The sequence below is a fragment of the Prionailurus viverrinus genome, chromosome A1 (assembly GCF_022837055.1).
Source record: "Prionailurus viverrinus isolate Anna chromosome A1, UM_Priviv_1.0, whole genome shotgun sequence".
NCBI classification, from domain to species: Eukaryota; Metazoa; Chordata; class Mammalia; order Carnivora; family Felidae; genus Prionailurus; species Prionailurus viverrinus.
The window spans coordinates 163,828,476-163,972,654 of NC_062561.1; the positions used below are offsets into that span (position 1 = coordinate 163,828,476).

At 35.4% G+C, this 144,179-nt stretch overlaps 1 protein-coding gene across 1 annotated transcript; it reads right to left on the reverse strand.

Annotated features, from left to right (window-relative positions):
* Window positions 1–38,980: 38,980 nt before the first annotated feature.
* Window positions 38,981–114,866, reverse strand: SLCO4C1 (solute carrier organic anion transporter family member 4C1). Its single transcript, XM_047868990.1, has 13 exons — window positions 114,154–114,866; window positions 110,708–110,971; window positions 74,558–74,740; window positions 69,668–69,764; window positions 67,283–67,404; window positions 64,211–64,329; window positions 61,780–61,924; window positions 61,213–61,408; window positions 55,426–55,579; window positions 51,681–51,871; window positions 50,269–50,333; window positions 48,400–48,537; window positions 38,981–39,285 (listed from the first exon to the last, which is right to left on the reverse strand). Exons 1-13 carry the CDS (start codon window positions 114,497–114,499, stop codon window positions 39,128–39,130), a joined length of 2,178 nt encoding a protein of 725 aa, XP_047724946.1. The 5' UTR covers window positions 114,500–114,866; the 3' UTR covers window positions 38,981–39,127.
* Window positions 114,867–144,179: the final 29,313 nt, after the last annotated feature.

Here is a 144,179-nt window from a genome sequence, read left to right on the forward strand (position 1 = left end):
TGTGCCACCCAGGCGCCCCCGGACCTCACTTAATCTTAATTACCTCTTTGAGTACTCTATCTCCAAGTGTAGTCATATTAGGCATTAAGGGTTCAACACACAAACCTGGGGGGAAGGGATACAATTCACTCCCTAAGAAGGAAGACCTAAGGGATACCTAAATAGTTTATCTTGCCCTGCCCCAATTGTGTAATTGAAGTCCTACTTCCTCCTGATGATCAGGATCAATTACTCCTGCGAAATGGTACCTCCACTTCTCACCTATTAGTCTCTGGACACAAGAAGTTCAAAGCGTCCAGTTGGATGATGTAGATTACAGTCCAATGGGATACAGGCAAATGTGTGCTCACTATGGTGACAAGGACATCTGTCCCTGAAGGCTAGAGATGCAGGGAGAGGAAACATCCAGCCCACTAAGGTAATTATGAGTAACAGTAAAGGAATTCACTCCTGCTTCTCTACTCTTGGGTTCCGTCAAAGATAACCATAACTGAGCATTGGTTAAAGTGGTAAAAATAGATTGTACTCAGTAACTACTGACAGTAGAGGAAAGAGTTGAGCTCCATTCTGATTTGTGAAAAGGCAATTTGGGCATTTTAAGGGAGAATGAGGGAGGGAAGAGACATTATGCATATAAAACACTTCTTAAAGTTTTAGTCAACATGAATTAGCTATTGTCTGCCTTTCCAAAACAGACAGTCGGACACAAAATTTTATCTATGGCTTTGTGACAGGACCAAGATAACTGGTTCCCATGGATAACTCTCAATGTAACAACAACCATGAGTATTACAACAAAAAATAATAGTATTACAGTAACAATTGTTGCATTATGTCTGTGTGTCAAGGACTATACCAAGTGTTCTACAAGGATTACTTCCTTAATCTTTACAAACTTTCTATTAGGTAGTTACTAAATACGTGTGTATACACACACACACACACACACACACACACACGCATGCATATATATACATATCACACATATACACACTCTGGCAGTGTGGAGCCTGCTTGGTATTCTCTCTCTCCCCCTCTCTCTCTGCCCCTCCCCTGCTTGGTCTCTCTCTCTCAACATAAATAAATAAACTTTTTAAAAATTAAAAAGAAACACATACCTGCATATTTCAAATTGTATGATCCTAAATACATTAAATATTTTTCTACAATGAATCCTACATTCTACAATATAGATTCAAACACCTAAAAAATAAATTTTTCATAAAGTAAAGTTCACCATATATTCTCTCACTGAGAAAAACAATGTGCTTTTGATGAATTGTTAAATGACTTAGTTATAAAAGAACAAGATTTATTGCCCTACAAAAGCTAACTCCTTGATGGAATTTACTCTGTCTACATTTCAGAGAAAGAAAAATAAAATCAAAGTGTCTGCTATTGTCCTCCAGTGCCAGTCAATGTCATTTGAAACTGCCTCGTTACTGTGGAAAGGCCGAATCCATGAGCTTGCATCAACCATTACACTCAAGTATGTTAGAGGAGAAAAGAAAGCAAAATGTGTGGTTATGGAATCATACATTGCCCAGGCCTGCATCATTCTGACCATGGAACAAACTACTGAACCATGGAAAAAACACTAAATATATTGTGGGATACAGTTTCCAGTTCATCTTAAGTATTTGCTTCAAGTGGATTCCATGGTCTTTAAAGCCCTCTAAAGTCAATAAAATAAAGCTCAATAACTTTTGAATTTAAATCATCACATTGCCATCTTGTGGCCATAGAAGAGAAAATTGATGATCACTAGGAGCCTCTCCCTCTGCTTGTAACTTGGGTTATAAGGACAGGATAGCTCACCTGCGTGACTTATGGGAGGCTAAAAAGGCTCTGTTGCTCTGACTGGCAGCTATAGGACCTGATAGAGGACAGAACTTTTATATAATATTGGGATGTGATTGCTGAGCAGAAAAACACATCTTCCAAATTAAGTAGAAAGTAAGTAGAAACTAAGTTAAAATCTGAAAAGGTCTTAGTATGAAGCATCATACAGTGCTCCATAGAAAGATGGTGAAGTCACATTTGCTCAGGAACCTCTACTGTTTTCTCTAACTTGGACAACTACAGAATGAATGCTTTTCAAAAGTGTAACAGATTGGACATCCAATTTATGCAGTTGGAAATCAAATTTAAAGCAGAAACCCCTCAAAGCAAAGTGTCCCTGTTTGGCTGACTTAAGACTCCACTCAGGTGTGCATCAAGAAAAATACCAAGGCCAGATTTCTTGTCTTAAATTCCCAACCCTATTTTGAGTTATTAAAAAAAAAGTCTTTATTTGAACTTAAATGTCATGCCTTAGTATGGCTGCATGTTAACATCTAATTGCATTTGCCTGTGGATTCATTAATTCATCAAAATTTGCCAACTTTACTGCTGGGAACATATAACAAAAGTATGAATTCTGTGAAGCACGAGTTGCTTTCCTAACATATGACAAAGCTGGGAAATTTTCAAGAGAAAGATGATGCACATAGGTAACCAAGTAAGTAGCTCCTGCTAAGTTAGCTGATGAAGAGGGGAATGTATAGTGGTCTAGGAATGACTCGGAGGAGGAAAAGGGGAGCAAAAGGCAGGGCAGGGCATTTAAAGAATATACAGGCTCTGTAAGATTGTGTTTTATACTGCCTTAGTTCAAGAATGCTTTGCAGTCTATGACCCATGATCATCTCTGTGACATTCCAAGGAAACTTGAGAGCAAGCGGCAGTTCCCAGGAAGCTGGCCCCATGACTAGAATGAGCAACCACAGGCTTGAGAGACTAAAAGACCTCAAACTTATCTGGTATACTTCCTCTACAAGTGAGTGCTTCAAAAATACCTATTAGCTGCTCCCATACCTATGTTATTTATTTCTAAAATTTCATTCGTCATGTAAGAATTCTGATGAATAATTTCTAGGCAATAAATAGTTCTTGCTATCCTTCAACTTGCTCCAGCTAGTGAAACTATGGAAAACCAAACCCCTAAACTGTTTATTAGCTTTGAAGTGCCATTTTCCATTTCCTTTAAATCCCTAAATGTCTATGAATCTTGAAAGTGTCACATGTTTCCTTACTATAGTCTTCCATTGACTTGAGATAGTGGATTTTTATAAACAACCGAAATGTGTGTCTCTATTTCCACTTCAATAGAGAAGGTCTCCTGTATTTATTTCCTGTTAAGAGGTAGGTAGTTAAGATTAGAATTTAGGGAAAATTCACTGTTCTTATACACACGGATGCTCACTTTAGAAGTTAATAGAACCATCACTCCATCTCAGATAATGGTCTACCCTTTGGTTATTTGTAATTGCTTGAGAGTAGTCAGCAGATCTCTAGAGACATTTGGAAATGAATTTACAAAATTGATTTGCTCTTGAAATAGAATGAAACAATAAAGATAAATCATTTTAATAGGAATCAAAATTCTACTCCTCTCAAATATAAATTCTCTGAAGAAAATGTATTTTGGGGAATCCTTATAAAGACAAATATCATTTCAGGAATTTTTGACTTAAAGAAATTGAAAATAACTTCTGAAGAGGACACATTCTGGCAAGTCAAAATTCCTGGGTTCAGTTTTAATTGACATCTTCATGTAGGTGCAATAGTTGATGAAAGGAACAAATTCTGGTGTGTCTGGGTGGCTCAGTCGGTTAAGCATTTGACTTTGGCTCAGGTCATGATCTCATGGTGCATGGGTTTAGGCCCCATGTTGGGCTCTGTGTTGACAGCTCAAAGCCTGGAGCCTGCTTCAGATTCTGTGTTTCCTACTCTGCCCTTCCCCACTCTGTGTCCCACCTGTGTCCTTTGCTGGGAATCAGAGTTACTCAGGCATGATGGATGTTTCCTGGAGGAGGTGTGCAAGCAGGTTAAGTTTGGTGGCCTAAACTGATCTTTATGAGAGAAATGGATGCATGAAGTATTAGCCAATTGTCAGATTAGAATCTGGGCCAACTGGCAGATGGGCCTGCAGGCATATACAAATGATCTTCGTTCATGACATACTAGACTTGGTTCTAAGAAAATGTAAGCTAGAATCAGAAAATGAACATGCTCTCCAGTTCTGCTCAATACTCTGTAGCCCTAAGGCCTATAGCCCCCACAACTCTGGATCCCAATTTTCCAAGTATCAGAATCTAGGTTTTGGCACAGACATTGGCATTGACAAGGTGGGCATCAGCTATAGTGACAGACACATACCCGTGCTCTTCACAACCAATAGCCATCATGGAGAGGGTTGGAGCTGCTGAGGAAGAATATGGCAGATGTTGACATGGTAACTGGAGAGAGACAATTCTTTTATGTCTTCTGCTCTCTCCTCTTCTGGTAGATTCACATGCACAGTCTAATGAAGAGCAAGGCCTCTACTACACAGCAGCAGCGTTTGGTTATCTGATAAGGTAAAAATAAGCGCCAGAGAAATTACCTTACTATAAATCCATAGCCTGTCCCCTCCAAAATGCCCCATAAATGTGTAGAGTAGTACGGGTACAGATTACTCACCTGAAACCTTTACCAAGAGAAGACTGAGTATTGTATTGCAAAGCAAGACTCGCCCTTTATATTCTAATTTCTTTAATCATCAGCATAATTGCCAACTTACTCAGACTTCAGGATTTTTATTGTTGGTGACGTGTATTAATTTGAAAGCATGTGACGATCAGTTGAGCAAAGTACAGGCTCTGAAAAAAATTGTGTGTTTAATCTGACAGTGTAATTGATATGAAAATTATAATTGGTTAATGAATATAGAACACTTGGATCACATTAAATTTTCTGATTACTTTCATGGGTTTTCTTCAATTAGTTTTACTATCACATATTCCTTTTCATTTTTAACTCCACCAAAATGGGGAAAATATGGACACTCACTTGAATAAATCCCAGAGTAACAGGCATATAGACATCCAGAGTTGCCTTGGACAACAATGAGCATGAGGCTGCTGGTGTTCCACTGAGGATGTTGTTTTGGTGACCAACACTCTTGAAGCCCTGAGATAGCCAGATCTGAAAATAAGATCACTCTGACAACTCTGTGATGGCTCAGGAAATTCTCAAACTACGTCAATATCTGGCTCTAACCCTAGTGTCTTGTCTTCTCGTGTTGCCTATCCCTCAGCAGAGCCTGAGTTAGACTGTAAGTACAGGATGAAGAATAAAGCCAATATTAGGCAGGAAGACAACCTAAGCAAATTGGAGAAATTTGACATTTACTTAAGATAACCACTAAAATAACATATAAAGACTGCTGTGATTGAAGATTAAGAGCGATATACCTTTTCCAGGAAAGGTACAGACACCTATCAAGCTATCATTCTCAACTCTGGATTGAAAGAACATTCTCCTCCCCTCCACCCTCTCCCCAAAGCTTAATAGGCTGCCTCATGTTTTTCAAATTCCACATGGAGTAGCCCAAAAAAACTTTTTTTTCAAATTTTATTCAAAATATATTGTATTTCATTAAGAACCATTCAACACAATAATTCAAGGACATAGGGGAAAAAAATCTAAGTCTGGAAATTATCTCATGGACTATCAAAACACACAGACTAGAAGAAGTATAAATTGTATCCCATAATGATGATAAAAAAGCAGAAATATTTTCTCATTTATATCTAATATAAAAAAATGTACCTTTTCCTTTTCCCAATTAGATTTCACTGATATTTTTGATAATACATTTTCCCTTGTTATTAAGGACATAAGAATCACAGCCATTTATAGTTTTGAAGACATATGTAGTCCCTGAACATAATTAAAACTATATCATTTAACAATGATTATTGTTACTGCATTTTATTTGTTACCCATGCCTTCCTTTAAATTTATTTTAGTTGAATTCAGTTAACTACATCTGTCATTGTTACCTACTGTGTTTTCAAAATCTCTAGCCTGAAAATGCCATGTTTTTGAATCACACTGGTTTTACATAATCAAATCTGAGACTCTTCACCATTAAGCACAAATATTTAGATCGCTCTTATTACTATAATTGTATTGGGATTGATTTCAGTTTTCCTAATTAATATTTTCTACATCCATGTTCTCTTGACACTTTAAAATTTTGTTTTCAAGTGTACCTGGATGGCTCAGTCAGTTAAATGTCCAACTCTTGGTTTCAGCTCAGGTCATGATATCATGGTTTGTGAGTTTCACCCCGGAATCAGGCTCTCTGCTGTCAGCATGGATAGATGCTGTCAGCATGCTGTCAGAATACTGCTTTCTCAGAATTCATAGCAATAGATGTCTCAAGTACAGGGAAGTAAATCTAAGGTGCTAAATCTGTGATCATGGTCATTTGATATGAATTGAAATTAAAATGTATTCACTCACTCTACCCACTCATTACCCAGCTATAGAATCTCACTCTAGATACATAAAACATAAGATCACTGCCCAAGAGAAACCAAAGGTCCACACCTGATGCTAGAACTGCTTCACAAATGATAGGTGTTTATTTAATAGACACTTTCCCCCCTAGCTTCTTCAATTCCATGTATCCTTTTCTTCCACGCATGAAACAAACAACTAGTGTAGTTTTCTTCCCTTTTAAATACATTTAAGTTCTTGCCAAAAGAACTTACCCCCTTTAGCTCTCTTTGTTCAATGAATAAAATTAGATACCTGTTGACCATTTTTGGGTTTCCAGTAATAACTTCCTCTTGACCATTTCATATCCTTCTAATTTTATAATTGAAGAAAAATGGCAATGATAAGTTTTAAAGTTTGCCCCCAACAAATAAAATAGTGAAAAGAGGTTCTAGATTTTAGTTTTTCACCTTATTCAAATCCATTTAATTAGGGGGAAAAAAGCTACTTTATTAAGATGTAACGTTTCACCTTAACTTTATAAACACAAGAATAGTTATCCCAAACTATGATTAAGCTGACCTTAGATGTAGTAGCATAAGCTAGAAGAAGTATTTGTATAAATGTAAAATGATGTGGAGCACCTGGGGGCCCAGTTGGCTGAGCATCTGACTTTTGATTTCAGTTCAGGTCATGATCCCAGGGTTGTGGGATCAAGCACCAATTAGGGGTCTGTGCTCACAGCATGAAGTCTGCTTGGGATTCAAACTCTCCCTCTATCTATTCCTCTCCCCCTATCACTCTGCCGCCTAAAAAAAAAAAAAAAAAAAGAGGAAAAAATGGTGTAACTTAAGTCTTATCAAAACATCAAATATCTATGAATAAACAATGAAATATCTGTAAAAACTCTACACATAAAGTTACAAACTATCACAGAGTGGAATTAAGACATAAATAAATGGAAAGATAAAACACTTGAGAATCAGAAAATTCAATACTATAAATATGTTATGTCTCTGTTAATTGATTTGTAGATTCAGTGTCACACCAATCAAAATCCAAGCAGTTCTTTTAATGGAGATTGCCAGGTTGATTCTCACATTTCTGTAAAAAGGTGGAGAAGCATGGACACCTAAGACAGGGTTGAATAACATACACTTATAGGACTACAGTGCTTAAGACCATGTAGTACAGGTACAGAGAGAACAATAGGAACAAGAAACACATACAGATAGAACCTGATTTCTGGCAAAGTTGGCATGAAGAATAATAAAAACTAGATATCTTTCTAATAATTTTTCCTGAATTTATTGGATATGTGGATATCCATAAAGAACAAATAAATTAATCACTATCTCACAACATACACATGTACTTACATACAAATCATAGTGTCCTATAATTTAATCTTGTTGATGATTACATGAGTGTAATCTTTGGAATTACTTTGGAAAAAGATCATCAGAATTTACACTCACAATTTACCCATTTTTCTCTACGTGGTTATACTTCATGTTATACTAAAAAGTATATTCTCAAAAAAGTCCTTACATGGGGTGCCTGGGTGGCTCAGTTGGTTAAGCAACTGACTTTGGCTCAAGTCATGATCTCATAGTTTGTGGGTTCAAGTCCCAATTGGAGCTTGCTTCAGATTCTGTGTCTCTCTTTCTCTTTGCCCTTCCCAGCTCATGCTCTGTCTGTCTCTCTCTCAAAAATAAATAAACAATAAAAAAATTTAATCCTTCTAGATTTCTTTTATAAATTAATGACATTAATGGCTTATCTATATCTATGCCTTCTGCTCTGAAATTTTGTAGATGCCAATTAGTCTGCTACGGGTTGCCATAGTAAAATACCATAGAGTGAGTGGCTTAAATAACTGAAATTTATCTGTTACAGTTCTGGAAGCTGGAAGTTCAAGATCAAGGTGTTGGCAGGTTTGGTTTCTCCTGAGGCCTCTCTCTACAGTTGTAGACTAAAACACAGACTGGAACTTTTTAGCTCACTGTGTCCTCACAACATTTTTCCTCCATGCATGTTCATCTCTGGTGTTTCTTTCACTTCTTGTAAGGGACCTGTCATATTGGATTAGGGCCTCACCCTTAAGACTCATTTAACCCTAATTATCCCCTTAAAGGCCTTGTCTTCAAATACAGCCATACCAGGGATAAAGGCTTGAATTTTGAGGGGACACAATTCCATCTGTAATATCACCCATTCTGATTTGGGGACCCAGATGTGTGACTTGCTCTCCCAAACTGGATGTGAAAAATATGCAGAGCCATAAGTCTGGATTCAGGATAAAGATACGACAATGAGGAGGTAGCCAGCCATAAATCCATCTTTCCAAGAATATAATAAAAATATATATATTTTTTATATATATAAAAAAATATATATATATAATAATATATAATATAATATATATATAAATAAAATATATATATTATATTATATATATAAATATATATAAAAATATATATATAATAATATATAATATAATATATATATATAAATATATATATATATTTTATATATCTCTGTTTCCATAGAGATCCTTATTGCTTTGCTTTTTTTTCAGTTTCTCCTTCTCTCTTCATTTAATGGTATTGCCTCTCCTTTGTCTCTCTCTCCCTTCCTTCTTATCCTTCTCTCTGCTTCCCTCTCTCCTTCACACACACCCACAAGCATTATTTTATTCTTCTCTCTCTCAAATGTAGCACAAAAGAAACCAGAGCCAGACTTCAAGAAGTTTGTTCCACCCGTACAATGTTACCTTAGGGGCAAAAGGAAGCTACTCATGAACAAATAAAAATACTCTGCAGCAACTGCAGTTCTTATAATCCAAATAATTTGTCATGAACAGGTATGGTTCAATATGCACAAGGTCAGGCCAATAACAGCACCTCACTCTTCTGTCCAAACAGTACCAAGTGCTGGGCAAGGTATGCAAACCAGGCCAGATGCAATCCTTCCCTGGGGAATTTTCTAACGGAAAAGACCCTCTACCCCTCAGGATCTGCACTGAAAAGATACAATCCAGGGATTCTCATGACCATGCAATCTTGAGGATCTTAAAGTCTTCAACTAATTGGATGAGGCTCATCTATATGATGGAGGGTGTTCTGCTTTACTTAATGTCTACTCATTGTAAATATTAAACATATCTAAAAAATACCTTCCCAGCAGCATCTGGACTACTGTTTGGCCATAATAACTGGGCACCATAGTATAGTCAAGTTGACACATAATATTAACTAACCATTGCTGATAGTATGTGAACTAATTGTGTACAGATGATTTTAGAAAAGACATCGATCAACTTTTTGAAATAGTTATTTATGATATTTGTTTTAATGTGACTTGAAAAAGCATAACTAAAATACCAAACCTATGACATTAAGCAGATTATCGCAAAGAATATTTTCAAAGCTATGTAAGATAAAATAAATGTATTAAGTGATAGTCCAAGCTGTATGTATCAAAAATTTGAAGGTGATACTAAAATTACTGAAGTCTGGAAAATCCCAGCCTAAGACCTTGTACCATTACAGATGAAAATATCCTTCACTGTTAATAAAACTAGTAGACATTTTCCAAGGTAGATTTTGATGAATTAAAGTCATATGCTAAGGACAGCATAGGAGACACATTCGTTGCAGTTAGAAGTGACCAATGATGTAAAAGCAGAGATTGGGTAGGACCTCTGAGAAATATTTTGTCCTTCGCCCTTCCTTTTTCTACAGCTTAGAAAGATGCTATGATAACTCCAACAGCCATACTGAACCACAAGTCAAGCTTAGGATGAAAGCCACGTGCTAAGCGTGGTAGAGTAGAAAGAAGAAGTAGTCGGGGCCCTATTGTTCATGACACCAACATACTATTCCTTGGCTTTCCACCTCCAATTTCTTATACCTGAAGAAAGAAATAAACCTTTCTCTTAATGAAGCCGCTTTAACTGGATTGCTGCTTCTGGCAGCTAAGTGCCACCCTTAGTGCAACAGGAAGGACTTCTAAGGAAATTGGAAAAGGAAAAACACTTTTACCAGCTGGTAAGTTAGGAGGAGATGTTAGAGACAGGACATGAAAACAAACTGCTAAAACCATTCTAAAACAAACCCTAACTCAGGAAAGAAAGTGAAAGTTTTTGAAATATTTAAGACTAGTTGACAATGTTATCATGGTATTTTTTTCCATTTCAACACCTACTCCATCTTGAATCTTGTTTCAGTTGAAATGTGATACAGAAATGTGAATATGACCCCCCCGAAAATGCTCAATAAGGCTTTGATCTTGGACAGTTCTGGGTACAAACAAACCCAAACTGAAAAACTGCAAAAGGAAACATGATAGGGTCTATATGAGCTAAAGGATTAAAAATGCAAATTATGAGGACACACACACACACACACAAAGAAAAAAAGCACTAAAGAAAAATTAACACTGTCCTTCCATCTTACAGATAATTTAATGTTTGTTAGTCTTTCATGGTGTTTACCATTATGTTAAATTCAAAATAATAAAATCTGAATTCACCAAACTTTTAGGCTTATTTATATTTTCTTAAAGACTTCTTCACTTTCCATAATTATGATTAATAGTGAAATTTTCTTGTGTGTGGAAAGATATCAAACAAAATATCAAAGTGAAATAAAATAATTTTTAAATAAGTACTTACTGGACATTTGAAGAGCACAGTACTTTATTACACGGAGGGTGATTATAAGCAGTTTCTTAATTGTAAATAAGGTATGAGGTTAAGACCATGGCTCTTTATAGTACACATGGTAATAACCATGAGGATGAGCTATTGCAATGATAAAATATGCTTCTCTTTAGTTTTTTTAATATAATTTATGGTCAAACTGATTTCCATACAACACCCTGTGTTCATCCCAACAAGTGCCCTCCTCAACACCCATCACCCACTTTCCCCTCTCCCCCACCCCCCCATCAACCCTCAGTTTGTTCTCAGTATTTAAGAGTCTCTTATGGTTTGCCTCCCTCCCTGTCTGTAAATTTTTTTCCCTTTCCCTCCCCCATGGTCTTCTGTTAAATTTCTCAAGATCCACTTATGCGTGAAAACATAGGATACCTGTCTTTCTCTGACTAACTCATTTCACTTAGCATAATACCCTCCAGTTCTATCCAGGTTGCTGCAAATGGCCAAATTTCATTCTTTCTCATCACCAAGTAGTATTCCATAGTATATATCAACCATCTTTTTTATCCAGTCATCAGTTGATGGACTCTTTAGTTTTTAAAACAAAATGTATCCTCATTGTTTAGAATGTTAGAGATTTTCTTTTGTTACCTGGGTTACAGTGCTTATCATATACTTTGTTTCTCAGTTTTATTTCTTTCATGGCCACTAGCTTGCCACATTCTAATCTAAGGAGGGAGAAATACTAAGAGAAGTGAAGGAGTTTTAAATGAGATGTATCACTTAAACTTAAGAAATAAAGTCAAGAAAGAGTTCTTAGCTCAGTGCTCTCAGAGAGGGCCATATACCTGGAAGGGATTGAGAGTAGTGGACATTTTTCAGAAGCTCTCTTTCTTGGATTTCTTCTCCACTGCCTGGGGCCAGACATCAGAATGATTCACCTCAATGATTCAAAACCTGATTCAGAGATCTAGTTAAAAGAACTTTGTATTTCTTATTATCCTACCTTGTTTCCAGTGGCAAAATAGATCATTCAGGATAAATTGGAATGTGTGAAAGTACAAGCAAGTAGATTGGGTCAGAATCATTACTGCCATCAGAGGGGAGCCTGGTATATCAGAGCTTTTATTAGTCCTTATAGTAAGCAAAATATCCTAAACAAGTAGAAATGTGTTAATTAAATGCACATATTGATTGCTCACACTTCATATAAACTTTAAAGTGATATCCCACCTTTGCATCTTACCTGTCATATTGAAGTCCAGAGATCTAATCTTCCTAAATGTAAACAAAGTAGTATTTTCCCTGTCGACCCTACAACTTTCAAATCCCTAAGAACACTAAAATTATCATGGAATAGAATTTTTGTCTTAAATCCTATTAGGGTTCTCCATCTAAAGTTATTTGAGTCCTAAAAACCAATCTTTCATCCTTAGTTTTCATATGTACAACATCAGATGTTAATAAATGTCATCACAAATGACCCTGTCCCCTTCAAGCTTATTTTTCTGCGTTTGCTTTACTCCTACATCTTCTCCTAGTTAGCAGAATTACTTGAAGTTCTTGTGGCTCATTAACTAAATTGGGCTGAAGCTACTACAATACCCAGGTGAGAAGCTATGTGGCCTGGGCGAATGTGGCAGCAGTGGAAGAAGAATTGAGAGTTAATCAAGCTCAGGGTATCATTTTTAAGATTGAGACGATTTCCCTGTTCATGGTTTGGTCAAGGTTTGGTTGTGAAATAGAAGGTATCATTTATGGAGACTGAAGGACTCTCAGGTTTATGGCGGAAAACAATTCAGATAATGACGCTTGATAAAGAGCTCTATTACATATTCAAGTACAAAAGTCAAGCAGGCATTTATAGTTACTGACATCTGAGTTTAGGAACACAATGAATGCTTGAGATATAAAGTAGGGAATTACAGGTGTAGAAGATGGTATTTGAAGCTTTGAAATTAAATCAGACCATCCGGATGTGAGTGTAAATAGAAAAAAAAAAAAAAAGAAAGAAAGAAAGAAAGAAAGAAAGAAAGGAAGGAAGAAAGTTGTGCCAATGAGCACCATATGCTCCAAGATGTAGTGATTCAAAGAGGAGAAAAACATGCAGGTAGTGTGCTACATGAGGGGCAAGTCTTTCCTAACACCACAAGGGTCTCTGTCCCAATTAATGGAGTTTGATAGTAATTCTGGCTATGAGTTAAAAAAAAAAAAAAAAAGGAGAAGAAATCAGAGGAGTCTAAAAAGGAGCCACTTGTGAAGTAAGAATAAAATTATGTGTGCAGGGTTCTGAAGACTGTTGTAACCCAGAAGTCAAGAAAAGAAAATATTTGAAAAAGGTGAGATAGACCAATGGTGTTAAATGTTAAGAGATCCTGTAAGGGAACACTGTGGATCATCCATTGGGTTTCAAAGATAGAGATCCCAAAGCACTTATACAAGAGTAACTTTAGGGGCGCCTGGGTGGCTCAGTCGGTTGAGTGTCAGACTCTTGATCTTGGCTCCGGTCATGATCTCACAGTTCACGAGACTGAGCCCTACATCTGCACTGACAGCGTGGAGCCTGCTTGGGATTCTCTCTCTCCCTCTTTCTCTGCCCCACCCCTGCTTTCATGCTCTCATTCTCTCTCTCCCTCAAAAATACATAAATAAATATTTTTTAAAAAGTAACTTTAGTGGAGCAGTGGAAATGCAACTCTGATTAGAGTGGGTTGAAGAGAGAATAGGAAATGAGTAAACAGAGAGAATGAGTATAAAAGAAGGTATTGGACCTAATATCTGCAGATATTGTTTTTGATTTTCACAATAGCATAAAGTTATAAATTACAGAGAAAAATAAGAACACATTGTGGCTACTAGGAAAACCTCATTCAGATCTTTCCTAAATGTCCTGAGTCACAAACAGTCATGAATAAAGAAATTTGCTATCCCCTCAGCACTGAAACCGGTTATAGTATATAAGTCACCCTAAATGTGGGGCACTTGGGTGGCTCAGTCAGTTGAGCAGTCAACTTTGGAGCAGGTCATGATCTCAGTTCGTGGGTTTGAGCCCCATGTTGGCCTCTGTGCTGACAACTGGGAGCCTGGAGCCTGCTTCAGATTATGTGTCTCCCTCTCTCTCTGCCCCTCCCCTGCTCATGCTCTGTCTCTGTCTCTCAAAAATGAATAAACATTAAAAAATTACAAAAATAAATCACCCTAAATGTAATTGTTCCTCTACTCCAAAATGGTGTGGTACTGTTGGAGTTGACAGATAGAAACAGAGATAGAATATATATATATATCCAAATGTGTGAATAATGGAAAGAAAAGATCTTACAGAACTCCATGTGTGGTAGAAATACAGTCTGAGCATTCCACATGGTTTCTCATATCACAGTATTATTCTTAAAGTGTCTTTCTTATTTTTCACTTATTCTATTATTATTCACTTATTCTATTATTATTCACTTATTCTAGATCATTCATTTTCATGATGTTTCACTTTATTTGAGAAAAAGAGAACGAATATTTACATGAATCTTTTAGCATTACTGGGAAAAACAAAGTAACAATCTACTCTTAGAAGTGCCTATTTATTAGCATTTATTTATGCAAGTAGGAAAATAAAGGCAGGTCATGTGTAAGAAGTGCCACGTTGGTTAAATACCTCCTGATTTATATTTTTCTCTTCATAAGCTTCTTTCTCCTTTCAATCACTATATACCACTAGGATCTCAAGAAAGGAAATAGATAAATATCATTACAGAAAGGAAACACTGATTTAAGGGAAATCCTGACAGAAGACATCTTGGAAAACAGCTGGGGATGACAAAAAAAAAATTGACATGTTGAACAATCCCAAAGAGAATACATTACCAAGTTGTCAGAATTAAAATTGTTTGAGTTGCTGAATTTGAATGAGTTTACTGTATTATAAATTAATATAGAGAGGTTGGCATGGAAGGACATGAAAACTGTGCTAACCTACAAGGTCATAGCATTGTAAGAAAAAGCAGATAAATTATAGGAAGTAAACACTATTATTTGAATACATAAATATCAAAACATAAATATTTAGCCCTAATACATGATTTCACATATGGGTTTATTATTCCTAGAAAATTTATTTTGTGAGGAAAGGATGTTAGTCCAATGCCTTACCTCATAATTCTTCACCCTTTCTACATATTAATATGGGGGGGGGGATGCAACTTTTCCCCTTTAAAACAAAGGTTGATGTTAGCATAATACGAGCCTCTCTACTTCCAAATTTCAAATGATGAAATGCAAATTTTGGAATACCAGGAATGACCAAAAGGATTTTTTAAGCATGTAACTTCAATTAAGGCTAGATGAGAAAATGTGATTTGGTAAAAGCAGCTTCTCCACCCTCAGTAAGCTTGTCCTTGCTTTTATGACACTCAGTAAGAAGGCACTTTACCTTTGTTTTTAGATTAAGTAAGATTTGTCCATGTTCCTGATGGCTCTCCAGTGTCATCTTTGTACTATAGCGATGTTATAGAAGAAAACACAGAGCTGATCCATATCATTTTGAAAGCAATATTTTTCTACCTATTGATGGGCCAGTTTCTAAAATAGTATAACTGAAGATGGAGATTAAGCTCCATTTTCCTAGATGACTCTTATAAAATATCAATGAGAGACAAATAGCAAGAATCTGAAAGTATGGCAGTATTTTACAACTAGAATTTTTTTTTGCTTTTTTTTTAATTCTGAAGTTTTTCTATTAGGATGTTCCTTTAAAGGCTGAATCAATGATGTCAAGAACTTTTCAGAAACCCCATGCTCTGGATTTTGTGATTACAATAAAGCTTTTGCACAGATGCCTGCTATTTATTTACTTATTTGTTTTGCTACACAAAGAAAAATCGCATTCCTGAAAGCAGAGATGCTGACTTGATTTCTCTAAACTTAGAGAATTAGAATATTGTGAACATGGAAAAAAAAAGATCTCTGGATCCCCAAAGTTACAGGTAACAAATAGCATATGAAAGAACAGGGACAAATAGTCAAAACTAAGAATGAATAGCATATTATTATTACAGTAATTATTACAAAGAATAATATACAATTATGATTAATACCATATTTAATTACATAAACCCATATTTCTTCTCATAATTTCATTCTAATCGAAGGAAAGGCAAGTGGTATGCAAGTATCCAGGCTCCGATCTATGGATACCCCTACCAAATCCTTTAAATCTCACCATTAAATAAAGAACGGTAACTGCATTTAAGAGCTCCTTTTATTTATGGACATAGTTAATTAAAAATAAAAGAGTACCCTTAATTGAGAACTCCATTTCCTAATATTTATTCCTTTGAACCACCTAACTCCACAGCGGATAATATGTATAATCATGAGAGAAAAAAACGACAAATCATCAGACCTTTCTTTTTAAGTTTGGTAATTTTCAAGAAACTTTGTTCTCAGGCATAAGGAAAAACAAGTGAGAATATTTGTATTCTCTGTAGTTTACCCTTTTCCAATTTCAAGGCTTTAACCAGATCTTTAATTTTTTTTTTTTTTTTTTTTTTTGCTAAAAGAGTTTTGCAGGGTAGGAAAACAAAATCTGCTTGAAGCCAAATCTTTGCTCTGTTTTTTGAAAAACATTAGTCTAGTGAAAACATTATTTTAAGTGTGATGGGGAGTAGGGGGAGAGGAAGAGACAAATCTTCTAGAGGGTTATGACCATTCATATTGGGAAGTAAGCCAAAGGAAAAAGAAGTCAAATTAATGCAGTTTTCTTCCCTCTAAGAAGACAGCAATCCTGAAGAGTATTTTAATCCTTTTTTCAACATTTTCCCACCTCTTCATATTTGCCAGCAGTGATAAAAGCCAAGAGAATGCATTGAAAGGGTGGTAAAAAGGTCAATTGAAGATTAGAGGAAGATAAAGAGGCATCTGGGGGTAAAGTAGCATTTCTATTTCTCTTCTAAATTCTCTGACAGTGGCAATACTGGGCCAGTAAACTTTGATGTGATATAACTTTATTTCTGATTTATTTTGTGAAGAGAAGTAAAAGTTATAAAAGGTAAATAGTGATTACAACTGATTTATTTATACTGCTGTTTCTTTCGTTTTATTTATCAGTGGGAAGAAAGTCAAATGTTGTCAAACAATGTAGATGATTTCCTATGGTCTTCTACTTACCCAGGGCTTCTGTTAGTATTCAGTAAATTTTATGATGCATGTTATTATTTGTAAGTATTGAAACCCATTTCCTGGACTACGTTTAGTTATAGGTTGTTCAGAACAATCATTTACTGGATCTAAACCTGCCTCAAACAGATACTTTGTGTGTGTGTTGTTTGCAGGGAGAAGAGAATGAGGTTTCATGTTACTATACCTAAAGTGTATTCTTTCATCATTTTATAGTGGTTAATTTGAATAACAAAGTCATTTAATCTTCTCAAATCTCCATTTCCTCATCTATTAAACTCACCTGAAAAGGTTGTGTGGACTCAAGAATTTAACATAGGTGAAGACATTTGGACTGGTTTTAGGAACATAACAGGTTCTGAATATATCTGATCTGTATTGATTTTGTTAAGTGCCAAATATGAGATAATTTGAATGCATGCAAGGATATATATGGCGTGTTCTGTACTCTACATTTTTTTTCATTTTTTAAATTTATTTACTTATTTTGAGAGACAGAGAGAGCATGAGCAGGGGAGGGGCAGAGAGAAGGAGAAAGAGAATCCCCAGCAGGCTCCGCACTGTCAGCATAGAGCCCAATGTGGGGCTCAGTGCAGGGCTCAAACTCTGGAACCTTGAGATCATGACCTGAACCAAAATCAAAAGTTGGATGCTTAACCACTGAGCCATCCAGGTGCCCCTGTACTCCATTTCGGAGGCACTTTTTATACCTAGGCCAGTAGCAGACCAATAAGATATAACCAATAAACTTTTTACATTTTAGCATTATGTTTCTGATGATGATTTGGGAGAGGTCCCTTACGTTAATTCCTGTCTGAACCGTCAGGAACCTTTCTACCAACTGTTTCAGCACTGACTGAATGGTCAGCAACACCAGCACTATTGACAATACCGGAAGACTCAAAGTTAATTGGGCTAGCAGTCTGCTTATGTCCCATGGATCAACTTCCCCCATGCTTCTCTTCTCCCAGTTGTGGTACTCCATCATGATTTTAGTCATGACCTTTTTTTTATTGCTTAGGAAAAAATTACTAACAGGTCATGGATAAGCCACATAGAAAATAGCAAGCTCATAATAAATACGCCATGGAACAAAATGACTGGCAGATAATGCCCTGGTATAGGAACTAGGTGGATAGAGGACACATTTACTAGATTTGTGTGACAAGGAATGTAATTTTTATGATTTGTTTAAGGCAGAGATTTCCACATCTTCTTTAAAAAAATAGACAATATGATAAAAGAAATGTATGTTTTATGCTAGCACTATGAGGACACTTTGACATTTCTTTCCATTTTCTGACAGCTGTTTTTGGAAGTTTCTCTATAATATTTCCATAAATCAGTAGCTGAGTATATAAAATTATGCAGTCTCCATAAAATCACAGAAAACCTTCCTTAGGTAACTAACTTCAATATTTTCAAAGTCTTTGTTTTATATATTTTAAATGTTAGCTTAAAATGTTGGTTTAAATTATAAGCAATCAACTTCCTGGCACTTTCAGCAGGTTCCATATATGGGTCAAACCTGCTCCCATGACTAGAAAATTCCCTCAGGATGCCAGCAAGTAGGGCCAAGGTCTGTGAATAAGCTCCCTAGGATGTGCTGAGGGAATGTGGTTCGGCATTGACAGTATCTTAGTTTAGTAAGAAATTCTAGAGTCCAAAGATTTATGATTTGAATCTGTGTGACCTTGAGGCAAGTAATGCAATAAGTATAGTCAACAAGAAGAGCAATGTGTAAATCCAGTTTTGGTAGCACTGAGTATGTGATTCTATTCGGAGAATCAGAAACGCATGTCTTGGACTTGAGAACTGATTCAGGCAACTTATATACAATATAAACAAGAAGACAGTTGGGAACAGGAGAAAAAATGACATCCAGGAGGCAAGAGAAAAAAAAAAAGAACTAGCTTAAAGTTTAAAGAACCAGATATTTAACAAAATGTCATTTGTATTGGCATTAAACTAACAGCATTATGCTAGTTTTGCAATATTTGAATTTTTTATCCAAGATATTTTGCCTTTCACATTGATTTGGAGATGTACCAAAGTTCATGGAATATTTGGTTTTGCAATATTAAATTTTCACCTATCACTGATCTAAGGGTGGCTATATGAGGAAATGTACAAACTAATATTTACAAAAGTAGATATAGTTCCCCAAGACCTTAGTTTTCAAATGTTGAAGAATAAATTATTCTTTGACTTTCAGAAACAATACCCTCAGGAAAGACTGAGAACAAATGTAAAAAAAACTGAAGTCAAAACTAAGTTCAGGGTGCCTGAGTGACTCACTTGGTTAAGCATCTGAGTCTTGATTTCAACTCAGGTCATCATCTCTTTGTTCCTGGGATTAAGCCCTGCATCTGGCTCTGCACTGACAGTGTAGAGCCTGCTTGGGATTTTCTCTCTCTCTTTCTCTCTCTCTCTCTCTCTCTCTCTCTCTCTCTCTCAAGTAAATAAACTTTGAAAAAAAAAGAAAATTAAAAAAACACAAGTTTTATCTTAGTTAATTCTGAGTGATTAAAAACAAGATACTTCACTGAAAACTAGTCTGTAATCTTACTTATTTGTACACACTATCATATACCCCAGGTTTTCCCTTGCCTTTGTTCAATATTAATGCTGTTTTAATATTCACGAATTCATAAATAACATAAAATAACACTATCACTGTAAAGTTAGCCATTGTTGGGATTGCACATGTTACTGTTCCAGGCAGTGTCATAGTTCAGGTCCAAGAGCCTCGTATTTTGTGACTAGAGAATATATGATGGAATACAAGCATGTCAGAAAGGTACTAGTAGGAGGGAAGAGAAAAAAGACTGCGAGGTCCTTTTTGGGAGATCCTTCAGGCTTGTTATTTCTCGTGGTAGCATCTTAGCAACATTATGAACTTTTTCTTTTATTAGTTTAATTTTAAAGCTTCTGATATATAGATATTCAGTGAATTCAGTACATGATTTCTCATTTTCTCAATCTTAAAGCTTCAGACTTGATAAAATGAAGGAAATTTTCAACTTTTAATGTTTGTGGGCCCACCCTGCTCAAAAGGGTCTCAGAGGAACCATACTTTAACAGTCACCCAAATCAACAAAACCTCAAAGCATGGACTCAGTTTCTGCCCAGAGTACACATTGTACATCTGCTTCATTAACAAATAACCTTGGAGGAAACATTCTAAACATAAAGATAGGAGTAAAACCTCCCTAGTTCCCACAGGATTGGAATCATGCAGTCCTGCATATATTAAAAGCTTAAGATAAGGTCTGTCACTTTCTGCAATGCCTTTTGATTTGTAACTCTTTATGTAAAAAGTATATATAACCCTGAATGGTCCTTCCGTGGAGCACTTTCTTCTTTGTGAATGAAGATCGTGTATCACGGGCAGCGGTCCTAACTTGGACTTGAATAAAACTCTTTTCCTTTACCTTTAATTTTTTTTAAAAAGGTGTATTCATTTGTATTGACAGACTGCTTATCAGTAATGGAGAAATAATGATTACTTTGATTTTCAGAGTACTTTATTGTTGTTTGTACACAGACCTTTTTAATTCACAAAGCTCTGTCGAGCACATAACTCTTAAGGCACACATTGACCTAAAATTTATTCCATGTGAATGACTCACAGAGTCTGCCTTTCTGACCAACTCCTGATTGTTTTAATGCCATAAGCTGCCTGTATTTAGTTTTCAACAAAATAATGTGCTTCTGAGCATAAAAATGAAGTACTGTGGTCAAAACAAAACAAAACAACTTTACCTAAAACTCAAGGTTTGATTTCCTCTATGAGAAAAAAAAAAAGAAAGAAAGAAAGAGTATGTGTGTGGGTGTGTGGACACTGAAAACTTGGAGTTATATTTAGCCATTCATAGCAAATGAATCTAAAACACTTTTTTTTTTAAATAAATGCTGGCAAGCATTGAGCCTGTATCCATACAAGGTAGAAAAAACTTGGCAATGAATCAAGACTTTTTGCATTCCCTTGACTGATTACATTCTTCATTGTTTAGCTAATTATTCTGGCATCATGTGCAGACACAGAGTCCGCGTACATTCCATATTTTCAGATAAATCCCAAATCTCAGAAATCAGGACTTTGAACAAAGTCTTCAAACAATGGGCTTCCCTTTGAGATATATCAATTCCTGTGCATCTTTTTCATAAATACATGCATGAAATAGAGTGAAAGATGATATGCTATCAAAGGTGTATCAAAGTTTAAGAAATTGTAACTGAAGGGGGGCGCCTGGGTGATTCAGTCAAGTGTCTGGCTCTTGATTTTGGCTTAGGTCATGATCTCATGGTTTGTGAGTTCAAACCCCACATTCAACTCTGCACTGACAGCACAGAGCCTGCTTGGGATTCTCCCCTGTCTCTGCCCCTCCCAAACTCACTCTCTCTGTTTTTCTGTCTCTCTCTCAAAATAAAGAAATTTTAATTGAAGGAAAATTTTAGACATTCCACTAAAACACCCGCAAAACCCTTTGTAAGTCTGTTATTCTCCATGAAAATAGTTTCCCTGAATAAATCAAAAGGTTTTAACTTTAATTTAATCTTTATATAAGTAATACATAGAGTTTGAGATGTCAAACAGTGCTGAGATCTTAATAAAAATAAGTTCCACTGACACTGACCTCTTCACCCCACTCCCCCCACACATATACCAACCTACTGACTAGAGATAACTATTTTCAAGTTTGTTTTCTGTTCCTTCTTATTTACTAGTTACTAAATAATATTATTTGTTGTTAATTCATTGTCAGTTTTAGATGGTATCCACTAATTTCTTATTAAGACAGGTGAAAATATATTATTTTTATTGAAGTAACATTAACACACAATGTTATATTAGTTTTAGATGTACAACATAATGATTCAACAAATCTATCCTTATGCTAAGCTCTCCACAAGTATGGCTACCATCTGTCACCACACCACGCTATTACAATACTATTGACTATATTCTTCATACCATACCTTTCTTCCTCATGACTTAATTCGTTCCACAACTTGAAGCCTTTACCTTGTACTCTTCATCCATTTTGCCCATCACCCTCCAAAATATCATATTTCTTACGTATTGCCCTCCATTCATTACCTATTGTAATAATTTTTATCCAACCTGTATTCAGTCATTTATTACTTGTATTATCACATGCTTCTAAAATAAGTATTATAATTATGCTTCTATTTATATCAGTCTTGGTGGTGGTGGTGTTTTCTGGCAATCCGTCCCTTCCCTTCCCTTCCCTTCCTTTCCCTTTCCTTTTTATTTGTATGTTACTTATTTTTGAACCTTGGGCTGTTTTATCCAATATTGTGGCCATCAGTGTCTAAAACACATTATCAGATTCTATTTGCTAGGCTCATGTTTTCAGTTCCAGCCTCACAAGTAACTATGCTAAATTTTGTATGTTTGTATCCTTCAGCTCAGCTCCTCATCTCTTCCTTCCTCTTTGACTAGTTACGGTCTTCACTGGTTAAATTTTGCTGGATAATTTATTTCCCTTATTCTGATTATTTTTGAAATATCCAGTTGAGGCTATTAGAACCTATTGTAACAAAGAATTTTGAAACGACTCAGGAAATGTAAACAATTCAATTAATCAATTTATCAATAAATATGGATATTTAATCAATATCAAAAACCTGCTTGATATTCTGTGGGAGAGAATGGGAGAAAGTTGTTGGACATGTTCAGGTGTATAAAATAATAACAAGAATAATAGAATCTTTCTCTTTAATTATTAAAACATACTATCAGATGCCATGGGAAGCATTTTTCATAGAGAAGCATTGGGTAAAAAAGCTGTCAGTTCTGAATAAACATTAGGATTCTTATTTAAATCGACATGTTTAGAAGTAAGCCTCAGACATAGCATTATATAAATCATTAGGCAAATCTAATGTGTGAGCCAGGTATGGAACTTGAGACAAGAACCTTGGTTTGGAGATCAGTTATACTACTTAATTGTTATTTGACATTCTTAAATTGGTTTAGTTCCTTCATCCCTAAGAAAACTGTATTATCTATATCTTATAGTTATGTAAAAATCATATATGAAATCTAAAATAATGATTACTTTTTCTTGAGAATAAACATGTACCAGGCGCTAAACTAAGTAGTTTTACATATAGCTTTAAATAGGCATTCTAACAGTACATGGCAGATATCTACTTGATCTAAATATAAAAAGTAGAAGCTTAGAGATGTTGAAAGTGTCACTCAAGATCACACAAACAGTATTTTAGGAAATGGTTTTCAAACACTGCTATGGTCACTGAAGAACTTAAACTCTTAGATACTATATTGGCAATAATAGGCCCTTAAGAAGTACTGGCAATTTTAATTTTATTTAGAGAGGCCAGCTGGGTTATTGGTATTCTTGGCTAAACTTATCACCCTCATAGACTGAGAAAAACTCTCTGGAAATGCCCTCTATTCCAGACACTTAAAGGGCCCTCATGTTACACTAGCAGTGTTTCCTCAGAGGACCTCTCTGCCAACCATTGAATCTGAATGAATCTGAATCTGTTCGGATTCAGAAGGACAAGCTCCTCAGTCAAGTTCTTAACTGTAAAACAATAGAAATGATCTGAATCACTCCTAATGGGGCAAGTCATCTAAACTCTCTGAGCCTTAATTTAATAGAAAATTTAAAAATGAGGTGTGTCTAAATGATTTTAGTTACTCAAAAATTCCATCTAGTTTCATGATTTTCCATCATTTTTATCACATTATTTTTTCTTTTCTGTCTTACTTTTAAGAAAAAGTATGCCTCACAGAAATTTTAGAAGTTATATCAGAGATCCCTTGGTACCTACGTGTTGACATTCAGTTGATGCATTTAGGTACAACATTGTCTTATCAACCCTCAGGCTGACACACTTCATGAATGATAGAATGAGTCATACACTTATTCTTTCACTATTCTTCAGTGTGATTTAAAAATATTTTTTAACTTTTATATTGCACAAAATAATTTCTCATGGAAATGTGATTGAAAGAAGAAAGTTCTAAATGAAAATAATAATTTCGTAACTCAAAATTGGAATCACACCTGCATTAAAAAAAACACAAAACACCTGCAATATTTCCAAGTGTTGATAAACAATTCTATATTATTTCTGTTTCTAAAATTAATTGGGAAGTAAGACATCTGAGATTAAAAATACAGTATTTTTGAGTAGCATAGTTCAAGAGTAACCCAATGTGAAAAAAAAAGCTAGTTTTTCTGTTCTTATTTCTACACCATACCTCCTTATAACTGAATTTTCATATTCTATTTCAATAAAAACAGAATATGGAAATGAATTGGTTAGTCTTCCTGACATAAGTATTTATTACAATATTTACTCGATAAGAAAACTTAATAATATAGTATTGCCAGAGTCCAGAACCTACTTTGCAAATTAATTCCTACCTATTATAAACTTGAAAAACCCAAAGTCTTTTTTCTCATATAATTTCTAAAAGACATGAAAATTATGTGTACTTTTTTAAAATCTTAGAATTTTGCATGTCATATTTGGATGTAATTTAACATTTTAAAATATTTTATTTTATTTTCAATTTTGTAAAGATACATCATTCGAAGTTGTATAATTTCCTTCAAAATTTCATTTGTCTAAGAGATCATGTTCTTTTCCCTATCTTAACCTCATATACTTCCATTGGTATTCCATGTATGTTATTTTTTATGTTATTTTTTTAATGCTCTGTAATCATAATTTGTCAAACAGTCCTGCAAAGAGAATATCTTTCATACTTTTTAAAATTATTAGGTTCGGGGCGCCTGGGTGGCGCAGTCGGTTAAGCGTTCGACTTCAGCCAGGTCACGATCTCGCGGTCCGTGAGTTCGAGTCCCGCATCAGGCTCTGGGCTGATGGCTCAGAGCCTGGAGCCTGTTTCCGATTCTGTGTCTCCCTCTCTCTCTGCCCCTCCCCCGCTCATGCTCTGTCTCTCTCTGTCCCAAAAATAAATAAACGTTGAAAAAAAATTTTTTTTAAATAAATAAAAGATAAAATTATTATGTTCTTCCACGATTACTACTGGATGATTTACAATGTCACTCTAATCTATCTTTCTTTTTTTTGTTTTTCAATCTATTTCACCCCTCCTCCTCCACACCTTCTCTCTGGAAACCACCTGTTTGTTCTCTGTATTTAAGAGTCTGAATTCGTCTTTTTTATTTGTTTTGTTTTTTAAATTTCATGTATAAGTGAAATCATATCGTATTAGTCTTTCTCTGGCTTATTTCACTTAACATTATATCCTCTAGGTCCATCAATGTTGTTGTAAATGGCAAGACCTAATTCTTTTTTGATAGTTGAGTAAGATTCCATTATATATATATATATATATATATATATATATATATACACACATATACATATATATATACACATATACATATATATATATACACACATACATATATGTATATATATGATATTCCATGTCATATAATTATATATATATATACATATATATATACACATATAATTTTATATATATATATATATATATATATATGTATACACATATATACATACCACATCTTCTTTTCTATTCATCTATCAGTGGACACTTGGGTTGCTTCTATATCTTGGCTATTTTAAATAACGCTGAAATAAACATAGAAGTACACATATCTTTTTTAGTATTTTCATTTTCTTTGGGTAAATACCCAGTAGTGGAATTACTCAATCATACACTAATTCTATTATTAATTTTTTGAGGAACCTCCACAAGTTTTTCACTGTCACTGCACCAATTTACATTCCCACCAACAATGCATGGGGATTCCTTTTTTTTCCACATCATCATTAGCACTTGTTATATCTAGTCTTTTTGATTCTAGCCCTTCTGACAGATGTGAGGTGATATCTCATTGTGAATTTGAGTGGCATTTCCTTAATGATTAGTGATGTTGAGGATGTTTTCATGTGTCTGTTGGCTATCTGTATGTCGTCTTTGGATAAATGTCTACTCAGTTCCTCTGTCCTTTTTTTAATGGGATTGAGTGTGTGTGTGTGTGTGTGTGTGTGTGTGTGTGTGTGTCTGTCTGTGTGTGTGTGTATGCATGTGTGTTGAGTTGTATAAATACTTTATATATTTTTGATATTAACTTATTGCATATATCATTTGCAAATATCTTCTCTCACTGCATAGGTTGCCTTTTTGTTTTGTTAATATTTCCTTGTTCTTTCCTTTTCCATGCAAAATCCTTTTTATTTTGGGTGTAGTTCTGATAGATTAAATTTTCTTTTGTTTCCCTTGATTGAGGAAACCACGTCATTATTATACTGGACTAAAGATTAACTCCATTTTGGATTTGTTTTGTGTGTGGTATAAGTGGTCCAGTTTCATTCTTTTGCATGTTGCCGTCCAGTTTTCCCAACACCATTTGTTGAAGAGGTTGTCTTCCCCAGTGTATATTCTTGCCTCTTTTGTCATAGATTAATTGGCCATATAAATTTAATCTTGTCCTCTTCATGTTCTATTCAAAATTTGTTACTCCTTTGAAATATTTCTAAGATACCAATCTCAGATCTATGAAGTTGAATGACATGGTTTCAAAAATACTGACAAAGAAAACTTTATCTTCTTTCAATTTCCTTCTAAGATCACTTTAGGTCCTGAAGTATCAAATCTATCAGAAAGACTATATTATATACCACCATGTAAGATTGTCTAGTCTTGGTAACTGATAGACTCATCAAATTCATCTCCTGTCTGACCAGAAATGCATTCAAACCTAATTAAAGGTAGTGGACTGCCATATTATTTTTTTAAATTAAGGAAAGGAAGAGTAAACTAATCATTATATTCATACACTGGAAATCTATGAGGTTGCTTGAACAGTGGATTAGATATACCTAGAGAGTTATTGACTATGTCCATGAGATTATAAATGAAAGGTGGAGGGAGGGGGGTGAAGTAGAGCAACATTCCTTGTAACACAATTGCATTTTCCAGTTTTATAAAATTAAATAGACAAAGATTGAGAAAGGACTAAAGGGATAATAGGATTATTTTTATTTGTTTCAACACTCCTATAACAATATTGTAATTTTAAGTAATATGGAAAAATATCAATAAAGTATAATCTCCTGAAAAGAAAGTTCCAGAACCTGACTTGAACACGATTTCTTATATCTTACAAATTTTAAAACTTTAATTATAAAGACTTTTTCTCATAATTTAACCATATGTCTTCTTTGTCAGTCATTTAAAAAAAATTCTTCTTTCATAACACTATGGAAAGTAGAATGAGATATAAAAATTTAGATGCTGAATTTGACTCTCTGGAAAGCCACATACTCTAAATTTGTTAAAATAATATGAAAAAATAGGTATCATACTTACCCTAGGCACTAACCTTGTCATTTTTCTGGCATGCCACATAATCCCTGTTAGATTGCTCTTCATCTCTAAAATCAATTTTTAAAAAATGAGTTTCATACCTGCCTTCTAACTTTTAGAACATTGTGGTAATGTTATAGAATACAAATCATTTCTTCAACATATAAAAAAAGTGAAAATGTCTGTAAGTATAAATCTATAATGATCATAAACTGTAATGTTTGAATAGGTCAAAACTTGGAGGAGAATTCTGTCTAGGATCATACTCTAAAACAAAGGCCAAAACCTCAGGAAATATAATAAAAGACAGAATCTCCTCCCAACAGAAGGAGACAGAAAGAAACTACAACTGCAAGTTTTTTAAAGTAACTGCTCTAAGAAAACAGAGAGAGAAGAAATATTTTCCCCAGGGAAGATTAAGCCTCTTATTTTCTATTTGTATTTGCCTTTATACATCACACTAGGCCATAACAAACTCACAAAGGTCCTGTGGAATATTTAAAAGGATTTTTTAAATATTTATTTATTTATTAGTGATCTCTGCAATGTGATACTCAAACTCACAATTCTGAGATTAAGAGTGAAACACAGCAGGGGTCCCTGGGTGGTTCAGTTGGTTGAGCGCCCGACTTCGGCTCAGGTCATGATCTCATGGTTCATGAGTTCAAGCCCCGCGTCAGGCTCTGTGCTGACAGTTCAGCGCATGGAGCCTGCTTTGGATTCTGTGTCTCCCTGTCTCTCCACTCCTTCCCTGCTCACACTTTGTCTCTCTCTCAAAAATAAATAAAGATTAAAAAAATAAAAGAGTGAAACACAGCAATATTCGACATTATAGTCCATACAGACTGCTAGCTTGAGGAATTCAAAATCTTAACATTTGACTGCACTACATTCCTTGAGATGATGCCATATCTTTGCAAAGCTAGGTTTTCAGCAGTCACTATGATAAACGGCAAGTACTCATGAAAACCAATGTGGAATAGGACAAGAGGATGGCAGTGTCAAATCTGATTACAGGTTTGAGAAGTTGCACTGTGTCCAAAACATGCATACATTAACAATTGTGATTAAGAATGAAATAAAAATATAAGTTTTCTTTCAATGTGCATGTGTTTTCTGTCAAATAACAAACTTTTAGGTAATAAATATTTATTAAATTATTGGACCCATTTAGAGATCAAATATAATTGTTAGCCATTTTTTTTTTAATTTAGGAGGGGAGGGGCAGAAGGAGAGAGAGACAGAGACAGAGACAGAGACATAGAGAATTCTAAGCAGGCTCCACACTCAGAGTGGAGCCCAAAGCGGGGCTTGATCCCACGACCCTGGGATCATGACCTGAGCTGAAATAAATAGTCAAATGCTCAACCAACTGAGCCAGCCTGCTCCCCCTTAGCCACTTCTTTGGGTGGAGATGCACCATGGAAAAATGACAGACACAGCTAGTTCCTTGTGAACTAAGAAACTATGGGACCCCCTGGATCAATACTTAATCTCTGCAAAACTACTGTGCAAAAGAGGAATACAGTACACTCATCTCAATCTTGTGGCTCTTACCTTCATAACTTTAATGAGAGAAAGATATGTGCTGCCACCCACCCATGGAGAGTTAAGTGCAGACTCATTTGAATGAGAATGATTCTGAGACAGACTTTTGATTTAGGATACATCTGGGATGGCACCAAATTTAGGTTTTGTTTCCTCTCCCTATCACCAGAATCCAGTGATGTCTTGTCATTAGAATAATAGAAATTATTATTATAATGGGAATAAGCATATGATTCACCTTTATGTGAGCATGAAAATGAATTCATGAAAAAATTACTTATCATCCAAAATGGAAGCATCCACTCCACAGAGGGCCAGACTCCCTGGGCCTAGCAATTCACTGAAAATTGGGGAAATTCTGACAACACATCCTTCATCAGTTAAACAATTATTAATGTGTTAAGTCTAGCAAATTTGTGACTGGAGAAGACAGTACACTGGAAAAGGCCTGTCTTCAGTTAGACAAGTATAGCCCACTGCATCTCCATTCTTTTAAGGTTTCATGTGTATAGATTGTGTATCTGCAGTATAGCTAATTATCTAGGCATTAAAGAGAAAAGGAGAAGAAAAAGGCAAAAAGGAATTAACCTGTATGCCATTGTATGCATCTGTGTTCTCCTATAAATACTGGATTCATGAACCATTGCCAATGAAGGTCATTCACTTTAACTGGAATGAAACACAATAGCAATGTAATTTTCTTAATCTCCTGTATGACTTTCCTTCCATGCATTACATTTCCATCCCTCATTTCTTTTGTCTCATTTCATGTCTTCTATTATAGTGGCTTTAATATGCTTACTCCCCAATCTCTTATTGGCCCACATTCAAACCATTTACTGTAGGTAATTAGCTTTACTGTGTCTGAGCCTGTGTTATCTCTGCCTGTTCGGTTCACAGCAGCCTTTTTATGAGTATTCTTCTTATATCAGAATTTAAAAGAGTCAAAATAGGATCAACGTCTGTTGAGGACATTGTGGCTTAGTTTTTCAGTTTCAAGCAACCAAATGTGATGTTATACTCTTTTTAGTAAGAACACAAATCATTGACCAATGTGTTGTTTAATTAAAAAATAATAGCTTAAGTCAGACCAAATTTAACAAGGGCTACTATATTACAGAGTCTCTAAATCTAAAATCAAATACCAAGCAACCACAAGGATATGCTATATAAAATATGCTTAGACTCCAGGGAAAATTGAAATGAAATCAAAGAATTTGCATCCGCTTGACCAAGGCAGCCTTAACATTTTTCTCAGCCTAACTAACCATTAGACAAGCTTCTTTCTGACTCTAGGCCCCTGCCCTTACTTTTCTGAGAACATTTCCTTTAGAAAACTGTCAGTAAATCCTTTTCCAGCCCCTTTGAAATGTAAGTATTTTTAAAAGCTTGCCTATTTTACAACCTAAGGATGTCTTTCTCAAGACCTGGGAGCCATCTTTCTGAAATGTAGTTATCAAGAAAAAGAGTACCCCTATCCTCATTTCCCCCCATTTTTGTGGAAGGACAGAAGCCTAACTTCCGTGGACTCCTTGATCTCAGTTGTAAAACTTCCTGTGATGAAGTTATGATTTTACTTATATTTGGAATCTAAAAACAAAACAAGTGCACAACCACAAAAACCCAGCAACAGAATCATAAATACAGAGAATAAACTAGTGGCTGCTGGGGAGAGAGAAGGAGCGATGGGTAAAATAGGTGAAAGGAATTAAGAGGTCCAAACTTCCAATTATAAAATAAATAAATCATAGGGATGAAAAGCAGAGCATGGGGAATATAGTCAAAAATACTGTAATAACATTGTAGGGTGACAGATGATAATTATACTTATCCCAGTGAGCATAATTTAATGTATAAAATTGTTGAATCACTATGTCATACATATGAAGCTGGTATAATATCGTATGTCAACTATACTTCAATTAAAAAAAGAGAGAGAAAATGATTACTTTTCCTTTTGTAAAAGCCAGTTGGCAAACACAGATGGCCTATGATCTTTGTCTCACCCCCACCTTTTATTTTTATTTTTTCAATTTAAATTCAAGTTAGTTAACATATAGTATGTCCAAGTATTGCTTTCAGGATTATTGGTTTCAGGAAAATTTAGTGATTCATCACTGGCATATAACACCCAGTGCTCATCTCAACAAGTGCCCTCTTTAATGCCCATCATTCATCCCAAGAAGTGCCCTCCTTAATGCCTATCACCCGTTTAGCCCATCCCCCCACCAACTTCCCCTCTAACAACCCTCAGTTTATTCTCTGTATTTAAAAGTCTCTTATCATTTGCTTCCTTCTGTTTTTATATTATTTTATTTTCCTTCCCTTCCACTATGTTCATCTATTTCGTTCCTTAAATTCTACATGAGTGAATTCCTCTGACTTATTTTGCTGAGCATATACACTCTATTTCCATCCACGTTGTTGCAAACGGCAAGATTTCATTCTTTTTGATTGCCAAGTAATATTCTTCTTTATCCATTCATCAGTTTATGGACATTTGTGCTCTTTCCATAGTTTGGCTATTACTGCTAAAAACACTGGAGAGCATGTGCCCCTTTGCGTCAGCATTTTTGTATCCTTTGGATAAACCCCAACTTTTCAAAACCATACTGCCTTTTGTTTCTTCAAAGTTGCATTCAGACTGAGTTCTAATCTCTCTTCCTTATTATAACAACCTGAACAAAGTCTTCCTTTCCTGTTTAACTTCACTGAGTGCAATTTTTGCTTTGACACATTAATGCCTGATAATATTGTTTTTAAAAATATTCAAAACCATCAGTTTTATCTCATAGCTTTTCCCCAAGGCTTGCTCTGGTCAATGAACTGGGTGTTGCAGAGTTGGAAAGTAAGAATTCAAGAAAATAAGCATTTTCATTTCCAGCTTATATTAACAAGTTATTCATTTCAAATTATTATATTATCATTGATTCATGAAAGAAATGTTTGAAAATAAAAAGTAAGCCAGGAAATGAAACTTAATATTTGATCATTCTTGATTTTTCCTTAATTATCTCTTGACAATACACAAAAGTAATGGAGAAATAAAAACATGGTCTAAATCTAGACCTGGCATTCTATTTTATTCTGCTCTCATAGTACAACCCAATACATATTTACTGAAGAAATTCAAAACTGTTTATATGTTATCCTTTCCTTTAAATTACAACCATTGTATGCAATATTTTTTGTTGGCCTATGGTGAATTGTCAAGATGAGGATTGTTTATGGGTTTGGAGCAGGATAGATGGCGAGTTTAGAACGCAAAAGCAGGGGAGTCTAGGAGTCAACTGGGTATAGCCACTCATCAAAATGGAGAAAACAAGAGAAGGAAGAAAGGAGGTGGAGGAGGGTGGGAAAGCAAGGTACTTGGTGAGTTCAGTTATTGACAAATTGAGTTTTGATGCCTGGGATTTAGCCCAAGAAAGATGTCCACTATAAACCTGTATATGGAGAGGCAGATCAGGGCTGGCATTCGACATTTTGAAGGCATGAGGGGAGAAAAAGGATTTTCTACAGAAGGGAGAACCTTGAACTCTTCAGATGTGAAAGGGATGAAAGAGAACAGAGATTAATATTCTACAGAACAGAGGGAAATTGATTGAGCAAAGTCCTGAGAAAGAAGTTCAGGGGGATTCAGAATGGATGAAGGAACGAGGTTGATAGTTTACCTTGAAAAATGAAGATGTCTTTTCCACTGAGCTGAGATGAAAGACAGATATATGTTAATCTGAAAGCAGGATGTAAAGAGATGTGAATAGAAACTGAGAATAGTCCTATTTAATAGTCTCTCTCTTCTCTACAAAGTAAAAAGCAGTAGTACCTATGGAAAAGAAGGTTAGATGCTTCTAATCAGGGCTTCTAAATGTCTGTTCCATTAGGGAGATAGCTCTAACTAAACCAGTTTGGGCACAGAGCTGTGCAAGTCATTTGTGATCAAGTATTGCTTTGTAACATCACATCAATCCATCACTTGCTAAACCATTAACACAGCTGTCAGCCTCCTGTATTAAAATCCCAGACAGAGTTGTTGAGTCACTTCCATTGTGTGTTCTGGAACCCATTTGAACCCCCCATATTATATTTCTTTGTAGATTTACTGACTGTAAGCACTGGCTTGAGAAGGGGACAGGAGAAAAGGGACTATATTTCTGTATTAATTATCAGTGCTATGCCTGACACCAACTCTTCTACAAAAAAAAATGCCTGGTGATAAAAACAAACTGTATTTTAATATGATTGATTAAATACAGTTCTATTTACAAACGTCCCTGAGTACCCGAAAAATAAATATAGACAAAGTGCCTCTCTGTCTCTGTCTCTGTCTCAATCCCCCCACACCCCCGCCCCAAGCATCTTCCCCAATTTTTGGAGCTCAAAACAGCCTGGCATTAAGTAAAGGATCAATAAATGTTTCTGGAGGCTGAATGCTTTGACTTTTGGCTTAAATCTTGAATTGCTTTACTTGTTAACTCTTTATATACTTATGCTTTACTTTGCCATTTGGATGCTAAGTTTTTGAGGAGAGAAACTCTAATCACAACACTACATGTTAAAGCCCCAACTAGCAAAAAAAGACAACTTTGAGAAAGGCAGTTTTATAATAAAACTATATACATAATACATTTGGTTAGCCAAAAGGGTTTGGGAATATAAACACGCTTGAAATCTCCTTTCAACAGCAAGTACATAATAAGTACAAGAACACATTTTCAGATTCGTTGTTTTCAGATTCATTTTTAAAATTCTAGTTTGAAGTGGTCTTATAGAAATCGATGGGAGGAAACCCCAGTATAATAGTAGGAAATGTTAATAATTTTAATATGTAAAAAATTCATGCTTAGTAATGGAAAGACAACCTCATCAAAATATTGATTTTTTTGGCATTTCTTTTCTAAGTTTTTTAAGGATTAATTCTAAAAAGAATTGGAAGATAATTTAAATAGCTATTTGCTATTTAAAAGTAAAATATAGATTAATATCAAAAATTCACTCTTGGTCTATATCTAGAGAGAAAAACTGTTAAATTGGAAATATGTATCATTCTATTTCTAAATGAGAAAAGAAGTCAAAATAGCAAAAGTTGAATCCACCAATGATTCTCATTAGTTACCAGTTTCTCTTCTAACTGGAAATCCTTCCAATGATCTGTAATGAGAAAACAATTCTGGAAAAGTTACTAAAAGGATATGAACAATGATAATGAAAAAAATGCAAATGAAATTTTTACCAAAGAGCCAGAAATACTCCAACAACAAAAAGTTTCCTAAAGCAAAACACTTTTTTTTACTATTATAGTAGAAACAACACCGCCACCTTCTGGTAAAAATATAAATTGCAACCTCAGAAAGGATTTTTTGTTTAGTGCTTCAAATTTGCTTATTTACTAACTATAACTTCAGAAAATATAATTTTTAGCTGGATATTGGATATTGGATATTGGATAATTCCCACAAATAAAAGTTGTGTTTGGGGTTTAAAAAAATATCTACTTAGTTAACCTCAGCATACCAACGATAAAAACAAAAGCATGAGACTTGGAGCCACCGATACCCAGATTCAAGTTCTAGTGCTGACACTTACTAACCTTTTGGCCTTGAAAACTTAATTTCCCTGGGCTTTAGCTGTCTCACCTAAGAAGAAATTGATAAGACTGTAGTGAGTCAAAATGTGTAATACATCTAATGCATTTCCTCATATCCAACAGATCCACAATAAGTAATATTTTCACTAGAACTATCTGGCCTTTTCTTTTTTCAGTTTAAAGTGTTTTGTAAGCAGTATTACCCAACTGGCTTTGCTGTTTATAATTTTCTGACTTTCAAATTGCTTATCAAAGACATATGGTAATTATCTTTACACCATTCACTCATATAAAAGGAAAGCCAATAATAGATCTATTTAATCAATTGAAAAGCAGGACGTATATACCACAAAGAAAATAAGGCAGACAGTTGATAAAGTGATTCATTTTTTCCTTTTCTTGGGCAAGCTTCTTCTTTGCAGACAACTAGCAAAAAGATGTGCCAGAGTTTCTGTAACTGGGAAGCCAGATGAGTCAGCTGTTTCCACATTCTTTGGAAGATTCAAGAATATAGCTAAGGAGCATGTACCAGGAAGTCTTTGTCTTATGTCGGTCAGTGCCTTTACCATCTCCATTGAGCTACGTCAATTCTCTATTTTCCTTATCAGAATTTATCCCATTACATCACCATATGCTGCCATGCACTCAACCCAACTACTCTTGGATCTCTCCATGAAATAATCCTGTAGTGGGTGTTATGTCCACATTACCACTGAAATAGCTCACTAATGCAGGAAAAGAATGAATCTAGTGATGTTCTCTGATTTTTTTATTTCTAAAATCAAGAGCCTTTAGAAAAATTTAAAAACAAGTAACTCTCCATTGCTTTCCAACTTTCTACCACCCTTTCTTCCCCAACTCACTCTACCCCATCCCAGAGAGCACATGCTTCTAGAAAAAGCCTCAGTAGTATCTCAACTCTCAGCAGTTTCCAGCACTGATTACACTTTAGAATAAACTAGGAATTTTTAAAAATTATTTTGAAAGATGGAGAGGGAGAGAGAGAGAGGGAGAGGGAAAGAAAGGATAAGCAGGGGAGGGGCAGACACAGAGAGAGAGACAGAGAGAGAGAGAGAGAGAGAGAGAGAGAGAGAGAGAGAGAGAATCCCAAGCAGGCTCTGGGCTGTCAGCACAAAGCCCAACTCAGGGCTGGAACTCACCAGTGGTGAGATCATGACCTGAGCCAATATGAAGAGTTGGATGCTCAACTGACTGAGCCACCCACATGACCCAGAATAACCTAGGAAATTTTTAACAAAGCAAACTTAATCAGACCTGGATGGCACTTGACATTGTTAATTTTTAAAGTTCACAGGCAACTTCCATTTTAGTCATTGCCAACCACTCAATCCAAACTCTAGTCAGAGACAGAGTTGACACAGAATCTGAAGCAGGCTCCGGGCTAAAGGCTGTCAGCACAGAGCCTGATGCGGGATTCGAACTCACAAACCAGAAAATCATGACCTGAAGTCAGATATTTAACCAAATGAGCCACCCACGTGCCCCCCATACGTTGGGAAATTCTTATCTTCAGATGTTATGAGTGCAGCTATTCTGCCGAGGCTTCTGCTCTGTGTATTTTGGTTTCTAGGCCTAAGCCATGAATTTCTAACTTTGTTCCTTTCCTCCCTCACCATATTGGGATACATACTCCATTCTGATGGGACTGAACTAAGAAAACATCAAATAGGCAGGAGACACTAGCAAGATCTTCTTAGGGAATTCTCTATAGACTTGGAAAGACACAACAATAGTTGGCTTTTCAACATTGTTTCTAGTATCAATTCTTTTTGCAAATCAAATATATATTAAAATGCACCATTTTAATATGTACAGTTCAACAATTAATAAATATATATATACTACCATGACAGAGAATAGTTCTACCATGCCCTTTTGCAGATGTGGTATTAATTATTTCTTTAATGCTAATTTGCTGGTTTACATCATCATTCTACGGATAGTTAACATGTTAACATAAGATAAGCTGGGTAAAGCTTATAGGAGAATTGTTTGTACTATTTTTACAGCTTTTCCTAAGTCTAAAATTATTACAAAATAAAGTATCAAAAAAAAGAAAGTCAAATTAAATCTGAAAAGAAAAATTAAAATGCCAATTATTTGAGGACGATTTTTATAAGCTGTTCATTTTAGCAAAAACACTAAAATGTTTTGATGCCATTTACCCATGCAGTTTTTAAAAACAAATTCTTTTATTTATTTTTGATCACTCACATGTAATGTGGGTACAAAAAAAGGCCGAAAAATACTGAAATATGCTGCAGTGCAGGAAAAGGACATTACCTCTAAAATTAACGTCCAATCTGATTTCTTTAAAAAAATAGTACTGAGTGTTTTGATAACCCAAGAGGACTTACATATAAAACCTTCACACAACACATTACTTTTGCAGTTTCAGATAACTGACAAGCAGCCATCTGCAACTGTATACTACTAACATAAATCTTATATGTCAATCTGTCATCCATGAAAACTATAGTATGGAACAATATTTTAGCATGTATTTCATAGTGAATGCGGTTTATATTGAATTAAATACATCTATTGAGATACCAGAAATCACTGAATTAAATTACATTCACCAAGTTCAAAAGTACACTGATTTTCCCTTTCCCAACCATCAAATGTGTGTATTCATAAACAGATATAAAACATACTGCAAAATCTATGCCAATTAATAAGGTTAAATACTTAACAACCTAATACAAATATTCTCATTTTTAAAGAGATACATATATACATTTTACATAATTAAAGAAAATATTCAAAGAAAATATACAATTTTACTTATATTTTTCTCCAATTTACAAAGCTAGATCAATTGTATACATTCTTTCCATACATAAGAGTGTATGGAAAGTTACATTTTTATGTCCTACAATTAAGGAAATCTAAATATTAAAAATAAGTTTTAAGATATATATCCAATTATGAACAAAAATAACCACAGGTAAACTTATAGTTTCAAGTTCACTTTAAAAATCATACAAACTGTGAAAAAACAATACTATGAAAAAATTTTGTTCTTAAAGTAGCATACCAACACATATAATCTAGTTGATCCAAAAGTATAAATAATGATTATAAATTACAGTAGTGTCTAAACTGCCCTGTCATAAAAGGAGGTATTCTTTGTAAATATGTGTAAGAGTCTGACTTCATTAAAGTGCCAAAATTATTTTCACTTTACCCATTTTCCTTAAAAAGTTTATAAAAATGTATCATCTTATAAAATTGAGCACACTGAATGCAATGAAAGCCTTGATAACTAAAAATCATTATGAATGCCAATTATTAAGTGACTTGTTCATCAAATATATGCATATATAGGGTGATTTCTTCTTCTCCCTAAATTAGGTATGAACTTCAACATTTTTCTTAATCTGTTATTCACAGATCTATTTCCTCCATATTCTGAATAGACAAAGTTGGCTTCAATCTGAGCTAAAACAAATGGAGTGTTATAATGTTATATGTGAAATACTTTATCTTTCAAATAAATGATCAGTAGAAAAGTGGAATTTAATGTATTAATCAAACAACATTAATACAGGCCCACTATCAGCAAAGTACTATTTTAGGTGCTGTAAATAATATACTAGGTGATAAGTTTTTAAAATTAGAAAAATTAAATTACTGAGTATGTAAATACTGATCAACAGTTTATTAAGAAGTCTTTTCAAAGAAAGCCACTAAAATGTACCTAAGTCATTTAAAAAAAAATCTTTTCATATATAATTGGCACTTTACTGAAGTTGGTATTTCTCCCGAAAGACATATAATTGGATAATACTATTATGGAATCACAAAAGGAAAGTGTTAAATATAAGAAATAGTAGCAAATTACTTCCTGCAATTCTTGAGTTAAAGTGAAAATATGTAAATATAACGCTATTCCTGAATTCACTGTATACTGGGATACAAAGAAGATAATCAACCTATGTTCTAATAGTTCAGTAACCTTTTGTGATGGACAGACTAGTGTATGTATAGTTCTCAAAAATCATCACCTAAATTTGGTTAGTTTAAATTTTTATACCGTAAATTTTCTAAATAAGCCCCAACTACTGGTAATGATAATTAAACTAAAACAAGTTGCAAGAATAGAAATATCACTTTGTTTTTAAGATATAAACTTTTAACTAATCACTGGATTTTTTTCTAGTTTAGTTTATTAGTTTTTTATTTCACACCTATACAATGGGAAGTGTGTGTGTGTGTGTGTGTGTGTGTGTGTGTGTGTGTTCTGAGGTTTTTGGTGGGTTCTGAAGGCACAAGTCTGTTTCTTATATTAAAACAAAAACAAACACATTCATAAATATACAGGAAATGCATTTAATTATAAAATACCAACTTTTAAAATATGATTGTCCATATCGGGTGGATAATGCTGCAATGGCAATGTGAATTCTTACAAATGAAGGCCAATTTTCCGGTTGTAAAATGGTCTCCTTTTGCTATTTCACCCTTCATTTCCTGCATTGCTGAGATCACATTCTACTGAAACAGTCACAACTGCATTCTGACTCTGAAATGATACATCTGTGTCTAATGGTGGCGGCTTATACAAAAAGATTGCACACCCATTGAAGAAAACGGTGATAATTTTACAAGTAACACCTAAATACAAAAACAAAAATTAATCATGCATTTGGGTCTTTAAGTATTACAAAAAATTAATCCTCACTGAAAAATTCCTCATGAATAGAAACTACTTTAAAGAAGAGCATTATTTACAGTTCTATATTCTAAATTTTAAAAGTTTTACAAAGAAAGGTGATATTCTTCAGTAAAACATTTCTATACAACTCAATGAACTAGTCTTTATTTTCTCTTTTTTTTAAGTTTATTTATTCTGAGAAAGAGAGAGACAGAGCACACATGCAAGTGGGGGAGGGGCAGAGAGAGAGATGGAGAGAGAATAGCAAGCAGGTCCCCCACTGTCAGTGTAGAGCCTGACGTGGGACTCAATCTCACAAAACAGGAGATGATGACCTGAGTCGAAATCAAGAGCTGGATGCTTAATCGACTGAGCCTCTACTTTCTTTTCAAACAGTAAAATATACGATAACTGTTCTTTTCTTGGTTATGCTTGTACATTCTTATAAAATAAGTATTACAGAGAATTAAATAAATCCATGTTTCATTTCTAATTTTATTAACATCGTATGTATAAAAAATTACAAGGAATGAAGCCAGTGACAAAATAAAATAGCTTACTATATCCTTGAACCTAAGTAAGTTGTAGAATTTTCATGTCCATGAAGGAAAACAATTTTTAAAATAAAAAGCCTCTGCGCCTCTTAGGAGAAAGCTTCCATGAAATAGATCACATTGAATACTCATCCAAATTTAAGTATCAACTAAAAATATGAAACAGATTCACTTCACAAATTTTGTTTTCAAAGAACTCTGATTCTGAACTTGGCTACATGAAGAGAAACTATTTCTGGCCAGAGTATAAGCATTTAAGTCACGGTTGAATAAATTAAATGACCTCATAATGTAGTTTTTACAAAACCTAAATGTATTGTATTTTATTCAAAACGCATATATGAAAAACAGGAATTTTCACTGAACTATGCATTTATAGAATTACATGTAGGAAGAATAATTACATAGGTATTATTGTCACAATGTTTTTAGAAAATTTAAAGGTATGTATGTTTTGGGGAAAAATTCTCATATTCATCATAGAGTAGGAAAAGGAACAAATTCATTATCTGTACCTTTTGGTTAAAAAATACAAGCATAACAAATTAAATAATTTTTAAGCATAAAAACACAGTGAATAAAAATGTTTAACAAGTAAAAGTGGTGGAAAGATTAATTTCGCCTAGTTAATATTTATTCTCCTATTATATTTTTGAATTTATGTATTTATTTCTTCAGTGGGCATTTTATTATTCTGTCATTATAAATTCAGACATCATTCTCTAGGTTTAAACACATTGAAGCTTAATAAGCTATCCTGATACATATACCAAAATACAATCACAGTCACAACAAACTGCACAATATGTAAATATATATGTGTGTGTGTATTGTATCTAGGACTTCTGAATTTTTTTATTGAATTATACTGGCATAAGATTTGTATTAGTTTCAAGTATATAAGAATACTTTGATATTTTTAAACATTATGAAATGATAACTACCGTAGGTCCAGTTACTGTCACCACATAAAGTCATTACAGTATTATTGAACATAGATCCTATGCTGTACATTACAACCTGTGACCTATTTTATAACTGGAAATTTGTACCTTTTATTCCCCTTCACCTATTTTGCCTGTCCACTCCTTCCCTCCCCTGTGTCAACTACCAGTTTGTTCTCTGTATCTACCAATCTGTTTCTGGCTTGTTTTGTTTCTTTTACTTGTTTGGCTTTTTTTAGATTCCACATATAAATGAGATCATATGTTATTTGTCTTTATCTGACTTATGTCATTTAGCATAATACCACCTAGGTCCATTCATGCTGTCACAAATAACAAGATTTCATTCTTTTTATTCCTGTGTAATGTTCCACTATATATATAGACCACATTTTCTTTATCCATTCATCTATCAATGGACACTTAGGTTACTTTCATATCTTACCTACTATAAATAATGTTGCAATGAACATAGGAGTACATATATTCATCAGATTAGTATTCTCATTTTCTTCAGATAAATACCCAGAAACACTCAGAAGTAGAATTACTAGATCATATTTAGTTTAGAATTAATAGATCTATTTTTAATTTTTTGAGGAACCCCCACACTATTTTACATAGCGGCTGCACCAGTTTGTATTCCTACTGACAGTGCATGAGAGTTCCCTTTTCTCCACATCCTCACCAACACTTGTTATTTCTTCTTTTTGATAATAGCCATTCTGATAGGTGTGAGGTGATAGCTCACTGTGTTTTTGATTTGCATCTCCCTTATGATTAGTGATGTAAAGTATCTTTTTATGTGCCTGTTGGCCATGTGAATGTCTTCTTTGGAAAAACGTCTATCAGATCCTCTGCCTATCTTTTAATCAGGTTGGTTGTTTGCTTTTTTGTGGTTGTTATTGAGTTGTATGATTTCTGTATATAGTTTGAATATCGACCCCTTATTGGACATCTCATCTCCAAGCATCTTCTCCCATTAAGTTGCCTTTTCATCTGTTTATGGTTTCCTTCACTGTACAAAAAAAGTTTTTTAGTTGAATGTGACTACATTCCCTTTATTTATTTTTGCCTTAGTTTCCCTTGCCTGAACTCAGAGATCCAAAAAACTACTGTTAAGGCTGCTGTCAAAGAGCTTATTACGTTTTCTTCTAGGAATTTTATGGTTTCAGCTCTTACACTGAAGCCTTTAATACATTTTGACTTTATTGTTGTGTATGGTGTAACAAAGAGGCCCAATTTCATTCTTTTGCATGTAGCTGTCCAGTTTTCCCAGCACCATTTATTGAAGAGACTGTCTTTTCTCCACTGTATGTTCTTGCCTGCTTTATTGTAGGTTAATTGAGCATATAAATATGGGTTTACTTTTGGGATTTCCTTAGTGCAATTGAAAAAGTTGTTTTCTTGATTTCTCTTTCTCATAGTTTGCTATTAGTGTAGGGAAATGTGACAGATTTCTGTATACTAATTTTGTATCGTGCAACTTTACCTAATTCACTTATTATTTCCAATAGTTTTTATGGTGGACTTCCAATACTATGTTGAATAAAAGTGGTGAGAGTAAGCATCCTTGTCATGTTCCTTATCATAGAAGAAAAGCTTTTATCTTTTTACTGTGGAGTAAAATGTTAGCTGTAGGTTTGTCATATGTGTCCTTTATTTATTGAGGTATGTTCCCTCTTTACCTACTTTGTTTAGAGTTTTTATCACAAATGGATGTTGAATCCTGTCAAATGCTTTTCCTTCAATTATGGAAATGATCAGGTTTTTTATCCTTAATTTTGTCAATGTCATGTGTCACACTGGTTTATGGGTACTGATGAACTCTGCATCCCTGAAACAAATCCCACTTAGTCGTGGTTTATGATCCTTTTAATATACTGCTGAATTAAGTTTGATACTTTGTTGAGGACTTCTGCATTTATGTTCATTAGGGATATTTGCCTGTAATTTTCTTCTTTGCAGTGTCTTTGGTTTTAATATAAGGATAATGCTGGGCTCAGAAGGATTAAGTATTAACTCTTTAAATGTTTGGTAGAATTCACCTGTGAAGCCATCTGAACCTGGACCTTTGTCTGTTGGGTATTTTTTGATTACTGATTCAATTTCATTACTAGCAATTAGTCTTATTCAGGTTTTCTATTTCTTTAAGACTCAGTCTTGGAAGACTATTTTTCTAGGAACTTATTCATTTCTTCTAGGTTATCTAATTTGATGCTGTATTATTGTTCATAATATTCTCTTATGATCCTTTGTATTTCTGTGGTGTCCACTGTAATTTCCCTTCTATCATTTCTGATTTTATTTGTTTGGGCTCTCTTTGTTTCTTGACGAGTTTAGTTAAAAGTGTTGATTTTTGTTGATGTTTTCAAATAACCAACTCTTCGTTTCATTGATCATTTTTATTTATTTATTTGTTTATTTATTTATCTCTTATTTCACTTACTTTTTCTCCTGGTCTTTATTATTTCCTTCCTTCTATGAACTTTGGGCTTTGTTTTCTTTTTCTAGTTTCTTTAAATGTAAACTTAGATTGTTTGAGATTTTTATTGTTTCCTAAGGAAGGCCTGTATAACAATGAACTTCCTTCCCTTTTACAACTGTTATTTGCTGCATCCCCCAAATTCTAGAACATTGTGTTTCCATTTTTATTTATCTCAAGGTATTTTTTTAATTTCTCTTTTGATTTCTTCTTTGATCCACTGGTTGTTCAGTAGCATGTTTTTATTATTTTTATTATTTTATTATTTTATTTTAATTATTTTTAAATTTATATCCAAGTTAATTAACATATAGTGCAACAATGATTTCAGGAGTAGATTCCTTAATGCCCCTTACCCATTTAGCCCACCTTCCCTCCCACAACCCCTCTAGCAGCCCTCTGTTTGTTTTCTATATTTAAGAGTCTCCTATGTTTTGTCCTCCTCCCTGATTTTATATTATTTTTGCTTCACTTCCCTTATGTTCATCTGTATCTTAAATTCCTCATATGAGTGAAGTCATATGGTATGTGTCTTTCTCTAATTTCGCTTAGCAAAATACTCTCTAATTCCATACATATAGTTCCAAGTGGCTATATTTCATTCTTTTTGATTGCTAAGTAATACCACATCTTCTTTATCCATTCATCCATCGATGGACATTTGAGCTCTTTTCATACTTTGGCTATTGTCAATAGCATTGCTATAAACATTGGGGTGCATGTGACCCTTCAAAACAGCACACCTGTATCCCTTAGATAAATACGTAGCAGTGCAATTGCTGGGTCATAGAGTAGTTCTATTTTTAATTTTTTGAGGAACCTAAATACTGTTTTCCAGACTTGCTATACCAGTTTAGTAGCATTTTTTAAAAATCTTCACATATTTTGGAGTGACTGGGTGGCTCAGTCAGTTAAGCATCTGACTTTGGTTCAGGTCATGATCTTACAGTTTGCATGTTCGAGCCTGATGTCAGGCTCTGTGCTGACAGCTCAGAGCCTGGAGCCTGTTTCAGATTGTGTGTCCTTCTCTGTCTGCCCCTCCCCAGCTCACTCTCTCTCTTAAAAACAAATAAACATTAAAAAAATTTTTTAATAGAAAAATAAATAAATCTTGACATATTTTGTGAACTTTCCAGTTTTCTTCTTGTAACTGATTTCCAGTGTAATACTTTTGTGGCGAGAAAACATACCTGATATGATTTCAGTCTTCTCAAATTTATTGCAACTTGTTTTGTGACCCTGCATGTAATCTATTCTGGAGAATGTCCCATGTGCACTTGAAAAGAATGTGTATTCTGCTGTTTTGGCATGGAATGCTCTGTAAATATCTTTTAGGTTCATTTGATATATTTAAGGCCATACTTACATTATTGATTGTCTATCTGGATGATCTATCCACTAATGTGAGTGGGGTATTAAAGTCCCCTACTATTATTGTATTACTATTTCTCCCATTAATACTGGTGATATTTGCTTTACATATTTAGGTACTGCTATGTTAGGTACAGAAATGTTTACAAATGCTATTGGATTGATACCTTTACCATTATGTAATGCCTTTGTCTCTTGTTCCGGTCTTTGTTTTAAAATCTATTTTGTCTGAAGGGCATCTGGGTGGCTCAGTCAGGTAAGTGTCTTGATTTTGGCTCAGGTCATGACCCCACAGTCCATGAGATTAACCCCCACTCTGGACTCAGCATGGAGCACAGAGACTTTGGATTCTCTCTCTTTCTCTGCCCCTCCCCTGCTCATGCTTGCTCTCACTCTCTGTCTCTCCAAATAAATAAATAAGTAAATAAATAAACTTAAAGTCTATTTTGTCTGAAGTAAGTATTGCTATTCCAGCTTTCTTTCTATTTTTATGGAATGTCTTTTCTATCCCTTCACTTTCAGTCTGGGAGCTTATAGTAGCATATACAAGGGTCTTGTTTTTTATCCATTCAGCCACTATATGTCTTTTGATCATAGAATTTAATTCATTTACATTTAAAGCAATTACTCATAGGTACGTACTTACTGCCATTTTGTTAACTGCTTTCTGGCTATATTTGTAATCTGTTTCTGATCCTTTCTTCTTCTCTTTTTCTCTTCTCCTGTGGCTTATTTTCTTTTATTTGTTTAGATTCCTTTCTCTTTTCCTTTGTGCATTTACTATAAATTTTTTTACATGTGTGGTAACCATAAATTTCATATATAACATCTTACATATATAAGTCCCTTTCAAGTTGATGGTAACTTAATTTTGAACACATTTCAAAACTTTATACTTATACTCACATTCTCCACATTTTAGATTTTTGATAACACATTTTACATCTTTTTACTTCATGTTTCCTTAACTAATTATGCATTTTAAATGAACTTTACTATTTTTATCTTTTACCCTTAACACTTACTTTATTAGAGGTTGATCTACTATCTTTATTATTTATTTACATTTACGGTGAGATTTTTATTCTCATGTTTTCTCATTAATTAGTGTCTTTTCTTTTTGCTTAAGAGAAGTGCCTTTAATATTTCTTGTTAAGGCCGGGTTAGTGGTGATGAACTTCCTTTAGTTTTTGCTTACATGGAAAACTCTTTATATCTCCTTTATTCTAAATGATAACCTTGCTGGCTAGAGTACTCTTGCTTGACAGTTTTTTTTTTTTTTTTTCCTTTAAGGTTTTGAATATGTCATGCCACTCCTTTCCGTCCTGTGCAGTTTCTGCTGAAAAACCTGCTGATAGGCTTACTGGGTTTACCTTATAGGTAATATATTTCATTCCCTTGCTGCTTTTAAGATTCTCTTTTATCTTTAACCTTTATCATTTTAATTATAATTTGTCTTGGCATGACTCTTTGGGTTCATCTTATTTGGAACTTTCTGGGATATCTGGATGTTGATGATCCAGATGAACATCCAGATGATCCAGATGTTGATGAATCTTCCCTTTTCTAGATTAGAGAAGTTTTCGGCCATTATTTCTTCAAATAATTTTTCTGGCCCTTTTCTCCCCTCTTCTCCTTCTGGGGCCCCTAAAATGCAAATGTTACTCCACTTAATGTTCTTCCAGAGGTCCCTTAAGGTATCACTTCTTTTAATTCTATTTTCATTTTGCTCCTCTGAGTGTTTTCCATTGCTGTCTTCCAGATCACTGATTCATTCCATTATTTTGTCCATTCTGCTGCTAAAACCCTTAGAATATTTTTTAGTTCAGTTATAAGTTATGTCTTGTACCTTCGTATATTTTCTACATTTTTCTTGAAGGTCTCGCTATTCATCCATTCTTTTCCCAAAATTGGTGAGCATCTTTATGATCATTGCTTTGAACTCTTTATCAGTAGGCTGCTTATCTCTATTTCCCTAAAGTCTTTTTATCTGAGAGTTGCTTTGTTCTTTGGTTTGGAATATATTCCTCTGTCTTCTCATTTTGCTTATCTCTCTGTTATTAGTCTATGTTTTAGGTACAATGACTACCTTTTTCAGTCTTGAAGTTGTGGGCTTGTGTAAGAGCTGTTTCATGTGGCCCCAAAACACAATCTCCCCTGGCTACAGACACAGGCCCCCAATGGATATTCTTTTGTGGGCACTAAGTGCTAGCTGGCTACAATAGGGACGCAGCTGCTTTATGGGGTAGGTAGGGCTCCAGGTGCTTGGCCAATCCAGTTTTGGCTTGGCAGCCATATGGGTAGGGCAGTGGTTAAGGTGTTTGCCTGATCCAGTTGGAGCTTGTCTGCTACATTGGGAGGGTGACGCTCAGGAAGTTTATCTTTCTAGTTGTGGCTAGATCTCTACAGTGGGTGAGTAGAGTACTGGGAATTTTCTCAGCCTGGTTACAGTGCAGGGTGCACAAACATGACCTCTAGTGCTAGTAGACAAGAGGGAGGGCACAGAAAATGACATTCAAAGACTGTCACCACCAAGTTGGGATGAAATTACAAAAATGGCACCTACCAGAGCTTCTGTCCCTGGATAATGTCACCGCAGGTTCCTGCCTCTCTAGCAGCCACCTTAAATTTAGTAAGTGGGTCTTCTGTGCTTATAGTCTGGGTGCTTTTCAATCTGTTGCTTTTGTGCTGGATCTCAGGATGAGTGGGTCTGCACATAAGCCCTTTAAGAGTGGGATTTCTGTTCCCTATAGTTCTGTGATTCTCTTGATCTTAATCTCTGTTTATTTTCACAACCAGATGTTTTGAGATCTTGTCTTTCCAGTGCCAGTCCTCAGGGTCAGGGTGCCTACTGTGCAGCACAATCCATTCACTAGTTGAGGAACTGCTCTTTATTTTGGGGATCCCTCCCAATTGTGGAGTTACTAGGTCTGGGGTGAGATCCTCAGCAAGGCCATGTCTCTGCCTTTCCTACCCGACTTAATGCATCTCTTTTGTCTTTTGTTATGGGGTGCTGTGTCGAATGCTAAGATCCTTTTTAGAAAATTATTCTACATTTAGCTGTAAATTTATTGTGTCCATGGGAGGAGATGAGTTCAGGGTCTGCCTATGCCACCATCTTGAAACCTCGACCTCTATTTTTAATTTAAATATTTTAATATTTTAGGTTGTTTTTAAATTTTTAAATTTTAACTCTTGCAAAACACATGCATTGGCGTAATCAATCTTCTGCAATCTTAAATGTCATTTATTGCTTAACCAAGACTATCCAAGATGGGCTACCAAAGGCAAAAAGGGTTAAACATCATAGCTAACCTTTTAAACTATAAAAACATTTCTTACAACATGCCTCTGAGCCAAAAGATACTTCCCTACCTCAGCTCTAAGTACTTTCCAAAGAGCAGGTATCTAGATGACAATCATTCCAGAGAGTTTTTCAGAATTGTCTTTTATCTTTTTGTCAGACTTTCAAAAAATTTTTGACAGAAGTTGTTTTAAAAAATTACATGTGATTTCATGAAAGGTAAAATGTTATTCTCTTCTGAGACTGAGCCTAACAGACTCATTAAAACCTTTCATCACATGCTGTGTTAACTGATCTCTATAGGATACCCCAGTAGCATGGACTAATAAACATTATAAAACTTAAGTAACAATAAGATTTTTTTTTCTTTTGAGATTACCAATTTAATCTAAAGTTATCAAGAAATCACCACTTACTTATGGCTACTAGCATGTAGGCCATCTTGATGTTATCATAAATCCAGCAAGCGCCTCTAGTTCCACATTCATTAATATCCCACAGAATACATGTGCTGTCTATTGTGATACCAAATATAATTGGTCCAGGTATTGTGCCTAGAAGAATTATATGTGAAATAAACATCAGTAAAGATTATAGCCTACAGTTATAGATTTTTATATACATGGTTATACATATATTTTATATAAATAAGACTAGGAATTAATCTGGACATATATAAATCAATCAGTTCATGTACAAGTAATAGGGGTATAAAGAAACAGATAAAACATTCTAAAATAATTATATAATTATTATATACTTCTAATCAATTCAAAAATTCATTTTAATAAGAATATCTGAGGGGCGCCTGGGTGGCGCAGTCGGTTAAGCGTCCGACTTCAGCCAGGTCACGATCTCGCGGTCCGTGAGTTCAAGCCCCGTGTCAGGCTCTGTCTGGGCTGATGGCTCAGAGCCTGGAGACTGTTTCTGATTCTGTGTCTCCCTCTCTCTCTGCCCCTCCCCCGTTCATGCTCTGTCTCTCTCTGTCCCAAAAATAAATAAACGTTGAAAAAAAAATTTTTTTTTAAAAAAAGAATATCTGGCATGCATTAGGCTAACATTTAGCTAAGTAAATATTTTAATTCACTGCTTTCCTAATTTAATGAATATGTTTGAAATTAGCTATTTTAATTTTAAAAAATCAAAATTATTGAGGCACAAGTGCTAAACTACAGTATATGTGTTATGTGCATGTGCATGCATGAAGAGTGAACATGTGTATGCACACACATGCACATACATATACATTCATACTAACATGCTTAGGAATACTATCTCAAAAACACCCCCTCCCTCGCATGAAGACACGAGGCTCTAAGCTGCCACATCTTTAGGAAGTTTCCAACTGTTGCAAATCAAATACATGAAGTGGTATTTCTTAGACAAAGATTTCAGTTACATCCAGTCTGTTTTTTCATGACCTGAAGACTGACAGAGTCAAAATAGCACTGGATTGAGAATAAAGTTATCATCTTCCTATTCTCATTTTCACCACAAATTGTGTAACCCTGGGCAAATCCCTGAATCTCCCAGAACCTTAATTTATTCACCTCAAGATGGGAAAGTTGGTTCACAGGATTTCTAATGCTCCTAACTTTTGGTTTTTAGTTTTATAAATGATCTTTATATTATGGGTATAATATTGTGGGAATAATCATACACACATATGATTATATGTATAATACAGTATTTCTGTCCTTCTGTTTCTTCCTACATCTGGAAACTTATGAAATTTTCTATAAAATCTTTCTTCCATCAATTCTTAACTAGCCATAATATGTATGCCAAATTTTAATTGAAATTTGTTAACTCATTATTTTTCATTGCTACTATGATATAATTATGCCCCAAATGGAGATCAATGCTGGGAGAAAAGGAATTGCAATAGTTATAAATATGATTCTATCATAATTTATGTTGATAATAGGTTTTACATGAATAAGAAAAATTTATGTATTTTACTGTGCTCAATTAAAAATGTGTTGATAATCCTATGTTATATTTATAATAAATATGATACACTCTTTAAAGTTATATTTGTAACAGAATTGGAAATGACAGTTAACCAATCAGGTAGGTTAAAGAGTAAAGTCATTATTTTCTTATGTGATCTGTAAACAATACTACATCTCAAATATTAGAAAACAACTTTCTTCAATGACAATTACATAGTTTTCTATGGCATTTAAATTATTTTCTTGGCATATCCCTTAAGTGAATTAATCAATAATGCTAATCAACAAAAATAACCAACAGTCACCAATGAATTAAGAAAAATGGCATACCAACTAATCGAAGCAGCATAAACTGTATTCCCAATGCTAGGGACCGTTGCCTCTGATTAACACACCTAAAGATATCAAATACGTATACGTTAACTAAAAGTGGTCATATAGTATATTTGCTCTTAAAGCCAATTTATTTTTCTACCAGTTTAGCATTTCTAGATTAAGTAAATGTTATGTGAATGAAATAAACAAACTATTTATAACAGCTTATACAGAGTTGAACCTTTCTGGAATTATAAAAGAATAAAAATGTTACATGAACTAAAACACTACAAAACACCAAAAAGAATCAAAGTTTGACAAATATATCAAATATGTATGAATTGAAACAAATGTAAAAAAGAAAGCACATGCATTAATAAGACTTGTTTTTTACTATCCCTTAAGTCACAAGTCACATGACTTAAGTCACAAACAAATAAATATTACTCTAATTCTTACTAAGTTTTGAGACAGAAACCATACATAGGGGATAAAGTACTAATTCAGGTTTTGTAAAACAGTTGTTGAGGCTCAATCTGATTCAACAATGATTCTTTAAGTAATCACTATCAAACATGAAATGAGACATGATACTGGCACACAAGAGTTAGACAGGAGATAAAAGAGATCAACTAGTTTTTAAAAACAAACATGTAGTTGAAAAGTTTTATAGATAATGTTCCAAAAATGAAGTTTTAAAAAATCGTTTTCTCAGTTCTCTAACTCCAATTTCCACATAGGATAATGTTATCAGACTATTTAATATTTGCAGACAGAATCTCCAAAATTTCCATTGGACAAAAAGTATGTGAAAAAGTAATGAGTATCAGGGAACAAAAACTGAAGAGTAAAAAAGCTAGAGGTTGTTAGGAAATACATAGAAAGACTGATGAACTTATGAAAGGGCAGATTTTTTTATCAAAAAAAATTGATAAGCATTTTTATCAAGTGTTGTGAAGGAAAAAGAGCAAATTGAAAGCTCAAAACACTGCCAAGAGCCATGTGGCATCTAGCTTCTCATCTAGTAGAGCATTGTTTAGAGAAGGTTGAATATCACTGCACCTACTATATGAGGTAGAATTCAGGTCATTCTGATTCTGACATATGCGGAATACTCTATATTTCCATCATACTCAAACACAGTTGAATAGCTTAAACTGAAGCCTGATGAAAGAGTCAGAGAAGCTAAAGTCAAGTATATTCCAGATAGGCAATATTAAGACACTTTCACATACATGATCACATTTAAACCTCATATATCTGGGGTTCAATGAAGTAGCTTTTCCAATGTCATAGAAGTAACAATGTTATAAGAACTGAATTAGTTTTAGAACCAGTGGTCAATATATGAACCAAATGAACCTGAGTCTATTTTCTTTACACTCAAATTGTCTTAGGGATGGCAAATTTCACAATATAATACATACCTTAGGATGGACACAGTTATAGGAGTACCAGCCATAAATGTAAAGATAATTGTAGCAAAGAAAATGCCAAGGAATATGGGCAAATTTGCACATCGACTTTCACATTTTCCAGCTTTAGCTTCAGAAATAAAACTTGCCGAAGTAGGAGTTATTTCTGTATTCCTTGCAATACAGGAACAATTGTAATATTCCTACAAATATTAGACATAATGATATTGCACGTGCTTATCTTGAAAACATATTTTATCATTGTAAGTTAGGTGATTTACAGACATGGCAATCATTTTACACAATCTTAATCTTTGAACAACAAATAATGCTACAAAAGAGTAATTAACTCTTAAGAGATTAAGTGAAAATAAAGGACAACATTTATGAAGTAGAATCATCTGTATTTGAGTAGTGTTCACTGCTTCAACTTGTAAGCTATTACTGACTCATAACTTATAAAATAAATGGACAAGAATATACCAATTATCTGACCTCACCTTCCAGACTACTTTTAATAAATCATATTTGTTCAAATTATTTTCTTGCTTTCTTTTCCATTATAGAAGGTAAAGAAGCACACTATCTACGATAGTTTGAAAGGACAAACACTATAATTTTAACAAATGTCACCGCAAAGTTAACTAATATATCACAAGTCTCTAGGAAAAAAATATGTTGCTTTCAAGTAAACAACTTTACTATCATCTTCTGAACTTTCTGTAATTGCTTTACTAAAAGCAAGTTCTATCCCTTCTAAGATGACATATTTATGACAATGATAAGCTAGAAGTTATTGCTTCATTATCCTAAAGGCTATTTTATATATAAATATATAAGATTAACTATTTAATATATACTTACATATAAATTAATAATATGAACTGTTGGAAGGTAACATGTTAAAAGATTACAATTATTACTTTTGTAGGAAAGAAATTCAGAGTTTAGGGGTGCCTGGATGGCTCAATTGGTTAAGCTTCCGACTTCGGCCTAAGTCATGATCTTGCCATTCCCAAGTTCAAGCCCCGCATTGGGGTCTGTGCTGGCAGCTCTGAGCCTGGAACCTGCTTCAAATTCTGTGTCTCCTTCTTTCTCTCTTCCCCTCCCCCATCCTCACTCTGTCTCTCTGTCTCTCAACAATAAATAAACATTAGGAAAAAAAAAATCAGAGTTTAAGAAGTTTGTTAGGCATAATTTTTAAATGTTTTTTTACAGCTCAATTGCATTCTTACTATAAATCTTTTTACAAGTTTAAGGCCTCAATAAAGTCATAACAGAGCCATAGAAGTCAAAGGGAAATAGTACTTTTTTTATTCTAAAGGCCAGAGACCTTTTTTCAGTGCTAAAGCTAATGTAAGGCCAGTGGTACTGACACAGGATATCCAAATATGCAGACAACACTCCCAAAATGGAATATTACATACTCAGCACCTGGATATATCAAATAATGAAGAAATGTAGCCTTTAAAATTTTAAGAGAAAAGTATTTTATATCTTGATGAAACTATATACCTCTCTTAAATAAAAAAGTATACAATTTTACCTGCAATATACCTAGCTCTTACTCAACATTTGCTTTGTTGTTTGGGTCAGTGTAAAAATATAAGACTAATATTTCTGTGAACAAATGTGCATAGGTATTTACTGTATTATTATCAATGCATTTTGCCTATCTGAAATATTCCATAAGAAAAAAATCCTGTGAAAAAATGAGTTGTGACATGGACCAGATAGACATGAAAAGCCAGAACAAATAGAAAATTTGTAAGTCAAAATAACTTGCTTTTCCTAAACAATCACTAGAAGACAATTTGCTATTTAAGATGGAAATTACAGTACTTGGGGAAAAATATAAATATCAAATTAATCATATCAAAATAACCAATACCAGTTCAAGTATGTTCTGGGTATTAAAGTTTTTTTTTTCTTTTTCTGGCTTCCTTATGCAGGATAATATTTGTGTCTAACATTTTTAGTTATGGGAGTAAAAATCTACAAATATCTTTTTGTTGTAATCTACTGATTAGAGTTATTCAATAGCCCTTAGCAATCATATTTTATACACAAGAAAATGCTACCTACATACCTACCTCTGAAAGTAATAGTTACCTATCATTCAGATACTTCTGATTCTGTAACATGCATCATGCTAATTTGTGGAATTTGATCCCTTATAAGTAAAACAAACACCTAATTTTCTCAACCTGTTTTAAAACTAAAGGAAGCCCAGATGTCTACTAGTTTGAAGGCATGATAACCCTGAGACCTGAGATCTTAAAAATCTTCTGGAGGCCATTTATTTTTCATAGGTACTTTATGGTAATGATCTAGTTTTATCCCATGGATTAAAATTGCACATATGGTACCCCAGTCTGTTAGGTCTATTATGATTCACCACAGATATTTTTTTGACACATCTTTCAATGTTCTTAGATGATCGTTTTAAAATCTATAAGCTAGGTAATATGGAAAAAAATGTACATTGTTCCTCATATTCTCACACACCCTGCAGGAAGATCAAATCCTAGTATGTTCAGATAAATTTCTAATGTATTTATTACACACAAAATCATTAAAGATATGTGTACATGTATATGCACACATATATTTATGTGTGTGTTTATGAACATATAAATGCATACAACCACACACATACACACACAAACACATCCAAGTTGGCTTTAGAAGAAATCTGAAGTTATTTTATAGATTCTTTCAATTAGCTTTTTCTACTTATTTATGTATAAATCTTTTCTTACAATCTTAAACTTATCTTTATATGGTAAAAGAAATGCCATTCCACTAGTCTACATTTCAAATATTCAAGATTGTACTGTTTTGTCATAATTGTTATGTATCTTACTCATTGTGGTCTCTTATTTCACAGTATATATTTCTCTCAGATCTTTTTAAAGTTATCACATTACATATTAATCCATAACATATTATGTACTACTAATAATCTGAATGCTATTTTTCCCCAAACTCTTAAATTTAGCTAAGATGAAATCTTTAGATTATAGATATAGTACAATAAAATTCTATTGGATCTTAAACTATTTAGCTGTTTAAAAAAATCATATCTAGGTAAACTAATATGCATTCTAACCTAGAATTAAAAGTAAATTTGTATGTGAGAATTAATGATTTGGGGCATTTTAAAATGAATCTGTGGTGCATCAAATAAGAATAATAAATATTTATTATGTTTCTAATATATACACTGTAATTAGTAAGAAAAGAAGTTCCCTGACTTCTAGGGGCATAAAGCATGGTTGAGAAAATAACACAATGTAAAAAGGTAAATAATATTTCATTACTATAATAGAAGTGATGAAACAAGATGTAGGTGATTAACTGCCAAATTTATTTTTCAACATTTAATGCATCTGAAATATAAAGGAAGAAGAGTCTTTTCCAGCAGGAGTGCTTAGGGTCTTTAAAAAACAAAAAATGTATATATGCATACACACACACACAATTAAGAACACTGTGCATGAGCTCTACCCTCTTAACAAATTTAAAGTGTGTAATACATTATTGTTGACAATACATACAATGTTGTACAGCAAATCGCTAAAGTTTATCCATCTAACTTTGACTGAAACTTTATGCTGGCTTCTGAATGAAGGAGGTGGGCCAGCAAGGGAAGAACAGACAGGTACTACATAACTCCACTAGAAGGACAAAGAAGGTCATCCATAAATGTACAAACACACTACCTCATTAAGGTAAAGCAGAAGACCCAAGTTACCTTTGGCTGTCTTTTTAAAAGAGAATTTTTACAACCTGCAAAGCAGGGAGAGAAATACTGGACCCCATCTCCTCCACAGACAGGATAATAATATGATTGAAAGCAGTTACAATCGGCATTACAAGGAGCAGTCAAGTTTCCCAGTTCTCCTGTCCTGTCATCAAGAAATGAAATGAGGCAAATTATCTATATTGTAACTTTTAATGAACTCTTCAGAAGCATTGTTAGATCTTGCCCTTCAGTCATTTATTTACTCACTCAACACATACTTAATTACTGAATGAATAAAACAAATCAAATGTCTGCCTTTTCACACAAAATTTAATTTCTTGTGGGAGAGAGAGTCAGCATAAACAATACTTATATAATACAATGTGTCTCAGTGATAAGAAAAACAGGCAGAGTAAGCAAATAAAGCAGGGTTTCTCATTAGGTACTACATTATTCTTTGAAGGGGTAGCAGGGATGGAGTGCTGCTTTTGTGGATTATAGGATGCCTAGCAGCATCCCTGGCCTCTACCCATTAGATGCCAGTAGTATCCCTCAGTTATGATAACTAAAATGTCTCCAGACATTGCTAAATTTCCCTAGAGTGTGGAAAATTTTACATCTACAAGAATGAATAAAATAATGGTTTTCAAAATACTCATACTCATTTTATCAGTGGGAAAACTAGGGCCCAGAGAGATTAAGCTTTCTATCTTCACCAAATATTCCTGGTTCCCAGGCTCAGTTTTGTTCCATGCTGCCTTTTAATAGGATGCAATATCTTTGATAACATCGTTATGTTATTGTTAGGGTTACCCTAACCAAAGATACTTCTCCAATCCCTGTTTGTTCATCCATTCAACCAATAAACATTGAGCAAATGCTAGGCCCTGTGCTAGGTATCAGGAATACAGCTGAGTAAAGTAGTTGCTGTCCTCAAAGATTTCAGTCTAGGAGTAGAGATAGACACAGAAAATTATACACTAATATGGTGAACATGGTTACAGGTATTTGCAAAGTGTACTTTAGAAGCACTGAAGGACAAGCTGAAGTTTAGGTGAGAGTCTTTAGGAGCTACTACCTGAGAAAGTCTTTAAATGAAGGCCTTATCGACCTGTTAAAAAAACAATGGGTTTTAACCTATTTTTGAAAAGGTAATCAAAGTATTTTTACACTGGAAAGTGACACTGTCAAAAGCACATCTTAGAGAAATAATGCTAGGAGTGATGCAGAGTATAAATGTGAAGGAAGGAGACCAGTTATAATATGCCAAACAGTAATTTATGACAATCGACATTATATAGGAGAACCAAAATAGAACATTTGATTAAAGGAGACAGATTTGGGAAATATTTTGGCTGATTCTGGATGTCGAATCATCTAAAATATTGGGGGTAAGATTTGGTGTTTGAAGATGGGTATAGGACAAAAGAGTCAAGAAACTATTATTAGAAAAATAGTCAATGCTTGAAAAGTTTATTAAATGCTCTTAATATATACATATTGTTTTTAAAATACATAACACATTTTAAATTTCCTGAATATTTAAAATATACACGTGTATAAACACACACACCCATACCACATACTGTCTAACTTGGTGTTTTGGTAGAAAAAGAGAACTAGTTTGGGGAGGACATGATGAATGAGGTTTTATACATACTGAGGTTTAAGAGTATCAGAATTTGGTGAAGAAATATAGCCTGGAGCTAGATATCTAATATTGTTTGCATATAAATGTGGCTGAAACCATGATAATGATAAGATTAGCCATATAAGGAGCATAGAGCAAGAGAGTAGAGGTCTCAATTGTCCATTTATTTCATGAATACATAGTAAGCTCCAATATTGCGCTAGACTCTACTCAAAGTGATGGAAACATATCTAAAAGAAATAAATAGAAAAAGGGAGGGAGGAAAGAAGGAAATGGAAAAGGAAGGCAGGCAGGTAGGGCAGAAAGAAAAGGATAATAAAATCCCTCCTCATCACCATGAAGCTAACTTCCTTGCTTTCCACTGCAGGTCAAAATCAGTAAATGAGTGATTTATCTAAGGATTATAAGAGAATAACTGCTATGTTGGAAAATGATATTTAAGGGGTAGGTGGAGAATAAGGAGTCAAGAAAGAGTAAAGGAGAGAAAACAAATTGGAAACAAATCAGTGGAAGTTGGAAGAAAAGGTGATCAAAGAGTGAATTGTAAATAATTCATTACTCTGCCTGGAGTCTCTTCCTCTAATCAATTCCATAGGCTGCTGCTAGATTTCTTTATCAAGCACTATTTTACCCACAAAAACAAGCATTATAGTCTACCTACAACTAGCTTACAATATAGATACAGAAGTAAGGGGACTACAGAAATACTACCCCTTCAATTCTAGAAATGGCGTCTACACATTTTTAAACTTAACTTTTCCAATGTAAAATTCTCACACTATCAATATGTGATTACTAAGAACATGAAGGTGTATGACAGTATGATGCAAACTTAAGTAGAAACAGAGAAATGTAGCATATATTCCTTTTAGTTAAGTGTATATAAACTACTTAAGCCTATATATTTTATAAAGGTTAATTTCATGAGGTAAAGGGGAAACTATTATTAGAAAAATAGTCAATGCTTGAAAAGTTTCTTAAATGCTCTTAATATATACATATTGTTTTTAAAATACATAACATATTTTAAATTTCCTGAATATTTAGGGGCGTCTGGGTGGCGCAGTCAGTTAAGCGTCCGACTTCAGCCAGGTCACGATCTCGCGGTCCGTGAGTTCGAGCCCCGCGTCAGGCTCTGGGCTGATGGCTCAGAGCCTGGAGCCTGTTTCCGATTCTGTGTCTCCCTCTCTCTCTGCCCCTCCCCCGTTCATGCTCTGTCTCTCTCTGTCCCAAAAATAAATAAACGTTGAAAAAAAAATTTCCTGAATATTTAAAATATACACGTGTATAAACACACACACCCATATATGTGAGCAACACATTTATAACAAATAATAGAATTTAAATGTCAATTTCTTATTTGAATCCCAACTATTCTATAATTATGTCTCTACTGTAAGGAAAGATTTCCCTAAACCTATCATAACATCTTAATAGGTATGCATCTTTAAGGTGCTGTTTCAGATAAGTAAAGCAATTCTCGCTATAGACCAGATAGAGAAAAAATACTGTGTTTCATATTTCACAGTATTTCATATTTCACAAGGTTCTAAGTAGAAAGTAAAACACAAATCACAATTATCAACACTGATTACCAGAACAAACCCAGAGTCAAGGCAATATGAGAACAGTAGGAAGCTTTAATAACTAATTTATTTCTAGAAATGACAGTCTGCTTTCAATTGTTGTGTGCACATTAAACATTTAATAATAAATTAATGTAAAATATTACAAATATTAAAAATACCCTCTGAAATGATTAGTATTGTTAATCTTAAGGTTTTTTTTTTAAAGTTTCATTCATTTTTGACAGAGAGAAAACATGTGCGCATGCACAAGTGGGGGAGGGGCAGAGAGAGGGAGACACAGAATTCAAAGCAGGCTTCAGGTTCTGGGCTGTCAGTGCAAAACCCTAATGCAGGGCTTGAACCCACAAATGGTGAGATCATGAACTGAGCTGAAGTCAGATGCATAACTGACAACCACCGAGGTACCCCAATCTTAAGTTTTCAATATATACTATTTAACAGGATTTTAAATGAACCTATCAATAAGCCTAATTCATTAATTCATAGTTGCAAAGCTGTATTTAACAACCATAACTTCTTTTTCCTCATAACTAACAAGGTATGTTTTGTGCTTCTTAGTCTGTTTCTCTTTCCATATACTACTTTTTTTTTAATATATGTGTTTCTTGGATGAGGCTATAGTGAGTAAACTATCTACGGTATGGACATTTTAATATGCAGTGTACGGAGCTAACATGAAGAATTTGAGGGGCACCTGAGTGGCTCAGTTAAGCGTCTAACTCTTGATTTCTGCTCAGATAATGACTTCACAGTTCCCGCGTTGGAGCCCCGTGTCAGGCTCTGCACTGACAGTGTGGAGCTTGTTTGGGATTCTCTCTCTCCCTCTCTCTCTGCCCCTTCCCCACTCAAGCACATGGGTGCACACTCTCTCTCAAAATAAATAAATGAACTTAAAAAAAAAAAAGAATTTGAGGCCACAGAGGAAAAAAAATTTACAATGTCTCACCTATTCTGCGACATTAAACTCTATCTCCATCTCCATTTATATCTAAATAAATACACACAACTCAAACTGACACCTTCTCTCTTGTCTTCCCTTCTGGTTAGGCAAAGGACAGCTTATCTGGTAGGAACTCTTGTTTAAGGTAGAAAATAGCAAATAGATTCACATCCACATCATTCATCTTTCAAGGTAATTAAACTAGTGGTAAACTATCCAGAACTTTCTGTTCTAAAAGGAATATACAAAAAACAAGTGGTTTCTCAGGATACGTTTGGGTAAAGTTTATAGGTGTAAAGTCAGGTCTGCAGTACTTACCTGTACCTACCTTTCAACATTCCAGATATTTTTTCATTTAGGAACATGACCTAAGTCCCATTGGAACTGGTTCCTGAACCTACCAGCCTTTACTAGGCATTTATGCCTAATATACTCCCTCTGCCTTTCCCTCTTCTCAAATTTTTAATTCTCATAGCTTTTTTTGTACCCTTAAAAAATATGTAAACCAATTTCTCTGTTATACCATGAAACTTTTTCTGAATCTAATCAAAGGATACTGAAAAGCTCTCCTTCTTTTGAATTTCATAGCCCTTTGTGTGTCTCTCATTACCTAATACATTGTTCATTTACCGTTTTTTTCCCAATCACTCCTGCTACATTGCAAACTCCTTTAGAGCAGGGATTTTTCAGCCAGAGGATGTAGTAAAAAAATGTTGAATAAATGTAATAGAGGTGAACTTAACATTGCTTAAGAATGCTCAGCATCTCATTAATGTAAAAGAATGACAGCAACTGCAAATCACAATCGTTACTGGCAAACTCATCCAACAAAGTACATTCTATTTAGGTTATTGGAATGCCATACTCTACAGAACTGTGGAGTCCTTGACCTAGAGTACCATCTCTCTTACCAGCCTCAAACACATTCAGTGAAACAATTAAAGCAACACTGCAGGCTATGAATGCACCACTATGCAACATCCTCCTGCCTGATCCGCTAATTGATGCCTTAGGATTTCAAAACCAAACATACAAGGCAAAAGTAAACATACAAAGATAAAATGGTCATACCAGTTACAGGTGGAAACATGTTTACAGGTCATAACAAGGAGTCATTTATTTCTTTACAATAACCATGAACTTCTAAAGTGGAAACAATAATCATTAGTATAACCTAGGACTAGCTTCATTTTAATTTATCTGCAGACTATTTTCAACCCCCCTAATACACTAATGTCGCCATAGAGCCATCTCCATTTTTAAAGATTTAAATCAATAGCAACATATGAAATTCTCCCTAGGATGTGAGTCCTTTCAGGGCAAAGATTCTGTTACTTTAATCTTTGTATCCCTGAACATAGTTCAGGATACATTGCCCAGGAGAGAATAGTTGAGTAGTTACTCTTCAACTGCTCTCCAGATAAACACCCAACATTTAATAAGATGTCAAATTATTTAAACCAGCAAAACAAGAAAAAAAAAAAAAGAAACCTTACATCTTCTTATATACGAAAAAGCCAATTTTTCATTATTTTATTCAAGAAAGCATATACTTGAAAATACACACACAGCTTTTACTCTCATATCAATATCAAAAAGTACTGAAATATATTTACCCATTATATGATTCAGACACACCGGCAAAAGGCTCATTTTCACAGCTGGCATAAACAAATACAAAACTCAGCACAAGCGCAACTAAAGATGTGAGCAAAGCAAACTTCATTGTGTTTTTACATGTCATTTTGAGTTTTGAAACAAGTACACCACCTAAAATCTGACCAAGAGCAGCTCCAGGAATTAAAACAGCCCCTGATGAGAAAGAAGACAGAGAGAGTGAGAATACAGGTGTAGTCAGTTACTCACATGACAAATTGGGAAACATCAAAAACAAGCACCAGTAGTGTTTTAACACATAAATGCTATCATGTGATTTATAATGTTTTGAATATTAAGATCAACAAATATTCTCTTTAGCTATACAGCCTCTGTATTTCGTGTTCATACAACAGACTATTAACAGAAAATCTGAAACTTTTATCAAAATCAGTAGTTTAAATTTAAAATCAGTAGTTTAAATTTCAAGAAGTGGCTATCCAAAATGATATATTATTCTAATAAAAATTTAATGTAGTAAAGTAAAATTATTAGATTAAATATGAACAAAGAAAAAAATGGTTTACCTCCAAGGGTAGCTGCAAAGCTGGAAGACAATCCAAATTGATTTTCTATAAATTTAGGTAAAAATGCAGCAAATCCAGTAGTAATTAAGCCTTCTGAGGAAGTTGAAAAAACTAAACACATAAAGACAGTATTCCTCATCAAATTCTAAAGAAAAAATATAGTTCACCAAATGAATAAGTATGATTATACTGCAAAATGTAACATTAAAATGGCAGCATGATGAAATGGCAAATTTTTAATAAACACAGTATAACTATCTATAAAATTTCAGCATTTCCTCCAGCATAAAAATGAAATATTAATAGCTTGATATATACAACATTGAGAAAATTTATATGTGGAGCACCTAGAGAATTGACAGGTGATTGATTCAACAGTAGGGTGACTGTATCTTTATCATATGCAAAGGATGGGATAAAGGAGGTAAAAGCCAGGTTGGAAAGGTTTTCTCCAGTATATGATAAACTTCCATACATTAAATCTACCCCTTGTCTGATGTTTTGAATTCCCATGTCTACTAAATGAAGAACTTGGTTATAAACACAGATGAGAATGGTCTCTTAGTATCAAATTTGTATTGTTCTATGAGTAAAGGACTCACTAGTTAAGAAACTTAAGATAGTTATAGAGTTCAGCAATTTTAAATAGGTGGATACACTGCTGGACTTCTCAGAATCTTAAACTATCAGAGGAGAGTACAGAGATTAATTAATCTAATATATCTGCCCACAAAGTGAAAGCCAAATTATACTTCTGGAATATTAAGTGAAAAAAATTTTAATTAAACCAAGCAAAATACACACACTCACAACCACTCACAGGAGTCATGAAGAGGCAAGGCAAGAGAGTTAGAGAGAGTTAGAAGTTAGATCCAGATGATCTAACTTAAGAATAATAGTAGTGACAAAAAAGAGAAAAGTACCTGAATGAAAACATTCAATAATTTTTAAAAAATAATAATTGGCAGAAAACATTTAAATCTTCAGGTTTAAAAAGATAATGGATTTCTAGCAAGAATTAATGGGAAAAAAAAACACATACTTAGGCATAACCTAATATATTGCCTGAAATCAAAGATAGATGGAAATAAAAATGAATCATACTAACTTGGATGGAACTTCTCAACCACAACACATTTAACTAGAAAAGAGTAAGATAACATCCACAGAATTCTGGGACTAAAAGAGTATGATCAGAAAAGGTCCATTTAGTCAGAAATATCATTCAGTATTCAAGGATACTTAGATGCTACTCTGTCTGAGGAAAACTAGCAATAAAATACTGAATCCAGAGGGATCTGAATCAGAATTGAGACCTCAAAGCATGAAACCATAAGAATTAAAAAAAAGCAGTAATATACATAAAAATGGTAATATACATAACAATTTATAAAATAAATAGAAATATATGACATAGAACATAACTATTACAAAAGAAAATCGTTGTTGGGATTAAAAATCATGAACAGGGGCGCCTGGGTGGCGCAGTCGGTTAAGCGTCCGACTTGAGCCAGGTCACGATCTCGCGGTCCGTGAGTTCGAGCCCCGCGTCGGGCTCTGGGCTGATGGCTCAGAGCCTGGAGCTGTTTCCAATTCTGTGTCTCCCTCTCTCTCTACCCCTCCCCTGTTCATGCTCTGTCTCTCTCTGTCCCAAAAATAAATAAAAAACGTTGGGGAAAAAAAAATTAAAAAAAAAAAAATCATGAACAATGTCAGAAAAACACAAGAATGTGCCTGCATGGGAGGGAATAGAGTTAAAAGGTAAGATAAATCAATTAAAAACATTTCAGGCTTTCATTTAAGGAAGAAAATGAAAATGATTGAGAAGGAAATAATTTCAAATCTTGAAAAGGTAAAATTACAAAGTCCTGTATGTACAAAACTTCTATGATGCTAAATGAAAGAATGTTTTTCTGTGCAAATACAACAGAACAGACCATAACACTTGTTTCTTTAATCTCAAATTCAAACCAAGTAACCACTAACTGCCACCTATTTCACAAGGGAAAAATACTGGTTAGACATTCTCTAATATATATTTATAATTTAGTGATAACTGATCTATTACATAAAGGAAGTGGCATGGAATAATGAACTATAGTGCTAAAGAGAAACCACTGAATATTGATATTGTCATTAAGACAACTCATGTTCTTTCAACCATTCTATCCTGGAATAGTTCTCATTTACTCAAAGCATAATAAAATTAAATCTGAGGAGTTATTTATTTATAAGAGCTAGAATTATAATAAGTAAGCAAAAATGCATTGTGAAAATATGTATATATATACTTATTTATATGTATATATAATATAAATATCTACCTATATATGTGGAGGAGGGTGTGTGTGTGTGTGTGTGAGTGAGAGAGAGAGAGAGAGAGAGAGAGAGAGAGAGAGAGCAAGCATGTATGTGTATAGTGTTATTTTACCTTTAGGGCAGCTGGAAAATCTTTAAAGCTTGTTCCAAAACTCTCCTCGGTGTCTTTTAAGGAACTACTCTTATCCTGGTGAGTCTGGGAAATTCTTTCACCTTGAATTTTTGCTGTACCTAAAAAAACAGTAAATGTACTTCTTCTATCACTTCATTCTTCATTTTTTTAATGCTTACTTTTAATTTTTTTTTAATTTTTTATTCTGAAGTTAGTTAACCTACAGTGTAGTCTTGGGTTCAGGAGTAGAACCCAGCAATTCATCACTTACATATAACACCCAGTGCTCATTCCAACAAGTGCCTTCCTTAATGCCCATCACCCATTTATCCCACCTGCCCCACCCCCATCAACCCTTAGTTTGTGCTCTGTATTTAAGAGTCTCTTATGGTTTGCCTCCCTCTGTTTTTATCTTATTTTTCCTTCCCTTCCCCTATGATCATCTCTTAATTTTCTCACATTCCACATGAGTTAAATCATGTGATATCTTTCTCTGAGTGATAATCATGTGATATCTTTCTCATCCATGTTGTTGCAAATGGCAACATTTCATTCTTTTTCATCCCTGAGTAGTATTCTATTCCAGTGTGTGTGTGTGTGTGTGTGTGTGTGTATACATTGTGTGTGTGTGTGTGTATACATTGTGTGTGTGTGTGTGTGTGTGTGTGTGTGTGTGTGTATATATATATATATATATATATATATATGCATACATACATACCACATCTTCTTAATCCATTCATCAGTTGATGTACTTTAGGGCTCTTTCCAAACTTTGGCTATTGTTGACAGCACTACTATAAATATTGGGGTGCATGTGCCCCTTCAAATCAGCATTTTTGTATCCTTTGGATAAATTCCTAGTAGTGCAATTGCTGGGTTGTAGGGGAATTCTGTTTTTAATTTTTTTGAGGAACCTCCACACTGTTTTCCAGAGTGGCTACACCAGTTTGCATTCCCACCAACAGTGCAGCGGGTTCCCCTTTCTCCCTATACTTGCCAATACTTCTTTCTTGTTTTGTTAATTTTAGCCATTCTGACTGGTGTGATGTTGTATCTCATTGTGGTTTTGATTTGCATTTCCCTGATGATGAGTGCTTTTAAGCATCTTTTCAGGTATCTGTTTGCCATATGGATGTCTTCTTTGGAAAACTGTTTATTTGCCCCATTTTTTCACTAGATTATTTGTTTTGAGGGTGTTGAGTTTGGAAATGCTTACTTATTAACTGACACACACTTCTACAAGTTTATAAAACCATAACATAAGAAGCCAGTTCCTCTGTCAACAAAATTGCACAAACCTTTACGTATATAATGTTTTCTGAGAGCTAGAATTATTACTATCAGCTAAGGAAGTTCCAACCAGTCTAAAAATTAAGATGAGACAATTCTGTTCCAACGATATATTTATCCTCTTTATTTAAAAATATCTCTTAGGGGCGCCTGGGTGGTTCAGTCGGTTAAGTGGCCGACTTCGACTCAGGTCATGATCTCATAGCCCGTGAGTTCGAGCCCCACGTTGGGCTCTGTGCTGACAGCTCAGAGCCTGGAGCCTGTTTCGGATTCTGTGTCTCCCTCTCTCTGACCCTCCCCCGTTCATGCTCTGTCTCTCTTGGTCTCAAAAACAAATAAACGTTAAAAAATAAAATAAAATAAAAAAATAAAAATATCTCTTAAATTCTTTTCTTCTTTTTGAATGGCTCTCTTTTTCATCCATTATATATTAAACAATGTATGTTCGAGGTTCTTTTCTTTTACTCTCTTAAGTTCTTTTTTTTTTCATTTTTTTTGATGTTTATTTTTGAGAGAGAAAGAGAGACAGAGCACGAGTGGGGGGAGGGCAGAGACAGAGGGAGACATAGAATGCGAAGCAGGCTCCAGGATCAGAGCTGTCAGCACAGAGCCCGACATGGGGCTTGAACCCACGAACTGTGAGATCATGACCTGAGCTGAAGTCGTACCCTTAACCGACTGAGCCACCCAGGTGCCCCTACTCTCTTTAATTCTAACATGCTTCACAGATGAAGTATTTACCATGTATTATCATGTCTCTTTGATTTTTAATAATGGTACTGTGAATAAATCTGAGAAAACAGTCAATACATGGAATTATAAGTTGGATGGCCCGGGGTAGACAGGAATCAGTAAGACCAACTACTTCTACTCTGCCAACTTTTCTTTTGCCCATTCCCAAAGTTAATCATCTACCTTTTACATGTAATAGAAACAACAATTTAATCTTCAGCCTAGAGAAAAATACTTTTATAGATAATTTGAACTACATGATTATATGGAAGCAAAGTTTTCCAGAGAAGGGGAATGGATAGATATTCTTTTCTATTAATCTTTTCTTTTTGGACAAACTGTCTAATATTGAAATAGGTGAAAAATGAGTATACTACAGCATTACTTTTATGACAATTGGAAAAAAAGTACTTGTTCTCTCATCAACAAATAACATCAATGATTTAAGGCAGATTAATTATTGGGTAGTGAGTAACTGAATACAAACTAATAGTTTGAAAGATACTTGTACTTTGCATATACATAAAGCAAGATTCCAGACAACACACAGAAAACAAATTTAGTTAAGTATACAGTAAGAAAGTGCCTATGTACAGTTTTATTGATTTTATTAACTGGAAATAAAGGAAAACCATAAGTATTAAGATTGCTACCCAGTATTTCCTAAAGACAAATGTTCAAAAGTTTGCATAGGCAGGGGCGCCTGGGTGGCGCAGTCGGTTAAGCGTCCGACTTCAGCCAGGTCACGATCTCGCGGCCCGTGAATTCGAGCCCCGCGTCGGGCTCTGGGCTGATGGCTCAGAGCCTGGAGCCTGTTTCCGATTCTGTGTCTCCCTCTCTCTGCCCCTCCCCCGTTCATGCTCTGTCTCTCTCTGTCCCAAAAATAAGTAAACATTGAAAAAAAATTGAAAAAAAAAAAGTTTGCATAGGCAGACAACTGAAATTCTATAGAACAATGAATTTTCTAGGGTTCTTATCAACTATACAAAAAGCAACAGTTGGCCTAGAATTGGAATAAAACTCTTTGATTTTAACAAAAATGAATACCTGGTAAATGTTTTGGGAAGCATAAAAAAGGAATTATCAAAGACCAAGCAAAGAGCCAACACAGAAGAAATCCAATCCACCATGCCCCCAGCCATCGTGGATCATCTTCAGTAATATCTATGCTATACAACAGAAAAACAAAATGTAAAAGTCAACTTTACCTTGTTCACTAAAATTTAGTTATGATAACTATACTTTGTAATTCAAGTACATATATAGGGGAATATTATTACAACATTCAACATTTAAAGCAGAGTCACTGTGATGAATCAGACAACAGAAAGCAGGCATAAATGAAAACTATAATAATGGTTTACAAAGTATATCAAAATGGCACTATGACATAAAAGTGTAAAATATTTAAGAGTAAATATATATATGCTAAATATCTGAAAGCATACATAGAATTTCTAAACTACCTAATTTGGCTAAGTTTTTCTTCTCAACTATATTGAATACATCTTATAACAAATCACTGATCTGTGTTAAAAGCACATACACTGTGTCTTAAGGCATTCACTTAAACATAAAATTCGTTTTATTTATTTATTTATTTATTGAGGTGTAACTGGCATACAATATTATATTAGTTTCAGGTATACAATATAATGTGATATTACCATATATTACAAAATGATCACATTAAGTCTAACATCTTAGCTGCAGAAGTATTTTCCTTGTTTTGAGAACTTACAAGATTTACTGTCTTAGCAACTTTCCAATATTCAGTACAGTATTACTAACTATAGTCATCGTGTTGTATATTACATCCCATGACTCATTTATAACTGTAAGCTTGTACCTTTTGACTCCCTTTACCCATTTCACCCATCCCTCACCTATAACATATAACATATCCAAATGGTAGCCACAAATTTGTTCTCTGCATCTATGGGCTTATTTTTTTGTTTGTTTGTTTGTTTGGGTTTTTTTTTAGATTTTACATATATATGAAATTGTATAGTATTTGTCTTTCTCTGTCCAACTGTAAAGTTCTTCTTAAAGTAATTTCTTAAGTTTTATAACAGTTCCCATCATTTTAGATCAAGATATTTCTGGGGCTCCTGGGTGGCTCAGTCAATTGAAGGTCCAACTCTTGATCTCAGCTCAGGCCTTGATCTCAGAGTCATGAGTTCAAGCCCTACACTGGGCTCCATGCTGGGCATGGAGCCTACTTAAAAAAAAAAAAAAAAAAAAAAGGTTTCCCTCCCAAACACACCATTACTACAACTCATGTAATTCTCCACTGAAATTTAAAACCTTTCTTAAAAACCCAGTTCTCTGTTTCAAGGACTTCATCTGCACATCTTCTTATTTAGTTTCTAAAAATTAACCTGGGACTAACAGCTCAAAGAGCAAATCACATATCCATGACCACATTTTCTATTCATTACTCACAGTTACACAAAGGATTGCGCAGTTTTGATTCCTAGTGGTAAAATGAGAAAATGTGAACTCACCAAAGGTTACTGACTTCTCTATATTCCGGAAAAAGAGAAGGTAACTCAGTGGTTAAAAGGAAGATTTGGGAGTCAAAGGTCTACTTGGATTTATGTCTTAGCCACTTAACAACCTCTGTATATCAACTACCGTATAGGATTATTAAGAGAATTAAATGAAGGGGGCGCCTGGGTGGCGCAGTCGGTTAAGCGTCCGACTTCAGCCAGGTCACGATCTCGCGGTCCGTGAGTTCGAGCCCCGCGTCAGGCTCTGGGCTGATGGCTCAGAGCCTGGAGCCTGTTTCCGATTCTGTGTCTCCCTCTCTCTCTGCCCCTCCCCCGTTCATGCTCTGTCTCTCTCTGTCCCAAAAATAAATAAACGTTGAAAAAAAAAATTTTTTAAAAAATAAAAAAAAAAAAAGAGAATTAAATGAAGAAGTATGTAAAATAATGTAACACACAAAACCTATAAAAAACTATAGAAAATAGTATGGGATAAGTATTACCTCTTATTATCCTCTATGGCCAGAGCTGAAACCACACAATTGCAATTCTTATGACCATATCAAAGCTACTACAGCACTTAGTTTGAGAATCATAGACTTTTGAGACTTTTCAGGCCATCTACATCCAGCTAAATCTACTAAAAGCACAACTAATTTTGATTAAATTCTTCATTCTGAGCAATGCATGAAGTCCTAGAGGTGTATTTTGAAAATTTTAAGATGACTATTAACCATCCTTATTTATGAATAAATTTATTATACTAAGGGGTGGTATGGCATTAATTCATGAAGTGCAGATAAAGTATTATATAAATATTGTGTGTATTCAATTCTGTTTCCTGAAAAATCCCTCATGCTATCTGAGGAAATTCTTTGAAAACGTTCTATGATGTTAACATTATTAAAATAAACATATAAAAGAAAAAGAGATGTCGCCTTGCCTTTGTCCCATGTTCACATCAATGTACATGCTTAGCAGCTGTCCTCCCAACACATAACCAATAGCAGGGCCTAGTACTGACATAGAATAGCCAATTCCTGGAAGAACAAAGACATTGAAGACAGTCAACTGTACAATTGTGCTTTGAAAAGCTTACAGCAGTGAAGACAAATATTTTACACTAGAAAAATCATGAAATGATTAGAATTACACCAAAATTACACATTTTCAGTAAAAAAATACCATTGAATAGTACTTGTCAAGTCAAACAGCTTAAAAAATATTTTAAAAATAAATATAAAACATTTTAAATATAAATATTTATGTAATTCAGTGTATAAATTGTTAGACTGCAATAATCGCAATAAATCTAACAACTATAAATTCATGGAAAGTTACATTACATTACTTGGTGGCAGAGGTAGTGCATCTACTACTACCCTTTGTGGATGGTGATATTAGCTACTGTTCACAATTCTTATGGAAAAAATGATGTGAAATGAGAAGCCTTTTCTATTGTGTAGACACTCCAAAAGCAATCTGTATTTTGCACTACAGCAGCTGATTTTAAAACCTGGATCTGGTCATTAGTCTGTTTCATAAAAGTAAGCCATTAATTTAAATTCCTGCACTTAGTGAATCTTCCACTTTAACTTGCAGCAGAATTAAACTAACCTTATTTCTCTGATACTTAAATTTTTGCCATACATAACATTTAAATTTTTACCAAAAAAGATGTGTACATTAGTATCTTCATATATTACCACTTTCTGAATTTTTTATTAATTGCTGAGATTCTCATTCTCATATACAAAAGAACAAAATATAACATATCCAAAGCTAAGCATGTGTCAATGGCAAAAATGACTTATATACTTGACCAAGTCTCCAAAGTAGAAGCCATGCAAGATGATCTGGAAACATATAAGAATTCTGAAGGACCAGAGTCAAGATTCTGAAGAGGGACATCTAAAAAAATGGGACTGATTTTTTTCCTACATATAGTGGCTGATTCTACAAGAGACACTGGGGGTTAGCAATCCTTGGTAGTGTCTGGGAAGGAGGGAAACCGAAGTTGTAGTTCAGGGCCCCTAACTTGGAAGTTATTAACTTCCTCTACCCTACGTTTTACATTGGCACCTAGGAGGCTATACTCTAAAAGTAAGGGTGAATTACAAATAGACTTGCTCACAAAGTAAATACAGCTTTGCTTCAAATAAACTCAACCTGCGAAGTCAGATAAAGGGCATCCCAGACTGCAGTGTTCCCAAATATATCAGAGATTGGGAGTTTATTAAAAGACAGAGTGGGGTTTGGAGAAAAGTGGTACAAGTATAAAACACCTTTGTCAAAGTGAAATGAAAGAGATCCACAACAGATTCCTCAGAACTGAAGATTACCAACTGGAAAATACAATTAAGTCAGTAAATATTTATCGAGAAGCACAAAAAATAAAAACAAAGGATAAAAAATACAGAAAAGAGTAAGAGATGAAGAATGCATTAAAGGGGCGCCTGGGTGGCGCAGTCGGTTAAGCGTCCGACTTCAGCCAGGTCACGATCTCGCGGTCCGCGAGTTCGAGCCCCGCGTCAGGCTCTGGGCTGATGGCTCGGAGCCTGGAGCCTGTTTCTGATTCTGTGTCTCCCTCTCTCTCTGCCCCTCCCCGGTTCATGCTCTGTCTCTCTCTGTCCCAAAAATAAATAAACGTTGGAAAAAAAAAAAAAAAATTTAAAAAAAAAAAAAAAGAATGCATTAAAAAAAAAAGGCTTAGCATACATGTAATTGGAGTTCTAGGAGAGGAGATAATAGGAAAGAAGTTATATTTAAATAAATAATTATAGGAAATATCCTAAAGCCAATGAAAGTACAAAACAACATGTAAATCCAAAACATGTAAATCCAAGTCATATAAATCCAAAACAAGTTAAATAAAAGGAATTTTGCACCTATACACATCATATAAGTAAAACTGAAGAAAATCATATCAAACAGAAAAATCTTAAAAATGCAAACATATATAAGAAACATTGGAAGTGAAAAGACAAAGAAACAGTATTTTTAAAGTACTGAAAAAAAAAAATCAATGGTCAACTAGTTATCTATTCCCAGTGAAAATATTTATCAGGGAAAGCGTTAAAAAAAATTTTACTTAAAGAATTCTAGAACCTTTGTGATAAACAGGAATGTGATAAAAATATCAATTAATTTCAGAATTTCATAATATCAAGTTTGCATATAAGGTCATTAGTAGATGAACAGTAAAGGATATTGATAAAAGGAGGAAATTGATAAAAGCGAAGAAATGAAATAACAAACATTAAATTATCAAAAAGAAAGAAAAAAGGCTAAGAAATAAGAACATAGAGCAAATATGTTTTGCACATGTTAAGATGAAAGATTTAAACACAAAATAACATTAAATGAATTAAAAAGTTGGAATTAAAGAACAAAGATTGTTAACCCAATGAAAGCATCAAAGAAATAAGGGAATAAAGGGTGATTGGCCTGGAAAAGATTGTAAGGATTGAGATGTTACATTAACTACTTTTTTTAATTCACTCTAAAAGGTAGCAAATTTTTATTTTCTTTTTGCCCCTTTTTGCCTTGTTATGTATAAAATTTGTTTCATAGAATAATGTATGATACCAAAAATAGATACTGTTTTAAAAGAAAGAAAGAAAGAAAGGAGGAAGATTTTGGAAATGGGGAAATAAAAAGAGATAAAAAGCATAAAAAAGGAAGTTTTTCACACAACAAAACTTAAATACCCACTAAAAAATACTGGTTATCTGAAATTGAAAAAAAAAATCAGGTATATAAGATACTATAATTAAGTGTTCATATTTTCCTTAACATAAAGAGATAAAATGTGTTTCCCAGTTTTGTTACTTCTGTTGTTTTCCTTTGCTCTCAAAAATTACCATTTGATAAATTCCTACAGTATAAGAAAGAGTTAACATAGCAGCCTGTGACTGTTAACTTTAGAAAGACCTGTCTGCAAGGCTGGCCCTTGGCAGGCATTTGGGATTTATTTAACTGTCCAGAAGGATGCCACCATTCCCTAATTAGGGTGCCTGCCTGACTGCACCTACACTGTACAAACAATATTGTTTTGCTGACCACTTGTATTCCTTTTAAGAGTCTAGAACTTTTAATACATGCAAGGCAAAGGGTCCCTACATGATCAACCCCCAATAAAATCCTTGGACATTGAACCTCTAATGAACTTAACTGGTAGAAAACATTTCAAACTCCTTGCTGGCAGAATCAATTGTGAACTGTCTGGCTCCACTAGGAGGAAGCTAAATCTTCGAAGCTTGTACCTGGTTTTTGTGTGTACTTTTCCCTTTGCTGATTTTCCTTGGCATCCCTCCCTGTAATAATTCACAGCTATGAATATGATTGTATGCTAAGTCCAGCAAGTCCTCCCAGAGATTTATCAAATCTGGGACAGTCCTGTGGGCCTCCACTCTACCTACCGTGTTTAAATGATTTTTGAAAAACTTCCTAATTTTGTGTTACTAACACATGAAGATTAAAACTGTTTTATGAGAATTATTGATCAGAAGAGGACTTCAGAAAGGAAATATGCTAAACTGAGAGAGTGAAAAGCATCATTACTAGCTAATTGAAATAAAAGCATTACTAATTAGTAAATGAAAGAGAAGCTATACAGATCAGCTAGAACTTGTAGAGAGAGACAATGAGACTTTGCAGAGAGACCAACACAAAACAAGGAGAGAAAACAACTAGAAGTGTAGTGTTTTTCATATTAAGGAAGAGCCTAAGTAGGTTTAATAGTCTCCATCAGGGCTGCTTTGAACATACTTGACTTTCAGTTACTATAGCAATAAGTTCTTGTTATACACCGAATGTTTGTGTCCCCTCAAATTCCTATGTTTAAACCTGGGATGTAGGTTTCCAGTGTGATGGTAGGAGGTGAGATGTTTGGAACTGATTATGTCATGAGAGCGGAGCCTTCACAAATTAGATTAGTGCCCTCATAAGAAGATGCCCCAGAAAGCCCTTTCTTACCTGTCTGCCATGTGAGGACACAAGAAAAAGATGGCTATCTATGAACCAGGAAATAGGCCTCACCAGATCCTGAAACTGTGGGTACCCTCATCTTAGACTTTCCAGCCTCCAGGACCATGAGAAATAAATTTCTGTTGTTTACAAGCCAACTAGTGTATGGTATTCTGTTACAGCAGATTAAAAGAACTAAGGCAGCCCCCTATATTAGAATAATAAACTGATAAGATGAAAACTTACAGAATGTGAAACACATTAATTTGATGTAAGGCCACACACAGCCTAGTAAACTCTACCTTGCAAGAATATCACAGAAGGAATTTAAGAGAAACTTACGCTACCAAAAATTAGGTTCAGCACTGCCTTTCCCCTGACCCCCCCCTCCCCCAGCTACCAACCCAGAATTGAGCCACACATAACCAGGATTAGTCTGAAATGAAAAGTCCACAGAGTTCTGGGTACTATCTTGTGGTTTCTTTTGTTGACTCTAGTTAAGTCCATAAAAGATTTAGTAAATCAGGTAGAATGGCCAACTCAATCTCCCCACCCTGTGTAAATTAACCTGGAATTCAATTAATCCAGACAGCCTACTGCTTGGATGGCAGTTCTAGGAGGGCTGGCATGCCCGGAACAGGATATAGAGCGGGATGTCAACAAAACTCATAACTGCATTCAACTGAAGGACATGTGTCAGTAAATAATCAAAAAGATTAATATTGCTCTATCTAATATTTAATGGAAATTGAATAGAAATGCCTATGAAATTACAACTTTTCATAAGCATATGTTATGCTTTTACTTATCAATTTAAAAACCAATGAAATGATACTGAAACATTTATTTTATAGAGAAAACTTACCTATGTAAAGAGAAGATTTGTGTGTGGGCACAGAATCATCAATAAAAGCTGTTCCCAGGGTATAAAGAGGAGTTCCTCCTGTTCCCAACAAGAGTTGTCCCAAGATGAACACATACAAGTAGTTAGAAAGTGAAGAACTTGAAGAGGTACAACCAGTTCCATTCCTTGTTGCTGAGCAAGTATCTTTGGGGTAAAAAAATTAAATTGTGAATTTACAGAAATTTAATTTATCTATCTGTCTTTACAAATCAGACTTGCCTAACATAACCTTCTTAATTTCTTTCAATCACTTCACTTTACTTTTAAAATACATACATTACTAAAGAACATTTATTAAATATTATGTTAAAATACAGAAAACATAGAACAAAACTGAGAAACATTACTTTAAAAATCATAATTCACAAAGTTCGGGGTAAATTAATGTAAACACAATTGAAGCATGTGGTGCCAGGGAAGGAGTTTTCAAATTAAGAAAAGAAAAAAACAAACAAACAAGCAAAAAAATTAGCCTTTATTTTTCTTTCCAAGTTATAGTACAGTATGAGAACCATAATGAATTCATCAATCAATACCTTAAACACATGTGAAAAGTATACTTAGGTTATAGTATATTTTGGCTAAAACAGTAATTTCTCAATGTTTACAGCAAAGCCATAATATTTGAAGTTATGTCTAATTCTTTATTGTAGCTTGAACTATTTTATTAAATTTATTTTTTGAAGCAACCTTTGGCTCTAGAGGATATTCTTCTGAATATCATCAAAGGAAAAATGCTTATCTTTAAGATTTGATTAAAATCTTAAAAATCACACTCAAAGACTGGATATTATAGTAAATCTAGATTTCCCAAACCCACTGGATAATATTAATGAGCAATGATGCTTGTTAAAAATACATTCCCAGCCCAGGACACCTGGGTGGCTCAGGTAGTTAAGCATCTGGCACTTGATTTAGGCTCGGGTCATGATCTCACAGTCATGGGATCCAACCTTGCATAGAGCTCCCCATTGAGTGTAGAGCCTGCCTGGTCTCTCTCCTTCTCTCTCCACCCTTTCCCTTCTCATGCACTCTCTAAATAAATAAATAAATAAACATTAAAAATACATATATTCCCAGCCCTTCCCTTTGAATCTGGTGTAATATCTAGGAATCTGCATTTTAACAATGGCCTTAGCTAATTCTATTTTCACTTCCTTAATATCAGATCAAGATTACTTCCTGAATGATGTAAGACCCCCAAAGCACCAATCCTGAAGATTCTTTAACTGATTCATGGCCATCAAACTTTCAGATGCAAATTTTGTGTATAAAATATTGTATTTTATTTACTTATTTATTATTTATTTACTTATTTATTTATTTATATTTGACAGAGAGAGAGAGAACATGCACACAAGTCACACAAGTGCAGAGAGGAGCAGAGAGAGAGAGAGAGAGAGAGAGAGAGAGAGAGAGAGAGAGAGAATCTTAAGCAGGCTCCATTCTCAGCTTGGAAACTGACCATGGAGCTTTATCTTATAACTCTGGGATCATGAGAGAAGCCGAAATCTAGAGTCATATGTCAACCGACTGAGCCATCCAGGTGCCCTTGCACAAAATACTTATTTTTTTTAATGTAAAATATACCCTATAATTTTGTACATATTCAGATTATAAGAGGTTGATGAATATTCAGGCCGATAATTTGTATCTATAACTGGGCTAAATCTGCATTATTTGTGTTACCTCCTTTGCCATGTCAGATATTTGAACTGTGATTTCTGGTTTCATCATTCACTTTCTTGGAGGTAGTAGATTAGACTAAGAATAATCTCATTATTTGATACATTGCAAAATTGAACATACAGGTATTTCTTAATTTATTATTTTTCATATTTTTTTATGATAGGTAAATATATTTTTTACTAATCTGGTAGGTATTTTGACCATGTGAGTATTCTCTGGGGTTTTGGTGTTTGTTTTTTTCCAGAAGAAGTAATACATGAAGTTTCAACATGTTTGTTTAAGTAAATTTTAAATACCACAGAAGATCAAGAGAAAGAGAAAATTCTTCCTTCCCCCACCTGTCTCCACTTTATGATCTTCCATGTAACTCAGAGGGAGGTAATGACCTTTGTTAACAGCTCTTTTTATTTTTTCAGACACTTTCTCACATATTCACATGTTTCCTATCCATTTACTGTTTTTACACAAGTACAGTCATACTAAACATACTACACCTATACTCAACAACTTCCAATTTTCACTTACATCCTGGACATCTTTGAAATTTAACTGTATTTAAATTTCTTTGTTGGTACTGTCATAACATTCCATAGCATAAATGTCTTCTAATGTATCTACTTAATCCACAATTTACACTTAATAATTAATAATTAATAACACATACTGGGGCACCTGGGTGGCTCATTTGGTTAAGCGTCCAACATCAGCTCAGGTCATGATCTCGCAGTTCATGAGTTCAATTCCACATCGCACTGTCGGCTGTCAGCACAGAGCCTGCTACAGATTCTCTGTCTCCCTCCCTCTCTGCCCTCCCCTGCTCACACATGCTCTCTCTCACTCAAAAATAAATAACATTTAAAAAAAATAACACATATTATTATATTATAAATATATTTAGGTCATTACAAACATGTTGTGATAGGTATTTTTATAATTTCCTTGGCATATTTATGCAAGTCTATATGTAGTAGTTTCCAAAAAGTGGAACTGCTAAATCAAAGTGTATAAATATTTGTATTTTGATATTGCCAAACTATCTTATCAAAAATTTAAACAAATATGCAATCATACCAGCAACACAGCAACATCTTCCATAATAAAATTAAATTACTACCAATCTCACTGGTTAAAAAATACCTAACACACATATTTTTTTCAATTTAATTTTTAAGGTCATCAATAAGCATTTTTTATTTTATTTGTCACTTACATATTTTTTCTATGAATGTTTCAAATATACTTTCAAGGTCCTAGCTTTCATACTTGCCTTATAAAATCTTCCCTTCTCCAAGATAATGTACATAGTAACATGATTTTATCCTAACATTTTACAGTTGACCTGAGAACGATGCAGGGGTTGGAGCACCAAACCCTGCACAGTTAAAAATCCATGTATAGCTTTTGGCTTCCCAAAACTTTACTAATACCCTATTTTTGACGAGAACTCTTATTGATAAACAGTTAATTAACACATATTTTGTATGTTACATGTATTGTATATTATTTTCTCACAGTAAAGTAAGCTAAAGAAAAGAAAATGTTAAGAAAGCCATTAGGAAGAGAAAATACATCTCCCGTACTGTATTTATTGAAAAAAACCTGTGTGTATAAGTAGACTCACACAATTTAAACTCATGTTTTTGTGTTTTTCAATTGTATTTCTAATTCATATGTAATAAAGTTTAGTGGGGAAAGACAGAGATGCAGCATTCTGTTGGATTAACCAAAGAGAATCTTTTATTAAAGACACTCAGTTTTATGTCACTGATCTTTGCAGTCTTTCTCTGGCTCAAATCTCTTGTAATTACTTCAGCTCTCTAAGCCTTGAGATATCAATATCTCAGCCCAGCTATAACCCATTTCACAGTACTGCATAAAAGACTCTTTAATACTTAACATTTTCTTTTATCATTTTCCTCAAGTAAACAAGGCCAAAGATCTACTTATGAACACTACTGTATCCAATATACTACTCTATTATTTCTGAATAATTTATTTCTATTGCTTTTCTTAGAATTGATAAAAAGAAATGACATACTAAGCCACAGAAAGGCATGGATGAATCTTAAATGCATATTGCTAAGTGAGAGAATCCAGCCTGGGGAGGTGAGGTTAAGACGGTGAAGTAGTATGTGGTTGCCTCATCCCTCGAGCACAGCTAGATAAATATCTAATCATTCTGAACACCCAGGTTTTCTATCTGAAGACTGAGACAACAAACTGTACAACTAGAGGGAAAGATGAGGCTACAATGTAGAAGGCAGAAGGTGTGGAGATGTGATTTAGGGGAGAAAAGGATTATGGGTGCCAGGGAAGAGAGGGGAGCCCTGATCATGGAGAGAGGTGAGAGCCTGAGAGACTGGAGGGGGGTGGGGGGCAGGTAGGAGGAGAGCAGTATACAGGGGATAGCACAAGAAAAACACTTCCCTAAAAGCATGGACTGGGAAAATGAGAGGGGCTGATTATTGTGAGTTTTTTCAACCAGTAGAACTCAAAAATTGGAGTTTTAGAAGTCTTCGCTGTGGGGGTATGGAGCCCGGCAAGTGAAGATGTGCCCCTGTGGAGAAGAATGGAGGAGGCCTGGGAGTAGACAACGCAATCTGAGGAACCCCTGGGACAAACTGTGAGAAGACAGTTTTTGCTTCTTGAAGTATATCTGGGAGAGATGTCATTACTTCTCAAGGAACGAAAGAGACAGCAGGCTGCACTGCACTGTCTGGTTCCTTAGCATAGGGGAAGAAACACCTGCTAAGGGTGGCAAACTTGGACTCTGTTTTTTTTCTGCATTTTATAATCCACATTCCTGCCTATGGGTATGACTGCACTTCTGGGACAAGCTGGCACCCTCCTCAGTGCAGCAACCCTCCCTGAGAGGACCAGCACAGGTCCACGCCATGCTGGGTCTCTAAAGTTTGGAGTTCTAAAACTCAGTGTGCCTGAGATAAAACACAGGTGCACTGTACTTCTGGGAAGGCAGACAGTCCAGATACAGACAGGGTGAAGGTAGGAATTTGAGGGACGCCTGGGAGACATGAGGAAGAATGCTTGCTCTTCTGTAAAGGCTTCCCGGACAATGGTGGGATCGAGCTCCCCTCCCTGGGGAGGAAGGAGAGGGCTGGCACCATTTCTCTCACCCACCCATCAGCATGGACTGACTTTGTGGAGCAAAACAGCACCAATAATGAAGACCTCAGCCACTATACCAAGTCCCACACCTCTGCACTCTGCAGGTGCTTCTTTACTAGGGCAAGTGTGCCTGAGAACCAAAATAGTGGGTCCTTCCCCTGAGAAGACCAGCACAAACTTCCCCCCACACACCAAGTCAACCAACCACAGAGTGCTGCAAAGCTTCAGCTCTAGTGGGAATAGGATATAGTCTCTTTTAACAAGCAGACCAGACAGAGCACACCTAGTTAAAACCCGCCACCCTCTGGACAAGATCCAAATACTTCCCATTGCAGGCAAGGAAAACCCTGCAGAAGACTGCCCTAAAAAAGAGCAGACAAAACACAGCAGCAGAGTGCACACAGCATACACTAGAGACACTTCTTGAAGCACCAGGCCCTAACAGTATATGACCTCTTCTTCACAAAGGCATTTTTGTCAGGAACAGAAAACACAGCAGGTTTTCGTAACACAGACAAGAAGACAGAGACCTAGACAAAATGCCAAGATGCAGGAATTCATCCCAAAAGAAAGAATAATAAAAGGTCACAGCCAGGGATCTAATAAAAAAAGATAAATGTAGAGGTGCCTGGGTAGCTAGATCAGTTAAGTATCCGACTTCAGCTCAGGTCATGATCTCATGGTTCGTGAGGTCGAACCCCACATCAGGTTCTTGGCTGTTAGTGCAGAGTCTGCTTCAGATCTTCTGTCTCTGTGTGCCCCTCCCCCACTTGTTCTTTTACTCTCTCTCTCAAAAACAAATAAAAACATTAAAAAAAAACAAATATAAGTAATATGTCTAATCCAGAATTTCAAACAACAATCATAATGACACTAGCTGGGCCTGAGAAAAGCATAGAAGACACCAGGAGTCCCTTACTGCAGAAATAAAAGACCTAAAAACTAGTCAGGCCTTAAAAAAAAAAAGTTATAACCAAGATGCAAAATCAACCGGATATAATAACCACAGGATAGGAGAAGCAGAGGAATTAAGTGATACAGAAGATAAAATTGTGGAAAATAATGAAGCTAAAAAGAAGAGGAAAAGAAAAACACTGGATCACAAATGTAAACTCAGGGAACTCAGCAAAGCCATAAAGCATAATAACATTCCTATCTTAGGAGTCCCAAAAGGAGAGGAAAACAGAAGAGAGCAGAAAGTTTATTTGAGCAAATTATACCTGGATATTTCCTTAATCCGGGGAAGGAAGCAGACATCCAAATCCAAGCACAGAGACCTCTCATTAAAATCAATAAAAGCAGGCCAACACCAAGACATACATAGTAAAATTTGCAAAATACGGACATAAGGAAAAGTCCTAAGGGCAGCAAGGGAAAAGAAATCCCTACCTTACAAGGGAAGACATATAAGGTTAGCAGCAGACCTATCAATAAAAACTTGGCCGGCCTGAAGGGAGTGACATGATATATTCAACATGCTGAATGGTAAAAATATGTAGGCAAGAATACTTTATACAGCAAGGCTGTCATTCAGAATAGAAGGAGAGATACAGAGTTTCCCAGACAAACAAAAACTAAAGGAGTTCATGACCACTACACCAGCCTTGGAAGAACTGTTATAGGGGACTCTTTGAATGGGGGAAAAAAGGGACAAAGACTACAAAGGAACACAGAAAATCGCCAGAAACAACGACTTTACAGGTAATACAATGGCCTAAATTAATATCTATCAATAATCACTCTGAATGTAAACGTACTAAATGCTCCCCTTAAAACATAGAGGGTATCAGAATGGGGGAAAAAAAAGATCCATCAATATACTGCCTACAAAAGACTCATTTTAGACCTAAAGACACCTGTAGATTAAAAGTGAAGGCATAAACAACCACTTAAAATGCTAAGGGACATCAAAAGAAAGGTGGGGTAGCCCTACTTATATCAGACAAACTAGATTTTAAACCAAAGACTATAACAAGAGATGAAGAAAGGCACTACATCATAATAAAGGGGTCTATCCAACAAGATCTAATAATTGTAAATACTTATGCCCCCAACTTGTAAGAACACAAATATATAAATCATTTAATCACAAGCATAAAGAATTTCATTCAGTAATAGTAGGGGATTTTAATACTCACTTACATAAATGTAAAAATCATCTAATCAGAAGATCAACAAGAAAACCATGGCTTTGAATAACACACTGGACCAGATTGACCTAACAGATACTTTCAGAACATTTTATCTTAAAGCAGCAGACTATACACTCTTTTTGAGCGCATATGGGACATTCTACAGAATAAATCACATACTGGGTCATAAATCAGGCCTGAATAAATACAAAAAGACTGAGATTATACCATGCATATTTTCCTACCTATGAAACTTGAGGTCAACCACAGGAAAAAGTTCAGGAAGACCAAATACATGGAGGTTAAAGGACATCCTACTAAAAATGAATGGGTTAACCAAGAAATTAAAGAAGAAATTAAAAAATACATGGAAACAAATGAAAAATGAAAACACAATGGTCCAAAATCTTTGGGATGTAGCCAAAGCAGTCATTAAGAGGTAAGTATATAGCAATATATAGTATACAGCAATATAGCATAAAGGTTTATCTCAAGAAGCAAGAAAAATATCAAATAAATAACCTAACCTTACAATTAACGGAGCTAGAAAAGGAGCAACAAATGAAGCCTAAAGCCAGCAGAAGAAAGGAAATAATAAAGATTCGAGTAGAAATAAATAATATAGAAACAAACAAACAAACAAAAAACAGTAGAATAGATCAATGAAACAAGGAGCTGGTTCTTTGAAAAAATTAGTAAAATTGATAAACCCCAAGCCAGACTTATCAAAAAGAAGAGTGAAAGGATCCAAATAAATAAAATCACAAATGAGAGAGGAAAGATCTCAACCAACATCACAGAAATACAAACAATTATAACAGAATATTATGGAAAATTATATGCCAACAAATTGGCCAATCTGGAAGAAATGGATAAATTCCTAGAAACACATAAACTACCAAAACTAAAACAGGAAGAAACAGAAAATTTGAACAGATCGATAACCAGCAAAAAAGTCAGTGTAATTAAAAATCTCTCAACAAAAGTCCAGGGCCAGATGGCTTCCCAGGAGAATTATACCAAACATTTAAAGAAGAGTTAATACATATTCTTATCAGTTTTCCAAAAAATAGAAATGGAAGAAAAACCCAAACTCATTCTACCAGGCCAGCATTACCTTAATTCCAAAACCAAAGACCCCACTAAAAACGAGAATTACAGGCCAATATCCCTGATGCACATGGATTCAACAATTCTCAACAAGATACCAGCAAATCGAATCCAACAGTACATTAAAAGAATTATTCACCATGAACAAGTGGGATTTATTACCAGGTAAAGGTGATTCAATATTTTCAAATCAATCAATGTGATACACCACATTAATAAAAGGATAAGAATAAAATGATCCTCTCAGTAGATGTAGAAAAAGCATTTGACAAAGTAAAGCTCCATTATTAATAAATACCCTCAATAAATTAGGGATAGAAGGAACATACCTCAACATCATAAAGGCCATATACAAAAGACCCACAGCTAATATCATCCTCAATGGGGAAAAACTAGTTTTCCTCCACAGTCAGGAACAAGAGGAGGACATCCATTCTCACCATTGTTAATTAACATAGTACTGGAAGTTCTAGCCTCAGCAATCAGAAAACAAAAAGAAATAAAAAGGCATCCCAACTGGCAAGGAAGAAGTAAAACTTTCACTGTTTGCACACAACATGAAACTCTATGTAGAAAACCTGAAAGACTACAAAATATGCTAGAACTAATACACAAATTCAGTTAAAATCACATGATACAAATAAACATACAGAAATATGCTGCATTACTATATACTAATAATGAAGCAGCAGAAAGAGAAATCAGGGAATCGATTCCATTTACAATTGCACCATAAACCATATGATACTTTAGGAATAAACATAACCAAAAAGGTAAAAGATTATCCAGACTCTGAAAACTATAAAACACTGATAAAAGAACCTGAAGAGGACACCAAGAAATGGAAAAACATTCCATGCTCATGGACTGAAAGAACAAATATTGTTAAAATGTCTATACTATCCAAAGCAATACATACATTTAAATGCAATCCCTATCAAAATACCCCCAGAATTTTTCACAGAGCTAAAACAAAAAATCCTAAAATTTGTATGGAACCACAAAAGACCCTGAATAGCCAAAGCAATCTTTTAAAAGAAAAGCAAAGCTGGAGGCATCACAATTCCAGACTCCAAGCTATATTACAAAGCTGTAGCCATCCAGACAATATGATACTGGCATTAAAAAAGACACATACAGATCAATGGAACAGACTACAAAACCCAGAAATGGACCCACAACTATATGGTCAACTAAGCGGGAAAGAATATCCAATGGAAAAAAGTCTCTTCAGCAAATGGCGCTGGTAAAATTGGACAGTGACATGCAGAACAATGAAACTGGACCCCTTTCTTACACTATACACAAAAATAAATTCAAAATGGATGAAAGACCTAAATGTAAGACAGGAAACCATCAAACTCCTAGACAAAAACACAGGCAGAAACCTTTTCGACCTCAGCAGCAGCAACTTACTCCTAGACGTGTCTCTGGAGGCAAGGGAAACAAAAGCAAAAGTGAAGCAATGGAACCTCATTAAGATAAAATGTTTCTGCACAGTGAAGGAAACAATCAACAAATAAAACTAAAAGGCAACTGATGGAATAGAAGATATTTGCAAGTGACGTATCTCATAAAGGGTTAGTATCCAAAATCTATAACTTATCAAACTCAACACCCAAAAAACAAACAAGCCAGTGAAGAAATGGGCAGAAGACATGAATAGACATTTTTCCAAAGAAGACATCCAGATGGCCAATAGACATATGAAAAGATGCTTAACATCACTCATCATCAGGGAAATAGAAATCAAACCTACTATGAGATACCACCTCATACCTGTAAGAATGGCTAAAATTAACAACACAGGAAACAACAGACGTTGGTAAGGATGCAAAGAAAGGGGAACCCTCTTACACTGTTGGTGGGAATGCAAACTGGTACAACCACTCTGGAAAACACTATTGAGGTTCCTCAAAACATTAAAAATAGAACTACTCTACAAGCCAGCTATTGCATTACTAGGTGTTTACTCAAAGGATATAAAAATATTGATTCAAAGGGACACATGTACCCCGATGTTTACAGCAGAATTATCAACAAGAGTCAAATTATGAAAAGAGCCCAAATGTCCACTGACTGATGAATGGATAAAGAAGATGTGGTATATACATATACAATAGAATATTATGCAGCCATAAAAAAAGAATGAACCTTGCCATTTGCAACCACATGGACAGAGCCAGATTGTATTATGCTAAGTGAAGTAAGTCAAAGAAAGACAAATACCATGATTTCATTCAACTGGAATTTAAGAAACAAAACAAACAGACATAGGGAAAGAAGAAGAAAAAAAGAGAGGGAAGCAAACCATAAGAGACTCTTAACTATAGAAAACAAACAGGGTTGATAGACATGGGTGGGAAATGGCCTAATGAGTGATGGGTATTAAAGACGGCACTTGTGATGAGCATCTAAGTGATGAACCCTTAAGTTATACTTCTGAGCCCAATTTAACTCTATATGTTAACTAATTAGAATTTAAATAAAAATTTGAAAAAAAAAAAAGAAAAGAAAAAGGGCATTAGAAAAAAGTTAGGGAAACCTGAATGAAGTATGGACATCAAGTAATAAGTATAAACATTAAGAGATGATATATCAACACTAGTTCATTAATCATTAAAAATATAGCATACAAAGTAATATCTTAATGATAGGGGGAAATTGAGGCACCTGGGTTGCTCAGTCCATTGAGTGCCTACTCTTGATTTTGGTTCAGGTCATATTCCCAGGGCTGTGGGATGGAGCCCCATGTCAGGCTCCATGCTGAGTATAGAGCCTGCTTAAGATTCTCTCTTTCCCTCTGTCCCTTTCTCCCACTTGCCTTCTCTCTCTCTCTAAAATAAAGTTTAAAAAATAATAATAGAGGGAAATGGTTGTGGTATATTTGGTATATTTGGAAATTCTCTCATACCTAATACTACCTTCACAATTATTCTGTATATCTAAAATTGTTCTAAATACCAAGTTTAGTAAAAAAAAAAAAATTACAATTACAACTAAAGTCTTACACTTTCATAAAAATTAAAAATGAAAATATACAGCAACAATATTAATTAGTCAGATAGTATGAGACATGTAAGAATAGACAGAAAAATGTAGAAGAGACTTTAATATTCATCTTTCTCAGTCCAAGAGTGAAAATTATTAAAAATAAGCAAGGATACACTATAAACACCAAATGTTGGCTAACTTGACAATAGATTATATTTAAAATAAAAATAAAAATAAAAATAAAAATAAAAATAAGCAAGTATAGATAAGACCTAAACAATATTATCAGTAACACTGCATGTAGGAAAACATGTCAAATTCCATACTATGATGAAATTGTGTCTTCTATTTTTAGGTCCCAAGGACAATTCTAAAAAAATTGACCAAATATTATGCTATAAAAATATTTATATACATTCCAAAGAGTAAATAACAATAACATTCTATGACCAAAATGAAATAAACTAGAAATTTATAATGCGATAGAAAATGAAAATGCACATAAAAAAATTGAATTCAAAAAATTTAAACTTAAAAAAATTTTTAACTCTTAAATTATTTTTGGATCAATAATTTTGGAATTATGAAAATGCTCAGAAATTATGATACTAAAAAAATACATCAAAATTCATATTCTACAACTAAAGTAGTACTTATAGGAAAGCATCTCATTCAAACAAAAAAAGAACCAAACAGAAAAAGGAAAATAAAAATTAAAAATATATAAAAATAAGTCACATTCTGAGTTACCCCCAACATTCATACTACTGGAGCAAGATGAGCTTATGATAGAATATCTATGGAGGAAATAAAATGCAAAAGAATATCTAGAAAAAAAATACTAAAAAGGGAATACAATGAGGAGGACCCTCTAATTAAAACAATAAAGAATTAACAAATGACTAGAAATATGATTAATGAAATAAAAAATAATAAAGTTAATAAAAAGTAAATCCTTTGAAATAATCAATAAAATAAACCACTGACTAACATAATGAAAAAGCAGAAATTACAACTATACAAATACATGGAAAAAAAGGAAATGAACTAAAAGGAGATGACTTTTTTAAATTCACAAGAGACTACTTAGAGCAAATTTCTAGCAAATATATTTGAAAAACAAGAAATTAATTCCCAAGACCAGATAGTTTCAGAGATCAATTTTGCCAAAACTTTAAATGTTAAATAATAATGACAATTATAATAACAACATACATACCTAATGCCATTTAAATTATTCAAGAATATAGAAAAAGGATTAAAAATTACCAAAATATTTTTTAAGTTATTCATTTATTTTGAGAGAGAGAGAGAACGAGAACATGAGCAGGGGAGGGGCAGAGAGAGAGGAAAAGAGAATCATAAGCCGGCTACACACTGTCAGTTGTAGAGCCTGATGCAGGGCTGGATTTCAGGAACCATGAGATCATGATCTGAGCCGAAATCAAGAGTTGGACACTTAACCAACTGAGCCACCCATACACCCCATAAATTACCAAAATATTTGGTAATATTGATACCACGTGAAAAAGATCAACAACAGCAGAAACTAATAGACCAATCTCATATCTAAGTATCAATACAAAAAAAATATATTAGCAACAAAACCCAGCAACATATTAAAAAATGTAGCATGACTCTTTAAAGATGCATGCTTTGGAAATTAAGAAAATTTAATAAGTTAGATCTAATTAGAAAATTCAATGATCACTTTCATAGATTTTAAGTAGACATATGACAAATGTCAACAACAAATCACATAATCAACATAAAACAGGAATAGATATGTCTCTAACATGATCAAATAAATATATGGGCATGTAAGTATGGATATATACATGCATATGCATATGCACATACATACTACTAAGGTCAGAAAGAAGTAAGACAAGGATACTCACTATCTTTGCAACTTTTCAATACTGTATTGTGGGCAGAAAGAACCTTGAGGCCTATGATCAAGGATCAAGAGGTAAAACTAACTCTATACGCAGAAATTACAAATTCTTTCAGGAACAGTGAAAAAAAAATCAATGGAAAAACTACTAAAAACAGTAAGAAAATTCAGTAATATAAGTTTATTTATAAATATAAAATTAATATATGAAAAGTCAGTAAGTATCACATGTTCAAGTTGGATAATGTGATGGAAGAAAAAACAATTTACAATAGAAAAAAGAAACTAAATACACCTAAATAAATGTGAACAAGCTGTATGAAGACTACTGCCTACCTAGAATCACAGTGAAGCAAGTGAGGTGGGGCAGAAAAATACAGTTTGTCACAGAGGTGAGGTGCCACAGAAAGATTCTAAATATGAACAGCAATCTCTGTATGTGGGGAAAAAGGTAAAAGCTCAAAAATTTACGTATGAGGAACATCCATCTCAACTAGAGAGAATCCCTGCTTGTCCAGAACAGGGTTCCAGTTCCTCTCCTACATAAAATATGTTAAGCAAGAACTCCAAGATGGTCCTCTGAGAGTCCCCATCGTAATTCCTGGGACCGTGAATAGGACATTACTACATCTTTGACTACGTTACAGTGGCAAAGAGTTTTTGCAGAATAAGATTATTAATCAAATGACTTTGAATTAGGAAGGAGATTATCTGCTTGTGCTCGATCCAATCATATAAGCCCTCTAAAGCAGAGGTCTTCTTCCTCTGGCAGCAGCAGCATATGTCAGAAAAATCTGAAGCCAAGTAGAGATTATATGAGCTGCTGCTGGCTTTGAAGATGAAAAGGACCAGGTGCCAAGGAATGTGCAGAGCTTTTAGCTGATAGAAACACTCGATGATGATTGTCAAGGAAATGGAGATCTCAGTTAAACAATTCCAAAAAATTACTTCACAGTAATTACTTCAACAGTTTAATGATTACTTCATTACTGATTACTTCAACAGTTTAATGAGCGTGGAAAGAGATTCTTCTCTAGAGCCTCCAATGAGAAGGTAGTCAGCTGACACCCTGAGTTTGAAAGTCTGATCAGAGAACCCAGCTCAGCTGTGCCAAACTCCTGATCCATGGAGATAGTAAGATAATACATTTGTGCTGTTTCAAATTTAGTTTGCATAATATGTTATGCAGCAATAGAAAACTAATACAAACATCTCATAAAAAATTAGCCAAGGAATAATTTGCCTCATTCAAACATAAATAATAAACAAAGAGGAAAAGCAAATGACATGGCAAAATAGTCTCCAGGAGAATGTCACTATGATGTAGATTTAAAAATTACCACATTGCCATACTTTAAAAGTGATGGCAACAATTGCTTCTTTTTTTTTTTTTTTTGAAAGAGAGAGAGAGAGAGAGAGAGAGAGAGAGAGCGAGAGCGCAAGTGGGGAAGCAACAGAGAGGCAAACACAGAATCCAAAGGAGGCTCCGGGCTCTGAGCTGTCAGCACAGAGCCCAATGCTGGGCTCAAACTCACGAACCATGAGTTTATGACCTGAGCTGAAGTCAGATGCTCAACCAACTGAACCACCCAGGTGCCCCAACAATAGCTTCTTAAAAGCAAAAGCTGAAAACAGGGATTTAAACTTTTTTTTTTAAATGTTCATTTATTTTTGAAAGAGACAGACAGACAGAGCATGAGCAGGGGAGGGGCAGAGAGAGAGGGAGACACAGAATCTGAAGCAGGCTCCAGGCTCTGAGCTACACAGAGCCGTATGCAGGGCTCAAACTCAGAAACTGAGAAATCATGACCTGAGCCAAAATCAGACGCTTAACTGACTGAGCCACTCAGGCACCCCTGAAAACAGAGATTTAATAAGCTCATAAATGTGATGAATAAGAGAAGTGGAAAAAAAATGGGCTGAAAAAACTCAGAAAAGGCATGAAACAAAAATGAAAACTACCACAGAAATAAAAGTACATCAAAATGGGCAAAAGAAAGAATAGCACTATAAGAATCACAAAAAGACAGAATATATATTTGTGACTTGAAATATAAACAAAATTAAGTACATAAAAACTAAGACTTAAAAGATTACAGAGAAAATTATAGACATGAGATCCAGACAAAGAAAATCAAACATGTGCATAATCAATCAGAATAGGAAAAAGCATCTACTCTGAGGTAAAACTTAGGAAACTTTCCCGAAATAAGTGAAGGCCTATCTCTAATTTAAAATGGCATAGAACATCCAGGAAAATTTGATGCAGGGCCTTTAAGACATTCCCTTATGAAGTTACTGGATTTTAAAGATAAAGAGAGACAAGTACAGTCAAGAAAAAAGATAGTCACTCATGTAGAGGGAAATGAACAACTTTGGTTGGCATCAGACTTCTCTAGAGCAACATTAATCTCATAAATCAAAGGAATGATTACAAAAAGTAATCAGTGAAAAATGTGACTCACAAATTTTATACTCAAACAATCACTCAAATATAAAGGCAAAAGACAAATATATAAACATATTTCAAACCTCATAGAATTGACCTTTCCTGAAAAAAACAAAAACAAAAACTACTAGAGGGTACATTTCAGCCTACCAAGAAATACTGCATTCTGAGAAGCCATGGAGACCTGAAGACCATTGCATCATAAAATGTTAAATAATTTATTAAATTTCACTTGTGGGGCGCCTGGGTGGCTCAGTCGGTTAAGCGGCCGACTTCGGCTCAGGTCATGATCTCACAGCCCGTGAGTTCGAGCCCCACGTCGGGCTCTGTGCTGACAGCTCAGAGCCTGGAGCCTGTTTCGGATTCTGTGTCTCCCTCTCTCTGACCCTCCCCTGTTCATGCTCTGTTTCTGTCTCAAAAAAATAAATAAACGTTAAAAAAATTTTTTTTAAATAAAAATTAAAAAATAAATAAATAAATAAATTTCACTTGTAATAACATAGCTTTAAAAAATAGCTAGGTTTACCTATTACGTGAATTCTGCAGTATTATTAGTTGAGGTAACTACTTGAACCTAGAGTTTCAACATCTACTGAGAAATGAAAAAATTTCTGACAAAGTATTTCCAACACTAATTTAAAAGCATGTGATTTGACAATACACCACAAGAGGGAGTGCCTATGCTGTTTATGAACATAGGGAGTGTTCCCAATAAAACCAAGGCTTAGAATTTCATTTAATGGACAAACCAGTGTCCACTCCTGCCCACTAACATATGCAGAAGCTAAAGGCAAAAGGTAAAAAGAAAACGTACATATCAAGGTAGGTGTAAGTTAAATATGAAGCTCAGCCCAACCCTTATTCCCACACAGAGGCCCAAAGTTTACTATCCCCAGGCATTTATTTACCTTCCAAACCTTGAAATTAAGAAACCATGTTTTCTTCTGGGCCCATCCTGCTGCCAGGGGTAGGGCACGATGCTGCAGTTTGAGATGAGATTTCACTCCCCCAGTCACATTTGGGTTTTTGGTTTTTGTTTTGTTTTGTGTTTTAATTTTCAGGAGGTGCTCCTGAGAAGAAACATAGTTTTATAGGGAACCTGGTCTGCCCAACACACCTGCATGAGGTGGCTGACTTTAATCAAAAACAGCCTCTCTTTCTCCCTTCCCGGGGAATGACTACAGTTTTCTCCCCCAGCTCCCCTTCCCATCTCCCAGCTACTGCCCTAAAGAAGGAGAAAGGACTGTTGCTTTTGTTTAAACCTGCCCAGGTCCAAGTCTCTAACCAGCATCTTCTGGCCTAGAGAGTGTAGATCATCCCCACATGCCTCTCCTACAACCTCTTTTCACTAATCCTACCACCAATCTTTCAAAAACCTTTCTTTAAAAACATTTCTTTAGGGGTGCCTGGGCACAGTCAGTTAAGCAGCCAACTCTTGATTTCAGCTCCGGTCATGATCTCACGGCTTCATGAGCCCTGCATCGGGCTTTGCGCTGGCAGCAAGGAGCTTGCTTGGGATTCTCTCTCTCTGCCCCTCCCCTATTTGTGCTGTCTCTGACTCTCTCAAAATAAATAAACTTAAAAAAAAAAAAAGTTTATTTAAAAGAAAAACGAGTTAGCTTTGAGTCTGTGTCTATGATATGGGTCCCTCTATGCCCAGGGCTAAGGGCAGCTGGTGGCAGAAGACCCGAGAAAGGAGTAAGAAAAATACTCTTCCTGAATATGAGGAACCCATATTCGGAAGCCCTCATCCAACTGATGTAGGAACAGGAGATGAGCCAGGTGGCACCAGGGACTTCTTAGGGTGCTGTTGTTCATAAACGTAGAGGGTGGGTGGCAAACAGTTGTGCAAGGAATCTCAGACAATTCAGAACTCTAGCTTTGTGGGAACTGAAAAGATGACAAAGCCTTTGCCTATGTAATCAATCTGCCTAGGATGTCAGCCTGCTCACTCATCTCGTATGGGAACCTGAGTCAAGAAAGTGATTTTCAAAAGCAGCTGTAACAGCATCTATATCAAGATGCTGTAAATAGAACAACGTACTTTTATTAAATTAAAATTAGGACACAGACCACAAAAGTATTTTCATGGTGCAGAAGAACATGGTGCATGTTACATCATGAAACAAAGCAGTTATTTATCTGAAGGAAGACAGCAAAGTGGAAATGAAATAACTTAGAAATGTGAGAGAAAGAAAGCAGAGATGAAACATGAGCTGGCAGAGCTCAGGAAAGAGAAAAATTAAAACCCCATAGAAATGAAGATAAAATTGAAAGGGCCATAAAGGTGAAGAGACTAACATAATAACAGTCATATAGTATAGAAATGAGAAAAATGAGAGAAATAAATGATAAAGAAATAGAAGAAATGTTAACTGTATATGGTGGTCAAAAGAGATCACATATACACATAATTTAAGTACCTGAGAAAAAAACAATGTCATGGAATAAAATACTCAAAGATATAATTTAAGAAAATGTCCCAAAAATCTAAAAATATGTATGTAAATCCATATACTTCAATTTCCATAACTGGGTGCCAGAGAAACATGACATGAACAGTCATCACCAACACACAGTCATCACCAACACACAGCCTGTCTTTGAAGAGACACTGCAAATTGCACAGATGTATGGACTACTGAGAATATTCTTTCTAGAGAATACCAGCAGTCTACTGTGTATCAAGTGTCACAAACACTTCTAAATGACTTCAGAATACAGGTGGCCAGAGGCTACTGAGAACAATATAAGAATGGGTAAGAAATTTAAAAATGTCAGTGATCAAATTATGAATGTACAAATGAGAAACACTTTAGTTATGAATATGATAACTAACATATAGACCTTTCACTAAAATGAAATATATCCTAGGGGCACCTAGGTGGCTCAGTTGGTTAAGTGTTCAACTTTGGATTTTGGTTCAGATCATGATCTCACAGTTAACAGTTCATGAGATCTAGCCCCACGTCAGACTCCATACTGACAGCTCAGAGCCTGCTTGGGAATCTCTCTCTCTCTCTCTCTGCCCCTCCCCCACTTGTGCATGCATTCTCTCTCTCGAAATAAATAAACCTTTAAAAAACAAAATGAAATATATCCTAATTTGCTCAGATTATATTGCTCAAGAGGGAAAAAAAAACGAAATAAATAAATATAGTTATGGTGCTTCTCAATACTCAAAGCTTTCACATACATTTCCTAACCTAACCTCTATAACTTTCTTTAATCATTTTATAAATGAGGAAACTGAAGCCCTAAGTCACATGCTATGCATAGTCAGGTTTTTCTAATATAACCTAGTACTCTGATTATAATCTTCTAATCCCCCAATGTATTCTCCGTGATCTCTAAATTACAATTTAATAAGCTGAACCATCACCTAGAGAATTATAAAGCAAGATTTCCCAAGTATATTTTATGGAACCCTAAGCTTCTGAGAATTTCCATGAACCAAAGGCTTCTATGGTCAAATCAGTGAAGGAAATATTCTATTATTACACCCTCCTCTTAGAGAGTACTAAGCATGCATTTATACATGATACGATAAAGTTTTTCACATGTCATATATTCAAGTTACTTTTTCTCCATTAATGTATAATATCTCACAGAATATGCTTAGAAAACACACTTTTGAAGAATGCTGGTTTCAAGTATCACAAAAGGGTCAAGTAAAACAAAAGAACCTTACGTAATTAAATTTTTTAATTTAACAATTGTATAGATAACTCACAGAGTTAGTTTTAGCAGTGATCACTTAATGACTCCTGTTGCCAAAATTTAGGATTTTGCCTTTCACCTTCTTTCTTACTACCCCTCTCCTTTGAAATGAACATCCAGAGTCACAAACGTAGAAACTGAGAAGATGACTCCAAATCTCAATTTTAACCTTCCAGTATCTCTTATGCTCTAGAACTGTATTTCTAATGCCAGATTTCTACCTCATGTGCCGAAAACAAAATTCATCACCATTCTCAAAAAACCACATTCTCTGCCTGACTTTCCAAAAACTGTTTACAACATCTATTTTCTAGTCAAGTTTAAAACATAAAAATCATTCAACATCATATTCGTTGCCTAAAACGACCACACCATATGCTTTTCAGCCTGAAACTATACCCATTGTTCAAGTCCAGTTCAAATTCCACTTATTATTAAAAGTTTTCCCGAGTTGGCCAAAGGAAACTCTTTTTCTTCATTTACTATCTTTCTTCATTCAGTGACAATGAACCCTGAAGTTTTAAGTTGCACCAGGTTCTTGCTTATCATGCCTTACTTATATTTGATCTTTATTTATGTTAACAGCAATAACAGTTATATTTACTGAATGGTCATCTTATGCAAGATCCTTCCCTATCATGTATTATCTAATCCCCAGAAACATCATATGGAAGAAGTACCGTTACTTTCCACATTTTACAGAAGAGAAAAATCAGGACTAGATTAACTACTTGCAAAATCTCTAAGACTTAAGAGCCTAACCTTTTAACAGATTTATCTCATGGTTAATAATGACATAAAGTACAATTAATTGGTTACGTAAATAATTTGGGATATAAATTCAAAACATTTCTGTAAGGTTTCTATCAAAATAAAACAAAAGCAAAAACTTTTAATATAATTTCTTACAGTCAATCTACTTATCTTCTCTAAAATACAAACCCCTGAAAAATAGAATCCAACACACTATGAATCTAATAAGAATGACCACAAATGCATAAAACCTTCATAAAACATTAGAAAATCCTATGTATAATCTTTACCAAGAAATCTGAAATGTCTCAAAATAAATATATTGACTTTAAATTGTACAAAATTCTGGGATGCCTGTGTGGCTCAGTCAGGTAAGCTTCCGACTTTGGCTCAGGTCATGATCTCATGGTTCACTGAGTTCGAGCCCACCTAGGGCTCTGGGCTGACAGTTCAGAGCCTGGAGCCTGCTTCGGATTCTGTCTTCCATGCTCTCTCTGCCCCTCCCCCACTCACACTCTGTCTCTCTCAAAATAAATACATATTTTAAAAATCTTTAAAAAATTATACAGAATGTGTATGGATCTATGATTCTGAATAAATTGAAATGGGAATCAAAAGTTTGCCTCTAAAATCAACCTATCTGAAAGGTTTTTTCTGGAGAATTTATGTCAAAACTCAATCAAAAACAATCAACACTTTTGTGTTGTTTCAACTATTCCAATATAGAGAAGAAAATATAAAACTTCCCAATTTGCTATAGAGTATTAGCACAACCTCATTTCAAACAACAGTCATTTGTAAGGAGGAACTTTAAATCAAAATATTTTTAAAAGACTAAAATTAGAAAATATGTATGGATATTTTTTATGTATCAGGTAACACTGCAGTAGAATACAGACAAAAGGAATAACTGAAGGAAATTTAACTTTTTTTATAGATATGGATTGTTTTATGGGGTTGATTCTTTACAAAGGAAGACTTAAGGGAACAAACAGGTATTAACACCACTAGGCAGTTACCAAAACACTGCAGAAAGTGCATCTTAAGTTAAGGCACATACCAACTTCTGCACCAACTCTGGTGGGAAACACGCCAGGAAAAAAAACACTACAACCTCTTTCTTTCCAATATGTAAACTCCCACTGGCTAAACCCAACTAGAAGCCAGAGGGCAAAAGTGCTATAGTCCATGGGGCTTCTTCTCTTAAACAGGGTGATAAAATGAATGACAGATCTCAAAGGACAAATGATATGCACCACTGTCCGTTCTTTTTTTGGGGGGGGGGGGTTTCTTAGTATCCATTTTTATCTTTGTCCAGATGAAAAACTGTAACACAAGAAATCCACAAAAACCTATCAGCAATACATCATCCTGGGGTAATACCAAATCCAGTTATTCTCCCACGTCAAATCAACACTGAAATGTTGGTTATCACCAGTAGTCTTCACATAAGGTGTCAGAGAAAAACACGGGCAGTAGGATAATTAACAAGATCTATAGTACTTCGTTTTATAGCTGGTCAGAAAGCCTGAGATGACAAACATCCCTTCCTTTCCTGTCATCCAGGCTGTGTTCCCTTTACTTCCTTCCTGTAACTCAACAGGCCTGAGATACTACATAGCATCTACAAGTCTTCAGCTGTTTTATCTCTGTTTGCTTGCCATAGTTATCCTTTTAACAAGTACTATTAGGTATGAGAGTGTTAAGAGTCACCCAACTGAATTCTCTCAGTCCGAAATACATTTTCTTGGACACTGTATAGAAACAACCCAATTTCCCTTCCCCTTAGTAACTAGAAGCTATCATTTCTGCCAGTTCAGTGACCATTTTCTCTTCCTGTTGATTATTTAATATAAATAGATAAAAAATATAATTAGGGTACATTCTCAGCTTTAACTTTAAAGAAATAATGACTGTGTTGTCTGATAGAAGCATGAATCCTTTGGGGACTAGGACTCCACGAGTCCAAGGCAGAAAGCAAAAATTGCATAAATGGATTTTTACAGAAGAGGCACTAATCCTTTGCCTACATAGGTCCTTACCCTATGTATTCTGGCTATAAAGGATCCAGCAAAACAGAGTGGTTTCTGCCTTATTCAACACATACACCATGTTCACTAGGGTAGAAAATTTTATTCTGCAAATTATAACATAATAGACATCATTCCAGTAAATCGGTGATTTCTGGGTTTAGGCTACACAGGAAGACACACTGGTGAGTTTCATGAGCAGGAGTTTGCTACCATACTTCTTTTGTTGCAAATAAGTTTCTTTGTCAGAAATGATGTTGTGTAGAATATAATAATAATGAATAAGGCATTTCATAAGTCAAACAATGTTGAGTGTCGATAGAAGCACTGAAGGGCAGTGAAAAGAAGTTCATATATAGAATATATAGTTACATCAGGCAGATAATTTGCAACAAGGAGAGATATATTTTAACCACTTCTGGGTATACTGGTTGCTCTGGGGAATATTGGCATATCGGTAGCTCTCAGGACTGAGCCCCACGGTTGGTAAATCAGGCAATCCATATGCAGTGGGGGTAGATAGACCAGTCTTGATGAGGGAAAGGCATGTTTTTGAATCCATGCTTATACCATGATGGGTACTTTCTACATGGGACAATTCCACAAGACACTGAGTGACATTCACTCTACAGACCATCTTTGTTCCTGATTGAAAACCTCTTCCACAAAGGATACCCTTAAGTGAGCATTAACAAGTAACAAAAATATCTTTACATTCACATACACAGTAATAAAAACAAGTAGCATACAAATTTGAGATGCCTACCTATATGGTTACTTATGCTTTCCAAACCTACTTGTATCTACCATTTCATTTAATAACAAGTACTTCTTCACATGTCTAATTTTATGATTTGTTACAGTAGATAACACATACCTCATCATGGGGAGTTCAGGTCATAATCATGCTTATGTCTAACACGCCAGCATCTAGTAGCAACCCGAGTTTCTTTTTTTATTTTCAATGCTTATTTATTTTGAGAGAGAGAGCGTGCACACCCGTGGACATGTGTACCCCTCCCCCCCCCAAACACACACACACATGTGCATTGGGGAGGGGCAAAGAGAGGGAGAGAGAGAAGCCCAAGCAGGCTCCAGGCTGTCAGTGCAGAGCCCGATGCAGAGCTCAGTTTCATGAACCATGAAATCATGACCTGTGCCGAAACCATCAACTGAGCCACCACCCAGGCACCCCAAGAGTTGCTTTTCAAATGGAGAACACTGTAAGCAGACAAAAGTGTGGTCTTACAACAAAAACCTAGAGGCCTCACTGTGGAGGCCTGTCAGAGGCTCCCTACATCCTCCCTGCCTGCTAAAAACGATACCTATACGTGCTGCAAGAACTTTACCCTGTTTAAGTTCCTAGTCAATTCTGGCAACCTTAGACATTACCTAATAAATACATTACATTAATGTATACAAATGAGGTAGGTGAGGTCTCCTAAATCCCAAAAAGTATACCAAGGGCTATTCAAGTGCAGAATGTACAAGGTGCAAAGTGGATACCACAACATGGTCCAGGCCCTACTGTCATGGTAAGCTGCTGATGTCTTTGTGGCTTTTCTCTAGCATACATATACTTTACTAAGGCTTCTAAAATATTTCAACTAACCAAGTCCAATTAGCTTAATACCATCAGTATGAAGTTCAGCATGACGTTCTATGGGATAGTATTATGATCACAGTACCTCCAGACCAGAGTTCCTCAACCTTGGCACTAGTGACATTTGGTGCTAGATAATTCCTCAATGTGGCAGGGGCTCTCCTCTAGGCTTTGTGGGATGTCTATCGGTGTCCCTGACCTCTACCCAGTGAGACCAGTAGCACCCACCAATTCAGTCATAACAATCAAAAATGTTTCTAGAAATAGAAAATTGGCCTCAATTCACAACCACTGCTCCAGATCACATTATACCAAAGAGCAAGATGACTTATGTAGTAATCATATAAGAGAGTGGTGGTGTATTCTTGTTCCTCCACAGAAAAGCAAGCTATCTTGATTATCTGTGCAGTTGAAAAGTGAAAGAAAATATTTGCCACATCAAGAAATACATAGAAGATGTCAGGCTCTATGTTGATTTGCTCCAGAAAAGGTATCAAATCTGGAAATGTGGCTAGTAGTGTTACGTTTACTTTATGATTTAAAGTAATAAAAAATAAAATCAAAATAAAGTTATAATTAGTATTATGTTTACAGTGATCTAAAGTCATTTTCCATGACTTTCCCCTACATTTACACCAAATTCATAAAAAAAGTGAGAATGTGGTAGGAATCACCACACCTACAACTTTCAGATCTTTGATGGTATCACTAAACTTCTTAATTCCCTTAAGGAATAGTATTACTTCTGGTTTACTATCTCATTTAGGGGATTCTAATTATTTCTTCCTACCGTAAGATCACTCAATCCACAGGCCAGATAATCAATGTGGGGATTCTACCAGTTAGTGTATCTATTACCTTTCTACATCCTAAGACTAGAGACAGTTACAGGATGAGGATCTCACTGTGAGAGCAGTTTTGGACCAAGTCTATCATTGGACCTCTATTAAGTCCCATTCTTAACAGTGGAGCATGGCACTATTCTAGACCTCCAGAGATCAGATCAGTTCAGAGCCATTACCTGATCACCTCCAGTGAGTATGAATACTGCCGTTCCCCTTCAACACTGGATAAGAGGCTTTAGGATGGGTTTAGGGAAAGAGAAAGCATCATATATATACTTCTGGCTTTGTTGTAAAACTCTTCAAAGAGATCTAGCCTCCCTCTCAATAATGAACTCTGTGTCTGTAAACTAGATCAGGTCTGAGAATTGGTAAAAGGGTTGTGAAGCCCTACAGTATTGACTCAGATTGGGTTTCTTCCCATGAGACTTAGAATTTTCCCACTTATATATGTCAACTCAGTCTCTGAAACTTGTAATGGGGATTGGAGCCAACCTTGCCTCTGAAAGTCAGCATATCCCCTTAGCTTCTATCTCTCTAGGATCTGGATGGGCAAATGAAGAATATCCAGTACAACTTATAAACTACAGGTCTTTCTATATTTGTAAAAAGCAAGGGTTACAATAAGAATATAAGATTCAATTAAATTTCATGGCAAAAACCCTGGGTGTTAATTCAATTTATTAAACACTGACAGAGTAGGTAATATTTTAGCTACTGAAAAAGATGAATTATGATCCCTGCATTCTCCCCAGAATTCAGTCTAATGTAGTAACAGTGGTAATTAATACTATAAAAATTAAAGCCTGACAAATACAAAATTTATATGCTCGAAATATTATAGTAATAAAAATAGACAAAAGAAAATTAAGCATAAATGCCAAAAAATGAACAGGAAATATCAGAATTTAACAAATTAATATGAAGAATGGATAGAAATCATAGATTAAAGATAGCAATAAGTGAAATTTAAGTGAAAGTAAATAACATTAGGACTGGAGAATATACTTCAGTTTGAAGTAACCAGAATTCTGTCACAAAGATTGTATCCTGAAAAATGTCATATTTAGCAAAAACAAAAGACCAATATGTCCTCTTCTTAATACCACTGAGTCATTTTTAAAAATTCAGGCAAAAGGTAAAGTAGTTTTTATTATAGCAACTTATTAACTGCTTTTATAAAATTGAAATTGTAAACATGACCAGATTGATGAGAAAATGGAGATAATAGGAAATACAATCTCTGAAAAGAAAATGGCATGGCTATAGATAATTTTTCAATAAAGAAATGTTTTTCACATTATGCCCAAGGGCCCCATGAACAATTTAGTTCTATTCAAGATCCTTAGAATTATTGCAAGAAAGAAATACAGCAAGTTTGTTTATTCATTAACTTTCTGAAACAGTTCCTTCCTCCCTTCTTCCCTTTCATGTGGCAGGCTCTCTTGTGCATTATAGGATGTCCCTTTCCTTATTCAACAAATATCTGCTGTCTACCGTATGCCAAATGATATGCTGAACAATGGTGCGAGCTTGTGCTGAAACTCTTTTTAAGTAATATAATTTAATATCCTACAGAGCTTTACGGGACATTGCCTTTCTGCCTCTTCCAATAACCCACATAACTGACAGTAATGACATTGTGGGTGGCCAGTGGATATCTGCCAAGTATTTTGGATGGACTGAAAGGGAACAGTAAGATTAGAACTTTAGAGTTGGAAGAGACAACTGCTTCGCATTCAAATCGTATAAAAGGTAAAATTCAGAAGGCCTTTGTGAGCAACAAAGATCAATTAAAACAGACTGTGACATGGATAAAAACAAGGCTCTGGCCCCATTGTTGATATCATTAAATGGATTAATGTGGCACAAGGAAATACTTTTAATTGGAAAATACAGCCTACATTAAAGTACCTAAGGGTATGACTCTCCCATTAGTCTGACAGGCTTACTTAAGTCCAGAGAGAGGCTTGAGTTTAAGAAAGATACGCTCTATAACAAAACTAAAAATGTGGTTATTGGCACATATACCTGAATCAATTAGATAAGAAACTAGTTTGAAACCATTACGTCGTACCAAATGAACCACCAGCCCCTTCTCAGAGAGATTATGACTGAATGAGTATTAAAATGACCCTTAGTCCCAAATTTTATAGGTAAGAAACCAGATGACACAGATTCTAACCACCCAAGGAGTATATTCTCCATTTGCCACCTTCAAATATAGCCAAAGATGAGAAAAATGACCAAGAGAGAACACTGAGCCCCTCCCAAGAAGCAGGTTTACTCAAGGAACAAGCATAACATCTTCCCAATGGGATTTTAGGATTTCTCTGAACTAATGACATCTATGTATTTTCCCCTTTCCAACCAGTAATGATTACTGTGACAAATACATTTCTTACATGTTTGGGGTATTAAAGGGGGGGGGGGGGAAACAGACACTGCTAATGCTAATGGGAATATAAAGAGTCAAAATTCAAAATGTGTCACAGACTTAAATGGAAAATGGAAAACTATAACACTTTTTGAAATAAAAAAAAGTAGATAATCTTTAGGATCTAAGACTAGGCAAAGAATTCTTAAACTTGACAACAGAAACATAGAAAGAAAAACTGACAAACTAAACATCAAAATTAAAAACTTTTGTTCTTGTGAAGAACCCTGTTAAAAGTAGGAAAAGACAAACTATACATTGGATGAAAATATTTGCAAATCACCTATCTGACAAAGACCTACGACTTAGGATACATAAGTAACTTTTAAAATTTAACAGTAAAATATAAACAATCCAGTTAGAAAATAGGCAAAAACATAAACAGACATTACACTAAAGATAAGTAGATGGCAAAGGAGCACAAGCAAAGATGCCCAATATCATTAGCCATTTAGGAAAATGCAAGTTAAGGCCACAGTGAGATTTTATTGCAACCTATCAGAATGGCTAAAATAAAAAATAATACAGCACCAAATGATGGCAAGGATGAGATCACTCATACGTTGCTGATGGGCTATAAAATGGTACAGTCACTCTGGAAAACAGTTTAACAGTTCTCAAAAAAATAAATAAATAAATAAAATGACATAGAACTACCACATGACCCAACTGTTTCATTCCTGGGCATCCATCCCAGAGAAATGAGAACTATGTTCACACAAAAATACGTACAAATGTTCACAACTTTATTTGTCAGAGCCAAAAAACAGATGAACTCAGATGATCTTTAGTAGGTGAATGGTTAAACAAACCATGCATGGTACATTCATACCCTGAAATACTTAGTAATCAGCAATAAAAGGAACTAACAATTGACAAACACAACCCAGATGAGTTTTTAGAGAATTATTCTGAGTGCAAAAAGCTAATTCCAAAATGCTAAATTCTGTAAAATGATCAAACGGTAGTAAAATCTTTAAACAAAAATATGTAATCGGGGGGCACATGGGTGGCTCAGTAGGTTAAGTGTCTGATTCTTAGTTGGGGCTCAGGTCATGATCTCATGGTTCATTAGATCAAGCTCCACCGCAGGGTCTGCAGTGCTGAGCCTGCTTAAGATTCTTTCTCTCTCTGCCCCTCCCCTATTCATATATACACATGCACTCTCTTTCAAAATAAATAAACAAAAAAACAACCATTAAAAAGACAGTTATCATGACCTAGTTTATAATATGAAAAATTTTCAAATATAAATATTCAACTCTATGAGAATGGTTAAAATTTTAAATGGAATGTTACATAAGAATAAGAATGCTCAAAGGTTGCAAACTATACCCAGTATTATATTAACTCTTCAAGAAATAGGCACACTAAAACATTAACTAACATAGTCCCAAAGTTGTTTCCCTTGAGAAAAAAAAAATAAAGAATTGGGTTTTTTTTCCTCTATTTCTTAGTATTATCCAAATTATCTGCAGTGACCAATAGAACTTCTCTAACCAGAAAAATATGCAAATAAAAAAAAAGAGGACTGATTAATAAGTTATCTATGAAATGAATATAAAAAGATAAATACTCTGCAACTATTTTTAATATATAATAACTAATATATATTCTTAAAGAAAAAGTAGATATCTATAAATTCAAAATGTTTCCTTAAAATGTACATTTGAATGCATATGGGTAAATGTGATGTAAGATGTACGAATATTAAGTGTGTGGATGTGGTTTATGCATGAGTGTGTGTTAATGACAGTGTAATGTAAATGTGTGTATTATGTGTGAATGTGAATACATGTATAAATGTATACATATTAAAAATGTATATATATTAACAGTGGGTAATCTAGGTTCTGGTATGAAAAATTTTTTATTTCCTTCCTTTTTTGTTCCATTTATTCCATTTTTTTCCTTTTATTCCATTTCTTTTTGTTTTTGTTTTTGTTTTGATCTTCTGAATGGCTTGCCAAGGATGCATGATGTTTAAAATTAGATAAAAATTAAAGATATTTAAAAGGGGTATTTCGACTATTTAAAAGCTAGTATTTTGGTATACTATTTTGAGTGAATCCAATTAAGATGAGCTACACCAAATAAATATATTTTCTTATCTCCTAAGAATATAATCCTGGACACTTGTCTAATTAAAACCCTCTCTAATACATGATTTTGGAGGTATTAAGCCAGACTTTGGATATACATCAATATCAAGTGACACCAACAACAACAACAAAAAAATAGCTACCGTATTGAAAGATTTTTACTTGTTCATAGGATTTTGTATCTACCATTGCCAATAACTAAACAAACCAAGATAGGTAGTTTTTTATATTAATATAGCTGTTACTTAATTAAGATGAACATCATTATTATTCATTGCTACTAGTTAACGAGCACTTACCATGCACCAGGCACTGCCTATCACTGTATGTTTATAGTCTCCTATGAGGTAGGGGTTACTGTCATCACCAGGATTTATAATAAAGCTTATAGTATAGGGCCACATAGTGTTCAAGGAAAAATTTAAACTCTGTTTTGTCTGACCCTAATATTCTTGCTGTACTGCATACTTTCACTCATGTGTTAATAATATTAAAATAAAAGGGAAAAGATACTTTAAAACACACATTGGCTAATTTGTTCATTTTTAATAACAGTGACTTAGAAAATAGAATTTCCTCATTTCTTTGTTGCCACAAACCACATTTTTACCAACCTGAGGAAGCTACAAAAAGCATTGCTTAACTTTTGCCTCCCATACATTATACTGGTTAGTTACAACTATGCCTATGGTCAACTTGAATACCTTATCAGAGCATTTCCTTTTATTTTATACATGAAAACAAATAAGGGTAATCACTACTAATAGTCTATCAAAAAGCAATCCCTACATTTTAGAATCACCTTGGAAGCATGGTAGCTACATAGGGACATCAGCAGTTCAGCAACTAATTAAGGCAAAACCAAAAGTAGAATATCAAAGCATTGTGTTACTATTTCTGAATATGCTTCTCATTTTAGCTTCCTTTTTCACACTGCAAATTTTTCAGATCCCAAATCTTACCCATAAAGATCATCTATGCTTTGCTTCTGATAACACAATTCTTCCCATTTCAGTGGCCAAAGAAAGAGAAAATAACCCATTACTTTTAGGCCAAGTTTATGGCAAATGTGAGCAGAGAATCCCAAACTGCCTATCTGACATTATTCTTACTGCCTTCTGTGGAAGGGCATGTCATTAGATTCCTAATATGCCTCCATTGAAAGGATCGTTTATTCATTAACGCAAGTGACAACTCAACAAACCCTTCTTGAACACCTACAATGTATATCACATGCTGTTCTAGTGCTGGGAATAATGAATTTTATAAATTCAACCATGGCTTTCAAAATGACTTAAGACAGCACAGAACAGATTTTCCTAAAGCCTGTTCACCAAAACACTTACCTGGAGGAGAAAACATAAAATGAACAGAAGCACAGTAAACAGGGCAAACATAACAATGGTCAATAAGTTCAGAACTGCATATATCATGTGCCCTAACTAAAGATTCACAAAATGCATTAACTCTTTAATGATGCAACAGAGATACTCCTTAAGTTTCATTTCCCAACTCATTGAACCATGGAAAGTATTTTTAATATATTCTTAACATCTTCAGAAACTGCTCTGCAGATCATACTTTAGGAAATGCTGGGACATTATATTCTTTTGCTCAAAGGCATGGATTTTAAAATATCTATCTATCTACAAATTATAGCTGTGAGCAGGCAGAACTGAGTTTGTTGCTAACACCTCATTGACACATGCATTCCTACTTAATTTTCTCTGTTGGTTTCCTCTATTTCAGAAACTTGGTCATTTGAATTTCAACCAAACTGGATACCTTAAAGGATCTAGTATTTCATGATGGATGTGAAACTTCTATTTCAAAGGAATTTATAAAGCAATAATACTGAAACGAAAAGAAACCTCTGTGCCCACACAGCTTTACAGAATAATTAAGCATCAAGATGGACATACGTTTCCCCAAATGGACTGATAATATAACATGAGTAATTTTAAAATACATAAATTCCTGAGTCCTACCCAGACTTGCTAAATCAGGATCTTCAAGAGGCATTAAATAACAGTAGCAAGCATCCAAGGTAACTCATATAATCTAGGAAGTTTGGGGAAGCCCGAAGTGCCTTGTATGTGAAAAATTGTGGTGGTTTCATCTGGAGCACTGACTATCCTAAAAGTTAGTTCTAGCTCTTCTATTGTGTGTATTAAATTTTAAAATCTTTGAATCATCTGCTTTATTATATCATTACATTTTCTAAGATATCATCTTTCCTTTTTTAATTTCTGTTATAACAAAATTGAAATATAAGAAAAATAAAACTGATTTGTATAAGGAAGAAGGAATATCAAGAAAGAAGAACACTCAGAGACCAAGCAAAATTAAAGCATACTGTATTAAATTAGTGATGGTAAAACTGTAAGATTCTTGGCCCTATGTCTTCTCCAATCTCGTCAAGTATTTCATGTTTAAAACAAATCCTTATGAACACAAGATAAGACAAACAGTAACTAAAATTAAATCACACTGAGTCCCACGCTAGTCATTTTCCTAGTTCAACATTTTAAAGTCACCTTGCATAACTAACGTTCTCTTGTACAGAATTCTTCCTAAAATACCAATCTAAAACATTAGAAATTTAATGCTATAATAAATGGAAAGTGTTGAGAGCTACCTTTTTCTGAGAGAAAGGAATGGAAAAGAGAAACATGAAAATAATACAACTTAGGAAAAATTATCCAACTATGGGTCAGTAAAGAAAAGCTTTACTGGGTTTAGTAATTACTTCTCTACAGTTTCTAAGCATTTACTAATGACTCCTTCCCAAAGGCTCAAAGAGACAAAGAGATTATTTTGCTTAACACCACTGAATTAACACTCATCAGTAAGGAATTAAAAAATGCCTGGATGAAAACAAAATATTATGTTTATTTATTACATTTTTAAATATTTGAAAGTTATATTGAAATACGTCATAACAAGTTAAAATATATAAAAAGTGAGTGTCAAATATTATGTACTTAAGAATATTTTATGACACTATTCTATTTTCAGGTTAACATATATAAAAATTAGGCCCGAGAAGCATTTCTCTTAATTTTAATTCTTCCCTTTTTTTGTATCCAATAACAACCAAAACTTCCCTTTCATAAATGTTATTATCTCTGAAGTCAGATAATTGCTTAGGTTTTCATAAAAGCTTCCCTTAAAACAATACTTTCCCAAACCTACTTAAATTTATTTTTTACAAGCTGTTTTCAAACACACTATTCTACCGTTTGCTAACCCTCACCTTCTTTTGTGTTTTCCTCACACCTGTGGAAATTGTACATGTTTATCATATTTCTCACATTTTGTCTTCTTCTACTTACAAACTCTATTATGTTACCTTAATCTCCTCTTACAGGGATGATCTCATTCAAAGGGAGCCCCGACTTGGTCTCAAGTTCAAAAAACAGCAACAACAAAAAAGCACACAAAGGAATATGCTAATTCTCTCAATGTTACATTACCTAAGAAAATTATACATTCCTTGGTTTCTAATTTATTTACAGAAAGTTTTCAACTCTTTTGTATCCTTTTCCCACTTAAATCTCCTTTTCTTCTACACTCTCCTTAGACTTGGACAAATAATCCCGATTTTCGGTTATGGAATCCAAAATTTGCAAAACTGGTATAATTCACTTGAACAGACAAGTTATTATGTTTTTAAGAAAGTAAAGATCATTATAATGGGCTATTTGAAACTGGGGAAGAAATGGTTTAAATTCATAAAGATAATTCTGTAATATGTAAACACTTAAAAAATAAACTCAACAAAATATTTAAATTATCCAATATAGTTAATAAACCCACTATGAGAAATAAAAAATTGAAAAACATTAAACAACGCATGAAAAATATTAGTTTTAGTTATTATTGATCTACCTACGAAATCACTATGAAGTCATTTCACCTCATGTCCTAAGGTTCTAAAATGTGAAAGAAGGAATTTATGATTTCTAACATTCCTTTTGTTTCTAAATGCTTGGGTTCCTTTAGATATGTCATGCGATTTCAGTCCTGAGTTTTGTATCTGTTTTATTGCAAACACCTACACATACACACAAATATACCACAAAGAAATCCCTATTAAAGAAAACCTTCAAGGGAAAAACAATGCAAAAATTCACTAGGCATTTTTGTATACTGATTGTGGGGGAGTAACTGATATACCCCTTCCTAAAAGTCAATGTGGCATTATCTATCAGAAATTAGAATAAGGAAGCCCTTTAAACTCAATATTTATACTTCTAAGAATGGAGACTAAGGAGTAACTCACACACTTATATACCCATGTATGCTCAAACATATATACGGCAACACTGGATATATAATATGCAGTAAACACTTAAGACTAAACCTGATTTCTTGATTTCCACGCCTAATTCTGTTCTTCTACATTCTAGTCAATAGCCCCAGTTGTTCAAGCCTAATATTATGAGTCATTATTCATTCCTCTTTCATAATTAATCTACCAAAAAAATCTTCTCTTTTTCCTTGAAAATCTATGGAAAACCAGTCACTTCTCTAGATCTCTACTGCTACCAACCCAGTCCAACCACCTTTCTCTCTCACCTGGACTAGTTGGTAAAAAAAAAAAACTAACTCTTGGGTGATTTTCTACCATTTACTCCCCATCCTTCAGAACAAGAGAAGCCAAAATTATCATTTCAAAATGTAAGATGATGCACATCCCTATGAAAAACTTTCTCATGACTACCCACTGCACTTAAAGGAAAATTGAAATGCTTCATGTTGGTGTCTAACTGCCTCTCCAAGTTCATCACATGCGACATTTTCCATTGCTTTGATCATGCTGGCCAAAGTGATATTTCCTAAAACCTACCAAGCTCTTTCCTGCTCCAAGGCCCTTAACCATGTTCTTCTCCAGTCTGGAAAGCATCTTTCAAGGCCGGTTCCTTGTTATCCAGCTGTTATTATAACAGCTTTCCTTTGCCCTTTTATACACTATTACTTCATATTATTTGTTCCTTCATACACTCACCTTAATCTTCAATTATCTTGTTTATTTATCAGCTTTGTATTTCTTCCCACTACTACATAAAACCCTGATGGCATGAAACTGTTTCAATGCTATTATCTCAGCACTATGTACAGTCCATATCAATAAATATTTATTGAATGAATGACAGAAGATAAGAGCAGCCTGAGTTTTTGTTTTCATTTGCCAATGATAAGCTATTATTTAAATTATGAATCTTAGTTTACACTAAAAACTTCACACAACAGCCAATTCCTCTATTTAATCTACTTCAATTAAAAGAATAAAAAACATCAATAAGACATATCAGAAATAACTTGGTGAAAATTTGCATAGTACACTATAACAAACTAAAAGTTTGTGATCTGGCAATAGCAATCCTCTTGGCTTCATCTCTGCTGCCCACCCACACACACACCTTAACTTGTGGCCATTTCCCATTGAGAAATATAACTTGGTCAGATTAACTGCAATTCAAAGTGTGTATGGCAAGGGATGAAGCTAAGAAGACTGCTGAGGACAGATCAGGCTTCTGTACTGGAACAGGTGTTATGTTTTAGTTTAGAGAGTCAGATATTTTATCAAAGTTCATATAGTTTAAGAACAAGTAGGGCATCTGATCAACTGGAAGAATGAGGGATTTGATTCAGTACAAAGTTTCGCAAGTAAATTCTATACACACAATAATATTTTTACTATCATAAAGTCAGTACCATGTTTCTTTTGTGACTACAATTAAGATTTTACCTTACTGTTAAGATTTCAATTATTTTTATTAAAGCCTAGTGTATACATTGTTCCTAAAACTACCCCCAGTGAAATTATGTGAAATTGGCCTTACACAAACTTTTCCATTCTTAGATAATGTACTAGAATCTATATAAGTGATCTTTCCACTGATAACATGTTCTCCTTATCTCGTTTATTCCAAACTCTACCATGCTTTAAAAACATGGTCTTTGGTCCTATATGCTTGCATATTCTATTTTTATTTCCAAATGAAGTCTGCTAACCTAATTAGTACATTCCTAAAACCATGCTACATAATATGTACTTAATTGTTAAAAATATTTTCCTATTTGTTATCATTCTATAATTAGGAATTTGGTCTTAGGAAATGTCAACACTTTAATATTAATTTTCAATATTAACATTTCACAAATGTAACAACTTTAACTTTTTAAAAATAATGCCTGTATCACAGCAGTCCCCAATTCTCCTTTCTTCTTACTCTAAGGCTTTTCTTCACTTACTAACTCCTGAAAGCTAATTTTATAGCCCTCTTCTTCTCAATACTTACTATTAAAAGTCCCTGGAAGGACAAAAAAATGTTAAGGTCTTCATCAGCACATCCCTCTGGCTCTATCATAATTGTTTTTCCACTAAAACTAAATCTTTGGGGAGCACCTAGGTGGCTCAGTCAGTTAACCAGCCAACTTCAACTCAGGTCATGATCTCATGGTTAAGTTCAAGTGCCTTGTCAGGCTCTGGACTGACAGCTTGGAGCCTGCTTTGGATTCTCTGTCTCCCTCTCTATCCCTCCCACACATGTGCTATTTCTCTCTCAAAAATAAATATAAATAAACATTTAAAAGAAAACCGATTCTTTGGAGGAAAAAAGAGGTAGAAATACAATAATATTTCCTTTTGAGCCTTTCAATAATGTACTCTTTCATCTAACTGGAGCAACACATTAGGTAAGTCATGAAGTTCTGTGTCTCTAAACTACAGTCACAGATATACAGCTAGCTTCAGTTCTTAGGAAAAGCTTCAGTTCTCCTATAAATTTCACCTCTCTTTACCTCAAGAATCAGGAATCAACATGTCCAGGGTGCAGAGCTATAAGCACAGAAATGAAACCAAAAACGGGAAAACTATAGATCTTAGAACCCCAATGAGACTACAAGTGCACAGGAAAATTAATCACTGCTTTTTGAGCAGGACTGTGTGTAATATGGGGAATGCATATCAGATGATTAACAACTTTAATAACTACTGAAGGGATGAATGATGCAATCTATTTCTGCAATCTCCTACTTCACACAATTCACATCAAAACAAAGCAGTAAGCAGTAGAAGAGACTAATCCTTTATCATACTTACCTGTACAAGTAAGTTGCAAGATAGAAGTAAAGGCCTTGTTTTATAGTACTTCTTAAGTTAAAACATAAATAAATAAATAAACAAACAAACAAATAAATAACACAACAGAAACTTACCTTCAAATAGGGACCCCAATTGGTATTTTCCACTAAAAAATTTTGGCAGTGAAAATACAAGTGCTCCCAGTCCTATCATAAAGGATGCAAATGCAAGCCACCTTGGTTTGTGTCCTCTTTCACCAAAGAATGACACAAATAAAGACAACACACAGAATGAGATATCATAGCTTGATGATATCAGGCCCGTCAGGGAACTCTTCATTTCATAGCGCTTCTCAATAGTGGAAATGCTAATATTTACGAGGCCATTTACTACAATACCTAAAAGAAAGAAAAGAAGATTTATGTGCATGATTTGTATTAACTTTACCACACAGATTATGATTTTCAACAAAATGTACTAAAGTTTGATTGTGACTAAAGTGTTGCTGTTCATTTATTTTGATTTTTTTTTAATGTACCAATTTCAAAAGTCTCAAAGTTAGCAACTCAAACGTACTTCCTTACAAATGAGTTTGCTTTTAAATAGTATACTCGTGAATTTTCAGGTGTTAAATAAAATTGATGCTTACCACATACAAAATGTAGCTGACTTCATTTTTCTTTATATGACAAATAAAAAGTCAGACTGGTAAATTCTCATGAAGCCAGTTTGCTACAGAGATTCCAAGAGTACCATACTCTCACGGACTTCATTCAGGAAAGTATAAAAAAATTACAGGTGACTCCAGAGGTCATTAAAGTAATGCTCAATTGCTTCCAAGGTCGTTCAATTATTAGACATATTTATATATAACTAGAGTTCCTTGCCTTAGTCTTAAGAAAGGTGAAATTGAGCTCTCAAACCTCCTTTCTTCTAACACTTTTATAGACCTTAACGTTACCATTTAAAAGGTCCTAGAGCAAAACTAAACACACAGCAAGAGTGTTTTCAACAATGGCATTCTATGTCATATGCAAAGTAAGCAAACAAAAAAAGCACACTCACTCTGCTTATTACAAGTCTGATGGAAAAATATAAGGTAATCAAGGAAAACTGGAAATCCAATTTTGACTGACTTAACAAAAAAGTCTTGTCCAGATACAGATTAAATTTACAATTTAAACATTAATATAAATTGAAAATAAAAAACATCTGATCAAATTACAAAGTTTGAAACTAGATAACCCCTTTTACTTAAGAGGATACCATGAACTGTTTTCATTTGTTAATTAACAGAGTATACACAAGCCATGATTTCTACAGTTTCTTTAAATTTTGCTTAAGACTGTAACTGGAAATGTGTTGCAATACAGTTGATATAACAAGCTTTAAAAGTCCTACCATTAAACTCATTTTACTTTTATGCCAGCTTAGTAAGTCAAAAACCAATTTACAATTCTTAAAATTTCAAGGTAAAGTGGACATGCTTATAAGGAATCTGAGAATATGAAAATTTCCCTAACCAAAAATCAACTCCTCCCCAACACCCCCCCCTTCCAAAAAAAAAAATCAACTTCCCAGCACACTTACCATACTGATTAAAAGTCACTCGTTAAAACTCATTGCCTTTATGGTAAAACTTCTCTGAAAAAGTACATTTGTAAACTCTTGTAGAGGCACAGCACTTTAAGCCTATTAATCCCACTCTGAATTCTATGCTACACAAGTTCTAAGAACACTGCTTTAAAAAAAGAAATTCCCAGAAATATCGCATAATGTATCTCTCTATTGTATATACATGAAGATAGGAAGCACATTAGGTGATTAAGTGCTATGAGAAGTCCTGTTTATGATTGAGAAATTCTGGGTTAAGTCAACTAACCTGACAAGTTTGGACTTTTATGGTTTTGGGGTTTTTTTCCCAAGCACTTCTTAATATACCATGTAAATGGTCCTCCCAAGGATCATGTCTGAGAAACATGGTAATAACTCAAACTCAACGGCAATAATTCAAATTTAAACTGAAAAAAGAATTTATTGGATCACCTTCATCTAGGATTATGCTTCTTAAATTGGGGACCTCTGGGTAGATGTAGCTCTAAGCCAAAACTGACACATGTTTCTAAGAGTGCCAATAATATCTGATAATGATTTTAAACAATATTTTATAATAGATGCATGTTTTCTGGAATAAATGATGTATTCTGGAATATAGAAATTTCAGCCTATGTTTTAAGATAAAGCAAGAAATTTTACTTGTGTCCAACTTCTTTGAACTTTGCATTCCTTTGGCACTGAAGTGCGTCAACAGAGATTTTGGACGACTAAGATCAAGACACTGAGAGAAGGTGAACTAATGAGAAAAGCAGAAACCAAAATAACTTTTTAGCGCAAAACAACCTTTGACAGAAGAGCTGCAGTTGACTTGCAATCAAGGTATACTCACTTAACACCTAACATGAGCAAAGCAAGGGGCAAGGAGCTCCTTTCAGACAGGGGAGTGGGAACAAGAATAGGAAGATGATATTTAGATTTACTCTTCGGTTAATCTTAAAAAAAAAGAGCAATTTCCAACCCCCCCCCCCAAAAAATTTTTTTCCTTGGATTGCATTTCTTCCAATCACCCTTGGATGGCCTCTTTACAAATACTGTGAAACTAGGACTCAGGTGACCCAAATATACCTACATACAGTACCACCAAATTCTAACTAGCCTTCAGCATTTCCTTCCTCTACCTTAAGGCCCACCTCTCTTCAACGTGTGGGTCACATTGGCGTAACTTCCCGTTTCTTACACCCCCGTGCCCCCCGCATTCCATGTTGCGGCTGCTTTTACCTTCTGCAATCTTTCTTTCCTGGGAGCCATTCTTCCTCTACTCTCCCACTCACTCCTCCAAACCAGGCTTGCCCTGCAAACTCCTAAGGGTATAAACCTGGACTTTATCAGGTAACTCCCAAGAGAAACTGAAAGAGATCCTTAAACAAAACAGATACTGCACAACTCTTTTATTTCGAAAGCCTCACCCTTCAACACCGCCTCGAGCGTTTGCTAGCATTCACCTGTGCCTACGTACGGCTCAAACTCAATATCCTCAACAAAACATGAATGCTGCTGTCTAACCTATTCAAGCAAGCTTCTCCTTTGAGAACTACCCTACCCTCATCTAAAAGTTAATCCTTCCCTTGCAGAAACAATGTAAAACAAAACAAAGCAAAACAAAACAAAAACCTCCTTTTAACGAGGGCTTTAGGAAAATAGATGCTTTTGTGGTATAGAATGGATTCCCCGAAGGGCAAACCGTTCCCAAAGGTTCCAGTCATTTCCACCCTCCCTAAACGAATCGAATGGACTCAACTGAGGTTAAACACGAAAGATAAAGAGCCCTTAGGGCAGTTTCAAAAGTTGCTACAAAGGAAAAGCTAAAATGCGGAGGCCCGGCCCTGCTGACGCCTGTGGGACGCTTCAGGACCCCGGGCCGGGGCAGGCACTGCGCGTCGACTGAGCGGAGCGCGCGCGCCTGCCCGGTCCCTCCGCGCCCCGCGCGGGGCCAATGCCCTCTCCAGCCGGCGCTGGACTTTACCTTGCGTGAGGGCCAAGAGGCAATAGAAAAGCAGAAAGCCCTGGGGTGTGTTGCAGGGCTGGAGGCACTGCGGTTGCAAGTTCCCACACCCGCAGGGTCCCTCCTCAAACTCGGGCGGCGACTCTGGCCTGGACAGCTCTTGGGAAGCAGAGGGAGCCGCTGAAGGCTGGGGTGCCTCCGGTGACGTCTGGGGCTCCGGGGGCTCCTGTGGCTTCGAATTCGGTCCCTGGGATTTGATGGCCAAGTCAGAGACTTCGACGTGAGAGGGCGATGCAAACAAACGGTGCGGGGTGTCCGGGCTGGAGGCGACGAAAGCCGGGTTCTCGATGCCTTTGCTGCCCTTCATGGTCAGGATGGGTTCTCCCCAGCGCGTCGGAGCGGCACAAAAACCCGGTTCCCCTTTGGAACCTCCCCTGCGCAGGTGGCAGCGCCCCCGTGCGGAAGACTTCCCGCCTCCGTGCAGGAGCTCTCTCGGCGCTGCCGCCTCGCCGCCGCCGTCGCCGCCGCCGCCGCCGGGACCTACCTCCTCGAGCTCGCAGTCGCCTGGAGCAAAGGGCGCGGGCGCCTGGCCGGCAGCTGTGTGATTCGCGCCAGGCCGCGCCTCACCTGTTGCCGCCCGGGCCAACCGGAATGCGAGGCGTGTGCGTGCGGCCAGGACGCCGCCAGGTGACCCGGCGAGGCCCTTCAGCCGGCCTGGCTGCTTCCCAGAGCCCGGGGACTGGGAACTAACCAGAGCTTGTGAGAGTCTGGTGGCCGTAAAGCTCCCCCTGGGTGCTGACAGGAAAGCTGTAAACAGTTGCGTCAGGAGATCGTTCCAGAAAATATCCTGCGTTTTATTTCCTTTACTAGGTTCGACTTCCAAGAATCAAGCAGCCATAAGTACAAGACTTTGGATTTTGAGCATCTTGGTGACACTTTTACCTCTCATCTGCCCTAGAAACAGAAATCCCCACCAGCCACCTCCCCATTAAGACCTGACCGCCATGAACGTCACAACATAACCACCTTTTTGGTTTGACTTCCCCAAAACTGAAGATAACAGAAATTAGGAAACTTTAAAAGCCTATATATGGTATTCTTTCTGCTGTATATTTCATATCTAAGATCAACAATGATGATATTCATGTAATAATTTCTACCTGGGGAATAAATTAAAAACACACACACTTTGAAAAATCGAACACCATTATTTAATAGTAGTTAAAGTTCATTCTTCTATTTATTCATCAAGAAACGGTGGTTAGGGAAGGCCTCAGTGAGTTTGAGCAAAGACCTGAAGGAGATAAGGGAGGGAGTCCCTTATGTTGGTAGAACAGAGTGGCTGGGGTGAGTGACATGGTTGAAGAACAGTAGGAGTTGGGGGCAGGTAAAGGGGTGCAGATGAGGTGGGGGAGAAGTGAATGGGGCCAAATTTGGAGGCCATTATAAGGACTTTGGCTTTCACTGTGAGTAAAATAGGAAAGGTTGGAACCAAGGAGTGACATGATCATGTCATGATTGGGTTTTCAAAGGATCCATTCTCTCTCCCCTTCTGAAGATACACTAATGCATCCTAAAAATATTTTAAACAAAGACATTTTTAAAACTATATCAAGATCTCAACATGTTTATTTTTCCCTAAATTAAATGTTTATTGCAATAAGGAACATAATATAAATCACACACACATATTTGCTTTTTGCTTTATATCAGGGCTACATACACAGAACTGTTAAGTTTCGTAAGAATACAGAGTATTAAGAAACCCACTTCCTCAAATCTATTGATGATAAAAAAAACTTCAAAACAATGTGTCTAGACTACCTTTAGTAAAGTTACCAGAGTTCTCAGATGTTACTAGATACTATACTTGCTATATTATATTGTTTGCAACACACTAAGGGCCCTTTCATTCAAAGATTACTTCAGGGGGTGCCTGGCTGGCTTAGTCGGTAGAGTATGCTACACTTAATCTCAGGGTGGTAAGTTCAGGCCGCACGTTGGGCACTGAGCCTACTTTAAAAATTAATTAATTAACTTTTTAAAAATTCCTTAATTATGAAAATCTTTTAAAAAAGATTACTTCACTAAAATTAATCAAGCTCTGTCAACTTTTAGAGAGATTTTCAAGTTTTGCTTTCTTAATTTAACACTAAGCTAATTGCCTGTCCAAGAAAATACTTCTAGATTCAGTACTAATACCTCCTGAATAGCAATGATAGGTCATATCCAAGCATAGCCTTAGTTCCAGAGAAGAGAATGCAGTGATGGAAAGGTTACCTCTCATCCTAAAACAAGATGTGTTTAGGGGTGCCTGGGTGACTCGGTTAAGTATCAAACTCTTGATTTCAGCTCAGGTCAATGAGCCTGGCAAAAGGGTCCACACTGGGCTTGGAGCCTGCTTAAGATTCTCTTTCTCTCAGGGTGCCTGGGTGGCTCAGTCGGTTAAGCGTCTGACCTCACCTCAGGTCATAATCTCACCACTCATGAGTTCCAGCCCCGCGTCTGGCTCTGTGCTCACAGCTCAGAGCCTGGAGCCTGTTTCCAGTTTGGTGTCTCCCTCTCTCTGCCCCTCCCGCACTCACGCTCTGTCTCTTTCTCTCAAAAAAAAGTTTAAAAAAAATTTTTTTTAAATAAAAGATCCTGTCCCTCCTTTGCTTATAGGCTCTCTCTCTCTCTCAAAAAAAAAAAAAAAAAAAAAAAAAAAAAAAAAAGACGTGTTTATTTCTTCTAACTATAGTCACTAAGCTTATTTAACTTTTTTTTTGTTTTTGAGAGAGAGACAGAGAAACAGAGAATTTTATTTATTTATTTTAATTTTATTTAAATTCAAGTTAGTTAACATATAGTGTGATCATGGTTTCAGGAGTAGAATTTAGTGATTCATCATTTACATGTGACACCCAGTACTTATCCCAACAAATACCCTCTTTAATGCCCATCCCCCCACACAATACCCCTTCAGCAACCCTAAGTTTGTTCTCTGTGTTTAGGAGTCCCTTCTGGTTTGCCTCTGTCTCTGTTTTTATCTTATTGTTGCCTTCCCTTCCCCTATGAGAGGAGAGAATCTTAAGCAGGCTCCACATTCAGCGTGGAACATGATGTGGCAGCTTGACACCCACAACCCTGGGATCATGACCTGAGCAAAAATCAAGAGCGGGACATGAGTCACCCAGGTGCCCCGCTAAGCTCATTTAAAATGGTCTAGAGGAATGTTTTTCAAATACCCCTAGTTCTTCTTCTTTTTTTTTAATGCTTATTCATTTTTTGAGAAACAGAGACAGAGCACAAGACCAGGAGGGGCAGAGAGAGAGGAAGACATAGAATCTGAGGCAACCCCAGGCTCCAAACTGTCAGTGCAGAGCCAGACGAAGGGCTCCAACTCACAAACCATGAGATCATGACCTGAGCCCAAGTCTGCCGCTTAACCGACTGAGCCACCCAGGTGCCCCTAAACACTATTTCTTTTTTTTTTTTAATTTTTTTTTAATGTTTATTTATTTTTGAGACAGAGAGAGACAGAGCATGAATGGGGGAGGGTCAGAGAGAGGGAGACACAGAATCTGAAGCAGGCTCCAGGCTCTGAGCTGTCAGCACAGAGCCTGACACGGGGCTCGAACTCACAGACCATGAGATCATGACCTGAGCCAAAGTCAGACGCTTAACCGACTGAGCCACCCAGGCGTCCCCCCAAACACTATTTCTTAATGAAATGAACTAGACACATGATAGGTACTAATTTGTAAAAATTTTTGTTTCCATTATATATGCTTTATTTACTGAGATGAGGGATTGAGATTGAAAGTACATGTATCTTACTGGAAACAGACATACATCCTGTTGCTTGTTCCCTGACAGTCTAGACTGGCTGAGAACATAGGGAATAAGTAGATATAGGAACTATTTTTTTGTTGTTATTTTATTTGAGAGAGAGAGAGTGAGCACACCAGCATGCACATGTGAGCTAGGGAGAGGGGCAAAGGGACAGAGAGAGAGAGAGAGAGAGACAGAGAGAAAGAGAGAGAATATCTTACACTGGCTCCAAGTTCAGTGAGGAATCTGACTCAGGGCTCAATCCAAAGATCCTAGGATGATGACCTGAGCTAAAACCAAGAGTCAGATATTCAACCGATTGAGCCACCCAGGCCTCCCAGAACTATCATTTTTTAAATATGTGGTAAATATTATTCCATTATAATGTTTACTAGAGCAATAGCTATTATTATCTACATTTTACATATTAAAGTATCTATATTCCAGGAAATTAGTAATTCTCCTAAAGTCATATAGCAAATAAATGGCCTGCCACTTATTTAGGACTTGAACTCAAAGTTCTCAGCCTGATATCCTCCCTGGTCTTTGCATTTTCTCCCTTTGAATTTCAACAGCCTATCACTGTCAGTTAGAATGTTTGCTAGCAATTCTAAGAGATCAACAGTCATGTAATCTGATGTTGATAAGGTTTAGAAGACTAATTCTGCTCTGAACTGCAGATATTCATATTTTGTAGATATCCAAGTCAGGCTTGATATGGAATCTCCCTAGCCCTTCTAATGTAAAAAGTTTCCACAGAAATGGACTTAAAATGATGTCTAAAGGTATAAGTGTACATATGATCACCATTTCATCTATGAAATATGAAATAATTTAAACAACCAGCAAATTTTGCTTTGATGAGATGATTAAACGGTCATGGCTTAACTCTTGCAGCTTTGAATTAACAAATTCAAATTACACCATCAAAATCCAAGTAGCATACTCATTGTGCACTTAAATCCATACTGTGTAAGGAGAGATCTCCACTCTTGCGGTGCTGGAGAGTAGAACTTTTTTTAAAGATTAGCGAAAGTGCTATTGCTTCATCTTAAATACATCTTGCTCTTACTGAAAGTGTTATCAACACCACTTTCCTGTTCCCTTACATCCTTTGTGCTGCAATGATAGAAGGAAGGGGGTTCAGGTTTGCAACAAAGACAACAAAACAAAGCAAAGCAAAAAAAAATTTTGATAAATTTTGTCTCTTGTAATTCTGTGGAAAGTTACCACTTTTTAATTCTTTTGTCAATCTAGGGTAAATCTAGTGAGCATAGTCAAAATACACCATGTTAAATTTCAGAAGGTAATGAATATATTGCTATTCTTTTAATGGATCTCATTTGCTGTATTTTTAAAGGGTAGAGAGTAGGATAAAGAACAGTATCCAAATTTTATAGTAAAACTCCAACAATGGACACAGGAGCAGGTGTCCCTGCCTATGGATCATTCTCTGGAATGTGCAGTAGGTTTTTCCTTCAGGAATTAGATGAACCAAGATGAAGTGGCTTAATGACAGAAGCTATCATGATTACCTCACTAACTCCCCTTGCTCTGATTCCATACTTAAATCTAATCATTATATTTTGGCCTTCCATGGAGATATACCTATAGGATGGAAATATACTTAAATACCTATTTTAAGTATTTTATCATTTTTTTCTTTATGTGTGCTTTTAATAATTTATTAGTTCCCTTCCACTTGCAGACTAGATGTAAATCCTTTAATAGTATGACACTATGTGGCTCACAGAATATTAAAATTCCAGGGTCTTGAGAAAGCCTGAATACAAAGATGGTAAAGTGCAGATATTGTTGAAGTAATTAAAAATCCAAGTATTAAAGACTGATTAATAACACTGGATCTTATATTTATTAAATTAAAGCAATAGCACAATCTAAGTGATTTTCTTAATATTCTTCACTCATCTTTTCTTTTTTTTTTTTTTAAATTTTTTTTTTTTCAACGTTTATTTATTTTTGGGACAGAGAGAGACAGAGCACGAACGGGGGAGGGGCAGAGAGAGAGGGAGACACAGAATCGGAAACAGGCTCCAGGCTCCGAGCCATCAGCCCAGAGCCTGACGCGGGGCTCGAACTCACGGACCGCGAGATCGTGACCTGGCTGAAGTCGGACGCTTAACCGACTGCGCCACCCAGGCGCCCCACTCATCTTTTCTTTTTTAAATGCTCTACAAGATGTGTAATTAAAAATAACAAATTATATCTAAGAAAAATTTAATGCTGAACTAGATTATTTTTAATACTATTTTATTACAGTTGCACAGAAAAATATATTTATGTTTAGAAGAAATTGCAGTTATATTTTCTTTAGTAATGCTAATAAATAATTAAGAAAGACATATATCCATGAACATAGATGATTATAATTTTTTTAAAAATGTGAACAGTTAATACTATAATCCCATGAGAAAGCTAACCCAGTAGGCAGTGAAAATGTACTACTAGTGTAAAATTTACAATGTCAAGTTAAGCTTTTCACTAATAAACAATTATTATTATAATTTACTCAAAATACTGTTAACTCCTACTACAATATTTATGATACAAATATCACAGAGATAATATAGTTGGATTTGTATATATCAAGAAATGCTTTAAGCTAAAAGAAATTATCCTACAGTAAATGAATGATTAGGATAATATTCTAAAACATATTTATTTTCTACTCAAGATCTGATTTTGATGCCAAGAAACAGTCTTCAATGTTATGATTTTATAGAATATATATAATCACAATGTCATCATCATGGCAAAATGCCAGCTTTACTGAGTGGAAAAACAGCCATGCTGCCACTCTTGATGGTCGTGTCATTTCTACAATTTAACCGCTACTGTTTCTTAACAAAGGAAAGTAGATGATTAAAATCTAGGTTAAAATTCAAGTTTATAGAACTATAAGGGACATCAAGATGTCATTTGTTACAGAAGACTGCTTCTAGGAAGATTAATGTCAAATACACCCAACAGTTCAACACAATCAGAAGCAAGAAATAGGCCAGTACAAGGTAGATTGATAGCCAGCACAATATGAGGAATTATTACATATTCTTTAATAGTAATCTTTTTACAATGTATTAAGAGTTGGTAGAAGTCAAGTGTGAGGTTGAGGGAGCTAGCAGGCTGTAATTAATTAGTAAAATAATTTAATTGTAAATACAAATAAGAGAGTTCATGAACAGAGTTCAAATCATTGGACATAAATAAAATAAATAAAAACCTTTATAAAATCTTACATTTCTACTTTACAACTTGTGAAAATCTCAGAGCATGTTCCTAAAAGACAAGAATGAAGATTTTATACCCTACAAAGGAGCTTTGAAAACCGAGGATTACTTAAGTGTGCATAAGAGAAAATTCACAGAATCAAAGTATCTTCTTTGTTTGAAGAGAAGATAGAAAGATCTCCACACTTCATGGGGTGCCTGGGTGGCTCAGTTGGTTGAGCCTCCTACTTCAGCTCAGGTCATGATCTCACTGAGTTTGAGCCCCGCATCGAGCTCTGTGCTGACAGCTCAAAGCCTGGAACCTGCTTCAGATTCTGTGTCTCCCTCTCTCTGTGCCCCTCCCCCACTTGCATTCTGTCTCTGTCTCTCTCTCAAAAATAAACATTAAAGAAAAAAAAAAAATCTCCACACTTCAGCTTATCAGAGGAGATGAAAATTTGATGGGCTAGGAAAATAAAAGAATACCAAAAAGCTATAAGAAGTAAAACTTCTGAGGCTGTGGTGAAACAAAGGCAAACTTTTTAAAAATGGGCATTAAAAGTACAGCCAGTTGAAGAGACTCCCACTTTCAGACGAGATGAAATAATAGAGGTCAGATTTAACTTCTACTTGAAACACTCAAAAGAAAAAAAAAAAAGAAAAAACATATGAAAGAAGAAAAAGGTTTTCAAGACACCAGATTTCAGGTAATTAAAAAAGTGGTCTCTAAGAGATGGGAAGCAAACCAAGTGAGCAGTTTACTGCCTTGAGAGTTTTTAAGTGTGGGAAGGGTGGGGCAGGATGTGAAATCCACAGAAAATCCAGCTGACTCTGAGTTGGAGACAAAATAAAGGTCCAAGGACACCAAGTGGCTAGAATGTATAGGGAAGAATACTGGAGAGGAGAAAGCTGCACAGATTTAATGTGCAGAGGGTTCCCCCAAGTATTCAGCAGAGTACAGATAGCACATTCATATGAAGAAACCATCCTAGTCCAGGGAAAGAATCATATGAAGGTATTAGAGAGACAGTGCCAATATTTAGAAAAGAAGGTAAAATAAAGAAGATTTTAGACATTACAAATTAAAAAAAGGAAAAGAAAACTGAAATAATTTAATACCCAGAACACCTACTCAAATGTTAAAAAGAAATCCTTCAGGGGTGCCTGGGTGGCTTAGTTGGTTAAGCATCCGAGTTCGGCTCAGGTCATGATCTCATAGTTCGTGGGTTTGAGCCCCATGTCAGGCTCTGTGCTGACAGCTCAGAGCCTGGAGCCTGCTTCAGATTTTGTGTCTTCCTCTCTCTCTGCCTCTCCCCTGCTCACACTCTATCTCTCTCTTTCAAAAATAAACATTAATCATCCGGATGGCCAACAGGCACATGAAAAGATGCTCAACGTTGCTCCTTATCAGGGAAATACAAATCAAAACCACACTCAGATATCACCTCACGCCAGTCAGAGTCACCAAAATGAACCAATCAGGAGACTATAGATGCTGGAGAGGATGTGGAGAAACGGGAACCCTCTTGCACTGTTGGTGGGAATGCAAACTGGTACAGCCACTCTGGAAAACAGTGTGGAGATTCCTCAGAAAACTAAAAATAGACCTACCCTATGACCCAGAAATAGCACTGCTAGGAATTTACCCAAGGGATACAGGAGTACTGATGCATAGGGCCACTTGTACCCCAATGTTCATAGCAGCACTCTCAACAATAGCCAAATTATGGAAAGAGCCTAAATGTCCATCAGCTGATGAATGGATAAAGAAATTGTGGTTTATATACACAATGGAGTACTACGTGGCAATGAGAAAGAATGAAATATGGCCCTTTGTAGCAACGTGGATGGAACTGGAGAGTGTGATGCTAAGTGAAATAAGTCATACAGAGAAAGACAGATACCATATGGTTTCACTCTTATGTGGATCCTGAGAAACTTAACAGAAACCCATGGGGGAGGGGAAGAAAAAAAAAAAAAAGAGGTTAGAGTGGGAGAGAGCCAAAGCATAAGAGACTCTTAAAAACTGAGAACAAACTGAGGGTTGATGGGGGGTGAGAGGGATGGGAGGGTGGGTGATGGGTATTGAGGAGGGCACCTGTTGGGATGAGCACTGGGTGTTGTATAGAAACCAATTTGACAATAAACTTCATATATTGAAAAAAAACCAAAAAAAAACAAAAAACAAAAATAAACATTAAAAAAATTAAAAGAAGTACCTTAAGCAGAAGGAAAACAATATCATGTGGAAATAATGATTTATACAAAGGAATAAAGAGCATCAAAAATGAGGAGATGTAGGTTAAGGCTGATGGAGAAATATATATGATTTTTAAGTTATTTCTATATCTTTAAAAGATAATTCACTGCTTAAACAAAAATTTAAAAGTATTGTGGTACTCTTAAGTTACACTTAAGTTTACACTTAAGGTAAAATGTATGAAAATAATGCAAAGGCCATGTAAAAAGAAATGGAAGTATATTATTATAAATATTTTATATGTGAAAAAATACACGTCTTATATGTGAAGTGATATCACGTCAAAGGTATAATACTCTAATGACTTATAAGTACTAAAGCAACCAAGAGCCAAGAAAGGAAAAAGTGGAACCCTAAAAAACATTCCATTAATCCAAAGAAGGCAGACAAGAGGGACAAAAGGAAAAAAAAAATGGATAAGACAAAAAGAAAACGTGTAATGAGGTGATAATTTAGACTAAACTATATTAATAATTACATTAAATGGAAATAGGGTAAACATTCTAATTAAAAGGAAAAGATGGTTAGATCTGATATAAAAAGCAAGAACCAATTAAATACTGCCTACAAAAAATACACTTCAAATATCAATGCTAATAGGCTTTACATTGAAAATGACACTAATCAAAAGAAATCTGGAATGACTACATTAATAACAGTCCAAGTAGACTTCAGAGCAAAGAATATTATCTGAGATAAAGAAGGTTATTTCCTAATGACAAAGGGGTAAATTCACAGAGAGGACTTAAGAATCCTAAAAATCATGCACTTAAAAACAATGTCAAAATTGACAAAACTAATAGAACTGCAAAGAAAAATATTTTTGCAAAACAACAATTATACCAGAGATACATATAAATGATAGGATAGTAATAATTGATAGGATAGAAAATCAAAAGCGTATGGTGGACTCAAAAAACATTATCAACAAATTGGACCTGACACTTATCAAAACTTTCCACCACCAACAAAAGACTACACATCTTTCAAGGTACACATGGGACACTTGGGACAATTACCAAGATAGACCAGATTCTGAGCAATGGAAAAAGTCTCAGTAATTTTAAAAGAATTCAAGCCATACAAAATATGCTCTTTGATCACAAGGGAATAAATTAGAAATCAGTAACAAAGGTATCTGGACAATCTCCAAATGTGTAAAAAAAAAAAAACAACAACACCTCTTAAATAACCCACGGATCAAAAACAAAATCAAAAGGAAAAATAGAAATTATTATAAACTGCGTGAAAATAAAAACAAAACATCAGAATTTGTAGGATACTACTAAAAAGCAGTACTTAACGGAAAACTTACAATATGCCTAGAAATGAAGAAAGTTTTCAAACCAGTGACTTTAATTTCTATCTTAAGAAATTAAAGAATGAAAGGGATGCTTGGGTGGTTCAGTCGATTAAGCATACAACTCTTGATTTTGGCTGAGCTCATGATCTCCTGGTTTGTTGGTCAAAGCCCTGCATGGAGCACTGTGCTGGCAGTGTGGAGCCTGCTTGGGAATCTCTTATCCTCTCTCTCTGCCCCTCCCCTGCTCGTGCTATCAATCTATCAATCAATAGAAATCAAAAAGTGAAGAACAAATTAAATCCAAAGCAAATAGAATAAAGGAAATAATAAAGATCAGAGTAAGTTAATCAAATAGAACCAGAAAACAATAGAGAAAAATGAAACTAAAACAGAGTTCTTTGATAAGTATATTTCATAGACCTCTAGTGAGACCAGAAGAAAAAGAGATGAAACACAAATTGCTAACATCTGAAACGTGAAAGGTGGTATCACCACAGATTCTGCAGACATTAAAAAGATACAGTGATAAATAAAATATATATATATATATAAATAAAATATATTTTAAAATAACTTGGGGCACCTGAGTGGCTCAGTCTATTAAGCATCTGACTTCAGCTCAAGTCATGATCTCACAGTTGGTGTGTTCGAGCCCGCATTGGGGCTCTGTGCTGACAGCTCAGAGCCTAGAATCTGCCTCAGATTCTGTGTCTGCCTCTCTCTCTGCCCCTCCTGCACTCACACTCTATCTCTCTGTCTCTCAAAAATGAATAAACATTAAAAAAAAATTTTAATAACTCTGATAAATAACTGATAAATAACGCTGATAAATTTGGCAATATGGATAAATTGGACAAAATCCCTCTAAAACAAATTACAAAAGATCTTTCAAGAGGTAATAGGAGACCTAAACAACCTATATCTATTAAAGAAATTGAATTTGCAGTTAAAAATGTTTCCACAACCTCAGGCCCAATGACTTCAGTACTGAATTCTACTGAGCATTTAAGGGAGAACTAATACCAATTCTACACAAATTCTTTCAGAAAATTAAGGATAAGGGAACACAATCCAACTCATTCTGGATGACAGCATTACTCATCATTTATCTGAATTTCACCATAGCATCTATCAAAAATTATCTTGTATTCTTGTGGATAAGACAAATAAGTGTGGGGCAAATGACAGTACTGTTAGTACAATTAGTACAGTTGAAGTTGACTGATCCTTTTTGATTAAATGACTATGGCAAAACAGCGACTAAATAACAAATTAATGTCATCATAGAGTGTTTCAATAAAGCTGAGAACATTTGGTAGGATAGGCTATCAAAAATCCCCTGAGCCTAACGTAATGTGTAACAGTTTCTCTCTGGCTCATGGAAGGTTCCATGTGGATTTTCCTCTTCCGGAGGATTTCCTGGGAAGTTTTCCTTCAAATAGTGAACTCAGGGATCCAGGTTCCTCCCACTTCCTAGTTGTCTCAGAGTTCTTTGCTTGCAGCAAGTCAAATGGGGAGAGACTGCAGATGTTTGTACTGCAGGTTTCTGGCCAACAGTGAAATGGATTATATGGCACTTCTGCCTGCACCCCACTGACCAGAACTCAGTCTATGCTCTACCTATATGCTAAAGAGCTCAGTATGTGGTTGTGCTGTATTCCCAGGAGGAAAATGAAACAGTTTGGTGAATATATAGCATTGTGTCTGCATAAATATTATGAATACTTTATATAATATCATTAGGATCCATGAGCTAAATTGTTGATCCTTTATCTAATAAGATGACATAGATTATTAAAAATTCTGTGAATCAACTGAAATCAAACTTTAAAATAGGAAAGATTTAACTGAACATTAACAAGTTAAAATATGAATCAAATGTATATGAATTTAAGAGACATGGAATCCAGTTTAAGATTTTTCCCTACTTTCCATCATTCAGACTATTCTGAAATATTTTATTCATCTCTAATTGTTATACCAAAAGAACAAATGACTAATGAGAGCAGGCCCATGAATAATGTAACTGATGTGAAAAGAAAAATTGAAATTTCTCACATAAATATTAGTTGAAATAACTATGAAAGTTGATCCTGAAGGAAAGATATAGGGTTAACAACATAGCTGACATAAAATATTTGAGTGGGGCTATCATTTGAAACAGAGATCAGACTTATTCTTTATGGTTCTTGAGATTAGCACAAGGACCTTGAAAGTAGAAGAAAAATGTGGACTCAGAATAAAAGAAAACCAGTCGATTGAGCATCCGACATCAGTTCAGGTCATGATCTCACAGCTTATGGATTCAAGCCCTACATTGGGATCTCTGCTGTCAGCACAGACCCCACTTAGGATCCTCTGTTGCCTGCTCTCTCTGCCCCTCCCCTGCTCATTCTCTCTTCCTCTATCTCAAAAGTGAGTACTAAATAAAGTAAAAATAAAAATAAAGGAAAATCTTTATAGAGAAGTGGTTCTCAATAGGTTACCCAGGATACCCAGGGGAAACCTGAAACCTTTTCGAAGGGTCTTCAAATTCACAACTATATTCAAAATGATATGAGGGTGCTATTTGCCTTTTAGATTCTCATTTTCTCATGAGCCTACAGTGATGCTTTTCCAAAGGCTACTTGACGCGTCATATTACAAAAGGAAGACATAAGAAAATCCTATTAAGCCAGCATAAAACATTTGAAAAAAGGTAAAACCATTCCATTCTCACTATAATTTTTGAAAATATATTTTTCTAGCTTTATTGAGGTATGATTGACAAATAAAAATTATATATATTTAAGGTATACAATATGACATTTTGATATATGTATACATTGTGATATAATTATCACAGTCAACTAATTCACATATCCACTGTCTTTCACATGTTATCTTTGTGTGTGTGTTTGCGTGTATGAGGAAAACACTTGAGATCTACTCTCAGCAGATTTTTAGTATCCAATACATTATTATTAACTATAGTCCCTGTGGTGTATATTAGATCTCCAAATGTACTTATGTTACAACTGAAAGTTTGTACTCTTTAAACAACATCACCCTTCCCCCACTCCCCCACCTCCCAGGTCCTGGTAATAAACATTCTACTTTCTATTACATGAATTGAACTGTTCTGTTTTGTTTTGGATTCTACATATAAGTGAGGTCATGAGGTAGTTGTCTTATTGGGTCTGGCTTATAATTATTGAGGCTTACAAATATTTATGTTAATATGTAATGAGCTTATAGCTATTCAAAATTATTAAAATGTGTCATTTTAATTTCTAATATGATAAACATAAATAGATATATCCCACATAAACAAAAGCTCTTTGCAATCTTAGTAAGTGCTGAGAGTATAAATAGGTTCTGAGACAAAATAGTTTAAGAACCATTGAATTAAAGCTATATAAAATGGGAAAATGGGATAGACTAAATAAAGTAGCTTCAAGTCATTGAAGACCATTCCAAATCTGAAACACACTTATGCTAAAAATCTGTAATTATCCATTAAGAAAATACTGACAGGAACATAAACTTAGTTAAAATGTGTTTATCAAACATCTGCTTAGTGTCAGAACCATAATTAGAATTAGAATTCTGTTATCTTCCCACTAAACAATTTTTATTCCTTCCCCTGATTTTATTCCCATAGTTTAGCAATTATGTTTACCTCCAGGCTTTGGCAAGGCAAATAAATGGAACATGTTCTATTTTAACTGGAACCATTCAAGAGTTCACTGGCTAAGATGTTTGTTGGTTGTAACTACCTTCATAGTACTCCTTGACTGAAGGTATGAAATATTTCTCAGGCTTCTATATACTGTGTATGTGGGCTCTTGTTCCCTACATATGTCTCAGGTATCAAAGTACATGTTAGCAAAGAAAGAAAGCTGGGATGTGAGTGGAAAGTAAGAAAACAAGAATAAAGCCAGATGAGAATACTACATACTTTTAAAGTTATTCATGAAGTGGAATAAGTCATCAAACAGTAAGGCATACACAATTGTACACCAACAAATATTTACCCAAATAATGTACCTGAATATAAGAGGTATATTGAATAAATGCCACACAAGACTTACCAAAGTGTAATAAATCAATTAAGTATGGTATTCTTTTTTTTAATAATTTTTTTTCAACGTTTATTTATTTTTGGGACAGAGAGAGACAGAGCATGAACGGGGGAGGGGCAGAGAGAGAGGGAGACACAGAATCGGAAACAGGCTCCAGGCTCTGAGCCATCAGCCCAGAGCCTGACGCGGGCCCGAACTCCCGGACCGCGAAATCGTGACCTGGCTGAAGTCGGACGTTTAACCGACTGCGCCACCCAGGCGCCCCAGTATGGTATTCTATAAGCATGAAGATACTGTAAACATAAATACTAATTGGTTACTATAATGTGTGTGTAATAATATTCAAGCATCATTGTTGGTATCAAAGCTTTGTAATCATTTATGCATTCTTTTATAATGTCCATAGTTCAGAAACTTATACCTATATTTCCTTGCAAAAAAGGAAGAAAATCAAGAGTAAAGGCAAATATCTTAAAGGTAAAATTCAAGCAGTAAGATAAAATTGCTGATGGGATACTTGGAATGACGCAAGAGAGTTTTCCATCAGCCAATAGGAGTCCCTACGCTTGGCTGTCCCAAGCATAAACACTATGGATAATTTTAATAGTTCCCAAATATATTTGCAGTTATTATCTAAATATTTAAAGAGAATGGGACCAAATTATTATAATTCCTCGTTCTTATATAGTAGGTATAGAAACATCTTTTGTTTAATCCTAGAAAAATAAAGGCCAGTATACCATTTTAGATGTTTTGAAGAGAATGGATTTGATCAGAGTAATACAAAACTGGAATTATCATATAATTTTCACCTCAGATGAACGGTGTATGGAACTTACTTGCACTATTACAAGTCTTCTGTAATTTTACAATTAGACCAAATTTGTAAAAATAAGATCTTGTTGTTACCTTTCATAAAACTCTCCAATGCAGGGGCGCCTGGGTGGCGCAGTCGGTTGAGCGTCCGACTTCAGCCAGGTCACGATCTCACGGTCCGGGAGTTCGAGCCCCGCGTCGGGCTCTGGGCTGATGGCTCAGAGCCTGGAGCCTGTTTCCAATTCTGTGTCTCCCTCTCTCTCTGCCCCTCCCCCGTTCATGCTCTGTCTCTCTCTGTCCCAAAAATAAATAAACGTTGAAAAAAAAAATTTAAAAAAAAAAAAAAAACTCTCCAATGCATTCCATCATACTTAGAGTAAAATAATGTTTTTCTCACACCCTTCAAAGCCCTATCTATTTTAGCCCCTACCTACCTCCAACATTATTTCATAACACTTTACCCCTTACTAAATATACTTTAGTCATAAGTTTCTCCTATTTCCTTCACATAACAAACTCTTCTCTGTTTGTGGCCCTTGAACTTGTTATTCTCTCTGCCTAAAATGTTATTGTCAGGATCTTGTAAAGCTGATTCTCAGCATTCAGTCTCAGGATAAATGTCATCTCAGGAAGGCTTTTTCTGTTGGATTGAGATAATCATCATACACACACGCACACACACACACACACACATACACATTTTCTATCACCTTGTCCTGATTACTTTCCTTATATCATTTATCACAATTCACAAATATTTTCCTTAACCTGTTTATTATTATCTCCCTCCTAAACCAGAGGAGTTTTGTATTTTCAGTTCTATCAGAATAAGGGTTCAACAAACACTTATTGAATGAATCAATTTGAAAGAGAGCCACAAAAGTTACCACTGTATAATAATCATAATAGCTATCATTCACTTTGACAGCAACGTGTTAAGTCATTTATGTGACTTATGTATCATTACTTTACCTACTACATCTTTACCTTACCTACCACTGTAGCCCCGTGTTACCCTTCATAGTATGATATGCAGCTTATGAAATGGCTCCCAATAAACCCTATCTCCTGGCATTTAACCCGTTATGTCATCCCCTTCCCTTGTGTGTACTGGCAAGACTTAGTGACTTGTCTCCAACAAACAAGATATGCTAAAACTGGAAGGAATGAGATGATAAAAAGGGAACTCTGCCAGAGTGAAACCTGGTGCATACAAAATTGACCAAATTATCAAGGTCAACAATAGTAGCAATACATAATGACATCATGTATCCATGATATCATATCCATGATATGAGGCAATGGAAAGGGCAAATCACTTTTGTGTTATCTTTCCCTTAATGCAAAACGTCAGTATAATCATGAGAAAATATCAAACAAACCCAAATTGGGGGACATTCTACAAAATAACTACCATTTCTTCTAAAAAATGTCAAGATCATGAAACACAAGGAAAGAATGATCACAGAGCAAGGAGACTAAGGAGATATGATAACTAAATGCTATGTGACAGTCTGGATTGGGCCATGGAACAGAGAACATAGGTGGAAAAACTGGTCACCTTTGAATAAAGTTATAGTTTAGCTTTTTTTTTTAAGTGATGAGGGGTGCCTGGGTGGCTCAGTTGGGTGAGCATCCATTGATTTAGGCTTAGGTCGGGATCCCAGGATCATGGGATCAAGTTGCCCACATAGGGCTCTATGCTGATGTGGAGACTGCTTAAGATTCTGTCTTTCTCTCTCCCTCTGCCCCTCTCCCTTGCTCATGCTCTCTCTCTCTCAAATAAAAATTAAAAATAATAAAAACAACTTTTTAAAAACTGATGTCACCTTTCTGCCAGAACCACCATCTTCCAATAACTCACCAAAATGCCCAACACAAATGGGAAGAGGAGAGACACCCATTATATGTTCTATAGGCCTTTAGAAAACATGAAGTTGTTCCTTTGGCTGTGTTGCACAAACCTACAAGAAAGGTGGTGTAGACATCAAGGGAATGGGCACTGTTCAAAAAGGAACATCCCACAAATGTTACCATGGCAAACCTGAAAGTCTACAATGTTACCCAGCATTGAGTTGACATTGTTGTAAACCAGTTTAAGGGCAAGATTCATGCCAAGAGAATTAAGGCACGTATTGAGCCCATGAAGTATTCAAAAAGCCAAGCTAGCTTCCTGAAGCCTGTGAAGGAAAATGATCAGAAAAAGAAGGAAGCCAAACCCATAGGGATTTGGGGTAGACTGAAGCTCCAGCCTGCTCCACCCAAAGCAGAAAACTTTGTGAGAACCAATGGAAAGGACTGAGCTGCTGGAACCCATTCCCTATGAATTCACGGCATGGTAAGTATAAAAAAGTGATGAGATGTCAATTCTGACACTAGGCTACAGAAGACTGTGACTTTTATTTTGCTTGCACTTACTCTGTGGCTCTTCTAGCTTGTTGTTCTGGTGAAGCAACGTCCTTGATGTGAGCCCACATAGACAGGTCCACGTGACAAGGAACTGAGGGCTGCCTCTGGTCAAAAGCTAGTGAGTCGCTGAGGCTGTTGGTCCAACATCCCTTAAAACACTGAATCCTACCAACAATCATATGATGGGGGGGGGGGGGGAGGTGATGTCACTCAACAGCTGAGTAGGGAGTCTGGGTCACAGAGCTCCAAAGGGCAGCAGCAGCTTGGATGTTTTACACTACAGGGTTTATTTTATCTATGGCTAGCAGATGCTGGGCATTGTTTTCCATAATATGCAAAGCAATCAGGCTCAAAATGGATACAAATCTGTTTATTTAGGCTATGCTAAAAACTTTGGATGTGTAAAAATTTTAGTTTGGCACTGGTGGCCTTTGGGCTAATAGGCCCCAGACCTCTGTGAAGAAATAACCTAAGGGCCACCTTTGGTTAATTTATATAACAGATTCACACTAAAGTTCATCTATAATTGACTGAATCAAATGGCAACAGCTTGCCTTTAAAATTTCTAGACTATGATAAAATCATAACTTTTAGTTCTCTGACAAATTGAACTGTCAAAGAAATAATTGTTCAGATGTATGAGAGGCTCAAAGTTCTTTGAGAAAAATATTGTCTCCTTGGGCCAGGCATTACTGCTACAGACTCTGCCTCAGGCACATTTATGAAAAGGTGGGATTACCCCTTAGCAAAAATAAAACATCTTTAATTTCGATAACTGCATTTTATTTGGCTACTGACCATTGTTCATAAAGAATGTACGACTTTTTAATAAGATACCCAGTATACACAGTCTTCCTTTTAGTCACTAGCCAGAGAGCACAATTTGGAATTGTAAATCCTGTGTGCTAAAAGTACAGGTGGGATGTAACAGTCCAAAGGCAATGTTAGCCATGAAGTCTTGTAAATTTTGTAAACTCTTTAAACCAGGAGTCTAGAAATCAAAGAAACTTATTTCCTGATATTTACTAAGCTATAATTTGGTACCTGTATTTGTTTTTAGGATAAATTATGTCATTTTGCAGTAACAAATTACCACTCAAATTGTGATGGCTTAACATAATAAAAAAATTTGTCTAGCTTCACTACATGTTCGATAATGACTTGAGAGTGTTTGCTGTGCCATACATGTATACTCTGTGGCCCAGGTTGACTGAGGATCTACCACCTTGTAGCTGTACCATCTGAACCAAACACGCGGGAAAAAAGAATCTGATCTGAAAGGGCCCATTTCACTTCTCGCCTTTCACTGGTCAGAATGAGTAACATCTAACTTCACAGAGACGGGAAAATTTAAGTGAGGCGAGGGAATAGAATATTTGATGAATATTATCTCGATGACAGTGCCATTCCTGTCTTTGAGGTCTAATGAGATAGGTGGATTAGTTTCCTCTTGCTGCTTTAACAAATTACCACAAACTAGTAACTTAAAACAACAAAAATTTATTATTTTACAATCATGAAGGCCAGAAATCCAAAAGGGGTAGGATTATAATCAAGGTATTGGCATTTCTTGTCTCATAGCCTGCTTCCTTCTATCTTCAAAGCAAGAAATGGGCAGTTGAGTCTTTCTCAATTCACATCATTCTGATACTGACTCTTCTGCTTCTGTCTTCCACATTTCAGGATCTCTGTGATTACAAGATACCTGGAAAATCCAGGATAATCTCCCTATTTTAAGTCACCTAATTAGAACCTTAATTCCATTCTCAACCTTAATTTTCCTTTGCCACAGAACATAACATATGCACAGGCTCCAGAGATTAGGAGATAGATATATCTGAGGAGCTATAATTTTGCCTACCACATAGGATATGAAAAATACTTGGGCAGTTTTGACGTACCTGCTATTAAAGATAATGCTTATTATGTTATGCAATGACTTTTATATAAAATTCACATTTAAAGACTTTAAGAACTAATAAGCTTCCTTGTATTAGTTCATGGGAATGAAGTAACATAATATGTTTTTCTTTTAGTCTTAGAGACAAGGAAGAAGAAAAGTAAATTCAGTAATACATTGCCATACACATTTCAGTATCAGTTTCCAGAACAAGTAAATCCTGTTTTCCTAGATAGTCCTATAATTTATTTCTCCTTTAAAAAAAATGCTCCCTGCTGCCTCCAATGTTTTTAGAAGCAAAATGTATTAAGGATTACATTAATCAAAATAATAATAATAATGTCAGCATGGTACATTGAAGAAAAATTATAGAATATGGAATGCAAATTGAAAGGAAAATAAATATGGAACATCATTCTGCAGAAAAAAGTTTTCTTATATTTTATTTATAAAAATATAGAGAGCAAGGCCTATATATACTTGGAAGAGAGAAAATTTAGAGAAATAAAATAGAATCCCTTCCTTCAAGAAGCATAACATTTATTTAGTGTGGCAAAACCATACACATAAGGGCATAACTAGCTACAGCTACCATGAAATAAACAGAACATTATCTTAAAGATATATGAGTTAAAGAAGGAAGAAAAGGGGCGCCTGGGTGGCGCAGTCGGTTAAGCGTCCGACTTCAGCCAGGTCACGATCTCGCAGTCCGTGAGTTTGAGCCCCGCGTCAGGCTCTGGGCTGATGGCTCAGAGCCTGGAGCCTATTTCTGATTCTGTGTCTCCCTCTCTCTCTGCCCCTCCCCGGTTCATGCTCTGTCTCCCGCTGTCCCAAAAATAAATAAACGTTGAAAAAAAAAATTAAAAATAAAAAAAAGAAGGAAGAAAAGAAGGCAAAAAAAAAAGAGGCAGAAAAAGAAGGCAAAAGTAACTTTATGGAAAAAAATATTCTAATAGGTCAAGAGTACATTTTTTATAATACCTTTTATTTTTTAGAGCTGTGTTTTAGGTTTATAGCAAAAATGAGAGGAGGTACACTGATTTTTTATATAAACCCTATCCCCTGTCCAACACACGCATAGCCTCCTCCATCATTAACATGCCTCACCAGAGTAGTACATTTGTTACAACTGATGAAATTACATTGACAAATTATTATCAAATTTATAATTTACTTTAGGTTTACTCTTGATGTACATTTCATGGGTTTGGACAAAATTTTAATGATATCTATCCACCATTAGAATATACAGATAGTTTCACTGCCCTAAGAATTATCTATGCTCTATTTATACCTCCGTCCCCCTTAACGTCTGGCAACTATTCACCTTTTTACTGTTTCCATAGTTTTACCTTTGCTGAAATGTCATGTAGTTGGAATTGTACAATATGTAGCCTTTCCAGATTAGTTTTTTTCACTTAGTAATATGCATTTAATTTCCTCCATATCTTGTCATGTCATGATAGCTCATTTTTTTTTTAGCACTGAATAATATCCCATTGTCTAGATGTACCAGTTTATCCATTACCTACTGAAGACCAGATTGTTTGCTTTCAAGTTTTAGTAATTATGAATAAATGTGCTGTAAACATCCACGTGTAAATTTTTGTGTGGATATAAATTTTCACTCCTTTGAGTAAATATCAATGAATGTGATTGCTGAATCTCATGGTAAGAGTGTGATTACTCTTATAAGAAACCGCCAAACTGTCTTCCAATGTGGCTGTACCGTTTAGCATTCCCACCAGTCATGAATGAGAATCTTGTTGCTCCATGTTCTCATGAGGATTTGGAGGTGTCATTACTTCAAATTTTAGCCATTCTAATAGGTGTATAGTGATATCTCATTTTAATTTGCATTTTCCTGATGACATATGATGTGGAACATCTATTCATATGCTTATTTGACATCTGTATTTTTATTTATTTGTTTGTTTGTTTTAGTGAGATATTTGCTAAGGTCTTTGGCTCATTTTTTTCAATCAGGTTGTTTGTTTTCCTTATTGTTGAGTTTTAAGAGTTCTTTTATATTTTGTATATCAATCCTTTATCAGTTCTTTTGCAAATATTTTCTTCCAGTTTGTGGTTCAGCTTCTCATTGTCTTTTGCAGAGACAATAAATTTTAATTAAATCCAGCTTACCAATTATTTTTTTCATGGATGGTGCCTTTGATATTTAATCTAAAAAGTCATCATTTTACTCAAGATTTTGTAGGTTTTCTCCCATGTTGTCCTCTATGAGTTTTGTAGATGTAAATGTAAAATGTTTGCATTTTACATTTAGGTCTGTGATTCATTTAAATTTAATTTTTGTGAAGGGTATAAAGTCTGTCTAGATTCATTTCTTTGTATGAGGTATGAGGATATCCAAATGTTCCAGACCATTAACTGAAGAGATTATTTGCTCCATCATATTACATTTGCCCCTTTGTCAAAGATAAATTGAATATATTTATGTAGATCTATTTCTGGACTATTACGTTCCATTGATCTATTTGTCTGTTCTTTCACCAATACCACAGTATCTTGATTACCGTAGCTTTATACTGCCGTAAAATCAGATAGATTTACTCCACCAACTTTATTCTTCTCTTGCAATATTTTGTTGCCTATTCTGAGTCTTTTTTCTCTCCATATAAACTTTAGATTCAGTTTGTCCTATCTGTAAAATAATTTGTTAGAATCATATTGAAGCTAAGGTTAATTTGAGAAGAACTGAGATCTTGATAATATTGAGTCTCCCTATTGATGAACATGGAATATCTCTACTTATTTAGTTCTTCTTTCATTTCTTTCTTTTTTTTAAATTTTTTTTCAATATATGAAATTTATTGTCCAGTTGGTTTCCATACAACACCCAGTGCTCATCCCAACAGGTGCCCTCCTCAATACCCATCACCCACCCTCCCCTCCCTCCCACCCCCCATCAACCCTCAGTTTGTTCTCAGTTTTTAACAGTCTCTTATGCTTTGGCTCTCTCCCACTCTAACCTCTTTTTTTTTTTTCCTTCCCCTGCCCCATGGGTTTCTGTTAAGTTTCTCAGGATCCACATAAGAGTGAAAAGATGTGGTATCTGTCTTTCTCTGTATGGCTTATTTCACTTAGCATCACACTCTCCAGTTCCATCCACGTTGCTACAAAGGGCCATATTTCGTTCTTTCTCATTGCCACGTAGTATTCCATTGTGTATATAAACCACAATTTCTTTATCCATTCATCAGCTGATGGACATTTAGGCTCTTTCCATAATTTGGCTATTGTTGAGAGTGCTGCTATAAACATTGGGGTACAAGTGCCCCTATGCATCAGTACTCCTGTATCCCTTGGGTAAATTCCTAGCAGTGCTATTGCTGGGTCATAGGGTAGGTCTATTTTTTATTTTCTGAGGAACCTCCACACTGTTTTCCAGAGTGGCTGTACCAGTTTGCATTCCCACCAACAGTGCAAGAGGGTTCCCGTTTCTCCATATCCTCTCCAGCATCTATAGTCTCCTGATTGGTTCATTTTGGTGACTCTGACTGGCATGAGGTGATATCTGAGTGTGGTTTTGATTTGTATTTCCCTGATGAGGAGCGACTTTGAGCATCTTTTCATGTGCCTGTTGGCCATCCGGATGTCTTCTTTAGAGAAGTGTCTATTCATGTTTTCTGCTCATTTCTTCACTGGGTTATTTGTTTTTCAGGTGTGGAGTTTGGTGAGCTCTTTATAGATTTTGGATACTAGCCCTTTGTCCGATATGTCATTTGCAAATATCTTTTCCCATTCCATTGGTTGCCTTTTAGTTTTGTTGGTTGTTTCCTTTGCTGTGCAGAATCTTTTTATCTTCATAAGGTCCCAGTAGTTCATTTTTGCTTTTAATTCCCTTGCCTTTGGGGATGTGTCAAGTAAGAGATTGCTAAGGCTGAGGTCAGAGAGGTCTTTTCCTGCTTTCTCCTCTAGGGTTTTTATGGTTTCCTGTCTCACATTCAGGTCCTTTATCCATTTTGAGTTTATTTTTGTGAATGGTGTGAGAAAGTGGTCTAGTTTCAACCTTCTGCATGTTGCTGTCCAGTTCTCCCAGCACCATTTGTTAAAGGGACTGTCTTTTTTCCATTGGATGTTCTTTCCTGCTTTGTCAAAGATTAGTTGGCCATACATTTGTGGGTCTAGTTCTGGGGTTTCTATTCTATTCCATTGGTCTATGCGTCTGTTTTTGTGCCAATACCATGCTGTCTTGATGATGACAGCTTTGTAGTAGAGGCTAAAGTCTAGGATTGTGATGCCTCCTGCTTTGGTCATCTTCTTCAAAATTACTTTGGCTATTCGGGGCCTCTTGTGTTTCCATATGAATTTTAGGATGGCTTGTTCTAGTTTCGAGAAGAATGCTGGTGCAATTTTGATTGGGATTGCACTGAATGTGTAGAAAGCTTTGGGTAGTATTGACATTTTGACAATATTTATTCTTCCAATCCATGAGCAGGGAATGTCTTTCCATTTCTTTATATCTTCTTCAATTACCTTCATAAGCTTTCTATAGTTTTCAGCATACAGATCTTTTACATCTTTGGTTAGATTTATTCCTAGGTATTTTATGCTTCTTGGTGCAATTGTGAATGGGATCAGTTTCTTTATTTGTCTTTCTGTTGCTTCATTGTTAGTGTATAAGAATGCAACTGATTTCTGATTTCTGTACATTGATTTTGTATCCTGCAACTTTGCTGAATTCATGTATCAGTTCTAGCAGACTTTTGGTGGAGTCTATCGGATTTTCCATGTATAATATCATGTCATCTGCAAAAAGCGAAAGCTTGACTTCATCTTTGCCAATTTTGATGCCTTTGATTTCCTTTTGTTGTCTGATTGCTGACACTGGAACTTCCAACACTATGTTAAACAACAGCGGTGAGTGTGGGAATCCCTGTCGTGTTCCTGATCTCAGGGAAAAAGCTCTCAGTTTTTCCCCATTGAGGATGATGTTAGCTCTGGGCTTTTCATAAATGGCTTTTATGATGTTTAAGTATGTTCCTTCTATCCCGACTTTCTCAAGGGTTTTTTTTAAGAAACGGTGCTGGATTTTGTCAAAAGCCTTTTCTGCATCGATTGACAGGATCATATGGTTCTTATCTTTTCTTTTATTAATGCGATGTATCACGTTGATTGATTTCTGAATGTTGAACCAGCCCTGCATCCCAGGAATTAATCCCACTTGATCATGGTGAATAATTCTTTTTATATGCTGTTGAATTCGATTTGCTAGTATCTTATTGAAAATTTTTGCATCCATATTCATCAGGGATATTGGCCTGTAGTTCTCTTTTTTTACTGGGTGTCTGTTTGGTTTAGGAATCAAAGTAACACTGGCTTCATAGAATGAGTCTGGAAGTTTTCCTTCCCTTTCAATTTCTTGGAATAGCTTGAGAAGGATAGGTATTATCTCTGCTTTAAACATCTGGTAGAACTCCCTGGGAAGCCATCTGGTCCTGGACTCTTATTTGTTGGGAGATTTTTGGTAACTGATTCAATTTCCTCACTGGTTATGGGTCTGTTCAAGCTTTCTATTTCCTCCTGATTGAGTTTTGGAAGAGTGTGGGTGTTTAGGAATTTGTTCATTTCTTCCAGGTTGTCCAATTTGTTGGCATATAATTTTTCATAGTATTCCCTGATAATTGTTTGTATCTCTGAGGGATTGGTTGTAATAATTCCATTTTCATTTATGATTTTATCTATTTGGGTCATCTCCCTTTTCTTTTTGAGAAGCCTGGCTAGAGTTTGTCAATTTTGTTTATTTTTTCAAAAAACCAACTCTTGGTTTCGTTGATCTGCTCTACAGTTTTTTTAGATTCTATATTGTTTATTTCTGCTCTGATCTTTATTATTTCTCTTCTTCTGCTGGGTTTAGGCTGCCTTTGCTGTTCTGCTTCTAGTTCCTTTAGGTGTGCTGTTAGATTTTGTATTTGGGATTTTTCTTGTTTCTTGAGATAGGCCTGGATTGCAATGTATTTTCCTCTCAGGACTGCCTTTGCTGCGTCCCAAAGCGTTTGGACTGTTGTATTTTCATTTTCGTTTGTTTCCATATATTTTTTAATTTCTTCTCTAATTGCCTGGTTGACCCACTCATTCATTAGTAGGGTGTTCTTTAACCTCCATGCTTTTGGAGGTTTTCCAGACTTTTTCCTGTGGTTGATTTCAAGCTTCATGGCATTGTGGTCTGAAAGTATGCATGGTATGATTTCAATTCTTGTATACTTATGAAGGGCTGTTTTGTGACCCAATATATGATCTATCTTGGAGAATGTTCCATGTGCACTGGAGAAGAAAGTATATTCTGTTGCTTTGGGATGCATAGTTCTAAATATATCTGTCAAGTCCATCTGATCCAATGTATCATTCAGGGCCCTTGTTTCTTTATTGACCATGTGTCTAGATGATCTATCCATTTCTGTAAGTGGAGTGTTAAAGTCCCCTGCAATTACCACATTCTTCTCAATAAGGTTGCTTATGTTTATGAGTAATTCTTTTATATAATGGGGGCTCCTATATTCAGCGCATAGACATTTATAATTGTTAGCTCTTCCTGATGGATAGACCCTGTAATTATTATATAATGTCCTTCTTCATCTCTTGTTACAGCCTTTAATTTAAAGTCTAGTTTGTCTGATAGAAGTATGGCTACTCCAGCTTTCTTTTGGCTTCCAGTCGCATGATAAATAGTTCTCCATCCCCTCACTCTCAATCTAAAGGTGTCCTCAGATCTAAAATGAGTTTTTTGTAGACAGCAAATAGATGGGTCTTGTCTTTTATCCATTCTGATACCCTATGTCTTTGGTTGGCACATTTAATCCATTTACTTTCAGTGTTATTATAGAAAGATATGGGTTTAGAGTCATTGTGATGTCTGTATGTTTTATGCTTGTAGTGATGTCTCTGGTACTTTGTCTCACAGGATCCCCCTTAGGATCTCTTGTAGGACTGGTTTAGTGGTGACAAATTCCTTCAGTGTTTGTTCATTTGGGAAGACCTTTATCTCTCCTTCTATTCTAAATGACAGACTTGCTGGATAAAGGATTCTCGGCTGCATATTTTTTCTGTTCAATACATTGAAGATCTCGTGCCAATCCTTTCTGGCCTGCCAAGTTTCAAAAGAGAGATCAGTCACGAGTCTTATAGGTCTCCCTTTATATGTGAGGGCACGTTTACCCCTTGCTGCTTTCAGAATTTTCTCTTTATCCTTGTATTTTGCCAGTTTCACTATGATATGTCGTGCAGAAGATCGATTCAAGTTACGTCTGAAGGCAGTTCTCTGTGCCTCTTGGATTTCAATGCCTTTTTCCTTCCCCAGTTCAGGGAAGTTCTCAGCTATTATTTCTTCAAGTACACCTTCAGCACCTTTCCCTCTCTCTTCCTCCTCTGGGATACCAATTATGCATATATTATTTCTTTTTAGTGTGTCACTTAGTTCTCTAATTTTCCCCTCATACTCCTGGATTTTTTTATCTCTCTTTTTCTCAGCTTCCTCTTTTTCCATAACTTTATCTTCTAGTTCACCTATTCTCTCCTCTGCCTCTTCAATCCGAGCCGTCGTTGTTTCCATTTTGTTTTGCATTTCGTTTAAAGCATTTTTCAGCTCCTCCTGACTATTCCTTAGTTCCTTGATCTCTGTAGCAAGAGATTCTCTGCTGTCCTCTATACTGTTTTCAAGTTTTAATTTACTGTTTTAATTTTATGACTATTATTCTAAATTCACTTTCTGTTATATTGTTTAAATCATTTTTGATCAGTTCATTAGCTGTTATTATTTCCTGGACGTTTTTCTGACGGGAATTCTTCCGTTTGGTCATTTTGGATAGTCCCTGGCGTGGTGAGGACCTGCAGGGCACTTCCCCTGTGCTGTGGTGTATAACTGGAGTTGGTGGGTGGGGCTGCAGTCAGACCTGATGTCTGCCCCCAGCCCACCGCTGGGGCCACAGTCAGACTGATGTGTGCCTTCTCTTCCCCTCTCCTAGGGGCGAGATTCACTGTGGGGTGGCGTGGCCCGTCTGGGCTACTTGCACACTGCCAGGCTTGTGGAGCTGGGGATCTGGCGTATTAGCTGGGGTGGATAGGCAAGGTGCACGGGGGCAGGAGGGGCAGTCTTAGCTCGCTTCTCCTTAGGTGGTCTACTTCAGAAGGGGCCCTGTGGCAGCGGGCGGGAGTCAGACCCACTGCCAGAGGGGTGTCTCCGCAGAAGCACCGCGTTGGGTGTTTGCGCAGAGCAAGCAAGTTCCCTGGCAGGGACTGGTTCCCTTTGGGATTTTGGCTGGGGGATGGGCGACGGAGATGGCTCTGGCGAGCGCCTTTGTTCCCCGCCAAACTGAGCTCTGTAGTCCAGGGGCTCAGTAACTCTCCCTCCCTTTGTCCTCCAGGCTTCCTGTTTTCCGAGCAGAGCTGTTAACTTATGACCTCCCAGATGCTAAGCAAGTCCCGCTTGCTGTCGGAACACACTTCATCCGGCTCCTCCGCTTTTGCAAGCCAGACTCGGGGCCTCTGCTTGGCCAGCGGGTTGCCCCTCCGCCCCAGCTCCCTCCCACCAGTCCATGGAGCGGGCACCGCCTCTCTGCCCTTCCTACCCTCTTCCGTGGGCCTCTCGTCTGCGCTTGGCTCCGGAGACTCCGTTCTGCTAGTTTCTGGTGGTTTTCTGGGTTAGTTAGGCTGGTGTAGGTGGAATCCAAGTGATCAGCAGGATGCGCAGTGAGCCCAGCGTCCTCCTACGCTGCCATCTTCCCACAAGTCCCTTCTTTCATTTCTTTCAACACAGTTTTGTAGTTTTTCTCATGTGGATATTGTGCATATCTTGTTAACTTTATACAATAGAATTTCTTTTTTATCTTGGTAATGTAAATGATATTGTGGTTTTTTTATTCCAAATTCCCCTTGTTCATTGTTGGTATATAGAAAAGTGATAGACTGTTGCATATTAACCATGCACTCTGTAACCTTGCTATAACTGGTTATTAGTTCCAGGAGTTTGTCAATTCTTTCTGATTGTTCACATAAATGAGTATATCATCTTTGAACTTTATTTCTTCCTTCCCAATCTGTATACTTTTTATTTCCTTTTCTTGTCTAACTGTATTAGCTAGAACTTCCAGTAGAACATTGAAAAGCAGTGGTGATCTTTCCACTTTGTTAGAAAAATATATCCCTAATTGTCATTATTGTTATTGTCACTATTCTCTCTTTCATTTCATGATCATACACAGCCTATGTTCTCTGTAGTGAAATTCCACTGATAGAAAATGGGCTCCTGGCTCTACCTCCAGCTGAACCAGATGTTTTCAGTTAGTTCATAGAATAGCCTGTATATGTATATATATTTAGTAGTTGTTCTAAATCAAGTTCCCAAATTCACTATCCCCAAATTCTTGTTTGAGACTGATACTCCCAAGGAAATCCATACTCCTTAAGAGATTACAAAAGGTTTTAGAAACTCCCTCCCTCTCTCTCTCTCTCTCTCTCTCTCTCTCTTGTTTCTCTCACCTACTCTTTTCCAGTTCAAATTCATTTAACTTTCTATATTCAAATCCCTGGCATAAAATTAGTCATTAATTATCTTAAATACAAAACCTGAAACCATAAAACTCCTACAAGAAAACACAGGGAGGAAACCTCAAAATTGATCTTGGCAATGATTTTATGGATATGACAGCAAAAGAAAAGGCAATAAGAACAAAAATAAACTTATTTTTAAAGAAGCTTCTGAACAGCAAAAGAAGCAATCAACAAAATGAAAAGGCCACCTACCGAATGATCAAAAATATTTGCAAACCATATATCTGATAAGAGATCAATATAAAAAATATGTAAGAAACTCACACAATGTAATAGCAAAAAAGTCAAATAATCTGATTTTAAAATGGGGAAGAGACCTGAATAGGCATTTTTCCAAAGCAGATATTTAAATGGCCAAAGATACATGAGAAGGTGTTCAACATTACTAAACAACAGGAAATACAAATTAAAAACACAATGAGTCATTATCTCAAATCTGTTAAAATAGCTTTTATAAAAAAGACATGAGGGGCAATTGGGTGGCTCAGTTGGATAAGAGTCTGACTTGGACTCAAGTCATGATCTCATGATTCATGAGTTTGAGCCCTGCATCGGGCTCTCTGCTGTCAGCACAAAGCTTGCTTTAGATCTTCTGCTCCACCCCCCCACCTCTACCCCTCCCCTTCTCTCAAAATAAATAAAATTAAGCAACAACAACAACAACAAAAAGACAAGAGATAAGAGGATG

Excerpts from the sequence above, each read along its gene's own strand:
- SLCO4C1 (XM_047868990.1), bottom strand. The coding sequence starts at position 114,499 with ATGAAGGGCAGCAAAGGCATCGAGAACCCGGCTTTCGTCGCCTCCAGC. Across the intron at positions 69,765-74,557 it reads CAAATCTTCTCTTTACATAG|GAATTGGCTATTCTATGTCA; the intron begins GTAAGTTTTCTC and ends TTGTTCTTCCAG. Across the intron at positions 67,405-69,667 it reads GATGTGAACATGGGACAAAG|CATAGATATTACTGAAGATG; the intron begins GCAAGGCGACAT and ends TCTGTTGTATAG.